This window comes from Megalobrama amblycephala, linkage group LG20, assembly GCF_018812025.1.
Source record: "Megalobrama amblycephala isolate DHTTF-2021 linkage group LG20, ASM1881202v1, whole genome shotgun sequence".
In the NCBI taxonomy this organism is placed as follows: domain Eukaryota; kingdom Metazoa; phylum Chordata; class Actinopteri; order Cypriniformes; family Xenocyprididae; genus Megalobrama; species Megalobrama amblycephala.
The window spans coordinates 1,529,822-1,659,747 of NC_063063.1; the positions used below are offsets into that span (position 1 = coordinate 1,529,822).

The 129,926-nt window shown below is 36.5% G+C and overlaps 6 protein-coding genes and 1 long non-coding RNA gene across 7 annotated transcripts; 2 read left to right on the forward strand and 5 right to left on the reverse strand.

Moving 5' to 3' along the window:
* The first annotated feature begins 296 nt into the window (after window positions 1-296).
* On the forward strand, window positions 297-16,583 carry ubtd1b (ubiquitin domain containing 1b). The gene is made up of 3 exons (XM_048170353.1): window positions 297-857; window positions 13,012-13,239; window positions 15,431-16,583. The coding sequence occupies exons 1-3, from the start codon at window positions 785-787 to the stop codon at window positions 15,811-15,813; spliced, it is 684 nt and encodes a 227-aa protein (XP_048026310.1). The 5' UTR covers window positions 297-784; the 3' UTR covers window positions 15,814-16,583.
* Window positions 16,584-46,485: 29,902 nt separating this feature from the next.
* On the reverse strand, window positions 46,486-82,137 carry antxr1c (ANTXR cell adhesion molecule 1c). The gene is made up of 18 exons (XM_048170179.1): window positions 81,501-82,137; window positions 69,476-69,547; window positions 69,270-69,341; window positions 69,111-69,192; window positions 68,985-69,015; window positions 68,821-68,894; window positions 68,673-68,741; window positions 67,874-67,954; window positions 67,002-67,062; window positions 65,170-65,268; window positions 64,978-65,047; window positions 61,634-61,712; window positions 58,809-58,904; window positions 58,501-58,539; window positions 56,158-56,256; window positions 53,446-53,613; window positions 53,256-53,336; window positions 46,486-47,613 (listed from the first exon to the last, which is right to left on the reverse strand). Exons 1-18 carry the CDS (start codon window positions 81,644-81,646, stop codon window positions 47,347-47,349), a joined length of 1,686 nt encoding a protein of 561 aa, XP_048026136.1. The 5' UTR covers window positions 81,647-82,137; the 3' UTR covers window positions 46,486-47,346.
* A 4,308-nt stretch (window positions 82,138-86,445) lies between these two features.
* Window positions 86,446-90,755, reverse strand: rbp3 (retinol binding protein 3). The gene is made up of 4 exons (XM_048171024.1): window positions 89,222-90,755; window positions 88,933-89,123; window positions 87,362-87,504; window positions 86,446-87,253 (listed from the first exon to the last, which is right to left on the reverse strand). The coding sequence occupies exons 1-4, from the start codon at window positions 90,392-90,394 to the stop codon at window positions 86,928-86,930; spliced, it is 1,833 nt and encodes a 610-aa protein (XP_048026981.1). The 5' UTR covers window positions 90,395-90,755; the 3' UTR covers window positions 86,446-86,927.
* Window positions 90,756-92,305: 1,550 nt separating this feature from the next.
* LOC125255637 lies at window positions 92,306-116,981 on the forward strand. The gene is made up of 3 exons (XR_007181954.1): window positions 92,306-92,561; window positions 107,459-107,695; window positions 116,532-116,981. It is a non-coding gene; the product is annotated as an uncharacterized LOC125255637 (long non-coding RNA).
* Window positions 94,361-100,108, reverse strand: LOC125255632 (retinol-binding protein 3-like). The gene has a single exon (XM_048171023.1). The coding sequence runs from the start codon at window positions 97,254-97,256 to the stop codon at window positions 94,512-94,514; it is 2,745 nt and encodes a 914-aa protein (XP_048026980.1). The 5' UTR covers window positions 97,257-100,108; the 3' UTR covers window positions 94,361-94,511.
* gdf2 (growth differentiation factor 2) lies at window positions 101,685-104,192 on the reverse strand. The gene is made up of 2 exons (XM_048171026.1): window positions 102,718-104,192; window positions 101,685-102,623 (listed from the first exon to the last, which is right to left on the reverse strand). Exons 1-2 carry the CDS (start codon window positions 103,061-103,063, stop codon window positions 101,776-101,778), a joined length of 1,194 nt encoding a protein of 397 aa, XP_048026983.1. The 5' UTR covers window positions 103,064-104,192; the 3' UTR covers window positions 101,685-101,775.
* On the reverse strand, window positions 107,142-113,605 carry gdf10b (growth differentiation factor 10b). The gene is made up of 3 exons (XM_048171025.1): window positions 112,860-113,605; window positions 110,871-111,733; window positions 107,142-107,640 (listed from the first exon to the last, which is right to left on the reverse strand). Exons 1-3 carry the CDS (start codon window positions 113,092-113,094, stop codon window positions 107,449-107,451), a joined length of 1,290 nt encoding a protein of 429 aa, XP_048026982.1. The 5' UTR covers window positions 113,095-113,605; the 3' UTR covers window positions 107,142-107,448.
* Window positions 116,982-129,926: the final 12,945 nt, after the last annotated feature.

A 129,926-nucleotide genomic window follows, 5' to 3' on the forward strand; every position in this document is an offset into this window, starting at 1 on the left:
TGAATTTTACGAATTTCATTGTGTCTGCTGTGCTCTTGGCGAGAGAGCCCGCCCACACTCTCTTCTGATTGGCTGTGGTTTTTGATTGATTTTATCGCCTCTCATTTTCTTGTCGCGTCTAGTGCGCTGGAATCTTATCACATCGCGTCTGGTTAGGACACGGTGTTACGGGTTTGTAACAACATGAGAGTGAGTAAATGACAAAAGTTTCATTTTTGGTGAACTGTCACTTTAAACGCTTGAGTGGAGTTTGGAGGCTCCATCTAGAGGAGGAGCTCTGGCGGAGTCACATGGTCAGAGCGCTTGCGCGCTAGTAATGTGAACTAGTAGGAAACATCAGTGGGGGAAAGGTGCGAGACTAGCGACAGATAAAGCACTCTGAGGCAGGTTTGCGACGCATAAATGTTTTGATATCATAACGCGAGCACGGAACATTCATTAAAGCTCAAATACTAGTCTCGCGGATGGTGTTTTAGACTGCATTTATGAGTTCAGGCAAAAGCTCTTGCTAGCTGCTGTAAGTTAGCTCGTGGGATCAAGCCAGAAATAACTAAACGCAAGTCTCGTGCCAGATAACCGATAGATCATCGCGAGCTCTCCGCGGGACCCTCAGTCTGGAGTTTGTTGAGTTTGGACTCGCTTTTCAGTGGAGACTTCCCTTTAAAGCTCTTACTGTTGACGCATCACCCATAGTACTGTAGTTTGAGTTTACGTTTTGGTGATGATAAAGCAGGAGTGTATATATCTGCTGTCTTGAGATGTGGCCTGCGTTTGTTTGACAATCATGGGAGGATGCGTGGGGAGAGAGCGCGCGGAGTCACGCGGACACGGCTCGAGGACGCAGAGGAAACGTGGAGGTGAGACTGTTGATTTAGACCTCTGTGATGCTGATTTGCATGTTTGTTTCCGTGTGTGGCATTCTTAAAAACATGCAAATATCTGGTGTATTGATTTAAACTCGTGTGCAAAAAGTACCTTGTTATTATGTAAATAAATGCCACACATGTGAACTATAAATGGTAAGCATGTATCAAACTAGTATCGGCTTGCCATCGTAATTGTTAAATATATGCATATGTTAACACAATCCACCAGCAACAAAAATGTAATGGTATTGCACATGCATGATGTTTGTATTGATTGTAGGGATGCAAGATACCAGCCGATATATGTTAATTTTTAATGTTTGGCCCGATAAGAAAATTTTGCCGATATTTTAGAGCCGATAAATAATCAATTATTTACTTAAGCTGAAACACTTTAGATGCGCATTGATCGCTATGATGTTTTTGAATTGCTTGAAATATGACTGAAATCACTTCAAAAAGGAAAATACAGTTAGGTTTGACATGTTCAGCGCAAATCTGTCATATAGACTACATTAAATTGTAATGAGAACATTATAATTGTGTGTTTGGGACATGGCTTTTAATGGTGAGATGGTTTGTTTTTGTAATCAGGCTCTTAAAAATTATATACAAATTTGGATTTAGCTTTATCGGCCAATATATTGGTTATCGGCTTTCAGATATAAAGAATGATCGGTTATCGGTATCGGACAAAATTTTTAGATTTATCAGCCGATATATATCGGTTATTGACTTTCAAATATAAAGAATTATCGTATCAGCCAAAATTACATGCATTATCACCCAAACTTGCTCTCCTCTATGATTTATCGGCCGATATATCGGTTATCGGCTTTCAAATATAAAGAATTATCATTATTGGTATCAGACAAAATTTTTAGATTTATCGGCAGATATATCAGTTATCGGCTTTCAAATATAAAGAATTATCGTATCAGCCAAAATTACATACATTATCGGCCAAACTCGCTCTCCTCTATGATTTATCAGCCGATATATCGGTTATCGGCTTTCAAATATAAAGAATCAACCAAAATCTGTGCATCCCTAATTGATTACCATGTAAATACCATGTTATATGAATATGATAAGCACATATTACACAATGTTTTTTATAATACAATTGCATACTCAAAAAATTCTCACATTTTGGTGGGATTTACTAATTTTAGAGCAACAGACGAGGCCAACTGCAAAAAGTACTATGGTGTTACCATGATTTATCACATGACCCTATGGTATTGCTGTGTTTGTTGATAATATCTTGACGCAAAACGTAAATGCTTACCATATTAATCAAAGTCACATATTGCCGTTTTCCAATGTATTATTTTGTAAGAAGTGTTTATTTCTTTTCTTAAAATGTGCAAATTTCAATGTATCGCTTAATCTTATTTGAGAGCAACATGTTGATTTTCTTTGTTGTTGAAGTTACACGTCTCCGCATTACATTCATTGGTCTCCAACAATCATTTTAATTGGTTTAAATCTTACAAAAATGCATTGCTTCGCTTCAGAAGGCTTTATTAACCCCCTGTAGTTGTATGGATTACTTTTATGATTGATGGATGCACTTTTTTGGGCTTCAAAAATCTCACCCCCCATTCACAACCATTAAAAGCTTGGAAGAGCCAGGATATTTTTTAATATAACTCCGATTGTGTTTGACTAAAAGAAAAAAGTCATATACACCTAAGATTGCTTGAGGGTGAATAAATTATTGGCTAATATTTTTTTTAAATTTTTGGGTGAACTAAATTAGATCCAGCAGATGACTGGTGTTTACTAGCACTACTGCTTTACTTCATGTCACAGTATGATTTGTGCTGATTCTGAAACTCCTTTTTATGGAATTATATGACCATGTGGGCCCTTGGAAACATTCAGAGTTCTGATCATTATCTGTCTCCTATGTTATGTATCTTTTTTCCACCTGTATGCGTGTTGGAGCCGGCAGTCGTTCTCGTCTCAGGGCATGTCCCTGCATGTTTGCTCCACCTGATCGGGTCTGTTGTTTTGCGCTTGCCGTAAGCTGCAGTGAAATGTAATTGGGATAGAAAGATTTTCTTTCCGTTGCAGGAAACCTTTACGTCATGTATGTGGTCCAGTGATGACATCAGTGACCGTGACATGTGTTTGACTTCTATCAGTGAAAGTCTTGCAGTATCAGTGTATTGTTGTAGGGTTATCTGTACTGTATCTTGCTTTAAACAGGAGATAAAATTTTATATTATATTAGGCTACGTGACCATCGCCTGCCGAAAAAGGAAGAACGTCAGTTCGGAGAACGTCTTTGCACCAGAGTAAAGTTTGGGAAGTTTATTAAATCAGCAATTCATTCTCAATCATAATATGTGTCACTCAACAATTAGACATCAGCCCTTTTTACCTGCATGACTACAAGAAAGAATAAATAGCACTTTTTTATTTAGGGGGAAAATTACACTTTTATTTTAGCACACTAAATAACTAAAACATCAATATTAACAGAATCAGTTCATAAGAGTTATCTGTGAATCTGACTACGCAACTATTGTTGTTGTTGTTGTTATTAACAGAGCAAAGTTTGGGTAGTTCAAAACTTTTGAAAGTAATTATTATTACACTGATTCTTGAGACAAGAGATTTAATACTTTTTTTTTCTTTTTTAAACTGATATATTTGTAGACAAAGCATGATATTTTAATTTGATTCATCCAAAAACTGTGTAAAGTTTTTAATGATCTAATAATGGTGTATAGTAAAGGAGCTAAGTGGAAAAAAATTGATTCTCTTTTTTTTTTCTTGGGTTGGGGTTATGAACAATCCAGTTCCTAAATTCCTTAATTCTCTAACCTCCTTTTTAATATTAAACATATATAACCAATGTTCTTAGGTAAATCAGACATGATGTCATGTAGTTTAGTTGATGTTTTAATATTTTAACACAATAAATTGGAAAAAAGAATAAGATATATCTTTCAAAATTAACTAAAACTTTCACCTGACAATGTAAAAACTGACGGAGTTGACATACACACTGACGGAGTTGACATACACACTACTGACATACACACTGCGGACATACATACTGGCGGAGTTGACAAATACTGACGGAGTTGACAAATACTGACGAAGTTGACATACATACTAGGGCTGGGCGATATATCGCATGCGATTCTCACGCGCATTTCGTCAGTAAAGCCGGTTCCCTGATTACCGCTAAATCGCCATCACCTGCTTTCAAATGGAGCGCCTTTTAATAGACAGAGCCATAGTTCACGGACAAGCCACGCAAAATCGCGTTCTGAATACTGACGGAGTTGACATACATACTGACGGAGTGGACATACATACTGACGGAGTGGACAAACATACTGACGGAGTGGACATACATACTGACGGAGTTGACATACATACTGACGGAGTTGACATACATACTGACGGAGTTGACATACATACTGACGGAGTTGACATACATACTGACGAAGTTGACAAATACTGACGGAGTTGACAAATACTGACGGAGTTGACATACATACTGACGGAGTTGACATACATACTGACGGAGTTGACATACATACTGACGGAGTTGACATACATACTGGCGGTGTTGACAAATAATGACGGAGTGGACATACATACTGACGGAGTGGACATACATACTGACGGAGTGGACATACATACTGACGGAGTTGACATACATACTGACGGAGTTGACATACATACTGGCGGTGTTGACAAATAATGACGGAGTGGACATACATACTGACGGAGTTGACATACATACTGACGGAGTTGACATACATACTGACGGAGTTGACATACATACTGGCGGTGTTGACAAATAATGACGGAGTGGACATACATACTGACGGAGTGGACATACATACTGACGGAGTTGACATACATACTGACGGAGTGGACATACATACTGACGGTGTTGACAAATAATGACGGAGTGGACATACATACTGACGGAGTGGACAAACATACTGACGGAGTGGACATACATACTGACGGAGTGGACATACTGACGGAGTGGACATACTGACGGAGTGGACATACATACTGACGGAGTGGACATACATACTGACGGAGTTGACATACATACTGACGGAGTGGACATACATACTGACGGTGTTGACAAATAATGACGGAGTGGACATACATACTGACGGAGTTGACATACATACTGACGGAGTGGACATACATACTGACGGAGTTGACATACATACTGACGGAGTGGACATACATACTGACGGAGTGGACATACATACTGACGGAGTGGACATACATACTGACGGAGTGGACAAACATACTGACGGAGTGGACAAACATACTGACGGAGTGGACATACATACTGACGGAGTTGACATACATACTGACGGAGTTGACATACATACTGACGGAGTTGACATACATACTGACGGAGTTGACATACATACTGACGGAGTTGACAAATACTGACGGAGTTGACAAATACTGACGGAGTTGACATACATACTGACGGAGTTGACATACATACTGACGGAGTTGACATACATACTGGCGGTGTTGACAAATAATGACGGAGTGGACATGCATACTGACGGAGTGGACATACATACTGACGGAGTGGACATACATACTGACGGAGTTGACATACATACTGACGGAGTTGACATACATACTGGCGGTGTTGACAAATAATGACGGAGTGGACATACATACTGACGGAGTTGACATACATACTGACGGAGTTGACATACATACTGACGGAGTTGACATACATACTGACGGAGTTGACATACATACTGGCGGTGTTGACAAATAATGACGGAGTGGACATACATACTGACGGAGTGGACATACATACTGACGGAGTTGACATACATACTGACGGAGTGGACATACATACTGACGGTGTTGACAAATAATGACGGAGTGGACATACATACTGACGGAGTGGACAAACATACTGACGGAGTGGACATACATACTGACGGAGTGGACATACTGACGGAGTGGACATACATACTGACGGAGTGGACATACATACTGACGGAGTTGACATACATACTGACGGAGTGGACATACATACTGACGGTGTTGACAAATAATGACGGAGTGGACATACATACTGACGGAGTTGACATACATACTGACGGAGTGGACATACATACTGACGGAGTTGACATACATACTGACGGAGTGGACATACATACTGACGGAGTGGACATACATACTGACGGAGTGGACATACATACTGACGGAGTGGACATACATACTGACGGAGTTGACATACATACTGACGGAGTGGACATACATACTGACGGTGTTGACAAATAATGACGGAGTGGACATACATACTGACGGAGTGGACAAACATACTGACGGAGTTGACATACATACTGACGGAGTGGACATACATACTGACGGAGTGGACAAACATACTGACGGAGTTGACATACATACTGACGGAGTGGACATACATACTGACGGAGTTGACATACATACTGACGGAGTGGACATACATACTGACGGTGTTGACAAATAATGACGGAGTGGACATACATACTGACGGAGTGGACATACATACTGACGGAGTGGACATACATACTGACGGAGTTGACATACATACTGACGGAGTGGACATACATACTGACGGTGTTGACATACATACTGACGGAGTGGACATACATACTGACGGTGTTGACATACATACTGACGGAGTGGACATACATACTGACGGAGTTGACATACATACTGACGGAGTTGACATACATACTGACGGAGTGGACATACATACTGACGGAGTTGACATACATACTGACGGTGTTGACAAATAATGACGGAGTGAACATACATACTGACGGAGTGGACAAACATACTGACGGAGTGGACAAACATACTGACGGAGTGGACATACATACTGACGGTGTTGACAAATAATGACGGAGTGGACATACATACTGACGGAGTGGACAAACATACTGACGGAGTTGACATACATACTGACGGAGTGGACATACATACTGACGGAGTGGACAAACATACTGACGGAGTTGACATACATACTGACGGAGTGGACATACATACTGACGGAGTTGACATACATACTGACGGAGTGGACATACATACTGACGGAGTGGACATACATACTGACGGAGTTGACATACATACTGACGGTGTTGACAAATAATGACGGAGTGGACATACATACTGACGGAGTGGACAAACATACTGACGGAGTTGACATACATACTGACGGAGAGGACATACTGACGGAGTGGACAAACATACTGACGGAGTGGACATACATACTGACGGTGTTGACAAATACATACTGACGGAGTTGACAAAAGTCCAGCTGGGGTCGAATACACAGTTTATGTAAATAGAATCATGAAACAACATTAGAAGAATTCCCCAAAACATTAAATCACATTATATAGACTTTTTGAGAGCACTTGTCAACCATCAGACATAAAACCTGATGGTGTTGACGTCTGACGTTGACAAAATTGAATATTTTTCCACCTTAACCACATGTTGTACAGTGGAGCAATTTTGTTTTCTTTCTCAGTTGTAGCTGCCTTAATAAACATGTGAGATGAATTCTGGCATTTTTCATAACTATTTACAGAAATGATTACACTGGGATGACGGAGTTGATATGTTAAAGCTGTGACTGCAGAGTCTTCAACATTGTTTGTATAAAATATAAAAAAAATATAAAACTTCCAGGACTATGTGTCCTACTGTGAGATCCACAATGAGCAGGAAATAGTAAGTGTTCCTCAGAGTTTAAGATGACCATGACACCGCCTGATTTATTCAGAATTATAATAAAATCCTGACGGAGTTGACGGATTTGTACTTCTCAAAGTACAAATATAAAATATTTGCAATGCGCATTTAAGTGTTTGTGAGTGTTTCTGACTCAAAAGAATCAGTTCATAAGAGTCATTTGTTTATGAATCAGAGTATACGGGTTGTGCTGTTGTTGTGTTCCACAGCAATAACAAAGATGCATTGTTTTGATGTGTGTTTTATTGTCTGTCTTGTATTATGTGACATTCAGTGTTTCTATCTTATCACACTCAGTGCAGACTACAGTTACAGAACCAAACATCATAAAAATCGTTTTTACGGCTCTTACACAACAATGCAATCAGTTCTGAGGAAGAGCCACATAATTTTATAATGCAACCGAGAGGAAAAGGGAACATCTCGTGTTCCTGCTGTGACGGCGGAAAGGGAAGAGAATCTGTTGCTGCTTGCGTCGGGTGTTTGGATGTAACGAGAGAATTACAGGAGAAGAATGCAACTTTATGCAGCTCCTCAGAGCTCGTGGCCTCAAGACTTGAGAGCATTTACATCTCATTTGACTAGTTTATATTAGGTGCTGAACTTTGACAGTCACATTGTCTCCTGTTGTTGTGGCATAGGTCATAATCATAAAGTGGAATGAGCTCTTTATAAACAGCGCCCTGCTGACTGTGTTTCTCGTGTGATTCATGACCCTCAACCTCATCAGCTTTGATGTTCGAGTCGTTGACTAGATCACAAGTGTGTGTGAACCTATGAGACGAGCTCCTTCGGTCTAATCGCACATATAGGACAAATTATAATGAAGTTGCACACTGATCTTCAAGTGTGCGCACTGTCCAACAGCCAATGAAATTGAGACTAATCCTCAGTCTAGTAGTGTGCGCTTGGCTTCTGGGAACATTTAGAGTCCCTTGTGGAGTTCTTCACATTGTCTGTGGTTGCTTTTATTTGACCAAACATTGGGTTGTAAACAGCCATTTGTCTCTGTCTGTCACTTTGAAAGGCCTTTCCTGGTTTAACCCTGTAAAGCCAGCTGTATCATATTTGATGGATTAATTTGTAAGGTCTTTAAATGATCAACATGATCAAAACATTAATAAAGAATGACTCAAATGAATCAGTTCATAAGAGTCGTTTGTTTGTGAATCAGAATATACGTGTTGTAATACGTCTACTCCCTCTACCATTGTACCATCAGGTGGAGTGAAGCATTCTGGGTGGAACAATGCTGTAAATCGCACAATGTGTCCTGATTATTTCTAATTACACCCAAGCTGGCCATGCTATAAATAATGTGTTTGGGTGAAAGGTGTCCTTTGGATACTTGGCCCCGGTGAGCAGCATCTACAGGATGGGAAAACGCTGAATCGCACATGGTCCACCCACCTACTATCTCACCATCAGCCTGAACTTCCCTATTTCTATAGCAGGTTTATTACTAGATGTGTTTGCAAAGGCAAGCATCGCTATTGCTTAAACTTGGGGTTGCGAGATTGTTTAATCGTATGGAGTAACAGGAAGATTCTCCAAACTGTAAAGTGATTTCCTGTAAAAGAGCAGTACGGCTGCCTGTTCCTTCTGCCAAATTGCTGCTAAATCTTCTAAACATTACTTATTTGACTTTGCATTATCATTTTAATGGCGTCTGTAGCTTTACAAATATAGTTTTCCTGGATGTTTTCTGGAGACCTTGTGTATAAATAAGTAGAGATGCACCAATGTATCAGTCGCCGATATTTATCAGCATATTGGCTATAGCAGGAGAAAGGCTGATATAACAAACCGATGGTTTATTAATTAACTGCGTGAAGGCACTGAGCTGTATAATGTCTGTTTTTCTTTGGGTAAAATAATATAAGTTACCAAAACAAAATGAAATCTGTACAAAATACAGCAGTGCTCGTCAATAAGGTGCACCCGGGTCAGCGTGAATAACGTTTGGGACAATTGAACTGTGCAACTCTGCCACTGTCCTGATCGAGCCAGTGCTGCTTCTTCACAAAAGTTTATCCTTTGCATGTGGTTTTAAGCCTTGCGAATTTAAATATTAAAGCACAAAAAAGCACTGTTTATTTATATGTATCTTTGTTCTGTTATTTATGTATTTATGTTGGCCTGCTGAATGTTAAATGGATTCAGTTCATGTTCGTTAGAAATTATTTATGCAGTAATAAACTAGCTAGAATAACTTAATGCATGTGTTTTTGAAGTTTGCTTATTTAAATAGTGATCAAAACTATTTATTTTAATGACAGCATCAAATGAAGAGAGCAAGTGACAAATATCTGTATTTGAATTAGCCAATAATTTTTTGTAAAAATCAGTATCGGTATATCTGTATCAATCAATAATAGTGAAAATCGATATCGGCCAATAATTGTTTAATATCAGTATTGGTATCAGCCAATAAATGTTTAAAAGCTTAGTTCACCCTAAAATGAAAATTCTGTCATTTATTACTCACCCTCACACCCATAAAACCTTCGTTAATCTTCGGAACACAAATTAAGATATTTTAGTTGAAATCCGATGGCTCAGTGAGGCCTGCATAGCCAGCAATGACATTTCCTCTCTCAAGATCCATTAATGTACAAAAACATATTTAAATCAGTTCATGTACAGTACAGTGGTTCAATATTAATATTATAAAGCGACGAGAATATTTTTGGTGCGCTAAAAAACCAAAATAACGACTTATATAGTGATGGCCGATTTCATAACGCTGCTTCAGGAAGCTTCGGAGCATAATGAATCAGCGTGTCGAATCATGATTCGGATGCATGTCAAACCCCCAAACTGCTGAAATCATGTGACTTTGGCGCTCCGAACAGCTGATTCAACGCACTGATTCATAACGCTCCGAAGCTTCTTGAAGCAGTGTTTTGAAATCGGCCATCACTATATAAGTCGTTATTTATTTTTATTTTTTTTTGGCAAACAAAAATATTCTTGTGGCTTCATAATATTAATATTGAACCACTGTACTCACATGAACTGATTTAAATATGTTTTTAGTACATTAATGGATCTTGAGAGAGGAAATGTCATTGCTGGCTATGCAGGCCTCACTGAGCCATCGGATTTCATCAAAAATATCTTAATTTGTGTTCCAAAGATTAACGAAGGTCTTACGGGTGTGAAACGGCATGAGGGTGAGTAATAAATGACAGAATTTTCATTTTTGGGTGAACTAACCCTTTAATATTGGTATCGGCCAATAATTGTTCGTTAATATCCATATCGGCCAATAATTGTTTGTTAAAATCGGTATCGGCCAATAATAGTTTGTTAATATTGGTATCGGTTTCAGCCAATAATTGTTTGTGAATATCAGTATCGGTTTCAGCCAATAATTGTTTGTTAAAATCTGTATCAGCCAATAATTGTTTGTTAAAATCGGTATTGGCCAATAATAGTTTGTAAATATCGGTATCGGCCAATAAATGTTTGTTAATATCGGTATCAGCCAATAATTTTGTTAAAATCGGTATCGTACAATAATAGTTTGTTAATATCGGTATCGGTTTCAGCCAATAATTGTTTGTTAAAATCGGTATCGGCCAATAATTGTTTGTTAATATCGGTATCGGCCAATAATAGTTTGTAAATATCGGTATCGGCCAATAAATGTTTGTTAATATCAGTATCAGCCAATAATTTTGTTAAAATCGGTATCGGACAATAATAGTTTGTTAATATCGGTATCGGTTTCAGCCAATAAATGTTTGTTAAAATCGGTATCGGCCAATAATTGTTTGTTAAAATCGGTATTGGCCAATAATAGTTTGTTAATATCGGTATCGGCCAATAATAGTTTGTTAATATCGGGTATCGGCCAATAATTGTTTGTTAAAATCGGTATCGGCCAATAATAGTTTGTAAATATCGGTATCGGCCAATAAATGTTTGTTAATATCAGTATCAGCCAATAATTTTGTTAAAATCGTTATCGGCCAATAATTGTTTGTGAATATCAGTATCGGTTTCAGCCAATAATTGTTTGTTAAAATCGGTATCGGCCAATAATAGTTTGTTAATATCGGTATCGGCCAATAATTGTTTGTTAAAATCGGTATCGGCCAATAATAGTTTGTTAATATCGGTATCGGCCAATAAATGTTTGTTAAAATCGGTATCGGCCAATAATAGTTTGTTAATATCAGTATCGGTATCACCCAATAAATGTTTGTTAAAATCTGTATCAGCAAATAATTGTTTGTTAATATCAGTATCTGCTAATAATTGTTTAATATCGTTGTTTAATATTTGTTGTTGTTGTAGTGTATTATTGTTTTTCAGAACGCTACTCATTAATTCCCATCCCATAAAATATTGAAAGTAAAGCTAAATTTGTCGTTGCGCTGCCATCCTCTTCATTTTTGTCTTTTTAGCGTGTGACTGGACTGGACTGCGTGACGCACCATCTTCCTTTTCAGGATGCTCCTCTGGTTAAAATGCTCCAGGTTTGCATTAAAAATAATCTCCTGTTACATCCCCTGAGATCAAATTACTAATAATATCTCTAGACAATGTTGATAATGTGGACTAGCCTATTTGTTTCCGCCCTAATGCGAACAGAATCATCAGGCCTTATCCAGTAATATCAATATCAGTGTGTTGGGCTCAACATATCATTGTTGATTCAAAACAAGAGCTCTATTTGACAAGATAACTTCAGGGTCATGGAGGGGGTGTTTAGCGTTTGGCTGTTGCCCTCAGGGTTGTTGTGAGATGTGAACTGCATAGATGAAGGCTGTTCGTTTTTGCATGAAGTGATCGGTCATTGTGGAAGGGAGTATTTGCACACAAACAATCATAAATACACAACCTTTGCTCAGTCATGTGTATATAGTTCACTTCTGCTTTTATTTGAGACTGAAGTCATGTGTAACATAATCGTGTTATATTAGCGGTTGATTTATTTTTTATTTATTAAATTTTTTGTAGTCATAGCTGATGAAATATCTGCTTTGATTAATGAAGTCGTTCTTGATTTTGTGTTGTGTAAAATTTTCCATTACACTATAATTATTCGAATGCACTAAATGTCAATTCTTGTTTATTACACTATTACTTTTACATTCCACTCAGTTCTGTTTGTTGCCCAGTTAAAGTACTGATGGAAAATACAAATGGAAAGTCTTTGTGGGCCTTCATAGGTGATGTCATACATGAAACTAACCTCACCATAATTTACTGGAATAGTAAAATTCTGGCCTGATGTTCAAAAAATAATGTGGTCTTCTCTTTGATCATCAAAGATGCTCAGCAACTTTCTGCTAACCCATTATTCCAGGAAATGCTGTATAGCCTATAGTGGTAATTCACACATCATCTGTGTCTGCAGGTCGTAACGAGCCACTGAAGAAAGACAAGCTGAAGTGGAAGAGCGATTACCCAATGACGGAGGGGCAGCTCCGCAGTAAGAGGGATGAGTTCTGGGACACGGCTCCAGCATTTGAGGGCCGCAAGGAGATCTGGGACGCCCTGAAAGCCGCCGCTGTGGCTCTGGAGTGTAACGATCATGAGCTGGCTCAAGCTATAGTGGACGGAGCCAACATCACGTTGCCACACGGTGAGAGTCGATTGGCTGTGATGAAACCAGCTGACGTCTTTAGAACAGAAATAGGAGAAATTTGGAAGAATGTTCATGCTGCTCTTTTCCATGAATCAAAAAAGCAGCGATGTGGTGATGCCAAGCTTGAAGTACAAAGAAAGCATCATAAATGTAGTACAAAATTTAAGTTACCAAAGACGTAGCACCTGAAAATAAGTTACACCAGATCAAAATTTTATTATTATTATTATTATTCAGAAATAATGAAAAAATACTGGTGAAAAACCCCCCAAATGTTTACAAATCATGTATTTTAGTTCCCCTCACACCACAAAAAGTCCTTCAGACTTAAAGGTGTATATAGAACAAGAATGAAAATGTAATTATTTAAAAAAAAATTAGTTGCATTCATTATAAATATCTATTTAGAAATTTAAAGTGGAAATTAATTACTTGTGTGGTAAATGTGATAGATATATATACCCGCCAAATGCGGGTTAAAATTCATTTTGGCGGGTGTTTATAAAAACTTACTAGCCAGTTTGGCCGGTGATGCCCCCGTTTTATAGCTCGTTCAAAATAACCCGCAAATACATTGCAAAAAAACCCCGACCAACATACAGCAGCCTGTTGGTTATATCGGAGCAATCGTGTAGTGATTATATTCACCAACAGAGGGGGCTGTGCAGCTACACTGACACTGCTACACTTGGTCGCGCGTGCGCCGCTACTTCATGAAGAACGTAACCTGGACCAGAGCAGAGTGCCATTATCATCAGTTATCAAAAGAAACATCGCTATTGGTTTCAACTTTTAAGGTAGTAACATACTAACTATTCATGTTAAATTAAAGTAATACGGTTATGTGTTTTATAACAGGGCTTAAACAAGGTGCGGGATTGTTTTGACTATTTAAACGTCCTCAGTCACAAAGCAGCAATTTCCACACACGTCTTAACTGTATCACGAGGTGAAGGTACACTCAGATATGAATAAATAAAACAATTATAATAAAATAATAATACACTTGCAACTTACTTAGTGCTTAAAATGAGTTTGTCATTTCTGTACAGTAGCCTATAAACAGCTCATGAAAATGAAAATATTAAATTCAATAATAAATGTTAAATATATTTAATATTATATAAATATTTGTTAAATGCCATTTTATTTATCTTATATTTATGTTGTTTTAATGTTGTAATGTGATTTTTCAAAATAGTGTAATACTTTTTTAGTTAGGCTTGGTTAACAGTGTTATAGTTTTTTGGTGAATTGTATTAAAACCAGACCAAAAGTCCTAATAATAAAATTAAAGTAGTCTCAACTTATTAGGGTTTACAGTGAACAATTAAAAAACAAAAACATTCAAAAATGTATTGTCCTCGTTTTTTATTAATAGTTAATAACAAATGAGATTTCTGTGATATTTTGACCACTCAAATAGGAAATGTCCATTTCAGAAATCTGGTCACCTTAGCATGTACGCGAAAGAAGAAACAAAACGAGCAATTTCGTGGTGGGAACTAATAATTTTAAAGTTGAGGCAGTAAAGGACCATGATGTGATTCAAATGATAGATAGATATATGTGTTTATATGTGTTTTTCATGTCAACAATGTTGATAAAATGATCAAATGCATTCAGTGTCATTATTTCTCTTATTTTCAATGGGAAAAAAAAAAAATTTGGCTAGTGGAAATTCTGATTGGCTGGTAACTTTAGAAAGTTACCAGCCACAGTGGCTGGTGATCAAAAAAGTAAATTTAGAACCCTATATATATATATATATATATATATATATATATATATATTTTTTTATTTTTTTTAAAAGTATATTAAAATAGAAAACCATTATTTTGACCATTATTTAACCATTAGTGTAATAATATTTCACAATTTTACATTTTTTTTCTGTATTTTTAATCAAATAAATGCAGCCTTGATGAGCATAATAGTCTCATAATAGTCAAAAACATTAAAAATTGTAATATTTGCAAACTGGCACTGTATATTTTATTTTTAAAATACTTTTTTATAAATAATTTGATTAATTCTATCAAATAACTATATATATATATATAAATACCTTATTGTCCTCACAACCTGACCCTTATTTTCTTTACTGGCCCAGAGGGGAAGGTTTCACCATAATGAAGAAGTACGAAGTGCAAATGATAACACACTGATGGTTGTTTATGCTTTTTAGGCTCCCTAACTGAGTGTTATGATGAGCTTGGAAACCGTTACCAGCTACCGGTGTATTGCCTGGCCCCGCCTGTCAACCTGATCACAGAAAGAAGCGAGGAAGACCTGTCGGACAACCCTGAGCCCCAGACGGCCCAGAAGAAAGAGTTCCAGCTGAAGGTACGGCTCTCCACCGGCAAAGACCTGCGCCTGAACGCCAGCATGACCGACACCATCGGCCTGCTGAAAAAACAGCTTCAAGCTCAGGAGGACATTGACCTGGCCCACCAGCGCTGGTTCTTCTCTGGAAAGCTCCTCACGGACAAGACCCGCCTGCAGGACACCAAGATCCAGAAGGACTTTGTGATCCAGGTCATCGTGAACCAACCGACACCAAACCACTAGAACCGCAGCAGCTAAAAGATTAAAACATTTTGCACAACAACAACAACAAAAAAAAATGAATCGAGCAACTTGATCCTGCCGGAGATTTAGATTGAGAAACAAATAAACGGATTGAGCAGAAGTGCCGACGTGAATTTGATAGCGAAGCACACACTGACTATGCATATCCTGTAAAGTACCTGCGTGGTGATCTCCCTTTGTAAGATAATCGAACTTGAGCTTCATTTTGCACACTTGAGTATCTTAGAATAGCTGTGCCTTGAAAAGAAGAGTTATTTTGCTTACGAGGCATGTTCGTTCACTCTCAGTGCGGCCACATGCTTCGTGACGTCTCTGAGCACAACCCTGAACTTTCTATGCAATCTTAGGCATATCATTATTCAATGTAGCTAATCCACGTTTCAGAGGCCAGTGATGCTTAAAAGGTAAATCGAGTGCACAAAGACACATTAAACTCGCAGTGATGCATCTTCATCTCCTGGCACTGCCCGCTCTCTGTGCCCATCATCTTGTAGATGAAACCGTATCGCTGCCTCTAAAAGGAAGACTGGACACACTATCACTTTAATGGCTGTCTGACTTCCTCTGTTCCTCTTTTATAGTGCTGTTATGCTGTAAGCGCTCAGGCTGTGATCAGAGAATATTGCTGATATTTTGAGAGATTATATTCTGTACTATTTCTGCTTTTTTAAACTGTTTAGAGTAAGACTTTTTAATGATTCTTAACCCTTTATCAGTGGCATTACAACAAGCGTCGGCATCCGTAACAACAATATCACCATGTGACTCTGCGCACCGGTTAGAAACGGCTCATTACCTCAATGGCGACTGTTCCTCATTAGTCTCCAGAGCACTGGCGTGTTCGTTGTTCGTCTTTCTTCTCTCACGCTTTTTCCCTCCTGCACATTGGTGTAGATTAGCCTTCATGGACGAGTTAAATCACATTCATTTATCATTGCAAGTTTCTTTCCTGCTCCAAATTGCGCCAATTGGAGGAATATTCCAGGTTAACTACAAGCTTTTCTAATTCATCTGTATTGTATATTATACTACAGGGCTGTTGAATGCTTGAATCTGATTGGTTGACGAACGTTCTAAGGTTGGGGAAAGTAGTTCCAGGCAGGTTTTGACCGCATTGCAGCTCCATATCACTTCGCCAAATTATTTTTAAAGGTCCTACAACAGCAAAAGAACCACAAAACCCACAACGACACTGACCAATCAAATAAATATGGTGAATAATAGGATAAAAACAATTATTTGCCACCAAATTACGTTTTATTTTGAGGCTGCTCTCTTTCTCCCGCTCACACACACACACACACACACACACTCACACAATAAAATAGTTTAACAACTTAAAAGCTACATGACATTTCTCACTAGCGAGGTTATAACGGCGCTGTTCTTGAAGCAGATAAACTCACAATTTTGCTATTAGTTGCCGAACACTGTTGAGAGACTCAGGTAATCACATAAGCCTAATCTCTCTCCATAACTGCATTAATAACTGCATTATTCTGCTATTTATGGCTGAAGCCTCCGTTACTCGCTCTAAAATGATGTTTTGGAACGAGAAACGGAGGTGTGGGATTAGATGCATAAGAAATTAGTCTCCACACAAGCATTTTAAGGACAAAAACCTGACAAATGTTTTGAAATACAACATCTGAACAATATTTTGAGGTGTGGTGAATGTAGCATAAGCGGAATAATTGACTCTGGGCTGTTGAATTATTGAGAAATAATGAATTATTAATAGTGCATTATTTTTCTAATAATTTAACGGCCCGTTGTTAATTATTCCTTAAGTAAACTACCACTTGCAGTGTAAGTCTGTGTGGTGTTTGCTTTGGTAATCGACAATATGCAGTAGCTTAAAGGGATAATTCGCAACACAATGTATATTCTTACATTCGCTCACTCATGTTCTACACCTGTACGACTTCTGTGACACACAAGATATTTTGAAAATGTTGGTCCAGTGTTTCACAAAAGTCTTAATTGTGAGATTAAAAAGTGAAATTAAGTCAAAAATTGAGATTTCAGACAAAAGTTTGACTTATGACATCTCAATTTTGACTTGGTATGTCATAATTTTTACTATATCACAATTAACAAAATTGAGTCACAAGTTGGCATTTTTGTCAAAATTCTCAATTTTCACTATTTTTTTCTCAATTATGACGTGTGAAACATAAGATTTCAATTTTGACTTATGTCATAATCTTTACTCACAATTGTCAAAATTGAGTCATAAATTGGCATTTTTTTGTCAATTCTCAATTTTCACTAATTAGTTTTTTTCTCAATTATGATGGGTGAAACATAACATCAATTTTGACTGTCATAATTTTTACTATCTCACACTTTTTCAAAATTGAGAGTCATAAGACATTTTTCTCAAAATTCTCAATTTTCACTAATTAGTTTTTTTCTCAATTATGATGGGTGAAACATCTCAATTTTGACATAGTATGTCATAATTTTCATAATTAGTAATCACAATTATTCAAAATTGAGTCATAAGTTGACAATTTTGTCAGAATTGTTTTTTACTGGTAATTTAGCTGTTTATCTAAATTATGATTTCAATTTTGACAATATTTCATAATTTTTTGCTATCTCAAACGTGTCAAAATCGAGTTGACATTTTTGTCAGAATTCTCAATTTTGACTGATAATTTAGCTTTTTATCTCAACATGTGAAACATAACATTTTAATTTTGACTATTTCATAATCTTTACTATCATAATTGTCAAAGTTGAGTCATAAGTTGACAATTTTTATCAGAATTGTTAATTTTGACCAATAATTTAGCTTTATCTCATTTATGATGTGTGAAACATAACATCAATTTTTACTTAGTATGTCATAAATTTTACTATCTCACAATTCTCAAAATTGAGTCATAAGTTGACATTTTTGTCAGAATTCTCAATTTTCACAAATTAGTTTTTTTCTCAATTATGATGGGTGAAACGTCTCAATTTTGAATTAGTGTGTCATAATTTTCATAATTAGTAATCACAATTGAGTCAAAGTTGACATTTTTGTCAGAATTCTTTTTTACTGGTAATTTAGCTATTTATCTAAATTATGACATGAAACATTTCAATTTTGACAATATTTCATAATTTTTACTATCTTAAACTTGTCAAAAATAAGTCAGAAGTTGACATTTTTTATCAGAATTATCAATTTTGACTAATTTAGCTTTTTATCTCAACGTATGAAACATTTCAATTTTGACAGGATTTCATAATCTTTACTATCATAATTATCAAAAATGAGTCATAAGTTGACATCTTTTGTCAGAATTGTTAATTTTGACTAATAATTTAGTTTTTGATCTCAATTATGATGTGTGATACACAACATATCAGTATGTCATAATTTTTACTATCACAATTTTTCAAAATTAAGTCATAAGTTGACTTTTTTTTTTTTAATCAGAATTCTCAATTTCGACTTTTTCCATAACTTTTTATCTCAAAATAAATTCTATTTTTTGATTTTTTTTTTCATCCATAAAATGAAAGTCAGTGGGGTCTAATGTTGCTTTGGACCCCATCGACTGTCATTATATGGACATAAAACATTATATATAGCATCTTTTGTGTTTTGCAGAACAAAGAAAGTCACAGGTTTTGAACACGAGGGTGAGTAAACGATGACACTTTTCATTTTTGCATAAACTAACCTGGAATATTCCTACGCAGCGTAAAGCATGTACCCCTGTGGGAACAACACGTCATCGAGTGCGGTGATTTACATGCTCTGATAAGAGAGAAACGGTACACAATAGCGCTGTGTACTCCTTAAATCCCGCATACTTTGCTAGTTTTTTCCCAGGTTGAGCTGTGTGACCTCCGGCTGTCTGGATAAACCTCCTGGCCTTCGTCAGCACAATCTGAAACCCTTATGCTGTGACAACACACGCTGTTGCTGCTAATGATAGACACCTCGATGTTTATTCTCTCATTGGCATTCGCTTCAGTAAAAAACATTGCTAGACTTTTGTTAGTATAATATTCAAAATTAAATGGAAATAGACAAAGTTATAAGATAATTAAAACGGTTATAGTGACAGTACTGTGTTCATCAACATGTTTTACATTCGTGTGCTGATTATTATGATCATAATGGTTTTTAGAGGGACTTTGCTGTTATTTTTTCTAGGCCACACAATTCTCCTGCATTCACACAGTTGAAATGTTTCACTAGATGTTTCTTTATGTATTGTTTGTTATCTTTGAATGTATGTGTTGTATGTATAATGTGTCTCATGACAAGAAGTTTCCAGATTTGACTGAGGAAGCTGTTAGGAAGCCATACATCTTTTTCAGGAGACTCCCTTTGGATGTTTGTCTTTCAAATCACAGATTGCAAGAAGCCATTACGCTGTACTCAAGCCTGCTGTGGGCCTGTGGGTATGGAAGCCCATTTCTGCCACATAAGAAGAAAAAAAAATCACGCTTTGGTAAATAATAATTATATAAAAACATGTCAAATTTATGTGGAAGCTTGTTTCCACTACTGCATAAACGATAAAAAAGGTAATTGCAACTTTTTATATCACAATTCTGACTTTTTTTCTCAAAATTTAGTGATTATAACTTGCAATTGTGAGTTTATAAAAGTCAGAATTGTGATATAAAGTCACAATTTATAAAGTTATCACAATTGTGACTTTATATCATGCAATTCTGAGAAAAAAGATTTTCAAGAATTTTCTGTATCAACTCAGAATTGAGTTTATATCTCGCAATTCTGACTATAACATGCTATTGCGACTTTATATCACAATTCTAAGGGGGGAAAAAGTCAATTTCGAGATGTAAACACAATTGTGAGGAAAAAAGTTGCAATTGTCATTATTCACCATTATTCTATGGTGGAAACAATTTTGCATAAATTTGAGATACAAAGTCATAAAATTGAGATTAGAACATCACAATTCTGAAATAAGTCATTGAGAAGCTCATAATTTCAACTATTCATACTGTCAATTTTGAATTTGTCAGTTTTGACCTTTTCGTTGACTTTTTAAATCATATAATCTTGACTTTTTATGTCAATTTCAACTTTTTACCTCATTATTATGACTTGGTGTCTCATAATTGGGAGATTTTAATATTTTTATCTCATAATTATGATTTTTTTCCCCCTCATGTGTCAGAAACGGATCTCCATATGTGCGTGTCCCACCTACAAAATACATGAACTTTCATAAACCTTTAATAGGAATTCATGTGAATTTCTTCATAGATTAATATCTGTATATTAAGAGATAAAATGTGTGAAATTCTTACTTAAATGTGCTTACGGCCTGTTTCACAAAAGTTATGTATGATTTACAAGGTAATTTGTTTTTCAGATGTTTTAGTTGTCAATTAAAATGACAGCTGGAAAAGCTCAGATCTGTTTTCTGTGCTACAAGTGTTTTTATGACTTATTAGTCTGACCTTAACTGTAAATAAAGTTATTATTTTTAAGTCAGCAGAAAGGGTTAATTGCCCGTCGTCTGCGGGCGGGAATGTTGATGTGGTTAAAGAAGCCATGTTTTGTACCTCTCACTGTAAAAAGAGGTTTAAATTTAAAGAATGTATAGGTTATGAATTTTAATACTAACTGATGTACTGATGCATATTCAGCATTTGTCTTAAAGTGGATTCTGATTGGCTGTCAATGTATTTAATATTCTGAATGTGATTCCACTGATATTCTTTCTCTGTGCCATTATCGTTATTGCTGTTGTGTGATCTTTGCTATTCTCATAGAATTATAACGATTATTAAAACTTTTATCAATATAGTTACTCATCTCTGGACCTGCTAGAATTTATTAATAAGTATAATAAGAAAAAATAAGTTTTGGCAAAAACTTACACTTTTTCTAAAACACTTTATATTTTACACCAGATATTCAATACAATCTTAAGTTAAATATAAAATTATTATTAAATTAAATATTACATTTCGTATATATATAATAGCTGCAATGTGGGCTTAGCTATTCTCATAGAATTAGGAGGTTTATTATAACTCGATCGTTATATTTAGTTATCTCTGGACCTCTTAGCGCGCATATATATATATATATATATGTATATATAAATATATATAACATAAATATACTGTATATAGTTCTTAGAAATGTTCTTTTTTTTTACTTTGTTTCATATAATTCTGAAAAACTTACTATTTTCAAAAGAATTTTTTTTTTTTTACAAATATCAAGATATTCAATATAATTTTGTTAAATATGAAATTATTATTAAATTAAATGATATATATATAATAGCTATGATATGGGCTTCGGTATTTTAGTAGAATTAGAACAATTACTAAAACTTTATCATTTAGTCATCTCTGGACCTAGAATTTATTAATATATGTATTATACAATACATAAATTGTATCTATCTATCTATATATATTATATATATATATATATATATATATATATATATATATATTAGTTAGAAATGTCCTTTTTAATTCATGTTTCATAGTTCTGAAAAACTTACTATTTTCAAAATAATTTACAATGTTTTTTTACAAATATCAAGATATTCAGTAAAATAAGTTAAATAAAAAATGTTATAAATATTAAAGGGGACCTATAATGCCTCTTTAAAAGATGAAATCCCCCACAGATCATTTATTATAGCTTGTCAAATTTGCCTCTATTTGGGTGTGAGCGAAAACACGCCGTTTTTGTGTGTGTCCCTTTAAATGCAAACGAGCTGCTGCTCCCGCCCCCTTTCCAGAAGAGGGCGGAGCTTTAACAGCTCAACAACAACAAAGCCGGAGAATCTCACGCAGCCAAAATGAGGAAAGTGTTCAGCCTTACATTGTTCAAACCGGAGTCGACACTGATGGAGAGACTCAGGAAGAAGTTACAACTTTTAGACGTTTCTGAATGGTTAGTGGATAAATTGATGTAGTTGCTGTGGAGTTGATTCAACTCATCCACTAGCATGTGCCGTCATGTTCATCTTTTGTGCAAAACCCATAGAGTCAGAGTCATACACACCAGGCTAACGTTTATGATTGCTATCAAATGCTGTGAATGGTCTAATATTTTTTCACTCGGACAGAAACACTCCTTCTTTAGCAATCAAGGGTCAACTTCGGGCTATCCAAGCTAATGAGACTCTAAATAGTGTTCAGTGCTCGTCTGTGCAGCCGAAGACAGAACAATTAGCATGCTTTGCTCGAATTTTTGCCATGGCATTAGAACTGGTACACACGGCGCCGTGGGTGGGAGTGAAATCTGAGCGGCTCGTTTTTTCACATGCTTGCAGAGAAAGGTTTGCCAAAAGTTACTGGATTGTCCTTTTTCACGTTTTCTGGGTTGGTAGATGCACTGGGGACGCCATTATAGCACTTAAACTCAGAAGAAGTCAGATTTTCATAACATGTCCCTTTGAAATTATATATAATAGCTGCGATGTATTCTCATAGAATTAGAACAATTATTAAAACTTGGTCATTATATTTAGTTATCTCTAGCATTTAACTTAAATATAATTTAGTAAATTATATTATTATATATATAAACAAGTCGTGGGTGCAGCTCGGTGAGTTTTGTTGTGCACAGAATGTTCTGGTGTAAATGACTGTAATGTGCTCGAGGCTGCTGGGAGTCTGGAACAAATGAGGTGTTGCTGGATCCCTGCAGAGAGCTGCCTCTCCTGCCTTCAAAACCGCTGAGTCGCCTTTTAGTCTTCCTTGTTTTGTTTCTGCATCTTGCGGACAATTTGACGAGGCTTGAGAAACGGTCGTGCCCTTTGACCTTGGCAGCCACTCTGAAGAAAACCTGCTGCACTTTGGCTTTGAACCGAGAATGTGCCAGTTTCAGCCACACGGTGGCAGTATTTGCAAATAAATACTCATAGAAGGTGTTTTGATTTAGAAGTAATGTTATTATGTTATTGATGTATTTTGGCATCACACACCCTGTTCTACACAGAGAAAACACGCAGGCCTGTTCTTCTGTCCCGACGGACATCGAAAACACTTCCTCTCTCCTGTTGATCTCACCAGAACTTGTGCAATATGTTTATAACAGGTAGATTATTGATATTTCCAGATGGTTTTTATTATGATGATGTTTGAGGATGTGACCTCAGCTGACTGAATGAGGCCTTCAAACTCAGGCATAGAAATCTATAGTTATTGTGACAGATGTGGAGGTTTTCCTGTTCTTAGATGTATAGTTCATTACATAAAGGGATCTTTCAGCATATGGTCAGTTTGAGACTGTAAGCGGTCTGAGACAAATATGAGTGTCCATGATTTAAAAATAATGTAGTTTAAAACACACCAAGTATTCATGTTGGTTTTAGATGGTTTAGAAAAACCTTTATATTATTTTTTTTTTAAAAAGTTTACATTTATTGACTCTAAAAATGTTGTGTATTGTAACTATTAGGTAAAAAATATATTTTCCTTGCACCTTGAATTCATGTGAGCTAAAATGTTTTAATTACAGTTCACACTTCACAATAAGGATCCTACGGAAGCCATGAAGCACATGGTTGAAAAAAAAAAAAAAAACGTATCTTCTTATTTCGACATAACTCGTTATTTTGAGATATTAAGTCGTTATTTTGACATATCTCGTTATTTCAACATAACTTATTTCGAGTTATGAAGTCATTTTAACACAATATCTTGTTATTTCGACATAACTCGTTATTTTAACATATCTCGTTATTTTGACAATATCTCGTTTATTTCGACATAACTCGTTATTTTAACGTATCTCCTTATTTCGACATAACTCGTTATTTTGACTATCTCATTTATTTCAACATAACTTATTTCGAGATATGAAGTCATTTTAACACAATATCTCGTTTATTTCGACATAACTCATTATTTTAACATCTCGTTATTTTGACAATATCTCGTTTATTTCGACATAACTCGTTATTTTAACGTATCTCCTTATTTCGACATAACTCGTTATTTTAACATCTCGTTATTTTGACAATATCTCGTTTATTTCGACATAACTCATTATTTTAACATCTCGTTATTTTGACAATATCTCGTTTATTTCGACATAACTCATTATTTTAACGTATCTCCTTATTTCGACATAACTCGTTATTTTGACTATCTCATTTATTTCAACATAACTTATTTCGAGATATGAAGTCATTTTAACACAATATCTTGTTATTTCGACATAACTCATTATTTTAACATCTCGTTATTTTGACAATATCTCGTTTATTTCGACATTACTCGTTATTTTAACGTATCTCCTTATTTCGACATAACTCGTTATTTTGACTATCTCATTTATTTCAACATAACTTATTTCGAGATATGAAGTCATTTTAACACAATATCTTGTTATTTCGACATAACTCATTATTTTAACATCTCGTTATTTTGACAATATCTCGTTTATTTCGACATAACTCGTTATTTTAACGTATCTCCTTATTTCGACATAACTCGTTATTTTAACATCTTGTTATTTTGACAATATCTCGTTTATTTCGACATAACTCGTTATTTTAACATCTTGTTATTTTGACAATATCTCGTTTATTTCGACATTACTCATTATTTTAACGTATCTCCTTATTTCGACATAACTCGTTATTTTGACTATCTAATTTATTTCAACATAACTTATTTCGAGATATGAAGTCATTTTAACACAATATCTTGTTATTTTGACATAACTCATTATTTTAACATATCTCGTTATTTTGACAATATCTCGTTTATTTCGACATAACTCGTTATTTTAACGTATCTCCTTATTTCGACATAACTCGTTATTTTGACTATCTCATTTATTTCAACATAACTTATTTCGAGATATGAAGTCATTTTAACACAATATCTTGTTATTTCAACATAACTCGTTATTTTAACATCTCGTTATTTTGACAATATCTCGTTTATTTCGACATTACTCATTATTTTAACGTATCTCCTTATTTCGACATAACTCGTTATTTTGACTATCTCATTTATTTCAACATAACTTATTTTAACATCTCGTTATTTCAACATATTATCTCGTTATTTCGAGATATTAAGTCATCATTTCAACATATTAACTCATTATTTCGAGATATTAAGTCATTATTTCAACATATCTCGTTATTTCGACAACTTATTTCAACATAACTTATTTCGAGATATTAAGTCATTTTAACATATCTCATTATTTTGACATAACTCGTTATTTTAACGTCTCGTTTATCTCGTTATTTTGACAATTTCTCGTTTATTTCGACATAACTTGTTACTTTAACATATCTCGTTATTTTAACATATTACCTCGTTATTTTCCACATAAGTCGTTATTTCGAGATATTAAGTCATTATTTCAACATCTCGTTATTTCGACATAACTCGTTAGTTTAACATGATATCTCGTTATTTTGACATATTAAGTTGTTATTTCAACATATGTTAATATGTTGACATATATGTCGAAATAACAAGATATGTTGAAATAATGACTTAATATCTCGAAATAACAAGTTATTGTGTTGAAATAACGAGTTATTGTGTTAAAATAATGAGGTATTATGTTGAAATAATGACTTAATATCTCGAAATAACGAATTATGTTGAAATAACAAGATATTTTGAAATAATGAGTTATTATGCTGAAATAATGACATATGTCGAAATAACGAGATATTATTTAGAAGTAACGAGATATGTTATGTCAAAATAATGACTTAATATCTCAAAATAACGAGTTATTATTATGTTGAAATAACGAGATAAGTTTTCTTCCCCCCCACAATGCGGTTCGGGGCTTCCGTAGGGATCCATTAGTCAACATTAGTAATAACTAACAATGCACATTTGTAAAAGTATTGTTAGTTAATGTTAGTTAATAATATTAACAGATACAACTTTTGATTTTATTTTTCTTTGTTAGTTCATAATGTTAACAAATGGAACCTTATTGTAAAGTACTACCAATTATTTATTTATTTATTTACAAATATCAGGAATTATTAATTCACACATATTATTAGGAAGTCACACCTAAGAAATTAGTCCCAATACACAAAAGCATTTTAAGTGCAAAAACCTGACAAATGTCTGAACAATTTTCTGAGGTGTGGTAACTGTGGTATAAGCAAAACACTAAAAGTCTCTGGATCAAGTTTACTTAAAATAAGCCCTTCACCATGGTGTGGCTCCTTACATAACATCAGCCCTTGCTCCCTCTGAGGTGGTAATAATTCAGGTCAGGTGAGGATTAGAATCTGCCTGCTAGGCAGTAAAACACAACAGGACCAGCTGCGGCCCAAAAAAAGTCCCTAAGATGGTGGGAATGATGACTAATGAGATAAACGCCTCAGCCAGAAGCAAAAAGCTTCTCCCGAGTTGAGATGAGGAAGTGTAGTGTGTGTAACAGTGTGCTGCATCTCAATGACACATTCATAGACTGGCCACGCTCTCCTACACATGAGCAAATACGCATTCATTGCAGTGGAAGCCTGGGAAAAAGCCTCCATTGATGTGAACTCACAAGGAGCTGTGTGTTCTTCTGGTTCCCGCTCATAGGCGCTCGTTAGAGAGGGACGTTTTCCAGTTTATATCCTCTATAGAAGGTCTAAATCGCCAGATTTGTGTTTTATATGAAGTCGTATATATGTTCTCAGCGTCAGTTCTGTCAGCTGAAGGTGTGGAAATCCAGATTTTTGACTTTTTGCCGACTCGGTTTGGTTTCCACTTTGGAAATACTGATTTTTCCCCTTTGCCTCACCTTAGTACACCTATGATGAAATCATGGCAGATGGAAGTTGCATATGTGCTGCATTAAACCCAACGTATACATCGTTTTTTAAGTGTGTGTTAGGGTGATGTGCACGTGACAAATTTCATCATCAGCATAGTCTGATTTTTCTAACATTTTCTAGCATTTTTGTTTGCCAGTAATCATATTACTTTTTCAATTAACTAGTAAAGTAATGCATTACTTTTTAGTTTACAGCAAAATATCAGAGTTACTTTTTCTCTTTTATTGACTGACAGCTCTTCTGTCGCCATGTTGAGAGAGTAAGTGCCGAGGCGTTGTGTATAAACATGATGGTTAGTTCTAGACTAAATGTGAGCATTTGTGAATTCAGTATTCCTCAATATGAATAAAAACAGTGAAATGCAAACTCAGAATATTACACAAACCTGCAATGATTAAATATGTTAAAAAACACAAATGTACTTTATGTATTTAATCTCACTTTATTAACCAATGGCTTCGGTGATCCAGTTCAACCATACTAATCAGCAAAATTGACTTAATAAACATCTCATTTGTGTTGAACTTTCTTCTGTGATCCAGAATGGCGGATCCAGCTGCGCCCTCTACTGTACAGGTGTGAATTTGCATTTTCTTCAGCCTAAAGCCCAAAGTAAAGTTCACTTTTTACACGTACGTGAGGATACAGTGCGCGTGATGCAAATTTCGACATCTGAAGAGTACTGTATGTGCACCACCGAATTTTTGTAACCATGCGTACTTGTATTTACTTTCATTTTTTTGCAGTAATAGGTTTATCCACAAGGTGGCAACTGTGCCCTGTGGGCGTCGATTCACAAGGTAGTCAAAGAAAAACTACATAAACAGAACAGACTGGATTTGCCAAAAGTAGAAATAGCACACTCTAAAAAATGCTGGGTTAAAAACAACCCAAGTTGGGTTAAATATGGACAAACCCAGCAAGTTGGGTTAAAGGGCACCTATTATGCCTTCTTTCACAAGATGTAATATAAGTCTCTGGTGTGGTCAAGTTTCAGCTTAAAATACCCCACAAATTTGCCCCTATTTGGGGGTGAGCAAAAACATGCCTTTTACTATATTACTATATTGCTGACTAAAAAAATTAATCCAAAATTGGTTGAAAAAATGGCTGGGTAAAAAAACAACCCAATCCCTGGGTTTGTCTATATTTAACCCAACATTTTTTAGAGTGCAAGTAAGCCCAGCCCAGCTGAGAAAAAAGTATCGCAAAAGTAACGTAATGAATTACTTTCCATAAAAAGTAACTAAGTAATGCAATTAGTTACTATTTTAGGGAGTAATGCAATATTGTAACGCATTACTTTTACAAGTAATTAGGGATGCACCCATATGAACATTTTGGCCGATACCGATAACCAATAATTCTTTATATTTGGAAGCCGATAACCGATAAATTGGCCGATTTTTTTTAAGAGCCTGATTACAAAAACAAAAGTCTCACCAATAAAGGCCATGTCCCAAGCACACGATTATAATGATGTTATATTAAATCATTATAATTTTATGTTGCCTATATGACAGACTTGCTCTGCACATGGATTTTCCTTTTCGAAGTGACTCCAATCATATTTCAAGCAATTCAAAACCATAAGGGTGGACATTGAACATCTGAAGTGTCTCAGCTGAAGGAAATAATCCACCATTTATCGGCTTTAATATATCGGCCAAATTTTCTTATTGGGCAGATAACGATACCATTAAAAATGAACATATATCGGCCGATACCGGTATGGTGGCTGATATATCGTGCGTTCCCAAAAGTAATTTTTCCCCAACACTTTTTGTACTAATTATTTCACTTCCAGCAAAGATGACCAGCAAGTGAACTGATTTTGCTTTAAAGGGACTTTGTGTCCAATCAAACTATACTGTATTTTGCCTAAACTAAAATTACAACATCCATTTTCCCATATTATAATTCATTGCATATGGTCCTACGCAGTTGAGATCTACTAACATAAAGCATATCTTCAACTGTTAAAATGCAGCCAGAAGCAAGCTGAGATTAAGTTGCCATGAAATGAAAATGTTTCTCAGTTGTCAGTACTTCTGTTTCATCACATAAATACAGTAAGTACAGGAATGTGTCTTTGGCAAGTACAGAAAATGTTTATGGTGTGAAGAGGCTCCATCAAATCAGGAATGGACGACAGCCGGACTAAAACTCCCTCAGTTTGCTGTAACTGAGCTATTCTGTTTCCTCTTTGGAAATTATGACCGTCTTCCCACCCACATGCTCTAAACGCTCTACATGTGCCTGAAACGCAAGCCAACGGGCCGAATACAGCTGGAATGGGCACATCTGTGTGGCTGGCAGCAAAAGTTTGCAGCCTCGATTTCCCGATTTTCATGCCATTTCCAGAAAGCTACCAAAAACACTCTTTCTTTCAGAATCTGGTAGAAGAATGGCAAATGCATGGAACATTTCTTTAGAGCTTGGAATCAAAAATCACCAGTTTCATGCACTTCCCCTGAAATTGATCATATTTTTGTTCAATTCCAGTATCAGTGTCAGTTTTTTGTTCTGTTTTCCCAGCTGGACAGTAATGAGGTCATCGCACAACAGATCTTGTGTTGTTCTCTTCTGTATCTGGGAGACTTGTAAATGCCTTCTGAATTTAGCACAGAAAAAAGGATTTGAAGGTCAGAACTGTTGAGCAGAACACAGTGAGAGATTGAAATGAAACCACCGGCACATGAACTTAATGCTCCTTTCTAGAAAGATCCAACCAGACTCAGAAAAGCTGCTCAGAGAGCCACTGAAAGCAGTTGCGTGTGGGTGTGGGTCAATGGAGGAGAGGAACTAGAGTAATCACTTGTTTTCTTGGTTTGCATGATACTAAGAATGACCCCTGACTCACCTGCTGCTCATTCAGGTCAGAAAACTCTGACTGACAGTTTATGTGGGAACTTTTATGTCTCAAATTACAGATTTCAGCTTTTGTTTTTGTTATATGATCACACTAAAACTTTTCCTTTTCACATCCATTTTCCTTTTCACGTAGATTTTGTTTGACGTTCAATCTCAAACTATGCAAATCCATAAAAAAATAACAAATTCATGATAATCAAAACAAAAAACAAAGAGAGAAATATGAAATATGTATGAGAACAAGATGAAATATAGCTGCGAGCAGCAATTATCGGGGTTCAAGCTCTTTAAGGTCTTTAAGCAAATGCGTAAAAAGGTATAATGTTTTAATTAGCAAGCCCGTAACCTTTGAGAATATCGTGGGCGTGTGCAAAAAATCACGTCATGTACAATCTTTTACGCGCATGAAAAATGCGACTGCGCCCCCTGGTGGCCGATTTCTTTTGAATTTCTCACAGGCCTCTAGGGCCATGAGTCAAACAGGCCTGGCGAGTTTTGTTCTGATCGGCCTCCGTTAACCTTGTCTGATAGCTGCTCAAAATTCATTGGTCGCCACCGCCTGTGTTTTTCGAGATATGCAAATGTCCTCAAAGGCAGTCTTGGCACCTTGGACAAAGACACCGCATGCCAATTTTCAAGTCAATCAGACTTCGGATTGCGTAGTTATAGCCATTTTTATGTTATTTTCCATGTTATAGCGCCACCAAGTGGCCAGTCGCTGCATCCTTTTTCACGCGACCACAGAATGAGCTCTTACATAGATGTACCAATTTTGGTGAAAATATCTCATTTCGTTCACGAGTTATAGCCATTTTAGTAAAAGTGGCTCCGCCCACTTCAAAGTTTTTTGCGGCCCTTAGAGACCATGAATTGAAATTTCAACTTTTTTTTTGATAATTATTGACAATCAGACTCCAGAAAAGTCTGACTGGTTTGGTTCAGATCACGCCAAAAACTTAGGACTCGTTCGCAAAAGTAGGTGTTTCAAAAATTTGTCCGTCCTGAGCCAAATCTACAATGATAGACACTTGAGTCTACGTCTAGCGTCACGATTCGTGCTTTTCACCTCTGTAGCGCCCCCGTCAGGCCGATCATGGCGAGCCTTGGTAACGTTTTAGACGGTGTACTACCAGCCCTCAAAGTTTCAAGTCTCTACGACTTACGGTTTGGTCAGCCCGATTACTTTTAGGGGAGAATGCTGATCCTTGGAAATTTTAACAATTACAATTAAATGAAGATAAATATAATTTGTGAACCACATTTTTATTGTGCATCGTTTCCAGTCAAGCTCTAATTGAGTGTAATACATAAAATGTTATCTATAAAAAAAAAAAAAACGAATGCTTTCAAACAGGTTTCCTCAACACACTCCCAGTCCGCCATTGGTCAGACAAACAGACTCACACTATTGTTTCAGCTAATGTTGTTGCATCTGGCTGGTGTGGATGCTTAAACAATCAGAGTAATGTTTGGATTACGCTTTTCATGGGAAATGAACCAACAAATGATTTACGTATGTATTTGTCTGTGCATTTTAAGCAAGGAGAAAGAGTTTTAGCAAATGACACACTTCAACTTTCAATTTGAAAAAGCTGATAAATGTGGCTTATGTGACTGTGACACACATTTTGTCCCAGATCAGGCTTAGGAGGGACACGTGCCAGTGTGTGGGGTACAGTACATTGGATGCATTTAATCTGGATTAGTGAGGTTTGTAAACCAGACTCGGTCAGGCCACAGAACATTTGAACCCCTGCAAGCTGGCGGAGCGTTCCAGCCAAATATCAGCTACCCAATAATATCTCTCTGTCCTTCAGCTTTTAATATGAACTTACTTAAGAAAGCAAACAAAGCAACAGTACAGACATTATGCGGCAGAGAAACAAGCAGGCAGCCATCTTTAGTGTTTGTGTTTCCGTTTTCGCGGTGTATATTTCTATGGCATTGCTGTCGAAGAGTAATTAGCTGGTGAATTTACTCACTGTAGAGTTAAGAAAGTTATTGTGATGTTTGAAGCAGATGTCATAACTAATGTCAGTAGACCGGGAACATTTTTAAACGAGTTGTAGAGACAATGAGAATGTTTACCTTAATGTTTCCTGGCTTTAATTATTTTAAGTGAGCACCCCATGCTGCTTCAAGAGGCCAGATCTGCCAGTGATTGTATGTTGTGAAGCCCTGTTATCCCAGAATCCTCTCTGTCCTGTCATGTCACTCCACTGGAATAATATGATTAGATATATACTCATAACTGACAGCCACCCAATGTTTCCATATGCAATTTTTTTTTTTTTCAGAAATGAAGCAACACTCTTTTGAATGTGATTGACTCTTCCTGCAGAGTTTTATTACTAGAAAGATCATCTGTTCTGCATTAAGGGCTATTTTCATTCTCTCAAATAAATCTGCTGACATATTGAAATGCACATGGTTGCAAAACATGAACAATATATCTTAAACATACTCTTTAGTAGCAATGTTTTACTTCTCGCTAAATTAATATTTTGTCCTCATGTTGTTTGTTCTAAACGCATATGATTTGTGTGGAACGTAAAAGGAGATGTTTAGCAGAATGTCCAGGCTGCCCTATTTCATGATGAAAGTGAATGGGTTTATATATACATAACAACTGAAGGGTGTGTAAATTTTCATTTTGTGGTGAACTATCCCTTTAAGCACACAGACGGAAGCAAGTTTATTAGGCTGCTGTCACTTTAAGACCCAATATTGTTAAATGCACACTTTTTTTCTCAACTGTTAAGTCCACTTAAGACATAACTGACTGTGTTTACGTGAATACTCACCAGGACAGGCGTTTTGACATAATTTTGTGTATTTGGCCATATAAGCTGGGTAAGCGAAATGAAGTCGGAATTACGCACTTCCTGTGCACGTGAGTTGGCCCTACTTCCCTTATTGTGCCTAATAACATTTAAGCATGTCACACGTATATTGTGTCCATTCAGTTATCATAAGCCATTGCATATGCATATCGCAATATTTCGATAATTTTGATATATTGTGCAGCCCTAAAATAAATAAATAAATGAATGCTGTCAAACTTAATGCGTTAACGCATGCGATTAATTTTTTCGGTTTAACGCATTAAAAATATTTAGCGCAATTAATGCCGAATCCGTTATATTTTGGCTAGTGTTACATTATATGATCACGCTCTTAGTCACGCAAATGCTTTTAAAACGTTCAAGCGCCACAAGACAAACAAGAACGCGCTGTCTGTGAATGTTGTGTCATGTGACGTACACACTACTCGTGTGCACAGAAAAATGTGCGCCAGTATCGAGTTCTCTTTTGCGCTTGAACAAACAATAACACACAGAATTATGACAAAATACCCGTTTTGTGGAGTATCCTCATAAGAGCACTCTTAAATGAGTTAAATAACGACTTAAATAAACTTAAAGAGAAATGAGATGCGCGTCATGTTCGGCAGCGGCAGCTCTTAAAGTGACAGCAGCCTAATAAACCAGTTACTGTGATGATGTCATTAATGTTTATCAAATAAAAAAGATAACACAGAAAACTATAGCTTTAATAAGAATTAATCTATATTTCATTTATCATTTATGCAGTGAAGACTGTAAAGTGTTTGATTTGAGTGTTCAATTTCTGCGTATTTCCTTCCCGTTAGACAGAAATATGACATTTATTATAATGGGTTTGTGTGAAGATTAAAACTTAAAATTAAAAGTTATTTTTTTAAAATCCTAATAAATGCTGAAATTGATAGATTTCAGTTATACTGTAATGTTAAATGTCTATAAGTAATGTTTTTTTTTTTAATCAGTTTCATAGAGACATCAATATAGTATAAGTATCGGCGATACTGACCTTCATTCATAAAAAATGTAATTAAACAAACATTTAAAATATACTGTCTTTAAGTTGTTTCTACATTAATTTTTAGAGTAACTGTGAAATTATTACAACATAAGAATATTAAAAACTCTAAAGTTTTAATTACAGAAAAAAAACGTGATTAATTAGTTAACTAAAATAAAAAAAATATTCATTATAAAAATCAAGATAAAAACCTTCTAATTTAGTTTTAATAAAGAAAGAGACGTCGAGTTCTGATGACAGGAGTCATTCATTTATTGTCCAGTTCTTTTGCTTCTTTCACACTTTCCTGCTGGTTTTTACATCTTCTTCAGTGCATCCAGTCTTCATACTCAGTTTGCACATGTACAGTCACACAGCAGATCTGGGATCAGATTTCTCTGCTCTTTCGAACATTCTTTCTCGTCAAACCCCAAAACCTTGGGAGTGACCTCAGACTGGTGTTGAGGTTGACATCTGGAGCGGGCCAGCGCCTCGCCTCCTCTGACCAGCAGGAGTCAGCGTAATCTCTCCAAGCCCAGTGACATGAGAGCGGGGCCCCGCCACAGATCTCGCCCCCGGGGCCCCGGCGGTCTGGCGCTGCCAGTAAAGAGGAGGAGTGGGAGGAGAGGAGGGGGCAGAGGAGGGTGCCACGTTTGCATGACGGCCCGGCACATGCAGCTCACGCCGGCCCATGAAAACGCTTTACTCAGCATAGCTTAGCTTCAGAATTATACTCATTCATGACATATTCATTAACAAAGACTTTTGGTCTTCACAAAGACTCAAAGGGTCTGTTTACAAGAATCTGAGCGAGTTTATTTGTGTCTTAGTATCATAATGACTTGAATATGATGAGTATGATTTTCATTTCTGAATTAAAATGCATTAGATGAAAAAATGTCAGGGAGATATAACTGCTCTGTTATCACAATGAAGAAAAATGCCACACTAAAATAATAAAATTCTTGAAAAGCAAAAATTATTAATAATTGGTATAGCATAATATTTTATTATTATTTCTTAGAAAAAAAAGTTAGAATGATTATTATTCCTTAGCTTTGTTAAACTATTAAATTACTATATAAATTTTATATTAATATTACAAAAGTATATATATATATATATATATATATATATATATATATATATATATAGTCATGTGGTCCAACCAACATGGAGAAACATGCGAAACAAACAAACCATAAATCAATAAATTACAACGATCAAAAATAAAATCGATCAATAAAAACGATCAAAAAGTATATATAATTTAATATAATATAATATAAATGTAAGTATATATGGAATTCATGACAAGCCAAGTTTAGTTACGAAAATGTGATAAAAGAAATAATGCAATTAAAATAATAATTTATGATGTTTGTCAGTTGATATTTTTTTACATTTGAAAAATATGTTTAAAAACTTGTGAAAATATTAAGATGTTTACATATTTGATGGTTACACCACAAGACATTTTATTTTTACAGTTTCATTTGAAAACTTTCATTAAAAAATGCTTTAAAAGTTTGCCAAAAAATATATGAAACCAACATGGAGAAAAAAATCTATTAAACAGGAAATGACATCATAGAGATGACCCCTGATGTCCAGGATTTATCAGATAATTTGACCCTTCATGTCATGTGGTGCAACTTTGCAAAAAAATATATTTAGGAATTAATATTATGATTTAATATTAGGAATTAATATAATACTATGATATATATATATATATACTGAAAGCAAACTGAAAAAAAAAAGCAAACTGAGTATGAACCTTTTATGATGAATATATATATATTTGGAATTTATGACAAGCCAAGTTTAGTTAAGAAAATGTCATGTGGTGAGACATAATTAAAGTAAAAATTTATATTTAAAAAAAAAACTTTGAAAAATGTTTAAAATTTGAAAAATATGTTTACAAACTTATGAAAATATTAAGATGTTTACATATTTGATGGTTACACCACATGACATCTTTACAGTTTCATTTTTAAACTTGAATTAAAAATGCTTTAAAAGTTTGCCAAAAAATATATGAAACCAAAAACAGGAAATGACCTCATAGAGATGATCCCTGTTGTCCAAGTTTTATCAGATAATTTGACCTTTATATAACAAGGCAAGATTGGTTGAAAATGTCATGTGGTGCAACTTTGAATTTTTTTTTTATGAATTAATATTTTATGATATTAAAAAGCTTTTAAAAATATAACATAACTATAAAAAATATATTTATAAGATTTTATGAAAATATTAAGATGTATACATATTTGATGGTTACACCACATGACATTTTTACAGTTTAATTTTTAAACTTTCATTAAAAAATGCTTTAAAAGTTTGCCAAAAAAATATATGAAACCAAAAACATTAAACAGGAAATGACCTCAAGGAGATGATCCCTGTTGTCCAAGTTTTATCAGACAATTTGACCTTTTTATAACAAGGCAAGATTAGTTGAAAATGTCATGTGGTGCAACTTTGAAAAAAAATAAATAAAATTATGAATGAATATTTTATGACATTAAAAAAAACTTTTAAAAATATAACTATAAAAAATATATTTATAAACTTTTAAGAAAATATTAAGATGTTTACATATTTGATGGTTACACCACATGACATCTTTACAGTTTCATTTTTAAACTTGAATTAAAAATGCTTTAAAAGTTTGCCAAAAAATATATGAAACCAAAAACAGGAAATGACCTCATAGAGATGATCCCTGTTGTCCAAGTTTTATCAGATAATTTGACCTTTATATAACAAGGCAAGATTGGTTGAAAATGTCATGTGGTGCAACTTTGAAATTTTTTTTTTATGAATTAATATTTTATGATATTAAAAAGCTTTTAAAAATATAACATAACTATAAAAAATATATTTATAAGATTTTATGAAAATATTAAGATGTATACATATTTGATGGTTACACCACATGACATTTTTACAGTTTAATTTTTAAACTTTCATTAAAAAATGCTTTAAAAGTTTGCCAAAAAAATATATGAAACCAAAAACATTAAACAGGAAATGACCTCAAGGAGATGATCCCTGTTGTCCAAGTTTTATCAGACAATTTGACCTTTTTATAACAAGGCAAGATTAGTTGAAAATGTCATGTGGTGCAACTTTGAAAAAAAAAAAAAAATATGAATGAATATTTTATGACATTAAAAAAAACTTTTAAAAATATAACTATAAAAAATATATTTATAAACTTTTAAGAAAATATTAAGATGTTTACATATTTGATGGTTACACCACATGACATTTTTACAGTTTCATTTTTAAACTTTCATTAAAAAATGCTTTAAAAGTTTTAAAAGCCTCTGTTGTCCAGGTTTTATCAGACAATTTGACCCTTTTATAACAAGGCAAGATTAGTTGAAAAGATGTCATGTGGTGCAACTTTGCAAAAAAAAAAAAAAAATGAATGAATAATTTATGATATTTTAATTTTTTTTTTTAAATATATAAACTTATAAATATAAAAAAAAAAATTACTACATGACATCTTTACAGACATTACATTTCAAAAACATTATAAAACCAATATACATTTCTAAGTTTTTGGCATATTTATTTTACACCAGTTTGTCCTGTTCTTTATCTCAGACACTCTTTGTTTTATAAAAATGATTGCATCACAAACATTTCGAGTGGTCAAAAGTGTTTTAAAACACTCCATCTCGCTTTTATTACGCAATAATTTACAGGAAAAAGCAGAGACTTGTACCTAAATATTTTACTATATAGATCACAAGACATTATGCAAATGTCTTCATGTAAAGGCTTTCTGCAGGGTTCATGTCACGTCTTGATTACAGTGTTTTCAGTCCAGAAAGTCTCGTCAGACGGCTCTCATGTCGAAGGCCTATACTTGTCTTCTGCGCTCCGTCTGTCCTCACAAATTGCTTTGGCTAACCGAGAAACATCTGTGTCTTTGTGTGTTACCTTGGAGACAAGGGCATCCAAATAGTAGGACTAAGGAGCGCGGGGAAGCTTCGGTGAGGGAAGTTCAGATGGGGTTGCAATGTGAGAATGGCTCCAAAAAGCCTGACAATCAGCACATTCCACTGGCCCGGGGTTTTTGAGCAGAAAAATATCACTGACTGTCGGTGGACGCGGTCAGGCTGTGCATAAACAAAGACCAGGGGGGGATTTAAGGCTCGGGCTGTTGCGTGTGACCACAGATGTAGGAGGAGAGCGAGAGACGGTCGTCTTCAGTGTGTCACCTTATATTTGGCGTCTGCAAAAAACAGGCCTCAGATTTGGCAACCGGAAAAAATAACGTGTGTGTCTGAGCTAAATTACCAGGAAGCGTTCTTCTTCGTTTGTCGTCTGTTTGCAATGGCTGTGTGTTTTCCTTTTCAAATAATGAGTATTTAATTGTTTCCAGTTTTGAATCAAGGGCAAAGCTTCAGTATAACATGCAGAGCTCATAAATCTCTGGGCTATTAGGACTTTATTTTGTGTGACGCACCATTAGGATTTCAAAAAATGTGTGTGAATGACTTGATATTTGTTGCAATTTCAAAACCCTTTATCAGACAGTCTCGACATGCAGAAAGAACTTTGTTTATTTATTTAGTCGAATGAAAGTCATGTGGTTCAACCATTGTAATGTACATATGAGCAATGTAGCAGTGCAATACGGCTGTAGGTAATCACAGCGTGCTGATATACAGCCGTATTGCACAGGTAAGAGTGTGATATTGCATTTATACAACAGTGTCTTTAAAACCCTCTTCTGTGAGGAACTACTTCCTTCCGCCATGGATTCAAATTGAGCCCAAGAGCCGTTACTAATTATAAAACGTCACTTCAGAACTTGTAACGAAGGAACGGAGTCGCTTCATTGAAACTTATTGTATTATGATTATTATGGTATTTTGAGAGAGAGATCGACTAAACGAGTGTATTACCTGCATCTGATATAGCATTCATTCTTCAGGTCGATGTCCATAATATTATATCCATTATAAAAAACCTGTTTGAATGTCTGCTGAGGAAAGCCATATCTTTGTCTTTTTAATTGTTAAGGGGATTTCCCACAGTGCTAAAACAACTTCCTTGTGCTAATAAAGAGAGTCTTTGCCGCCATCTAATGGTGTAATAATGTAACTTTCACTGATACTATCGACGGACCCTTTCTCAATACTAAATATGTCATATTATTTATATAAAATAATATTTATTGAACAACAATATTTAACCCTTAAATGCATGACTGTTTCGCCAATCATTCTTACATATTCGGGTCTTTATCGACCCGGATCTAATCTAACACGGAAGGATCTCTACCTGTTGCGATAATATAAAACTCCTCTGATATTAGAGTAACAATTACAGAAGAATAAAATAAAGCATATTTTATTACCTTTTGGAGCTTGAAAGGGCTCCGTTTGAGATGTTTTATGCCATAATCACTGTCCTCGTCAGAGCTCATTTCCCAGTAAATTCAGCAAATAATAGGCTAGTTTTATGTTCGAGGTCACGAATATGAGCCCATTCGCGATCTCAAACGTATTCTCAAAACTATATAATTTTCAACATCTTCAAAATCAATATTTCGATCGCTAACAGCTTCACCAGATCCATTCAGTAACAGTTACAGTCATATCTGATTGCGTTCAGTACTTGCTCTGCAGTAAATCGCTGAGCCATTTCATGTTTTTCTTATTATTTCATTTTCTGTCTGAATGAGTCGTCACTTCAGCATTGTGTATCAGACATTGCCACCTTGTGGAATAAAGGTGAATTGCATTTATTCCATCATCTAAGATTCAATTATTGTTGTGAAGAAAAAATATACGTACACTCATACACACCTCGGGTCGTTAGCGACCCTATACAATTTTTACAAAAAATGAATACAAAAATAGGCATTCTTTTATAATTTTATGATTTGTTTCTTGTTATATTCTTTATAATGAATTGATTGAGGAATACTAAGCATGTTGGAGGAGGATAGTGAATGATGTCACGGGTCACTAAAGACCCGAGGTATGCATTTAAGGGTTAAATTAACAACAATAGCCATTATAAAAGACAATAAGAAATATACACAAGCAAACAATTCAGTCATACATACAAAAGCAGTGCTCTAGTACAGGATTTAAGTTGAATAATAAGCTTAATATAAAGTTATGAAACTTAATTTTCCTTAACCCCAAATCATTTTGCTCTGGAACAAGTAGTAGATTAATAAATAGATTAATAGATTATAGAAAATAGATTAATAAAACCAAAGATTGCCCATTTGATATGCCTCAAATTAATTAAATCTCATGTTTAACCACTATCTACACAAGAGCTAGCGGCAAATTCCCGAAGCACTGGCTGAGATGAAGCTGTTCTCTGCGGGTACTCGAGCTCTGAACGGCGGAGCTCGCATCTGCGAAAGCATCAAAACAAATTGTAAAATAGGTGCTATGTTTGTATATTTGAGGTCTAAATAACTACATTCTCACCTAAACTCTTAAAACTACATTCCGTGACACAACAGTAGAACTGAATAGAATAGAAAAAATAGAATGGGAGAATATTGCACGGCTCTCAGCCAATCAGACTCGAGAACCAGAAAGAACTGTTGTGTATATATATATGTATGTATATATATAACACACACATATGTATACACATACATACAGTATATGTAAAGACCTATAACGGTATAACGGTCCTCAGTACAGAATGTTCTCCTCTTTCACACCAGTAAGTGTTTTCTGTGACCTTCCACTACTGATTCCTTGTACTCTTGACTCTTCACCCTTAAATCAGGCTGTTCTCCCACCTGTGCAGTCTGAGATCTCTGTCTGCCCACACAGCACATGTGTTTTGCCCCACCTCATTCCTAGTGTTCCCATAATTCCACAGCGGAAAATGCCTCCCATTGTTCACCCTCTTCCTACAGTGGCTTGACTCCCCCAATCCTTCTCGTGTGGCAGATTGATGCTTCCTCCAGCTGCCCTTATGCTATATATACTGTGTGTGTATATATATATATATATATATATATATATATATATATATATATATTTCATTTAGTTTAAGTTGTAGTACTAAACTCAAATTAAATCAACTAAAACTAAAACTTAATTAAAAACTATGTACAGTAGAGGCCAAAAGTGATGTCCGGCCTAGGAAAACCCTTTATTCAAATATTATTAAAAATGTGTTTAAGATTTTGTAAGTTGTGCTTGGTCAGTTGTTTTATTTGTGATAATAAGAAATGATGAACATATGCAAAAACAAGAGAGAACCAACCATTTTAATAAGTGATTATGTTGTAGTCAATGTTTGCTTTTGTTTTTTTTTTATGCGATTTTGTTTTTGTTTGCATAGTAAAATAAAACCTCTCGCTGTAGTTTACCTTTTTTGCCAAATTATTTTGTCAGATAAATACTTTAACCAAGTTTAGTGATTTGTTATTCCCCCATTTTTAAAATATATCAAATAAAGTCAATAACACACAACATTACTTTAAAATTTAAAATGAAAACAGAAAATAATAATAATAAAAAAATAAATAATAATATTAAATAATAATAAAAAATAAAATCTAATGCAAAATTTTAACAAAAACTATAATAGTATACTAAAATAAGACGTCATATTTAATATTTTATGAATGTGAAAATCAAAATCAAACCAAACGGCATTTTTAACCCTTACTTTACCACACTTCTTCTGCTTAAAAGTTTTTAAAACATTTCGGTACTGTTTATTATATATACATTTTATGAAAAAAAAAAAAAAAAAAAAAATTAAGTACAGTTTTAAAAAACATTTTGGAAAATATAAGTATTTGTTGTTTTGACCCGATTTTTTTTTTTTTTTTGAATAAATTGAATAATTGAAAAGTGTTTAGCCTAAATTATAAATTGAAATCCAGTCATGACCATAAAACAGATATTTTTAACATGATAAAAGACAGATCCCTTCAGTATAGAGGTATTCAGTCCAGGTTACTTCATATTACCAACTCCTCATCCTTCCATTATGTTCTGTGTTTTCATTTAGGAAAAACTTTATTTGATCAACATTCACCCTTAGCTCTCTTTTCATTTCCTATGGATTATAAAAGTCATGAGTACAAGATTTGTACAGTCATCGCTGGAAGACTCAAAGTAGATTCGGTGGACTATGTATCTGAGGGTCAGTGAGAGGTTTTATACATATATATATATTTATATTTATATATATATTGCAAGACAGTGCATGTGAACACACTTGTAGCTGCTCTTTGTACAACTCGCATCCATCAAAGCCTCAGCACTGAGCGATCTGCGTTACAAAAGCAATCCTAAACGAAACAAACTATTTCCAAAGGCCACAAAAGCAGCTTTAGGTGCTTAATTCAATCATAAGGAGGGTCTTGTGAGCAGTTACACTTCACTTTTTACACGTACACCAACCAATGACCAGACAAATGCAGTAAAAGCTTGAAAGTCGACCTTTATTAATACTGTGAAAAAAGTAAACTTTATGAGCCTTTCAATAGATGCATCAGTATTGTTAATACACTTATTACATCGTAACACAATATAATTGTGATTTATAATTCTGGTATCAACCTTTCTGTGTGGAGTAGTACAGAACACAATGTTTCAAATGATTGCCACAAGCAAATAAAACAAAACAAATCCAAACAAAAGCACAAACCTATAGCATCATACTGCAGTTGTCGGCATCAATAGCTTTGGTTTGGACCGCATTATATCAAACTCGTGAGGGTGAGGTTTCACTTTTTAATGACAAAAAGGGGAGAAAGGGAAAACAAAATTCATGCACCAATCTTTTTATTAAAACAAAAGTATAAACAGTGCTACTGTATCATACTTAAATGACGTATAAAAGAAAGGAAATAAAAAAAAAAAACAAACAAACACACAGAAGGCACTGGCTGTTATCTGAGGCAAAGTGATTTTTAATATTTTTTTTGGTTTCATGCACAGTGTCCTGCTTGTAACAGAGGACACCTTGTCATATTCAAGTACCTTCCTTCAGGTGTGGGGATAATAAATTAAATGCTGTGAACTGCCCTGCAGTTGCAATATGTTTGACGATGAAATGCAAAGGAAACATGATGAATATCAACATACGTACAGTACAGCTGCGGAATACAGAAAACGCGACAAGAACTGACCTGACTTTGCATTCGCTTAGAGCTTCAACTTTACAATGAACAAACCTGATCGCATAAAACCTGCCAAAAAAACTCGCCTGGATCGTAAGAAAAAACACAGGAGAAAAGAAAATGCATTTGTTTGCTTGGAGAAAAAGAAGCCTATCTTTAGGATCATTTAGGATGTCGTTACGGTAATGAGAAAAAAATGCTCATTACTGCACTGTATGTTATAATGATAAATTCTATTTAGTATGATATTTGGTGATATTTTATATATATAAAATCACCAAATTTATATTATATATTTGGTGATATTTTATGGTGATATTTGTTGTGCTTCCTTTAATTTATGCTGATATAAATAAAAAGCAAATATTACACATTTCTTAAATATAGTGCCTCACACTCCCGTGTGTGTCTAATAGAAACTTGAAAAATTGTATAAATCCCGCACACTACTCAAACTTTCATCATTGCTAATAAAAATGTCCTAATGATGCAAGTTTGAGTTGTTTTAGGGAATTTATTATGTAAAATTACATAACATTATTGTGTAATCTAATATAATAGAATAATGGCAATTTTTTCTTCATTATTATTTTACAAAAAAATAATCTTGATACATTATGGTAATGAGAAATGTGGGGTGATATGTGCTTAATTGTCATGAAAATAATGTCATCATGCAAAAAAAATAAAAATAAAAAATAAATGTCCTTAAAATAGGTTTAATTTTCTTTACGCAAAATATTTTTTTCTTTTTCTTTTAAAGTAGAGAGATGTATGGAAGCTTGCTCCCGCCACTAAATAAAAAAATAAAAAAGGTAATTGTGACTTTTTTTCTCAGTATTGCGAGTTTATATCTCACAATTCTGACTTTATTGCGCAATTCCGTCTTTATATCTCACAATTCTGACTTTATTGCGCAATTCCGTCTTTATATCGCGCAATTCCGAATTTCTATCGCACAATTCCGAATTTATATCGCGCAATTCCGAATTTATATCTCACAATTCTGACTTTATCGCGCAATTCCAAATTTCTATCGCACAATTCCATCTTTATATCACGCAATTCCAACTTTATATCTCACAATTCTGACTTTATATCATGCAATTCTGACTTTATTGCGCAATTCCGTCTTTATATCGCGCAATTCTGACTTTATAACTCGCAATTCTGACTTTATATCAAGCAATTCTGACTTTATTGCGCAATTCCATCTTTATATTGCAATTCCATCTTTATATCGCGCAATTCCGTCTTTATATCGCGCAATTCTGACTTTATTGCGCAATTCCGACTTTATATCGCGCAATTCTGACTTTATTGCGCAATTCCGTCTTTATATCGCGCAATTCTGACTTTATAACTCGCAATTCTGACTTTATTGCGCAATTCCATCTTTATATTGCAATTCCATCTTTATATCGCGCAATTCCGTCTTTATATCGCGCAATTCTGACTTTATTGCGCAATTCCGACTTTATATCGTGCAATTCTGACTTTATAACTCGCAATTCTGACTTTATTGCACAATTCCGACTTTATATCGCGCAATTCTGACTTTATTGCGCAATTCCATCTTTATATCGCAATTCCATCTTTATATCGTGCAATTCTGACTTTATATCACGCAATTCTGACTTTATTGCGCAATTCCGACTTTATATCGCGCAATTCTGACTTTATTGCGCAATTCCATCTTTATATCGCAATTCCATCTTTATATTGCAATTCCATCTTTATATCGTGCAATTCTGACTTTATAACTCGCAATTCTGACTTTATTGCGCAATTCCATCTTTATATTGCAATTCCATCTTTATATCGCGCAATTCCGTCTTTATATCGCGCAATTCTGACTTTATTGCGCAATTCCGACTTTATATCGTGCAATTCTGACTTTATAACTCGCAATTCTGACTTTATTGCACAATTCCGACTTTATATCGCGCAATTCTGACTTTATTGCGCAATTCCATCTTTATATCGCAATTCCATCTTTATATCGCAATTCCATCTTTATATCGTGCAATTCTGACTTTATATCACGCAATTCTGACTTTATTGCGCAATTCCGACTTTATATCACGAATTCTGACTTTATAACTCGCAATTGTGAGTTTATCATAATTGTGAGAAAAAAAGTCAGAATTATGAGATAAAAAGCCACAATGACCTTTTTAATTTCATTGCGGAAACAAGCTTCCATAGAAATGTGACCTGTGGCCAGTTGCATAAACTTCTATCAGAACTAGTCTGACCAAAGAGTCTCGGATTCAAATTAGACCAAAAATTTGTCTTAAAGAAAAAAAATTACATGACTAACATGTAAGAAGATGTCTAACATGTATAATTTCATGCAACCGGCCACAGGACATATTTCTGTGAGATTCATCCAGATAAAATCTGAAATAGAGTCGAAAACATTCTTGTATCCCACTTTTGCACCTTCGAGAATCAGTCAAAATTCCAGCAACTGAGTGATTTGAGACAAATCCTGCACACCAGTTTTACCTAAACGAAAGAACTTGAGACATACTAATGCCGGGTTCAGACTACACAATATTTTTGTCTGTTATGATAGTTACTATGACAGATAATGTGATTTTGACTCCTAGTTGTGGACAAGAAACATGTCACGATACAAAACAAATCATCGCTTGCCGTCTTTAATGACATGCGTGATGTCATCGGAACTAGCGACTGACTTCACAAGTGTAAACAAACATTGGTTTTACTAGCCTAAAGCTAATCGTACTGGGATAAAAGTTTATATTTCAGATATAAACACTGATGTCTATAGTACCGATCAAAATAGAGTAAATTACCTTTTGCACGCAACTTGACGCTTCAAATAAAGACTGCATCAATTACATCATAACACCAGAAGGTGGCAACAAGTGACTGTTAAAAAAATTATTAGTCATTGAATCATTCATTCAAGAGATTTGTTCAAAAGCGCTGATTCATGCAGTAATGAAACAAGTGAAGTCTTTATAAGTGAGTCATTGAATCATTCATTCAGGAGATTTGTTCAAAAGCGCTGATTCATGCAGTAATTAAACATGTGAAGACTTTATGAGTGAGTCATTGAATCATTCATTCAAGAGATTTGTTCAAAAACGCTGATTCATCCAGTAATGAAACAAGTGAAGTCTTAATGAGTGAGTCATTGAATCATTCATTCCCGACTCCCATTATGGATCACCACAACATATTTATATTGTGTAATCTGAACCCGGCATAAGACATTAGCTAATTGCAATACTACAGTAAAAGAAACGCCTTTACACATCCATCACTTGCAATCATCTTACACTTTGACAAGCTTTGATATTCCCCTTTGTACAGGGTCAGAGACTCACCTGAGAGAACCTGCAACTCAACGACTGTAAAATCTGTGACTCAACATAATTGTTCTGAAAAAAACAAACAAACAAACAAACAAAACAACCACAACAAAATAAAATAAAATGGAGAGGCACAGGATGCTGTAGAATATAACATAGCATCTAATACTGGTTATTTTGGACATTTTGGCATGATATCGAAAGCTCATAGGATTCAACTTTGTACATGTTCAAACGAACGCATTGGGAATAATTATGAAGATTCGTCCAGCCACTTCAGTCATTCTAAAGCTAAAAACGGTCTCTCTTAATCTGCGTATGGAAAACTCAGTAGTTGAATTTTTTGTCACGACTTTTTGCTTTTTTTTTTTTTTTTTTGCTGTCCAGCAACAAACTACACGCCACATCCTAATCGAGCCTGACCGATAAATACCACGTGCGTTTTTTGGCGAGAGGAGCATTTTGTTTGGCTGTATGGATGAATTGCACTGGAGGCTGGATCTTTCTCTCATGGTCTGCCGTCGAGGCTGGGCGGGGCCCGTGACGGCGGGGGACAGGGCGGTCCGGGGGGGACTCGGGCGGGCGGCGGACCCGGTGGAGGCTGGGGCAGGGGTGGTCCTCGTGGAGGTGGGCTGTTCGGAGGGGAGTTGATGGGACTGGGAACAGGCTGATAGTCTGGTGGAGGTGGAGGTGGGCTTTGAGCTCGTGGAGGAGCTTTGGCCGCCGCCGCTGCCGCCGCCTCCTCTTTCACTCGTGTAAAGTTGATACATCGGCCCTGAGGAGAGAACAAGAAGAGAAACAGCGTGAGGTCATCTGCTCTGTTGAAGGTGGCCACTTTCCAATACGCAAGCATTGCTTCGTCCCGTTTTCCAGAACGTGCGGCAGTGACACCCAGATCCGCGCCGGTCTTGCTTTAGCTCTCTACTGCAAGATCTCGCAAGCTGGCTGAAGCGCTGTGAAAACCACAGATGAAATCACCCACAATTGTAAATTATGCATCATGGAAAGACTGTAAAAGTCCTCCATAACCCCAAACCCTGCTCTGAGAAAAAAACTAAAACGTCTGGACAGAAAAGCCGTCTAAATATGTATGTAATACGCCTTACATAGTTTATATAATTAAATTCAACATGTAATCAGGGTTATCATTAACTAATAAGTAAACTATTAAAAACATTTCTGCTTTAGTAAATAAAAATTAGAAATGTTGCCTTGGCAATAAACTGAAATAAGTTCAATTTGAAGCACTAAAAATTATTAACTGGAAATACATAAAATGAACTAAAACAGAAAAAAAAAAAAAAAAAAAAAAAAAAAAAATATATATATATATATAAATAAAATGACAAAAGCACATAACAAAATTACTAAAACTTAAACCAAATATAAAATATTAAAATATTAATAAAACTATTTACTTTCTTAATAAATATTCCAAGTCTTATTTTGCACAAATCAATCTGCTTTTTAAGCAGACAGTCCACTTTATTTACATTTTAAAATTCTTTGCATGTTTAAAATAATTAAAAAAATTAACATGAAATCAGAATAGAGTATTTTAATTGATCTCTTTACTGTCTTAATAAATATTGTGCATGAATCACAACATTTCTTTCATAATGTGATGTTAGTATTATATTTATTATATTACGCATGAAAAGAATATTAAACATTTTCTGCTCAAAAAGCACAAAATCTACCTATATTTAATATTATTTTCATATATAATATAATAAATATGATAACTGAAAAAAAAAAAAATATATATATATATAAATATATAAAAGTTACTTGTCATGTATACTATAATAAATTAGATTAAAATCAAACAGGGAATTAAAACCATTTTGATTTACTTTCTTCATATTTCTGTTCTTTCAATGCATGATTCAAATCTGCTTTAAAGTAAAAAATCCACTTAAATATACACATGACACCTTTAAATAAATTTTTTAATTTATAATATTTTGATTTACTTATTTACTTTATTAATTAATAATTGATTTACTTTATTAATTAATAATTTCTGGTCTTATTGTGTATGAATCATATGTGCATGTCATTCCGAATGAAAAAAAGAAGAAAAATTCCCCTTTTCTTTCATGTTTGTTTGACGTCATCAAGCTCTGTTATTTATAACCCATCACCCGTCATATAGAGATCGCATTTCACCATCCAGTCAATTCCTGATGCATAAACTCAAGTCCTGTCCTACACTTCACTGTTCTGTTCCATTATACATCACATTATGAAAGTAAAACCAGTTGACCTTAACGTCAAATCTTATTTAAGGTTGCACAATGACAGGTGAAGAAGGTGTTTTGAAGGATGTTTGTTGTTACAGTCCTTCCCTCATGGCAAATCAACAAATATCCCAGAGGAAAATGACCCCCTGACACAACTGCAATTACAGCCGGGGTCATAAAGCAGTCTGAAGTCAGTCTCAAGACCACGTCGGAGCCGTTTGATGTGGCCGTTCTCTATATGACCTCATCCTCAAACCTCCAGAGCGAGGGTGTAAAGTGGGTGCTGCGCAAACCGAAAGGCAAACTTCAAGGTTTCACGTCAGAGCTTCTGGGACAGCCAGTGGAAAGCTGAACCCTGCGCATTATGGGATTGAACACAGAGGCATGATGAAGAGAGCTTAACCAGGGCACAAATGAGAAAAACAGACCGAGGAGAGATAATGATACACTATAGAAGTCAGACAAACATATGCACACACATACTCTGAACCGAACCAGAGGAATTCAATCGAAACTACATTAAACCTTGTTTCCACTTCAAATGCATTAGCCAAAACCTGTGAGGAAAGTGACAGGAATTTGCTTGTTTAAGAAAGATTGCATTAGGTAACTCGTAAAAGCATTGCCATGACCGTGTTTTAAACTTATGGCGATGGTGCGAGCTCTTCGTCCACTGCTGGATACATTTTATGTCCTCTTAATGCAATTTTAGACAGGAAATGATGCCCGTTTCATTTGTTTTCCATACTCCGAAAGAACGAGAGAGAGAGAGAAAAGAGTCGGTCTGGGCATTTTTCAGGCCTCTCGTCACAAACCACAGAGCAGCGGAGAGGCCCATGCCATTACAGGATGAGGAGGTGAAAACCAAGAAACTTTGCGTCATGCAACCTTTCCGCTTGAGGCTATTAAAACCAGTTGGGTCAAAAACTTGACAAGAACCATCGGACGCACAGAATATTAATGAGGGTCAGCATTTCCTCGGTTACTAAACAGCTTGTAAACAACGTCGTGTAACGTTACATTTATCTCAGAAAAGATGGAAACATTTACCGACTACTTCCCTCGACGCTCAACGGAGGCTGTGATTGGATAACTGGACTAGCCAGTGGACCATTGCATGTTGCTTTGGTGGTTCTGAAACACCTGAACCAAAGTCTGTCATCAAAACGATTGGGTATAATTCCCTCAGAAGCGTCTCACACGATTGTGTGCTTCTAAACACCAGCATCCGAACACAAGAGAACATGACAGCGTTAATCTGACGCTCTGAACTCATTTTTGATGGAGGGAAAAAGAGCCCTTACATTTTTATTATAGATATTTTGCGCCAATTTGCGTCACAAGAAATTGATGATTTTGTTCTCTTGAACACATGGAATGGAAATGGTGCTTTATTTGCAAATAATCCGTGTATCATTCGTTCAGTCGTTTTTTGATTTAATATTAAATATTAGGGCTGGGTATTGACAATTTTCACGATTAGATTCGATTATTATTCACATGCTTTCGATTTGATTCAATATCGATTATTTTGGATGCAGTATTTCAGTTACAGTAAATTTTCTAGATGAAAAAAATCTCTCAACTGATGCTGTAAACTAAACATGAGAGTCAGCTGGTAATACTATAATAATATTGAAGGTTAAATTAACTTATTTATACACAAACACTTAAATTACACTTTATGATGTTTTTATTATAAATAAAGTTTAGAATTACATAATCATATTTCTACTCCAATTCGTTTTTTTGAAATATAAACATTTAAATCGTGACTGATTTATTCAAACATGCATTAAATATTGAAGAACATTATAATGAATATGTGACGGTGCATAGCTATATTTATCAGAATGTTGCTTTCTAGAGTTCACTTTTCTATCTGACTAATGAGTTTATGGTCACTGAATATGTTTTTCTGAGGTAAATGTGACGTCACGTGACACTGAAGCTGTTTTATTGACGTCTTTCCGAGGTTGAAGCAGTGATTGAGCGATTACACGAGACATGATACGGATTTCAGTAAGTTGTACTGTATATTTTAACATACCTTCAGATGTTCATGCATGTTTATTTCGCTGTAACTGGTATTAAAGCGGAGGAGAGGATGATCACATGCTTCTCTTTAACTGAGGCGCTAAAGTGATCTGTCACGCCACATATTTAGTTTTTGAATGTCATAATAAGATGGACGTCATTTGAAATCTGAGACTTTGCTTCATATCAAAAGTAACAAAGATTATTGTGATTTATTGGATGGGAGGCGCTACATATTCTGCTCATTCATCAACTGAAAACAGACTAGACTAATCGATTCTTGGGATTTAAGAATCGATATCGGTTCGTAAAAATGAGAATCAATTAAAAACCGAGAAATCAATATTTTTTTACCCAGCCCTATTAAAAATAAATAAAAAAAAAGAATATGGCTCCTTTTTCGTTTTTTTATTCAGGGATGGAAAAATTAAAAAAAACAGCTTGAATATTTAATCTCTACATGTGGGCAGGGATGAAGCGCCCCTTTCCTCTGATTGGTCAGCAGAAGATCAAGTCATGCCGTCATCAGTTCTTCCTCAGTTCCAGGCAGCATAATAATAGAATAACATTTAATAATATTAAATGTAGTTGCAATAAACGTGTTAAGAAACCGCACAACTGCAGTAGCGGAGGACTATTATTCTGAAGCGTGAAAATCAGGAAGAACTGATGACGGCACGACTTGATCTTCGGCTGACCAATCAGAGGAAAAGGGCGCTTCATCCCCGCCCACATATAGAGATCGAATATTCAAGCTGTTTTTTCATTTTACCATCCCTGAACGAAAAACAAAAAAAGCCCAGAAAGCTACTAAAGACATATTTAAAACAGTCATGTGACTACAGTGGTTCAACCTTAATGTTATGAAGCGACGAGAATACTTTTTGTGCGCAAAAACAAAACAAAATAAAGACTTTATTCAACAATATCTAGTGATGGGCGATTTCACTGCTTCAAGAAGCTTCGAAGCTTTACAAATCTTGTTTCTAATCAGTGGTTCAGAGCGTGTATCAAACTATCAAAGTCACGCCCCCCAGTGGTGAACCATTGAAATTTCGAAACACTTATGATGTAACGAAGCCTCGGTTACTGAAATAACATGACTTAGGCAGTTTGATTCACGCTCTGAACCACTGATTCAAAACAAAAGATTCGTAAAGCTTCATGAAGCAGTGTTTAGAAATCGCCCATCACTAGAAATTGTTGAATGAAGTCTTTATTTTGCTTTTTTGGTGCACAGAAAGTATTCCCGTGGCTTCATAACATTAAGGTTGAACCATTGTAGTCACATGAACTGTTTTAAATGTCTTTAGTAGCTTTCTGGGCATCTGAAAGTGTTGATTATCTTGCTGGCAATGTAGGCCTCACTGAACCATCAGATTTCATCAAAAATATCTTAATTTGTGTTCTGAAGATGAACGAAGGTCTTGGTGTGGAACGACATGAGGGAGAGGAATTAATGACAGAAATTTCATTTTTGGGTGAACTAACGCTTTAAGGGATATTTTTCCTTTTTTGCTATATATACACATCCAAATGAATCAATGTCAAAGTGAACTGAATCGAGATCGGAACTGAATCAGATCAATCAAAATCAAATAGAATCGTGAAATGTCCATCAATACCCAGCCCTAGTTTGTTCCACATGGTTTAACCAGCACCTGAATGAAAACGTCTGTGTGAAAGATGCATCGAGGTTAAATCACGGCCGGTAACCTGCGATTTCACATCGAGAAGTCAAACCATGTGGCTGCTCTGCATATGTGAGCGTCGGGTCTTTTAAAAACGCAGAGTATCTGTCTGGAAAGTGTCTACATTTGTGTTTCATTTCTTTTTTATGGCTACTGATTTGATGCAGGTGGCAAGCTGTGCCTATGATGTGTCTTGGCACCCGTCAGGCCTCTCTGATGGGGCGTTGCTGGTCTGGGCTGACAAATGAAAGGTAAAGAAACGTCTGGCCAAGGCGAAGGGGAATGAGTCAAAAAATCCACAGGGCATGGATTTATGAGGTCCAAACGCTTTGGTCGAGACTGTTTGTTGTTAAAGGAGAGTGTTTGACATCATGCTTTTGGAAGAAAGATAATGCTAAGCCTGGTATTTAAGACTCTTTGATCATCTAGACCTGGATACTCACATGATCTCCTGGTTGCGGCCTCATAAGTGAAACTTGATCATATCCACGGCGGAAAAGAGCCAAGATGGCATCAAGTTTACCCTGAATAGGAGAAATGTGCTGTTAAACACTGGAGGCAATAGAGTTTACAGCATGCTTTGAACAGCCCCAACATCAATAAACAATAATGACAGTGACAAAGCATCTTTACCCTGATGGGAGAATACCACTTCCTGTCTTGAGCTTGCTTCCTGTTGTCTGATTTTCTGGGCTTGGGTTCAAAGGGTTCAAACTCCTGCTCAGGCATCTTTATGACGGCGTTTTTGGGTTTTTCCAGCTTTGCTCCCTCCTCCGTAGAGCCCTTCCCTCCCCAGCGAACCTGGACCGGGGCAAAAACATTAGATCAGCTCTTCTGAAACTTGTTACAGATCTTCTGCACAGGCAAAAAGCATGTCTTTCAGTTTCCAGTTTCGTTCAACTTTCTTTTGAGATGCTTTGATGTTTCACTTCTAGGTCAATTTATATTTTTATAAGGGCTGTCGATTTAATGCAGGGGTGCCCAACCCTGTTCCTGGAGATCTAACTACCTGCAAAGTTTAGCTCCAACCCTGATAAACCACACCTGAATCAGCTAATTAAGATCTCCAGGAGCACTTGATAATTACAGACAGGACTGGAGCTGAACTCTGCAGGAAGGTAGACCTCCAGGTTGGGCACCCCTGATTTAATGTGTTAATTAGATTAATGAATTGCGTTTAAAAAATAATTATTAATGCATTTAACACACTTGCCCCACCCCAGACCTATGTAGGTCATCTGACATTTCATATAGTTGAATATGATGCAGGTCAACAACTCGCTGCGTGACGAAGCCTATAGAGTCCAGTTAGAATGTCCCTAAAAATCAAGATATGGAGCAAAAATTACCCTGTTTGAGTTTTTGTCTCGTATTTTCATCATGTGATATAGATAACATAAGTGCAATATCACACGAGCACTAGTACAAATGTGATCTGATTTATTGAACTGTTGCATAAAATCAGTTAATATTGTGTTATTTTAGACACAATATTGTCTGTTTTGCTCAATTTTGACAACTTTTGTATAAAGACAAAGCAGAACTGTTCATCTCCAAGCATAACACAACAATGTTTCATTTCTGAATCCACGTTTGGAACGAATCAGGTGATGATTCAATGGAACATGAATTCATTTACTTCATTCCTGAATGAATCAGCCGTTTGAACGAATCAAATAAATGAATCAATGATTTAATCATTTACCACCACCTAATGGTAGTTATTTAGAGTATAAGTTCTTTAAAAAATATTTTCATATTTCCATATTATTAAAAAAAAAACATTAAAGATTATACATCATTTACTCAACCTCATGGTCCAAAAATGTATGTGTAATAAATTCTCTGTTGAATCAAATAAAATATTTCTTTCTTAAGCTACTTTTTGTAATGTCTATTTGATGTTTTACACAATAATGCCTTTAAATTATCTTTTGGGTGTAATTTCTCAGACAAATTTGATGTGCGATTAATTCGATTAATTAATGGCCACATCATAAAATTAATTACATTTAAATTATTAATCGCTTGACAGCCCTAATTTTTACATAATTATATATTGTTTTATTTTTACAATGTAATAAAACTATTCTCAAGGCTAGATTACTGTACTGCCCTACTGGGTGGTTGCCCCGCACACTTAATAAACAAACTCCAGCATGTCCAAAATGCATGAAATATGACCAGATTTGCTCCGTTCTGTCAACACTGCATTGGCTCCCTAATAAACATCGTATACATTTTAAAATCTTGCTAATGACTTACACAGCACTAAATGGTTTAGCTCCCCAGTACCTGAGCGAACTCTTAACGCATTCACATCTATTGCGATCTCAGGCCAGTTGATAATACCTAGAATATCAAAATCAAAAAAGTAGATCCCTTTCCTATTTAGCACCTAAACTTTGGAACAGACTTCCTAGCATTATTTGGGAAGCATACACATAACACATTATCACATTTCTATAATTTACATCTGTTAAAGGATTGCAAAAATTAGGTCAACTTGAACCAGGAATAACAGATGTACTTGTTACATCGTAAAAAGAATGGCATCTACGCTAATATTAGTCTCTTTGTTTATCCCGAGGTTACCGTAGTCAGCCGTATCCAGATCAAACGGTGGACCTACATCTAGACACGACCATATCACAGCCCTGAATGTCAGCAGACACGTGTCTACTAGCCAATCCCCTGTGAAGACCTCGATCCTCAGCAAAGATCACAAGAACCAGACAAGTCCTCTGCACTTATGAGCTTTTCTCCAAACTGGCGTGACGAATCCGATCTTCAAGCTAAAGGAACTGGATGAAATATTTAAATGCTACCGAACTTTACAACGGAACTGAATCAAGACTGAACCGACTTCAGCTGAACAATAACAGTATTTTCTTCTAGAGCTGCTGTACAGCCAAAATAAACTGTTTATAAAGCTGCTTTGAATCAAACTGTATTGTATAAAGCGCTATATAAATAAAGATGACTTGACTTTGTATATTGTAATATATGTTAAAATATAATTTATTCCTGTGATCAAAGCTGAATTTTCAGCATCATTACTCCAGTCTTCAGTGTCACATGATCCTTCAGAAATCATTCTAATACAATTATTTGATGCTCAAGAAAAAATACATACTGTTTTAAATAAATTCTGTTTTTTTAAACTTTCTATTCATCAAAGAATAATAATAATAATATTAAAAATAATATTTATCTGCCTTATTTAAGACAATTATTCTTTTAAAAACTGACACTTTTTTAGTAAAGTTTACAGATTCCTATGAATGTGTTAATAATCACCACACATTTTTCTCAGATTGCATTTCTTCTTTTCAGGAAGCTCACCTCCATTCGTTTAATTCCTCCAACTCCTCGACCGCCGTAATATGACGCGTCTACCGTGGGCCATTTCTTCTTTGGCATGCCGTCCTCATCATCTGACTCCTGAAGAGGAAAAACATGTTATGTAGTTTGAAGGAGCACAAGAGGTACGAAACATCTGCTCATAGGAGTAAACTGTCAGTTTTTTTTTTTTTTTGGACATGTTGATGTTGTTAACTCAAAGTCATCTGATGTTTTTCATTAAAGCCTCTTCATGAATCTCACACTAAGAAACCCTGCTGTGGCTTTGTCATGGGATTTGCTACTGAATACAGATTATGAGACAAGGCCAATTTACATCCAGGCGACAAGCTACTCATTATTTATAGTAGTTAAACTACAGTGATACTTTGAAAATAAAGTTATACTATGTTACTCGCTATACTAAGATATTTGGCTGACCTATTGCTGGCAACAGAATAAAATAATTTTGATTAATCTCAAGATTTCAGAGCAGAATAAAACTAGACTTGTTTTGTTATTATTATTATTTAAAAAATAATTATTGTGAAATATAGCTGCAAGCAGCAATACCGGGGTCCAGCCGAAAAAGGGCAGAAAAGGAAATATAGTAGTCAACATTTGAAGTGGATCAAAACCTTTCATCAAAGTTGTCCTAAAACCTTCGTATTAAGACAACTTAGTTATTAGGACAACTTTGATGAACTTTTTTGATCCACTTCAAATGTTGACTACTGTATTTGTGGTCATCTGTGATCATGAGGTTAGGATCAAGCTATTTAAATTACACCAGTTAAAGCACTTATGTCATGGTTTATAACTTCTGAGCAGTAGGTGGCGCTATGATGAAACTCTGCATGCACCCTCAAGTCATGCCTGTCATGACATGTACCAAGTTTCATGTCAATGCACAAAACGTTTGCAAAGATACAGCTGCATATCCATTTTGGTGTGCTCGCAGTCAAATTTGTTGACGCAGTATAAAACAACAAGAAATCTTTTAATAACTTTTTGTCATGAGTGTCTGTAGATGCTAAATACCAAATTTTGTACAACTCAGACAAATTTTATAGGAAGAGTTCAAAAAAGTAGGTTTTGAATTTAATTCAATATGGCGGAAAGTAAGTATGGTAGAATATGGCAAATTTGGTATCGTAGGATTTGGCATAAGCCAACGAATCTGATGATATAAGTTAAATTACAATATATTGAAATTTTCATGTTATAAGCATTTTCATAAATTTCATTATATCTCTTGATCACTAGGAGGCGCTGACCTAAAACTTTACAGGTCCTCTCAGAACATGGCCTCAATGAATCATACCGAGTTTCGTAATAATACGTTCATGCTTTCGTAAAATACAGCATTTTATGACAAAATTCAAAATGGCCTACGCCCAAAATGGCCGACCAAATAAAATTGGATATCGTTCAACTCGGTATGCCTCAAGGAATGCCTCATGATTTTAGGACAAGGCATTCAAAAGTTATAAGCAAAAATAGCAATTTTTCCTATCTCGGCACCTGTAGGTGGCGCTGTGACGATACTGTGCATGTACCTCCAAGTCATGCCTGTAATGACATATACCAAGTTTAGTGGATGCTGTATCTTCGTAATGATTTGGTGTATTGACACCAAATCATTGCGAAGATACAGCATCCATTTTTGCGTGTTAGCCATCAAATTCATTGACGCGTTACACAAGAACGGGTTGGCCGATCAAAAATCGTTTAAATTTTTGCCTGGAGTAGTGTGAGTAGATGCTACATACCAAATTTCATGCAAATTGGACAAACGCTCTAGGAGGATTTCGAAAAGGTAGGTTTTTCGGAAAATTAAAAATGGCAGAACATTTTTCATGACGGAAACGACATCATAGGATGCATTCGATTCGGCATTAGCCATGGAGTCAGAGGAATTTTGCTTCTAGGACTAAAGTTATGAGCATAAACATGAGTAAATCTTTGAACTGTTGGTGGCGCTAGAGAGTTTGAGGTAGAGACTCCAAATTTGCTATGGAAACTTTTCAGACTGTCCTCTATCTGTGTGCCAAATTTCATAACTTTTTACCATACGGTGCTATGGGCTGCCATAGACTGCCTTTGAGAATAATAAGAAAACTAGCAATTTCAAAATGTGTCGACTAACGATATGTCAAAATGTCAAATTAATAATAATAATAATAATAATGAAATTAATAATAATTGTTGTTATTTGATACCATGCATATTTTCTATATAGTATATATTTATTTTTATAATATTTATTTTAAAAATGTATATGATTTTAATTGTAATATTTATAAGATTTTTAAGATAAAGCTTAGAGGTGAAACTATAACTCACTGGCTCTGGCGGTGGAGGAGGTGGAGGTTCTTTGATCACCTGTGGAAAGACAAATCATAGATGTCCAACATAACCAAAAACACAAGTCATGCATAATATAATAGCATGTTAAATCATGACCTCCGGTTATACAGTGTGTGCTCATTTGAGATGAATTGACCAATTTTCCACCTTAAATCACTCAACTTCAGTCTTTACCGCAAATCCATAGGCCTTGGCTTCCAGATTAAACTATACTGGAAGATGTGTCGTGAGAACGTACTGTATGAAGGCTGATATTTAAAATGGTAAATGAGGCGATGACTTACTACAGTGCAGCAAAGCGGCCAGAACCACCACATGAACAACAGAGCCAATAATAGAAACAACACCAGCAGGGTGATCAGGAGGATCGTTCCATCAAACTGCAAAAGCAAAAGACAGAGAAAGTGGGAGAGGTTGAGAAAGACAGGGATAAGCAACCATTTTTATACTTCACTAACAAAAAAGTAATGCCATGTTGTCATTTGGGAGTGTTACTTTGTTACTTCAAGAACCAATGTTTTAATTTTGTTAGTGAATTTCCCTAACGATACGTTTGGTTTAAATTGACATAAATAAATGTTTATACATTTTTTAAAAAGGTTTAAATATTCTAAAAAAATGACGCCATTTTTGTCAGTAAAATGCGAAATGATTTAAAAATGAATGAATATGATATTAAGAAATAATGTTTAAATTACAAGTAAAATGTTATATTTGTTAATTTTACAATAAAAAATGAACATAATTTTTGATAATAAAAAATAAATAAAAATAATGGATATAACACAAAGAAATGTTTAAATATTATTTAAAAATTGCAAGCCATTTTTGTCAGTAAAATGTAAAATGGTGTAAAATCAGTGAATATTACATGACAAAATAATGTTTAAATATTATTTAAAAATTACATGTCATTTTGTCAGTAAAATGTAAAATGGTTTAAAAATGAATGAATATGACATTAAGAAATAATGTTTCAATACTGTTCAAAAATTACAACTATTTTTTTTTGTCAGTAGAATTTTATTTTCATTCATTTTAAATCATTTGACGTGATGAAATAATGGCTTAACATTGTTAAAAAATTACATGTCATTTTTGACAGTCAAATTGTGTAAAAATAATGTATATAACATGAAGAAATGTTTAAATATTATTTAAAAATTATGTGTCATTTTTGACAGTAAAATTGTGTGGCTGTTTTAAATGTGCTATATAAATTAAGTAAACATGAAACTTGAAACTTGAAAATGGTGCAAAATTAATGAATGTGACATGATGAAATGTTTAAATATTATAAAAAAAATTGCAAGCCATTTTGTCAGAAAATGGTATAAAATTAATGAATATTACATGACAAAATATTATTTAAAAAAATTATATATTTTTTGTCAGTAAAATGTAAAATGGTGTAAAATCAGTGAATATTACATGACAAAATAATGTTTAAATATTATTTAACAATTACATGTCATTTTGTCAGTAAAATGTAAAATGGTTTAAAAATGAATGAATATGACATTAAGAAATAATGTTTCAATACTGCTCAAAAATTACAAGTATTTTTTCGTCAGTAAAATTTTATTTTCATTAATTTTAAACCATTTGATGTGATGAAATAATAGCTTAACATTGTTAAAAAATTACAGGTCATTTTTGACAGTAAAATTGTGTAAAAATAATGTATATAACATGAAGAAATGTTTAAATATTATTTAAAAATTATGAGTCATTTTTGACAGTAAAATGGTGCAAAATTAATGAATGTGAGATGACAAAATGTTTAAATATTATTTAAACAAATTGCAAGACATTTTTGTCAGGAAAATGGTATAACATTTGTGAATATTACATGACAAAATAATGTTAAAATATTATTTAAAAAATTGCAAGCCATTTTTGTCAGACAAATGGTATAAAATTAATGAATATTACATGACAAAATATTATATTATAATATTATAATATCATACACAATGGTAATTTAAAGTGCTTTACATAAAGAAGAACTAAATACATAAGAATAAAAATGGCATGCATAAGAAATAAAAATAACAGTAAAAATGGAGAATACCACAAACAAATATTACATGACATAATAATGTTTAAATATTATTTAAAAATTACATGTCATATTTGTCAGTATGGAATCAAATACATGAATATGATAAAATATTGACTAAATCTACGGGACATTTTCATCAGAAGACAAGCCATGAATCAAAAACTATATAACCTCACTGTTAAAAAGTATGTCATGGGAAAAGAATGGGAAGAGCATTTCTATTCTCTAAGTATTTAGAAAAGAAATGCTTCATAAAAACTTATTCTTGTGGTTTTGGGCAAGAAGCCTGCTCAGTGAGAATCAGAGACAGGATCTTTTTGGGGCTCTGGTCTGGGGACGCGCTAAACCCCTGCGGTTTGGCCCTTGATGTGTGTATTGTTGGGGGGATGGTGTGTTGTGAAGAGAAAATGATGATGGGGGACGACCTGAACGTGAGGAGGGGAGAATACAAAAAAAATAAGGGGTTACGAAGTAAAAGACCACCCATTAACTTTCAAATGATTTATAATGCAACATAATTACAATCATATATAACAGCTATATTTAGTTTTAATCAAAGGGGACCAATTATGCGGTTTTACAAAGTCTTGATGTTGTTTTTGGGCTCTACTAGATTGAATGTTGATTATTTTCCTCATATTCTCCATTGTTGCAGCTCCTCTCTTCCCAGTCTGTCAGTAACGCTCTGTTTCTATGAAGCCCCTCCTTCTGAAAAGCACAATGTGCTCTGATTGGTCAGCTGGAGCAGTGTGTTGTGATTGGTGTTTGGGAAATGTCCCGCCCCTTACCATAACCACCAGTTTCAACACACTACTAACTAACTCAACCAGGCCCCGCCCCTTTATTCTGCGCATTAATTATTAAAATGAGGAATATTGTGAAGAAAACTCAATGGAGGCGTTTCAGGGAGTTCATCATTCAAATGTTGTATATATAGGCTAATGGTTGATATATATTAAGCAAATCTCAAAATTAATTTCCATTTTGAAGATTTAAGTTTGGCTGGATGTGATGTTGCGTAAGTGTGTTTGTAGTCAGACTTACACACTCTGTTGTGGTTATGTGTACGGAGCTGGTGATGAATGACAGACCCTCGTTCATGCTGACTTGCAGGTACACCACCCTGAAGCACAAAGACCAAACATAAATTTTCATATCCATTTTTGTCACGTTGAAAGCCAGCAAATCCTTTAGCACTGCACAGAAGTATCCATAAAAGTAGGGGGAAAAAAACATAAGACCAACAGGATTTAGAGAGACATGAGACATATGTGCCAAAGACAACATTTTTGTGACATTTTTTAGAAAAAGATGTATTTGCAGATCTTTAGTTGGCTTCCAGACCATAATTGGCACCCTTACAGAGCTTTGTAGGGTGCTGGTTAACTTTTGTTGTAGTCAGCTGTCTAGTGTCTCAAACATTTGATAAAAACAGCATTCCACATGTTCAGCATTCCCGCCGAGGTTTGTCTCTGAACAGACAGAGGCCAAGTCTGCTGTTCTGACAGATAAGTCATTTCTCCCTGATGAAGAGCATCTAATTTAGCTTCGGTTCACATTCCTCAAAAAACATACCGTTGAACAGCCAGACAATCATTTCTGAAGACCCCGATATACTCAAGTTCTTTTCGTACTTCGCTTAGGGGTAAAAAGTTCAAAATACTTTTGCAGTGATGCGCTGTTAGCAAACATCCCAATGCCGCCCACACCCAACGTTTAGATGAATATGGAAATGTGTGCTGTGTGTTTTCCTCTCGATAACAAAATAAACACACAACAAAACTGACAGCATCTGATGATAGGGATGTGGATATGTTTGCACCAGCTCTGCAATTTGGCTCGCCAATCACGTCACGTTTATTTATATACCACTTTATTCAATATATTGCTTTAAAGCAAGCAGCTTTACAGTATTAAACAAGAAAAAATAGTGTCAGTGTCGCTTTCAAGCACGCTTTAAGCACATTCGTAAAAACCTGTAATCGATCATAGATGGAAAAGACCATTTACAGCCAATTTACCATAGGAAATATATGGTTTATAAAGCTTTTTAACATTTATCGAGATTGAGCCAAAAACCTAGGATTAGTTCGCCAAAGTTGTTTTTTGAAATAATCTCCAATATTTAACGAACGATTCGATGGACAATGGCTGTCTCATTTTTTGAGAAACACTAATGTCCTCAAAAGCAGTCTTGGCACCTTGGACAAAGACACAGCATGCCAATTTTCAAGTCAATCAGACTTTGGGTTGCGTAGTTATAGCCATTTTTAAGTTTTTTTTCCATGTTATAGCGCCACCAAGTGGCCAGTTGCTGCATCCTTTCTCATACAACCAGAGAATGAGCTCTTACATAGGTGTGCCAAATTTGGTGAAAATATCTCATTCCGTTCATGAGTTACAGCCATTTTAGTGAAAGAGGCTCCGCCCACTTTGAACGCTTTGGCGCTCTTAGAGACCGTGAATCGAAATTTAAATTTATTTATTTTTTTGATAATTTTTGACAATCATACTCCAGAGAATCTTGCTGCACTGGTTTTAGTTCTGATCGGGCCAAAAACCTAGGACTAGTTCGCAACAAAATCCAAAAACCCCCAAAAAACTTTGATTGCATGCATTTCGTCCGTCTTGAGCCAAGGATTCCAACAAATAAGACACTTGAGCCTAACGGTTTTGAGCAATTTCATACTTTTCACTGCTGTAGCGCCCCTGTCAGGCCGATCGGGGTGACCGTTGGTGACGTTGTGGACGGTGTGATTACTACCAGCCCTCAAAGTTTCAAATCTCTATGACTTACGGTTTGGTCCGATCACTTTTAGAGGAGAATGCTGATCCATGGAAATGTTAACAATTACAACAGTGTTTCAGCGCTACGCACTTGAACCCGTAATTACAACTTCAATTTCTACTATTAAGTGGCTCTCTAGTGTGTTCATGTTTTACTCGTGTCTGAACAGACACCTATTACATCATCACCATGGACCAATGGTAGTTCGAAGCTGTTTACCAGCTAGAGTGAACTTTTCTGGAAAGTTTGTTTTGGCAAACTGTTTCGAACTCCAGAAACAAACTCCAAACAAACTTCATTTTGGCCTGATTTTGTTCAAAATTACATCATATCAGTTATTTCTTCGATTTAACTTGAGGTATATCGGGCCCTTGAGAGGCAAAGTAAAGTTTAGGTGCTTTTTCACACTGTTGAATTACTTGGTGTGAACTTGAGTTCAGAAAATTACTTTCACACCAACCGAACTCTGATGTCGAATGGACTCAGTTAAATCAGTGCAAAACAAAAGAAATGAGGGAGAGTTTGGCATGTATGTGAGGAAGGTGGGCTGATGGTTTGATGTAGGATGGGACAGAAGACAAGATGAGAGAGAGAAGAGAAAAGAAATGGACTGGTGATTGGGGTTTGGGAGAGTTCACTACATTTAAAGTATTTAGTATGTGAAGAGCTAAAGGAATCATGGCAGGTTTCAATGAGAACAAAAAGTTTCTAAATTCTGACTGGATGAGAGGGATGGAAGAATTGTTTATTCCAATTATTATTAATAATCCATTTTAATAAACTACTAAATAAACTAGGGATGCACAATATATTGATAGCATATCTATGATGGAAGAAAAATATGAGATGGTAGGAAAAATATGTCAATGCTTTTGCATTCTCTCGCAAATATTTGACGTTCCTACTTTTGAATTCTTTGCAAGCGAGAGCAAAGTTTCTCGGGGGAATGCAAAACTTTTGTGAGAGACTGCAAAAGCATTGACATATTTTTCCTACCATCTCATATTGTCTGTAACTACTTCACCATTAGTCTGATTGACTTGAAAATTGGCATGCAGTGTCTTTGTCCAAGCTGCTATGATCATCTATGAGGACATTGGCATATCTCAAAAAACATGTCCGCCATCGACCAATGAAATTTGAGCAGCTATAGAAGAGAAATACGTAACATTAAGAAGCTAAAAATGCAAGAACACTGTATAGTTACTGATAACAAGGGGGTTCTGTATTAGTGCATGGAAAGCAGAAGAGGGGGAAGAAATATGGAAGCTTTAGGGTCTGTAAGGAATTAATAGAGATGAGGAACAAAGAAAAGCAGAGAGTGGGTGTGATGAACGCAACGATTCCTGAGGAACTATCTGATTTAATGGCTCCTCAGAGCCTCTGACATCATCTTAAGCTCAGGCTTTGATTCTGTGGATCCGAAAGGAAAATGAAGGCTATGAACTCAAGAAATCAGGCAGTGCTGGAAAACAGTGGATCAACAGGATGACCTCACAACTAAAACAGCGAGTTGCGCAGGAAGTGGAATGTGACCTCTGACTGGGCTCATAAACACGGCCTAATGCATGGCAGACCTGTCCGTCAGCTTCTCACTTACTTTCCAACTTCATCTATAACAGGCGCAGGGCACAGCAAGAACGTGTCTTCAACACTCGCAGGCTTCTCATCTGTTATGGAAGAATAAAAGGTTCAAAGCTTAGTAAAGTACAGTTATAAATGCAGCAATATATATTTTCATTATGAGAAAGTACTCAGACTCTGTGGGAATATTTGTAGGAAAAACACTCACTGAGCGTGACTGTGTCGTTTATTTTGAAGCTGCACAGGACCTGGTCTATGTTTCTGGCATGTCGAAAACCATTACCTCTCACCACCACTTGAAATGACTCTGAAACACATATTCCCACAGTTGCTGCTCAAAAAATGGTGATAAATCCTCACTAAAGACATTTCATTACACCATTTCCCCACAAAAATATAAACTTCTCTGCATTTTTAGCACGGGTCAATGTCTTCCTGTTGAAATCATCAGAGCTCAAGTAATGTTGGGTAATTTAAAACCACAATGATATAAATGTCCTCTTGGGGAAATGCATCTGTCATGTTCGACACTGGAATTTCCCTATGATTATTTATTGATAATGTGCTTATATTAATTTTTTAACTATTCTAAATGGATATCTAGTCCAAAAAAAGTGACATGCTGTATGCAGGAATGGAAATTAAATGATTAATCCAGTCTTAAAGACTAAAGGCCCGTTTATACCAAGAAATAGAGCTATTAAGATAATGATAACTATATTATCCTTGACTACAGCGGACAATATTTTTCGGATTTTTTGAAATACCTACTTTTGCAAACTAGTCCTAGGTTTTTGGCCTGTTCAAAAACAATCCAGTGCAAGAAAATTCTCCGGAGTCCGATTGTCAAAAAAGTTGAAATTTTGATTCAGGGTCTCTAAGGGCCGCCAAAATGTTTGATGTGGGTGGAGCCACTTTTACTAAAATGGCTATAACTCGTGAACGGAATGAGATATTTTCACCAAACTTGGTACATCTATATAGGAGCTCATTCTGTGGTTGTGTGAAAAAGGACGAGGTGACTGGCCACTTGATGGCGCTATAACAGGAAAAAAACTTGAAAATGTCTATAACTACTTCACCGTTTGTCCGATTGACTTGAATATTTGCATACAGTGTCTTTGTCCAAGATGCCATGATTGTCTATGAGGACATTGGCGTATCTCAAAAAACATGTCCGCCATCGGCCACTGAATTCTAAGCAGCTATCAGACAAGGTTAACGGAGGCCGATCGGAATATAACTCGCTGGGTCTGTTTGACTAATGGCCCCATGAGAAATGCCAAAGAAATCGGCCACCAGGCGTGCCTTTGCATTTTTCACGTGCGTTAAGGATTGTGTATCGAGTGATTTCATACCACATGGTAGAACTCCTCATTCTGAGTAACTTTGCCTCTAGGTCCGCTGCTGTCAATCAAATCGTTTCGTAAATATAGGAGATTATTTCAAAAACCAACTTTGGCGAATCAGTCCAAGGTTTTTGGCTCGACCTAACTGTTAAAAAGCTATAAAACCACATATTTCCAATGGTAAATTGCCTGTATCGGCTGTAAATGGTCTTTTCCATCTATGATCGAGATGTTACAGGCTTGCTAATTAAAACATTATTCCTTTTTACGCATGTGCTTAAAGACCTTGAAACGTTTGAACCCAGATAATTGCTGCTCGCAGCTATATTTAGAACTATATCTTTATCATTATCGTTATCGTTACAGTTATTGTTCTTGGTGTGAACAGGCCTTTACTGAGTTAAATTCTCCTTGACTTACAATATACCATAAAGATTAATGTCACATACATAATCCACTGCGAGACATGTACAGTATGTTAACAAGAATCCACATTTCCTGCAGTTAAAATCAGTGATGAAGTCTTATTTCCCAAATAATTGAATGTGGAAGGAACATAGCTATTAACAAATGAAATCAAAGGCATTATTATTACTTTATATAAATATATTATATATATATATATATATATATATATATATATATATATATATATATATATATATATAGACTATACATATATTTTTCTTACCTCCTGCACATACGCTGGATGGCTCCGCTGCCAAGATCTCAATACAAGATTTTTTGATGATCTAAAAAAGAAAATATTCATTCATATCTATTTTTTATTTAAATAAAAATTGATAAAACAATTTAATAATTTGTACAAAATGCACTTATTTACTTATAAATTTATTTAGAATTTATTATTAAAGCTAAAGTGTGTAATTTCTGCATTAGTGCCAATGATTTCTACGATAAGCATGGGCTCATGATGGTCTTGGGAAACACACACTTGATTAATGTTTTAAAAATACCACAGTGTTACAATGTAAAACTTTTCAGGTGAATCAGTTTACAAATGTGAAAAATAAGGTGGATATTAAGTGTGGATATAAAAAAAAAATATATATTTTACCACACTTCAGCTTTAGTTTTTTTAGTTTAGTTCACACTTTTTTAGTTCACCCCTAAATTAAAATTCCATCATCATTTACTCAAACTCATGTCTTTCCAAATCCATAAGACTTTCATTCATCTTCAGAACACAGATTAAGATTCCTGTCACTCCATTGAAATTCTGTTCAACCAAAACTCTGCCACTTCAAAACGTTCACAAAGAAATCCATAAGATTCCAAGTCTTTTGAAGAGGCACATCATCTATGATTAACATATTTAATTTAGTCATATAAATATTGAACAGCAAACAAAACTAAACTAAAGCAGTGGAGGGACAGAAATCTCTCAGATTTCATTAAAATATCTTCATTTGTGTTTCAAAAGTCTTGAGGGTGAGTAATTGACGACAATTTTCATTTTTGGGTGAACTTATCCTTTAAGTAAAGAAACATGCATCTTAGAAGAAAGCATTTTTAATTCATCTTCCACAAGTTTCGGTTTACCGAGTCAATCATTCCTCTCAGTGCCTGGAATCCTCCCAAAACCGGAAACACATGCTTACTGGTGTCCGCTATGGTAGCCAGCTAAAACAGGACAAACAGATGTTTATTTAGAGCTGATCAAAGTCTCGATTGGTTGATTTCAATTGGTTTCCTCCATATAAAGTGCATGGTTTACATTGAATTTCATTCTCTGGTAAGTACATACTTGAGGGTTTAGGAAGAGTTTACAACATTGTTTGCAAGATGGAAGAACTTATTGATGCTTTGATACTAGTCTGTTAACTGTCACTTTGAGCATAGATCTGAACTTAAATGGTTGTAATTCATGAATGCTTTGGTAAGATTGAACTCTTTTTATAGAAAACCGTAAGATTATTGCAGCCACTTCAAAAAATGAAAGTGTACAAAAAATTTTTTTTATACAAAAATATATATTTTAGAAAATAATTTGGACTCTAAAATCAACAGCATATGTCTAACCAAGCTGTGTTCCAAATTTGAAGTTAATATCACAAAAATTTAGCCCGCTATGAGGTTTTAAAGTACCGTTTCAATGGTAGTGCAATGTTCAATTTCGAAACTGATGAATTTTGAGTGTTTACGCTTTCAAACGATACTCTCGAAAATTGATGCTATCGAATGATTTAGTAATTTATGATGATTAGGGGTGATAGGGAAAAGAGGCAATAAATAAGCGAGCCAATTGTCCCAATATGGGGACGCTGACTGCTAACAAGCTATATGTACAAGTTCAAGCCAAATGGTGCTTTCAAACCATCAACAAAAGTTTTATCATCACCTGAGTTTCATTGAAGTCCTTCACTCCAACACAATACACGATTGCACCCAATCCCCGAGCTCGTGCTGCCTGGTTAAATATCAAGCAATCGCAATTAAAAACCATGTCCTTTAGGTTTATAAATGTCTGCAGCCTGAATGCTCGTTACCTCCTGTTGAGCTGCTATCAGCTGATGTTCTTGAAGCTCACCGTCTGTCAATGCAATTATAACACTTGCAGTTCCTACAAAGTGGAGAGAAGATGTCAATGTTGGTAAGGAAAAACTGTAATGACAGCAATACGTGACAATGAGCGTCTTTAATGGAAGCCTACCAAAGTTTTCCTGGTGTATTTGCTCGTTTGCCTGTGAATGCAGATTAGATAATATTGTTTAAAAGAAGCAAAGCACATTAAAATAGCTTATTTGAACGACAAACAGCTTTAATTTGAACATTTTACCTTTTCTAGACCAAGATGCATAAATGTATCTCCACCTGGGATCTCTCGTCTTAGAACATTAAGGCCTTTTCTTATGGTCTCCCTTTGAAATAATGAGAAGAATAAAATAAGTAACTGTTTCTAAATATGTGAAGCATTAGAGAATGTGTCTTTCTGCACCTGTTTTCTGTGAGTCTCATGATTGTGTTTCCTCTGGTTGAGAAGACGATGAAGGACATTCGTAGCATAGGGCTGTAAGATGATAAAAAAACGTTACAAATTTGTGAAATCATCTATAGAAATCGTACATGTTATAACTATAACATGCCATTCAGTTGGGTCTTATAGTTTGATTCAATGCATTTGTTTGTTTTACAGTTTAGTACCTGGTGAATTTCTCAGCCAAATGTTCAACAAAAGCGTAGATTTCATGCCAGTGGTGTTTGACACTTCCTGACCTGAGGGAAAAAAGAGGTGAAAAATATCAATAAATGGGATGTTCCTGCTTTTACCCTCTGAATGCATTGGATCAATACAATCGAGAGTCCTTCAAATTAAATATTGGTGCTTTTAACTAATTCCGGAAAGCAGTTTCTTAGCAAAGCCATCAAATTTTGACCCCTTCGGTTTTCCCTTGAGGCGCAGCTGTAAACGCTCTATGACAGCTGGTCATTTCCTGTCTCAGTCCGAGTGCTAATTCATTAATGCTGGATGACAAATGGGAAATGAGCTAATTGAGTCTACTGATCTGTGCTTGAGTCAGTTGACTTAATTAATGAAACATGCAGCACAAACTGGCTCTGTGTGGTGTAAATCTCTTTCCCTGGCTGATGTAACACATTTAGTCTGAGAGCCAGACATAACAGTAACTGGGTCACTTTATGAAACCGGTGCCTGTGTCAGTTTGACAAAATGATTTCAACCCAGCTAACACAAACATTCTAAGAACGTTTTGCTAACATTCTTATTAAGTTATGGAAACGTTATTTCTGATTGTTTTCTGAACATTCAAAATGACAATTTTTTTCCAATGCTTTAAAAATTTTCTTTTGGTTATGTGAACGTTAAGGGAACATTCCATTTTCCATGATTTTGCAAACATGGGATCATTCTCTAATCATTCTGAAACAAGCAGTAACATTTAAAAAATGTTACACGAACATCCAACTAAATCATTTCAGAAAAAAAAACATTCCACGAATGATGTATAAATAATGTATAAATAATGTTCTAACTTTTAACGTTATTAAAGACAGATAACTTCGAACAAACATTCTATTAATGTGACTGGAAGAGTGGTTCATAACTTTGAGAGAACCTTGCCAGAATGTTCTAGCCCAAAAAATACATTATTGTAGATTTAAAGGGTTAGTTCACCCAAAAATGAAAGTTCTGTCATTTACTCGCCTTCATGTTGTTCCAAACCCGTAAGAATTTTGTTCATCTTCGGAACACAAATGAAGATATTTTTAATGAAATCTGAGCAATTTCTGTCCCTCCATTGACAGTGTACGCAACTACCCCATGACGCTTCAAAAAGCTCATAAAGAGATCGTGAAACTAATCCATATGAATTTAGCGGTTTAGTCTGAATTTTCTGAAGAGACACGATCACTTTATATCATGAACAGAATTTAGGCTTTTATTTATTTAAACATTGATCAGCGAACATAAACAGAAGCTCAACCGTACATGCTTGATGTGTGAGAACAATGTGCTGCGTAACACGTGAATGAACCTCATTGGTTGTTACGGAAGCTCAAACGTGCTGCGTAACACGAGAATGAACCTCATTGGTTGTTACGGAAGCTCAAACGTGCTGCGTAACACGAGAATGAACCTCATTGGTTGTTACGGAAGCTCAAACGTGCTGCGTAACACGAGAATGAACCTCATTGGTTGTTACGGAAGCTCAAACGTGCTGCGTAACACGTGAATGAACCTCATTGGTTGTTACGGAAGCTCAAACGTGCTGCGTAACACGTGAATGAACCTCATTGGTTGTTACGGAAGCTCAAACGTGATGCGCAACACGAGAATGAACCTCATTGGTTCTTGAAGAAGCTCAAACGTGCTGCGTAACACGTGAATGAACCTCATTGGTTGTTACGGAAGCTCAAACGTGCTGCGTAACACGTGAATGAACCTCATTGGTTGTTACGGAAGCTCAAACGTGATGCGCAACACGAGAATGAACCTCATTGGTTCTTGAAGAAGCTCAAACGTGCTGCATAACACGAGAATGAACCTCATTGGTTCTTGAGGAAGCTCAAACGTGATGCGTAACACGAGAATGAACCTCATTGGTTCTTGTGAAGCTCAAACGTGCTGCATAACACGAGAATGAACCTCATTGGTTCTTGAGGAAGCTCAAATGTGATGCGTAACACGAGAATGAACCTCATTGGTTCTTGAGGAAGCTCAAACGTGATGCGTAACACACAAGAATTAACCTCCTTAGTTCTTGCAGAAACTCAAGCGTGATGCGTAACACGAGAATGAACCTCATTGGTTCTTGCTGAAGCTCAAACGTGCTGTGTTACACGAGAATGAACCTCATTGGTTCTTGCTGAAGCTCAAACGTGCTGCGTAACATGAGAATGAACCTCATTGGTTCTTGAGGAAGCCTCAAACGTGCTGCGTAACGTGAGAATGAACCTCATTGGTTCTTGAGGAAGCTCAAACGTGCTGCGTAACGTGAGAATGAACCTCATTGGTTCTTGCTGAAGCGCAAACGTGCTGCGTAACACGAGAATGAACCTCATTGGTTCTTGAGGAAGCTCAAACTTGCTGCGTAACACGAGAATGAACCTCATTGGTTCTTGCAGAAGCTCAAACGTGCTGCGTAACACGAAAATGAACCTCATTGGTTCTTGCTGAAGCTCAAACGAGCTGCGTAACACGAGAATGAACCTCATTGATTCTTGTGAAGCTCAAACGTGCTGCGTAACACGAGAATGAACCTCATTGGTTCTTGTGAAGCTCAAACGTGCTGTGTAACACGAGAATGAACCTCATTGGTTCTTGTGAAGCTCAAACGTGCTGTGTAACACGAGAATGAACCTCATTGGTTCTTGAGGAAGCTCAAATGTGATGCGTAACACGAGAATGAACCTCATTGGTTCTTGAGGAAGCTCAAACGTGCTGCGTAACACGAGAATGAACCTCATTGGTTCTTGTGAAGCTCAAACGTGCTGCATAACACGAGAATGAACCTCATTGGTTCTTGAGGAAGCTCAAATGTGATGCGTAACATGAGAATGAACCTCATTGGTTCTTGTGAAGCTCAAACGTGCTGCATAATACAAGAATGAACCTCATTGGTTGTTACGGAAGCTCAAACGTGCTGCGTAACGTGAGAATGAACCTCATTGGTTCTTGAGGAAGCTCAAACGTGATGCGAAACACGAGAATGAACCTCATTGGTTCTTGTGAAGCTCAAACGTGCTGCATAACACGAGAATGAACCTCATTGGTTCTTGAGGAAGCTCAAATGTGATGCGTAACATGAGAATGAACCTCATTGGTTCTTGTGAAGCTCAAACGTGCTGCATAACACGAGAATGAACCTCATTGGTTCTTGAGGAAGCTCAAATGTGATGCGTAACATGAGAATGAACCTCATTGGTTCTTGTGAAGCTCAAACGTGCTGCATAATACAAGAATGAACCTCATTGGTTGTTACGGAAGCTCAAACGTGCTGCGTAACGTGAGAATGAACCTCATTGGTTCTTGAGGAAGCTCAAACGTGATGCGAAACACGAGAATGAACCTCATTGGTTCTTGTGAAGCTCAAACGTGCTGCATAACACGAGAATGAACCTCATTGGTTCTTGAGGAAGCTCAAATGTGATGCGTAACATGAGAATGAACCTCATTGGTTCTTGTGAAGCTCAAACGTGCTGCATAACACAAGAATGAACCTCATTGGTTCTTGCTGAAGCTCAAACGTGCTGCGTAACACGAGAATGAACCTCATTGGTTCTTGTGAAGCTCAAACGTGCTGTGTAACACGAGAATGAACCTCATTGGTTCTTGAGGAAGCTCAAATGTGATGCGTAACACGAGAATGAACCTCATTGGTTCTTGTGAAGCTCAAACGTGCTGCGTAACACGAGAATGAACCTCATTGGTTCTTGCTGAAGCTCAAACGTGCTGCGTAACACGAGAATGAACCTCATTGGTTCTTGTGAAGCTCAAACGTGCTGTGTAACACGAGAATGAACCTCATTGGTTCTTGAGGAAGCTCAAATGTGATGCGTAACACGAGAATGAACCTCATTGGTTCTTGTGAAGCTCAAACGTGCTGCATAACACGAGAATGAACCTCATTGGTTCTTGAGGAAGCTCAAATGTGATGCGTAACATGAGAATGAACCTCATTGGTTCTTGTGAAGCTCAAACGTGCTGCGTAACACCAGAATGAACCTCATTGGTTGTTACGGAAGCTCAAACGTGCTGCGTAACGTGAGAATGAACCTCATTGGTTCTTGCGGAAGCTCAAACGTGCTGCGAAACATGAGAATGAACCTCATTGGTTCTTGCTGAAGCTCAAACGTGATGCGTAACACAAGAATGAACCTCATTGGTTCTTGAGGAAGCTCAAACGTGCTGCGAAACATGAGAATGAACCTCATTGTTTCTTGCGGAAGCTCAAACGTGATGCGTAACACACAAGAATGATCCTCATTGGTTCTCGCACGTCAAGCAAACGTGCTTGAGCTTCTGTTTACCACAACTGATGTACGAGTTGATGAATGATATGTGAATAAAAGCCTAAATTAAATCTGTTCATCATATAAAGAGATCGAGTCTCTTCAGAAAATTTGGACTAAACCACCTTAATTCATATGGATTAGTTTTACGATCTCTTTATGAAGTGTTAAATTGGTAGCTGCGTAGACTGTCAGTGGAGGGACAGAAATCATTTGCGTTCTGAAGATGAACAAAAGTCTTATGGGTTTGGAACGACATGAGGGTGAGTAAATGATGACAGAATTTCGGGACCCATTTTTTAGTATGACTCAACTCAACTGGATTGATTTTATTGTTGTTGGTAAAACAAAATGCTGTTTGTGTTCCTCTAGAGAAATGCTAATCTAAGGACTTTGTTTTATCCTGAAGAGTAATGAATGCTCCTAAAATCCTCTTTCTGGACCGGCGTGGGAGGAAGATGTTTTTATAACACAGTCAACAAAAGACGGGCCAGCGCAAAGCCAGCATGCTCTGAAACGGCAAAACAGACCATAAGTAACAGAGAGGTGAATGTTGGCAAGAATATGCAGGTCATGCTAAGGCCTTGCCACAGTTTTCAACTTCACATTTTCGAACATCACAATGGACTCTGTTTGTGTTGGAAGCAAGACTTTCTTGAGGTAACAGCAATCATGGGATTGGTGCCTAGCTTGCAGTTTTCTCACCTGTGCAAACAGCGTTAGGAAAGGAAGCGGTCTATTCTCAAGTGAGATCCTTGATGAAATATGTTGCGGTGCCACTCTTTGATCTAATTTTAATGGGTTATACTAAACCATATAAAACCTACAGCAAGATTTCAACTGAATAAATCAACTCTGAAGATGATCCTAATCTCCAGAGAAAGGAATTACGAGCGATCCGCAAACAGCGACGTCATCTTTTAAGTGACCCTCAAAACTCATGTTTTCTACGGTTACACATACATGGATATAGGCACATATGTTAAGACATGTGAAAGTCATTGCGGTTTGATGCAACAAGAGCCAAGACAGGAAGACTCACTGGAGCAATATTTGGAAGAGGGATAATTAGAAAAGTGTGTTGCTCTTACAGGTCTCATCTGCTCTGAGATCAGTCTTCCAATCTCTTCCCTCAAGATCGAATCCTAAAACTGACTTTTCAGATCCGCGTTTCTGCCAGAACCAGAAACCAAAACATAGCTCATCTCCATGCTGTCGAGTGTAGTTACCTGTCAGCACGTCAGATTAAAGGAGCTAAATGCTAATAATTGTGTTTAAAGCACCAGAAAACGTGACTGTCGGTTTAAGTTTATGTGAAGTCAGCATTGCCTCCCTTTCCTCCTGCTTTGTAATGCCTGAGACATGGTAAAAATATTATGGTGACATTTCCCTGACACTGCTGTTTTAACTGCTCCTCTGGGACCTCAAACATCTTTTAGGCCTAGAGCAGTTTAACAGAACAAGTCTGGATGATCTCCGTCGTGTTTATAAACAGCCTTAAAGGGGCCGTAAGCATTTTTTGGAATAGTACATATAAAATATTAAAATAAATAGGTGTTGTGACACTCGACACTCCACAAATATACTTATACATCAGGCATCCTCAAATAGAGGACCCCGGCTTGGTTCCAACTGGACCGCGAGATATAATGATAACGGTAGCACACCGTTTACAGTTTCTAGTTACGTGTCAAAACAACAGAGCGGTTCACACAACAAGCGCTCAGGGTCATTTATGGTAATGATCTTTTGGCGCTTTATCCTCTAATATTTTTATCTAGAGTCAAACATGCTTCATTCAAGCTCTTATGTATCTGCGTGCTTTAGAAACAGCCATACTCTGTTTTCTTCCAGTTCCTTACACACACCACTTGAACCTTCTATAAAATAATCATTCATATAATTCAAAAAGGTTGAAGCGAATTACAAGGGTGTTTGCAGTGGGCTGTTTACATTAATCTTGCGTCATAAAAGTACAAGTACATTTTCAGACTCGGCCGAATGCACGAGCGCTCTTCTTTGTGAGCATTTGAGCATGCGGTTAAAAAAGAACCTACAGCACCATCTGCTGTTAAAAATTGCGATGCATTTGAAAAATATCAGAATCGATCCACGAATGGCGATGCATTGATATATTGATATATTGAAAACCCTGAACCCCCATAGAGTATCTTTTCTGACATTCTGCTCTACATATGTAGGCTATCTAAATGTAAAAAATAATAATAACTTGCATATCTAATTGGGCTCAAATGATGAGATGTTTAAATTTTTTATAGAAAAATTCTCAGATGCCACTGCTTTGGCTTTGAGGGCCCAATATCCTCATCTTTGACTCTTTAGGTTTTTCTTTTACAAAGCACTACTGGTGCCCAACTATTCCAAATATATTGTCCGGACCTCTGCTGGGAAGAAAATATAGAGATCGGACCTCTTGGAAGATTAATTGAATACCCTGCCCTGCTATACATGCAATTCACTGCAGTTTCCAGCTGAAATGAACACTAGTGGCAGTAAATCACCAACAACTTTCATTCCTTTTCATGTAAATTAGGATTACAGGGGCAGATTATTGATTTATAAAGACTTATTTTTGCACTATACTATTTTATGACCTCAATAAACTGTTTACCATAGTGCATCACTTGTAAACTAATACATTTTGACATTTGCATCACATATGATTGGCTTTTCTTATGTAGTAAACTTGCTCATTCGGTCACCTGATGCAGCATTGCACTCATAACATGATTGGGTGAGAGTCCCGTGAAACACGAGTCACGATAAAAGAGCTCCAAGACTAAAGGAGACCTATTATGCCCCTTTTACAAGATGTAATATAAGTCTCTGGTGTCTCTAGAATGTGTTTGTGAAGTTTCAGCTCAAAATACCCCACAGATCATTTATTATAGCTTGTCAAATTTGCCTCTATTTGGGTGTGAGCAAAAACACAGCGTTTTTGTGAGTGTCCCTTTAAATGCAAATGAGCTGCTGCTCCCGCCCCCTTTCCAGAAGAGGGCGGAGCTTTAACAGCTCAACAACAACAACAAAGCTGGAGAATCTCACGCAGCCAAAATGAGGATTGTCAGTAACGGTGTTCAGCCTTACATTGTTCAAACCGGAGTCGACACTGATGGAGAGACTCAGGAAGAAGTTACAACTTTTAGACGTTTCTGAATGGTTAGTGGATAAATTGATGTAGTTGCTGTGGAGTTGATTCAACTCATCCACTAGCATGTGCCGTCATGTTCATCTTTTGTGTTGAATTGACCCTCGTTTGTGAAGCAGTCCGGCGTAAAATAACGGCATGTCAACAACACTCTACTACAACAACTCTTCCTCTTCTCTAAAGCAGCCCAAGAGGAGTTTATGTTAAGTTTCAAGAGGAAAAACCCATCAAAACGATTAAAAATTGTCATATTTGAGTAGTGCATCCCATCCTAGAATAAATGACTGCACTCCAGTTCAACTTACTGGGCTTTGAAAACCACTAACCTACATTTAGCTTCAGATCTGAGCTGTGCATGTGAGCCCACGCTTCTTCGATTTTAGTCTTTCAGTTTTCTGCACTGAAAACACAAGCTCTCTGCATATCCGAATACTTTTTACGCCCTGTGTAAACTTCACAGCAGTTTCTGGTCTGCATCCAGAAAGCATATTTGTGGTGTGTGATAACATTTAACTAGGAATGCATGTCTCTTAAAACTGTTCCAGGACCTTTACCGGTAGGTAAAACTGAATTCGGGTGTATTGGGAAACTCAACATGGCTCTCAGAGAAGGGACTGATGCTAATGAATCCTTGGCACCCTACAGCTGTTATCCTGGCTGTTTTAAAACAGATGACTCAATGCCTGGGTTATCTTGAGCTAAACAACACTTACTGAGACCAAAACTATGATTGCTTCAAAACACTCATGAAGATGATGAAATAAATCAGACCACAATATGTGTCCAGACATTGCTGACAGACAACAAAATAACAGATTCCCAATCTCAAGAGTCAGGTGGTCTGAGGGACGTAAAGCGATGGCTTAAAATTCTGTCATTATTTCCTCATTTCCTTCCATTGCAATGCATTATATGGACAAAAAGATCTTCAAAATATCTTTTGTTTTTCACAGAAGAACGAAAGTCAGGTTTGGATAGATAAGACGGTGAATATGATGATACAATTCTCATTTTCTATCTTTTTAAAGGGATAGTTCACCCAAAAATGAAAATTATCCCATGTTTTACTCACCCTTAAGCCATAGGTGTATATAACTTTCTTCTTTCAGACGAACGCAATCGGAGATATATTTAAAAATATCCGGACTCTTCCAAGCTTTATAATGGGATTGAATGGGGGGCGAGATTTTGAAGCCCAAAGAAAGTGCATCCGTCCATCGTAAAAGTAATCCATATGGTTAATGAAGGCCTTCTGAAGCGAAGCGATGGGTTTTTGTATCCATATTTAGGCCTTTATTAAGCTCCAGAGCCACGTGGATTACTTTTATGATGGATGGATGCACTTTTTTGGGCTTCAAAATCTCGCCCCCCATTCACCACCATTATAAAACTTAGAAGAGCCAGGATATTTTTAAATATATTTCCGATTGTGTTCGTCTGAAAGAACAAAGTCATATACACCTTGAACGGCTTAAGGATGAGTAAATCATTGGGTAATTTTCATTTTTGTGTGAACTATCTCTTTAAGAACCAGCAAAAATCACAAGAGTTCAGTTCCTCTGAGGACGTCTGGTTTGAAGGCTTAGCATTCCCACGGACAACTTCTTTGTTTTATTCCACTTGTTAAATGGCAGGCCATGGGCTGGTAGACTGATTCTAAATCACTACCCAAGGCTGCCACTTCCCAGAAAGCCTTTGGGCCACATGAAAGCAGAAGTGGAAGCAGTGATGCCAGGCTTGAAGGACAATTCTGGGGCATATTTGCGTAATATCTTTATATCTGGCCCTTTTTTTAGCCCCACATTTGCTATTTTGTGCAACCAATATTCCACTGAAATGTTGAGACTTTCCACAATGATTCACATCACTTAAGAAAGAGGAAGGGAGCATATCTTTGTTCAATTTTAATCTTATGCCATCAGTCATTAAGTGTTGGCCAATAGTAAAAATGTTTTCGATTCCAAAATATTTAAATGTTAAAGATGTTTTTTTACTTGCCTAGTGAGTTTCAAGGACCATACTGATAGATATTTTTTTAAATCTCATAATTTAAGATCCTTGAGGTGAGATGTCAAAACAATACTTTTTGATCAGATAAACATTCAGATTCCTCGAAAACAGATCCAGGAAAGCTCCTTCTCAGAAGCCCAGTAATGGTGCACCTGAAGCCAAAAACTCTTGCACAATACAGCTGTTGTTTGTGATGCTTTGATATTTAAACTTCCTCTCATTTGGTGATGAAACATATACAGAACAAATGATTTTGCCCTCTATGCACGCAAAGGCACGGTGATTAAAAATACTGACTAATGCATGCAAATGAAATTGCTTGAATTTGTCGAATGTTCTTAGAGGGCTGCAGATGTTCATGTGCATGTGATTTTACTAAATGTCAGTTTTTCCAAAGTCTGTAAAGAGAAAAAGGAGGGTGTTGGGGTTGGCTATGTCTTCTGCCATCACATCATGAGAAACACTGGGTGGAAAAGGACCTTGTATTTGCTTGCTCTCAGCTAAACAATTCCAGAGCATGTTGCAAGACACATGAAAATCATATAACGTGAACACAGGATTTATCATGCATTTACTGGTTTCAAAAGTGTAAAAGGGTCAATCATGTGATGGGTTATTTTTTTTGTCCAAAGGCCTTAATAATAATAATAAAAAACAAAAATATGACATCCAAAGTATGTAAGTTAGTACAACTAGATCTCTTTTATTGAATCCAAAAGCTTTTAATTATATTTTGCTACATATAAAGGTATTCTAAAGGTCATTCGGTTTAACCGTCCAAAGGCCAATACAGCCATTTAATTTGTGATTAAAATATCTTAAAATGTAATAAATGTATATATTTTTTATTCTGGCATGATTTTATAACATCATATATCAACATAGTGCAAAATGGTATTAAAATTTTATGTAGAAGTCATTGCTTTGTTATGAGAAAGAATTTCTGGAAAAATTAATTTCATTAATGTCATTTGGAGTAACCAATATAAAGGGACCATTTTGGATCAAGTCATGTGGTCAATATCATGTGACAGGATGTGACATCATTCAGACACCTGCATGGTCATGAAGCAAAGTAACTAACTCTCTTTTAACTATTTGAAAAATTCATGTTTTTACTTGCTCATATGCATGTCCCGAAACATCAGGTCATTTGGTGCAACCGCTATAAAACATGGAAAATGTTGTAATATTTTAAAAACTTGCACTAAATATAAAACGTTTGATTGTCCTTTTGCTAGCTAGCTAGATATCAGCCTGTTTGCATTGTTTGAAAATATCGTCATTCGGTGAAACTGAAATTTTGGTTAAACCGAATGACTGTTTTGGTGACAAATTTTGTAAAAAATGACAAAATCAGTGTTAACTGATTATAAAAACCACATAATCTCATTGTTAACACTTAATAAAACTTCAAAATTAATTATATCTCCATTATGTTTTTTTTTACACTTTTAAAAACCTTATTCGTCAATGACCCGTTAAGAAATAAAGGAATATTAAACCCAACTAAACAAATAAAAGATCAATGCTGTGAGCCTCATAAGACTTACAACATCTATGACAGTAAAGACAATCCTAAACTTACATTTTGCATTTTAAGTCTCACATACAAAAAAAAAGGTGTTTTATGTAAATAACTGTGCGATTAGATTAAACATCCTGTAAAGAATCTTCCCAGACCGACACGTCCAAATCGTGGGAAAGGATGTTGTCTTTCTGGGTCTGTTAAACAATGGTCAAACAGGACAAGAGACAGGAAAAGAGAACCACAGAGGAATGGAGTTGTGACCGTCTGAAGTGCTTATTCAGCAGACTTCACATGTACCACCCCTTTGCTCATCATTACACACACACAAGGCACAAAACAACAAGTTGGCACAATACAAAAATAAACCCAATGACTTCTGCAAACTGTCACTGCTAGTGCATTGTAATGTCTGTCTACAAATAAATATTCCAAGTGGAGGTTTTCGCAACAATGCCATCGAAGATCCATTTATCTAATCATTTTTTTGTGGAATGGAAAGGTTCCACGGATTTTAAATGGTTCTTCATGGAACCAATGATACCAATGAAAAAAACTTTAGTGCACAGTTTTGTCTCCCTGAACTCTAATTGAACCTAGCCAAGTGATACCAAACAATGGACATCTGGTGAATATCTATTTTGGTGAAGGGGAATTTGAGAAATTTGGGGAAAATACAGAGGATGTGAGTGGAAATGTACTGGCCTACTTTATCCAGGCAGTATCTCTCAATGTGGAAAACATCAGGCCAACAGACCGCAAAAGCATCCCTAACATTTGCACTTCATATAGATCATGTTACCTTTATATGTGATTGACGGGTTTAGCCGACAGCTGTAAAACCAAAGAGATTAAAGATATAACTTACAGATTTCTTTCCTTTAAGTTTGAGAGAGAGAGAGAGAGAGAGAAGGGAGAAAGAGAGACAAGGTTTGGTTCTTTGTTTCAAAACAATGAGCAAAAACGATTGCATTATAACTCTTACTTACTTGTCAAGAACAAAATACAAGTCGAAGGCGCCCTGACATGATCTCTCCTCCTCCACATCTTCTTCAGCTCCCGCAGATGGAAGCGTGAACAACAAAAGTCCAAAGAAAAGTACGCAGAAACACATTTTTACGACTGAACGTGCCATCGTTTCTTAATGCAAAAACATCAATCCGCAGTAAAGCAAATGGTCATTCACATTATCTCTAATATCGAGCCTGAAAAAGAGCCTCTGCTGAGATCCTGAGGGAAGGATGCACACAAAGAAGAGGAGTTTTAGCGGATGTTGACGCAGTCCTTACTCACATCAGTCTGAAAACTCTCAAAACTGGAGATAAGATGATGAAAACACGCTATTCCCCAATGTGAACTGCACAGGAAGACGATGTCCAGGAAAAACACCACACACACACAAAAAAAAATCCAAATGTGTGTTTAGTGTTCTTTATATAAAGCTCGGGGTGGTTTGTTGTTTTGGGGGAATTTTGAAGAACTTTTGAAATCCACTTGTAAAAAGGCCAGATGTATTTCCCCCCAAGCGCTTGATTTGGCTATTTAATGTAAATGTGCAAAGCAAAGACGGAGTCGTTTGAGAAAAGAGTACAGTCTCGGAGTTGGAAGAAGAGGTGCTGGTGTCAAATTTCTTGTAGAAAAAAAAAATGGGTCAGTTTCTTCTCCTGCTCCTTGAAGGTTTCCTCCCTTCCTTTGGATATGCAAAATATGTGTTTTTGCGCTGTTATTGCCTTATTTTTTGCTACTTTTATTCTTATCTGCTACTGATAATAATAAAAACTAGAATAGAATATTTGTACTTTCATGCATTCTACAGAATGTTTACCAGTATACTTTATTTTTTAACAAATCCTCCCTCGAAATCGGGTCTCCCCAAACTCAGTTAATGATTATCATAAGTATATACGAATGATATTAATTTAAAATACGCATAGCTTACTATATAAACACATTATCGCATAATAAAACCAATTGAACGTCTTTTCTTACACTTGATTGTTAATTAATAACTAGCCTAATAAGTGAATAATTGAACATCATTCGTTTTATTTATAATATAAATATCTGGACATTTAACACTTAATTTAACACAAAATTACATGCTGATTGAGAATATACAGTTGCAAGAAAAAGTATGTGAACCAGTTGCAGAATCTGTGAAAATGTTAATTTTAACAAAACAAGAGAGATCATACAAAATGCATGTTATTTTTTATTTAGTACTGTCCTAAGATATTTTACATAAAAGATGTTTACATATAATCCATAGGACAAAAAAAAAAAAAAAAAAAAGCTGAATTTATTCAAATAACCCAATTCATAAGTATGTGAACCATTGATTCTTAATACTGTAGCTGGATGATCCATGACTGTTTTTGTGTTTTGTGATGGTTGTTCATGAGTCTCTTGTTTGTCCTGAGCAGTTAAACTGACCAACGTTCTTCAGAAAAATCCTGCAGATTCTTCAGTTTTCCATCATCTTTTGCATATTTGAACCCTTTCCAGCAATGACTGAATGATTTTGAGATCCGTCTTTTCACACTGAGGACAACTGAGGGACTCAAACACAACTATTAAAAAAGGTTCAAACATTCACTGATGCTCCAGAAAAAAACATGATGCATTAATAGACGGGGGGTGAAAACTTTTGGAATTTGAAGATAAAGGTAAATTGTATTTAATTTGACTTCTGGGAAACATGCAAGTATCTTCTGTTGCTTCTGAAGGGCAGTACTAAATGAAAAAAAAATAATAATAAATTCAACAAAATAGGAAAAATTTGGACTTCTTCATCCTGTTCAAAAGTTTTCACCCCCTTGATCTTAATGCATCGTGTTTCCTTCTGGAGCATCAGTGAATGTTTGAACCTATTTTAATAGTTGTGTTTGAGTCCCTCAGTTATCCTCAGTGTGAAAAGATGGATCTCAAAATCATACAGTCACTGCTGGAAAGGGTTCAAATATGCAAAAAATGATGGAAAACTGAAGAATCTGCAGGAGCTGGAGGATTTTTCTGAAGAACAGAGCTCAGTTTAACTGCTCAGGACAAACAAGAGACTCATGAACAACCATCACAAAACACACAGTATTAAGAATCAAGGGTTCACAAACTTTTGAACTGGGTCATTTTAATAAATTCAGCAATTTTTTTTTTTGTCTTATGGATTATATGTAAACATCTTTTATGTAAAATATCTTACTCAGGAAGTACTAAATAAAAAATAACATGCATTTTGTATGATCTCTCTTATTTTGTTAAAATTTTGCACATTTTCACAGATTCTGCAAATGGTTCACATACTTATTCTTGCAACTGTACAGGGTAAGTGCAAATGTGTGTATAAACGAAGCTTCAGGCTAATGCTAGTATATAGCTAACTAATACAGACATAAACGTCATTATAACGTAATTTAAACAGCATTTATCATAACATGATTTTGTAGGATTTGTAATCAGGTGCTAAAGAGAGGTCTATTAAAAGCAATTTGAACCAATGGGATCGCTTGGGGTCCTAAAAGGGAGGGGGGACCCAATTTGTCAGTACGTCGGTGGGACTCCACTTTATTTTCCAGTGGGTGCGGCCATTAGTAAATTAGATGGCTTCCGGTGTCATTCGCTTCCAGTTATTTTTAGCTGTACAAAGCAGCTGCTTGATATTGTAAACTGGTATTTCTTACCATATTATTTTAATGTAGCCTACTGTCTTATTCATAAACATCTTGGTTTGTAGCGTAAACAGTTTTACACTTAACAGCGCTTATTTGATATTCTTCTTGTTATTTAACAGCTAATAAATCGTAATGATCTAGCAAGGCCTACTATTTCCAGGTGTTGGGTCAAGATTAATGAATTAACAAATTGTTTCTATTTTATTTATTTTCCCCTTTCCTTATGTTTACAATTTCAGTGAGGCCCTTTCAGCAGTTTACATCGTTACACCAGTAGGTGGTGTTAAGAGTGAGTGCCATTTTGTGCGAAATGGTGCTCACTGCAGAGCCAATGGGTGGAGCTAGACAGCCCAACCACACCATAACCCTATATATCCCTAAACATAACTCCACCCATTGGGTCCACATTGAGCACCACATGGAGCCAAATGTCGCCCAGCTCCTCCTCTCTGGATGTAATCTACCTCTGTAGATCCAATATAGGTGGAGCTTAACCTAATTAGGTTTAGGAATAGGTAAGGTTAGAGTGTGTCTGGACCTCCAAGCTCCACCCATTACGTTCAAAGAGGGGGAACTGGATGTCAAGCTCCACCCATTGGCTCTGCAGTGAGCAGCTTCTTGAGCAGTGTTTCCTGCAGAATTGGACTTCTTTTAAATTGTTGCTGCGGGTTAAAGTTGATTTCCACCCATGTACGTATGATTTTGGTTCACCAACACCCCCGAAACACCCCCCAGACATGTATTCAGTGGAGAATTCAGCCTCCCAATGGAGAAAATCGCATTAGGCTATTTGTGGGCTACTTTTGACTGGCCATTTTTCTACTTTTCTACAGACCTGGCAAGTGAGTCATTGAATCAACCAATTTTTTCAAAACGCTCATGACTTTAAAAATGCTCTTGGTAAATCCCCAAATCCACTTTTGTCAATTTAGAAAAACAACAGTAACAAATTAAGAGTTTCAACAACCTGTATTTTACCTTATCCCCGTCTCTCTTTATGGTGAACGATATTGGCTCACATGATGAACTAAACAATTTCTAACATAGTGTTTGTCATATCCTCTACATGAGGGTCGTGCATTTCTTATTGTGGTGCATTATAGAATCGAATTTCTATAGTGCAGTTTTCAGGCACCATTACAAAATGTCTGACACCCAAAATACAGCAGTAAATAAGAGGACAGAGCAATTTCGGTGTACTGAGTCTTTAGTTGTGTTCGACCTATTGGTGAATGACATTAAAGTACCGGAAGCATTCGGAGCCAAATCACTTTTGTGGTATTTTCATGTTGTACACCGATCAGTCTGCTTCAAGTCAAACACACCTCAGTGAAAGGGGCATATTTCCTCATAAGATCAATCAATGAAAGCCCGTTCTCAAATACAATTTGCTTGTGTTGCAGTCAGTCTAAAACCAGCCAAAACCAGCATGACTGTTGCCAAAACATACCTTATAATAAGCAATACATTAACAAAACTTTATACAGCAATCAATTTTTATTGTTGGGCCATTAGACCTCTAACTTTAACACGTGTCCTTACACTATAGTGTATTGAAGGTGATTTATTCCTGTTGAAGTCCTGTTGACAACAGTGCTAAACAATTGTAATTTAGTATGGCAGTGGATGTATTTGACAACATGCTTTGGTCCACTGCTGGATGAAGAAGATATGCTGCCATCTTCTGGTTCTTGTTGCTAATTTCTAAAAGAAAAGGCACAGTAAATGCATGTATATATATATATATATATATATATATATATATATATATATATATAAAAAACATTATATAGTTTTGTAATGACAGTCAATACAGCAAAAAGTGTATTATGGTGGACTTACCAAATATGAACGTTTTTGCTTATATGCTGTGTGGTTAAGTGGTTTGTGTTATATATGTGATTTTAAAAATTACACTCTAAAACAGTCTGGGTTAAAAACAACCCTAGTTGGGTTGAAAATGGACAAACCCAGCGGTTGGGTTAAATGTTTGCCCAACCTGCTGGGTAGTTTTATTTAACTCAAATATTGTGTAAAAATTACTATACTGCTTGCATAAAATGATTTTAAACAATAGTTGGGTTAAATAAAACTGCCCAGCAATTTGGGCAAACATGTAACCCAACTGCTGGGTCAAAACAACCCAATCGTTGCATTTTTTAAGGTGTAGTTGAGATTGCATGTAGTTATTTTAAGTATAGGTAAATAATCTGGAATCGATTTATGTATGTTGTATTATATGTATTTAAAACACATTACAATTATAACAGTTTCCATGTGGTATTTATTAAGTTTTATCATTTAGTTTCAATCGCGATTTTCCCCAAATATATAGTAAGAGATTTAAGTTGCATTTGAAACAAGCCAAATTTCAGTTTAATATGCATGAGTAGATGTTTACAATACAAGCATATACAAGCTTAAACACATTTTAAATAATGTGTACAAAGTAAACTAGTTCCATTCAAGTTCAGAACAGGCCTAATCTGAATATCACTTTGAGAATATTGAGAACATTCTCCTCCAACAAGTTTGCGTTAGAGATTGCAAGCTTCAGATTGGATGTGTTCGAAATAATACAGAGAAAAAGAAAAAGAATAGAAAAAGATTTGAACGAGCAACAGAAGTCTTAACTGTGTACTTTCTAAACATTAATGATTTATACAGATCTACAAAGAAATATGCCATCCTTCTAAATAACTGATTTGCTATATCATTTGGCTTCCATACCAGGCCCAGATGAACAACTTATTTTTGGCCGGAAAAATGCTTATTGAGGATGCCCTTTGCCGTGTCGAGGGCGGCATCAGCAGGCACTGGAATGTGTGGGGCAATCCCAGCACCCTCCCAGGAAGGACCCTGAGCATCGTCTGAATGGCTGATTGGAATAGACAGGAAGACATCGCTTTCGCCCACACGGAAAGTCTCTGGAGGGTGACAACCTCCACGGGTCGCCTCACCGATAATCATTGCACGTCCCAGCCTTTTCATGATAAAAACAAACTCTTCAGCAGCACCAGCCGTCACACCACTTGTGAGGATTATCAAACTCTTCTTGCTGCCGTATCTCTTGCCTAGATAGATTAGAATTGCACACTTAATTATATACAACAAATTATCTAAACAAATTCAGGACACTGCATTTTTTTTTAATGTTAAGATCAATACTTATACTTTAGTACCTGAAAGTTGCGCAAGGGTCAGAAGATCTCTTGTGGTATTGGAGGGTCTGTCATAAATGTGGTCCAGCGCAATCTGCTTCTCACCATCAAAGAAGTATGAGCAGAAGCCAGCAATAGAAGAGGTAGGCCCACCAACATTGTTCCTTGAAAGAATCGTAATATCAAAATATGTTTAATTGTGGATTAAAAATGTTGGAATTTGTACATTATTGAATTTCATTCAGAACTGGTTAAATATTTAGCTGGATTTATAGGGCCAGATTTACTGTGCGCAAACCCTCTTTTTGCGTTAAAAACTACTGTCAGGATTTACTAAAGATACGCAGTGAAAAATTAGCGCTGAAAAGGCATGGACAGGGTTATTTTCGCATCTGTCCTTATTGCATATGCATTTGTAGGAGTTTACTTTTTCAGATGCAAAATAAATGGGAGGAGAGTATTAAAATGAATCATGCAAGGTTATTTACTAAGGTTTGAGCTAGTCAATTTACTGGTATTTGCAGCATAATTTACTGCCCAAAAAGGCATGTCTTAAATCAGATGCTACACTCTAAAAATGCTGGGTTAAAAACAACCCAAGTTGGGTTAAAAATGGACAGTTGTTGGGTTAAATGTTTGCCCAACCTGCTGGGCAGTTTTATTTAACTCAACTATTGTTTAAAAATTATTGTATTCTTGCTTAAAATGAACTCAAAGTATGTTGGAAATTATCATTTATTAATATACATTAATTAAAAAGTTTAATGAATAGTAATTAAACAATAAACATTTATTAAACTGCTTATTAATAAATGTTCACCTTTATTATTGTTGCCTCTAGTAATTATGTGTCTTTTATTTTCCAACCTATTGTGGGTTTATTTTAAGCAGTATTTTTTAAACAATCGGTGAGTTAAATAAAACTACCCAACTGCTGGGTTAAAACAACCCATTCGCTGAGTTTGTCCATTTTCAACCCAACTTGGGTTGTTTTTAACCCAGCATTATTAAAGGGGCTCTATGTAAGATTTTTACTTTAATAAAGCATAAAAATACCCCGATGTTTGCAGATATTTAGGAAACATGCTAAGTTCACCTACTTGTTCCTCAGAAAAACATTGCTACAGCCAGATATTCTACTTTGAAATGTGTGTTCCGTGTCGGAATGTCTGTCTTTGTTTTGGTCTGTGTGAAACCGTGTGCTGCCAGTTTATCCAATAGTATGTCGACATCACAGGTTGCCAGTTGGCGGAAAACACCGCGTATTGCAACCATGGAAACCAACAAACAAACTGGGTCAGAGAACTGCAGATTCTACTTGACCTAAAAAGCCTCTGAATCCATCAACCCGCGTCTTTGAATGAGGGGGCGGGCCAAACAATATTTTGAATTTGGACTGCAGTACCTATTTTGAACACTGGGTGTCATTCCTACATAGAGCCCCTTTAAAGTGTAATTTGCGCTGTGCTTGGTAGATTGCGCGCCGTCAGTAAAATCGGCACTTTTTTTGGAATTGCGCTTTCACGCTAATTTGCCCTGTTTAGTAAATCTGGCCCTAAGAGTGAGAAACAAATATACAATACAATAATCACCTCAGATCAATGATCAGCGCGTCAGTGTCAACCACTTTGTTCCAGACATGCTCCACAATGATCTGAGCAATGGCAGCAACATGTTCAAAATCCCCAAACATGTCGAAGCGAAGGTAACCAATGTTGTTTTCAAATACGTCAGTGTGGAATGAAACCTTGATGAGCTCAATGAACATCTCGGGTGTGGGATTCTGGAAATTAAAGGAAAATTGTCATTCATAATCTCAGAATTGTTATGTGTAAAACTTTTTCTAAGAATGCAAAAAGTAGTGCATATACAAAGACTCACCATTGGAGGAAGTGCAGGAATATTGCTGGTGGTCTTCAAGCATTTGTCCCCTGACAGTTTTAGGAGGTCAGCAGAGAGCTTTACTTCCAGTTCTTCTTTTGTGGAGATCATGCTATATTCCCCACTAGATGCAAGCTTCTCAGCGACAGCCTCCCCAAGACTTGGAAATGCATAGTTGTCTGCAACCAGTGTGGCTGCCGCCTGAACCAACCCTGGGATTTCAACACGAAATTTAATGATTGCAATCGCAGCTTCAAGGGCATCTTCCGCAGCAACTTCGACATCTGGTGCCACTCCGTTGATTTCCCAGCTCTTGCCAGTGATGGGGTTAATAGACTTGGCAACAGGTACAGACACATAGAAGTCGGTGTCACCCACCTTGATTTTGTTAATTTTTACAGTTCCCCCAGCTGTGTTTTCCCCAACAATGGTGGCCCTTTTAAGGTGTTTAAGGCAATAAGCAACATCTTCTGCAACCCCAAGAGTATCCTTGCTTGTCAGAATGATCAAGGGTTTGGAGGTTCCGTATCTCTCTCCCAACAGGGTCGGCATGGACCACAGCTCTATGGTGAGGTCGGAGGTGCGATCGTACACCGAATCAATGTGGATTAATGGCTCAGGATCGGTGTAATAAGACACAATATATGGAATTCCGGATAGCTCACCACTGACAGCGTTGCGGAAGTCAAGAATCATGGCGGATGTTGGGAGGATTTTGTCCCAGACGTGCGCCAGCAAAAGAGGCCCAACTTTCTGAGCTATCTCCTCACCAATGATTTGCTGAATCTTCAGGTAGCCAATGTTGCCATCCAGGATCTCAACTTTGACGGTGGATTTGATCATTGCGGCCAGCTGCTCCAGAGGCATGTCAGGCATGGCCGGCGGCGCTACAGGAACGAAACCTGGCTCGTATGTGACTTTCAATCTGGAATCACTAACTGTTTTTTTAACCCCATCAGTCAGAACACTGGCAAGGATGGCAGGATCTGAAATGCCGAGGATCTCCGTGTTACTACTCGCCGCATCAATTGCCTCTTCCATGCCGGCGAGCTTTTCTGGTGAGCAGTAGTTGTCCATGAGTATTTTTGCCATATCCACAATAAGTGTGGGAGAGAAAGCACAGTGAGCCACATTACTGAAAATCAGCGCTAGTAGAACTACAGCTTGAGCCATTTTGGCCAGTTTCGGATTCCTGCTAATACGGCGCAACTGAACTCTCCTTCTGCAGAGAGGTTTGTCAACTGAGTCTGCTTTGGCCGTCAGGTTTCTGGTAACACATGCATAAGAAGCTTTTCTTCACAATAAAACCTTAATCTCATTAGCCAAAGTTCTTCAGTTAGAAAATAACAAGCTAAAATGTATGTTACATACACTCTTAAGGGTTAGGTTTAGTTCTAAAATGGTTCTACACAGTACCAAATTAGGGTTCTTCAGCTCGTAACAATAGCAGAACCCTTTTTATAAGGTTCCATAAAGAACCAATGTTGAAAGTGCTATATAGGACCTTAATGGTGTTATAATTAACCTTTTTAATAATAGTTTATTTTCTCTAATATTAGTATATTAGTATCTTTGTATTATTATTATTATTAGTAGTAGTAGTAGTAGTGGTATTAATATTATTTTTATGTATTATTTATTTATTGTTTTTTATTGTCACTTCCAATTGTTTATGTACAAACAATTAGGTCATTGAGGAATAAGGTTTTTAAAAATGTAAAAAAAAAAAACATAATGGAGATATAATACATTTTAAAGTTTTATTAAGTGTTAACAATGATATTATGTGTTTTTTTTATAATCCATTAACCATTTTTTTTTACAAAATGGACAAAATTTGTCAGCAAAAAAGTCATTCGGTTTTAACCAAATTTTCGGTTTTACCAAATGACACTTTTGGTTATAACGAATGACGATATTTTCAAACAATGCTAACAGGCTGATATCTAGCTAGCTTTGCAGGTGTCTGAATGATGTCACATCCTGTCACGTGCTATTGGCCATTGGTTACTCCGAATGACATCAATGAAATTAATTTTTCCGGACATTCTTTCTCATAACAAAGCAACGACTTCTACACATAATTTTAAAACCATTTGTTGATATGTTATAAAATCATGCCAGAATAAAAAAAATATATACATTTATTACATTTTAAGATATTTTAATCACAAATTAAATGGCTGTATTGGCCATTTAATGACCTTTTGACAATTTTTAAAATACCTTTATATGTAGCAAAATATAATTAAAACCTTTTGGATTCAATAAAAGAGATCTAGTATGTACTACCTATCTATGTTTTTATTATTATTAAGGCCTTTGGACAAAAAAAAAAAAAGACCTGTCACGTGATTGACCCAATTATGTTTATGAAGGCCAAAATTAGCAAAAAATGGATTGTGTGTGAGCCCTTTACAATTTTAAAAGGAAAAAGTGATAGAAAAGTCATGGGATAGCTTTAATGTTTTTTTGTGACTGGGTATGTCATAATAACTAATAATTAAAAGAAAATCTAACAATATGAATCATAAATTCAATATCTCTATTACTTAATTTGTGGGAAAGAGAAGATGAGTAGGCTATCCTTAGCTGGCCCCACTTAGTTCACCCAAAAATGAAAATTCTGTCATTTATTACTTACCCTCATGCCGTTCCACACCCGTAAGACCTTCGTTAATCTTCGGAACACAAACTGAGATATTTTTGTTGAAATCCGATAACTCAGTGAGGCCTGCATAGCCAGCAATGACATTTCCTCTCTCAAGATCCATTAATGTACAAAAACATATTTAAATCAGTTCATGTGAGTACAGTGGTTCAATATTAATATTATAAAGTGACGAGAATATTTTTGGTGCGCCAAAAAAAACCCCAAAATAACGACTTATAGTGATGGCCGATTTCAAAACACTGCTTCAGGAAGCTTCGGAGCGTTATGAATCTTTTGTGTCGAATCAGCGGTTCGGAGCGCCAAAGTCACGTGATTTCAGCAGTTTGGCACACGATCCGAATCATGATTAATTTTGCTCTGAAGCTTCCTGAAGCAGTGTTTTAAAAATCGGGTGTAAAACGGCACGAGGGTGAGTAATAAATGACAGAATTTTCATTTTTGGGTGAACTAAGTTAAAATGTATAGACATTTTAAAAAAGAAATCATTTAGCTCCAGAAAATCAGTTATGAGGTGGCTTTGTTTGACAGTTACAGATTTGAAAAACAAAAAGGCGGGAATAATGAACCGTAAACTCTAACACAAACAACCATTTCAGCATATAACTGTAACGGCGTGACACCATGTCCTAGCCAGACGCAACGCAACGCCACGACACGCGATAAAAGGTAGGCCTTTTCCATGTCAAAGTTTTTTGTCTTCATTACTAGCCTTGACGGAGACACGCTATGATTCTATTTTAGAAACGGTTGCTATTTTTCTGCGACATCACGGCTGGAAAAACAAAATATACTAATGGTAATCTCAGGTACTGTTTATGTGCTTTATTTAATGTTAAAAGCGTCTAATGTGAGTGAATATCATTTTGTGTGTCTTTTATAGCCGTACTGAAAACAACAATGGACAATTCACCTTAGTTCTTCAAAATAAATAAAAGGAAACAAGAACGTTCAAACTCATTGTGAACAGACAAGTGTTCTATGACAAAGATTGTTTCAGTAACTCAGTATGTGTTTTTAATAACGTTAAAATGGTGTAATATTCATGAATTTGATTATGTACTTATCCATTTCGTTGCGAGTGCCTGGAGCTTGCCGAGAGAGCCCGCCCACGCGCTCTTCTGATTGGCTGTGGTGTTTGATTGACTTAATCGCTGGATTCATATTCGAATCGCTTAATCATATTCGCTGGAATCATAACGCATCGCGTCTGGTTAGGATACGATGTAAAGAACCTTTAAAGAACCATATTTTTATAGTGTAGATGTTACAAATGAAGCATTAATAGTTAAAGGTGCCCTAGAATTGAAAAGTAAAATTACCTCGGCATAGTTAAATAACAAGAGTTCAGTACATGGAAATGATAGTGAGTCTCAAACACTATTGTTCCTCCTTCTTATGTAAATTTGTGCAAAAGACCTCTGAAGAACAGGCGAATCTCAACATAACACAGACTGTGATGCAACAGTCGGGATCATTAATATGTACGCCCCCTACTTTTGTATATGCCAGCCCATGTTCAGGCATTAGACAAGCGGTATTAATGTCTGGAGCAGCACAGACCGAATCAACAGACTTTATGCAGGTAAGCTAGCAAGGACAATAGCGATTAATTGCAGATGGGGCAATAATAACTGACATGGTATCATGATTTTTTGTGATATTTTTAAATTGTCTTTCTAAATGTTTCATTAGCATGTTGCTAATGTACTGTTAAATGTGGTTAAAGTTACCATTGTTTCTTACTGTATTCACGGAGACTAAAGCCATGTCGTTATTTTCATTATTAAACACTTGCAGTCTGTATAATTCATAAACACAACTTCATTCTTTATAAATCTCTCCAACAGTGTGTAACGTTAGCTTTAGCCCGTTAGCCACGGAGCACTATCAAACTCATTCAGAATCAAATGTAAACATCCAAATAAATACTATACTTACATAATCGGGTATGCTGCATGACGAACACTTTGTAAAGATCCATTTTGAGGGTTATATTAGCTGTGTGAACTTTGTTTATGCAATGTATCATAGAGTTGTGAGCTTGAGGGGCAGGGAGCACGAGCATTTAAACGGGACGCGTGCTGAATCGGCGCATTGCCCCAAAATAGGCAGTTAAAAAACTGAATAAAAAAAATCTATGGGGTATTTTGAGCTGAAACGGGGGACACCTTTTATTACGGGGACTTTTATTACATCTTGTGAAAAAGCATTCTAGGGCACCTTTAAATTACTGGTAGCCTACTATTTATATTTGCCTTTGTATTAGTGTTTCTTAACATAGTGAGGAAATTAAATTCATGTGTATCTAATAACCTTTTGTTGTAACTTAAGCGGCTACAGCAGAAAAAGTTATACAGAGGAAACGTACTGATGTCTTCTGTTTTATTTTATTCTATCAGCATGTTTATATTCACATTAGTATGAGTACAAAAGCACATCATTTTGGTGACTCATTGGTGAAAATTATTGCTAAACAATTTCAGAAATATGTTAGACATAGCTTTGAAAAAGGTACATGAATTTCTACACCATACACAACTAAAATATACTTAAAACACCCTTTGACTATGGTGTTTGACTGTAAAAAAAAAAAAAAGAATAATGAAGCCCCTAGTTCTATTTCCCTGAATTTTTCTTTTGGTGCTTTGTGCCAATTATTTTCTGGGCAACATTAAGTGCATCATTTGCTTGAACTGCTATATGTGGTTCAACCCCTGACACGCTCCATGCTTTTCCAGTAACTGCACTCAAAACCGCCTGGTTGGGAATGGAAGCATAAAGGATGCTATTCCCAATTTGGTATGTTCCAGTTGAGAGGGCGCCTCCGATAGTTTGCTCTCCAATTACAGTGGCCCTTTTCAGGTCTTTCATTGTTCTAGCGAATGCCTCAGCGGCTGATCCAGTTATGTGACTCGTCAGGATATAAATGTCTTTCTGAGAGCCGTACCTCTGTCCTAGCACTTCCGGAAGGGTCATAACCTTTGTCGCAGTTGTTGTGGAGCGATCAAAAACTGTGTAAAGGTGTTTCAAGGGTTGTGCATCAAAAAAATAGCTGCAAATGAGTGGAATAGCTGTGGAATAGCCACCCGTGTTGTATCTCAGATCAATTATGAGCACGTCTGTGTTCATTAACTTGCTCCATACAGCTTTGATGAGCTGAGGACCAATTGCTCGCAGAACCTTTATATCTTCCATCATGTCGAATCTCAAATAGCCAATATTTCCAGACATTACCTCGACTTTGAATAGGGCATCAATGATGAACCCTACCTCTTCAGGGGAAGGGATTTTGGGAATGTCGTGAAGGGATTCTGGTTCAGTTTCACAGTAGAAAATGTGCAGCCTGTGGTCGCCCGAGGTCTCTTGGAGATCCACAGTGAGTTGAGATGCAAGAGATTCATAGTCAACAACTGACCGGTAGAGTCCCTCGGTTAGTTTGGACTGTACCAGTCTACTCACTTTATCTGCAACCTCAGGTATACTATAATGTTTTTCCAAGAGATCTCCAACTTCTTGCACCAAAGCCTGAATGTCCTTGTGAAATGCAATGATTTCATGAGCTCGCTCAACTGCATCTTCAGCAAGCACGATGGCATCAGGAACTACACCACCTCCAAGCCAACATTCCCCATGTATATCAATGAAATTCATGACGGGGACATTAATGGCAAGGCTTGTTTCTTCAACTTGAAAAGTCTTGGAGTGAAGGAGAGTTCCAGAGGTGATTTCCCCTATGACAGTGCCTCGTTGCAGGGACTGCATCAGGTAGGCAAACTCTTCTCCAGCTTCTGCGGTGTAATAGCTTGTCAAAACATAAATACCCTTTCTGGAACCATAGGAAGGCCCACTGATGTTACGGAGGGTGTGAAAATCAGCAGTCACGTTCCGGACGCTGTCATAGATTGAAAAGAGGTGAGTGTTTGAGGAGGTGTCGAACATGTAGGAAAGCAGAATCGGCAAGGCCTCGGTGGATCCACCGGTGTTATAGCGCAGATCGATGATCAGGTTCTCTGTGTCTTTGACTGGTTGCCAGACCTTCTCCTTGATTCGTTCCTCTAGTCCCATCAAAGCGGTGGGTGTGGGGAATCTGTCAAAACGCAGATATCCATTGTTTCCTGAGAGAATTTCCAACTTGAATAATAGATCATTAAGATCATCAAAAGATGGTGTTGTATCCAGACCATTGTCAGACAATCCTAGCATCGTCTTGATATATAAACGAGGGTCTTCAAAGACCGACTGCAGCTCGTAATTAAGTTTTGCTGCCAAGTCCTCCTCGGAAACCACTGTGAAAAAGTCTGTTTTAGCGAGCTGATTCAGCAATGCTGGGATTTTATCTTTAAATGAATAAAATCGTTTAATAATGTCCGACACTCTCTTAACTACTTTCGGTATTGCTTTTCTGATGCCAATGAGGGACTTGGCTTTGCCGATTGCTTCCTTTGGGTTGACCGTGACGGATGGCGACACTCCGCTCACTTCCCAGCTCTGTCCTGTTACAGGGTTCACAGATCTGGCAACAGGGACAGTGATATAAAACCCAGAGTCCCCGACGCTTAACTTTTCAACCTTAACCGACCCTCCGGCCGACCTTTCTCCAACAATAATGGCTCTTTTTAGATGTTTTAAGATGTAGGCGAGCGCTTCAGCCGCGCCCATGGTGCGCTTGCTGATTAAAACGATCAACTCTTTTCTTTTCCCATATCGTTCCCCCAGAAGTGTCGGCATTGTCCATAGCTCCTTCGTAGTGTTGGTTGGTCGTTCATAGATTGTGTCAATGTGCAAAAGTGGTTCAGAGTCGGAAAAATAGGAAACAATGTATGGCAGGCCGGAGAGCTCTCCCGCTGTGCTGAAGCGGAGATCAAAGATCATCGCTGACGTATGCGCAACCTTCTTCCAGATGTTGTCGTGAAGGAGGCGTCCCAGTTTTGACACAGTCTCCTGACCTATAATGCGGTCAATCCTCAGGTAACCAACATTGTTATCCATCACCTCCAGTTTAACCGTATTCCTGATTAGCCGTATCAGCTGTTCAGTAGGCAGTGACTGAAGTGCAGGTGGCGTGATCGGAATATAATTAGGCTCGTAAGACACAGTCAGTCTGGGGTCATTGAGTGCGCCTTGAACTCCGGCAGTCAGCACAGCTGCCAGTGTTTTCCGATCGGAGATGTGTAGGATCTCTCCACTGCTTATAGCTTGTTGGATTGCCTCCTGCATACCAACTAGATTCTCTGGGAAGCAGTAGTTGTCAAGCATAATTTTAGCCATTTCCAAGACAAGCGCAGGCTGAAATGACGCATCGACGAGCGGAACCCGACAAGCGACTACGATAAGGGCAAAAACTCTTACAATCCCTGCCATCTTTTGCAGTTGGTTTGCTGAATTTTGTCAAAGCCAGAGGTTTTGTCCATTCATTTGGTGAAGAGGTCCTTTAGTAGATAGAACAGGTTTTTGATAACAACAACCACATAAGAGGCTTTTGCTCTGAATAAACCTTTAATCGCATTATCTGCAGTGCATCAGCAAGACATTGACAGATAAAAATCAATAATTGAAAAATGTTGGAGAGGGTATAAAATCTCTCTAAATACACAGCTTCGTCGTGACTTAAAGGGACAGTTCACCAAAAAATATCATTTACTACATCTGTGGAAAGCACATTTGACATTTTGAAAATGTTTATTGTATTTGTTTATATTTTTTGAAACAGAAAGTTCTTCAAAATATCTGTTGTTTCACAAGAAAGACAGTCGTTTGATAGGTTCGGAATGACGTGAGGGTGAATAAATGATGACAGAAGTTTCATTTTTGGTACATACAAGATGTTAAGTAAATCAACGTTTTAAACATTAGGATATTAAAAATAGTTGACTGAAAATACTGAGTAAATGAGTGGATTATAGTCCTCTCAGCCCTGTCGTCATGAGTTAAATAAGGTCAAGCTTTCAAAGGTGACGTCTGGGTCAGGCTAATGACATAATTACTCTGGTAAACAGGTGACCGTTAAATGAAATGCATTGGTATATGCTGGAGACTTTTTAGGTTATCCTCAGCACCGCAAACCATAACATATATTTCTTACTATAGGGCAGTATAGGGCTTTGATTGTATAGTCATCAGTGCATTACTCTTTTTCTGAAAGAGGATCATTTATTAACTCTTTGGCAAAAACTGTGCGTTATTCACATGCTGTATTGTTTTTTTTTTTAAATCTTCTTATAGATTTCCCCCCATCATTTGTGTAAATATCAGAGCATTAGTGTGAATTTAGAGGCCTTTGCCACTTTTACAGGATGAAATTATGTAACCCCACATTCACTCAACACTAATTGGTGCTGCACTGTTAATCTTGCTTTATCTTTTAATGCTCAGAGTCTTATGCAATTCTATCTGATGATTCCATGTGGCCAATCAGAGATTGGGAATCTCGTTTTAAGATGACTGGAGTTTTGTCCAAATGTTTCTGAGCTGGAGATAGAAACTGTCCCTGAATAGTACTGCTAAGCCAAGATTGTTTTTGTTTTGAGTAAATTAAATAATTCCACTAAAACGTCTTCCTCACTATGTCTGAAATTTACCAGAACCATGCAAATACTATGAAGTTTGTGCCATAATAAATCCATTAATAGATATTGTTTATTATTTTGAGGATCATGCAACTGATCTATTGAATGTTACAGGCATTTTAAGCTATTACAAAACATTGTACAAGTTCTAACCAATAGCATCTGAAACCTTTGAAATGCTTACCTGACTGAAAAGCTCCACCAACAGAGAGCCCAAACTGAAATTACGTTGATGCATGATTTCTTGCAATCAAATCATTTTTGGACTTTATTGATAAAATATAAATCAAATTACAATTAATAAAATAATCATTGTAAAATATATATATGCTGGACATAAACAATGGATTATATACAAATCTTTCTGTGGGGGGGAGAAACACAATAAAATTTATAAAAGAAAAAAATAATAATTAGAGAGCCAGTGACAAATTGGGTCCCCCTTTAGGACCCCACATGATCCCATTGGTTCAAATTGCTTTTAATAGGTACTCTCTTTAGCGCCTGTTTATAAATGCTGTTTCAACTACATTATAATGATATTTATGTCTGTATTAGTTAATTTACAAGCATAGCATACAGATACCCGATTATCCTGATAGCTTAGTTTATACATGTATTTGCACATGTGTTATATTAAGTGTTAAATGTCCAAATATTTAGGTTATAAATAAATCAAATTAATGATGTTCAATTATTCACTTAATAGGCTATTATAATTATTATTTATTAATTAACAGTTCAGTTGGTTTTATTATGCACTAATTTGTTTTCTTACACATTGTATTGTAAGCTATATGGGTATTTTAAATTAATATCATTCGCATATACTTAATTCATATTATACTCATTAGCTGACAGTTTGGGGAGACCTGATTTCGAGGGAGGACCCGATTTGTCATGACACATGTAAGCACAAAGAGTACAGGAAGAAAAATACAATTTTAAGTTATATCCATGAGTGTCAATAGGGGCTCAAGCCCTGAATGTTTTGGTCTGGAACACTAGTGGGAGGTATTGCGTAAATTTCAGTTGTTGTTCTCTACAAATTATGTGAGCATTTTTATCTGGAATCTTGTGGAACCACAGGGGCATTGGCCCGATAGCTGAATTCTCATTACACCCCATGCATTTATTTATTTATTTATTTATATAACTAGATAAAATGCTTTGAAACTTCATTGTAGATGTAGACCTCTATGCAAGTACATGTCACACTGTCAGTGCCTTCTATTACTTAAGTGGAGTAGGTTTATAGCTTTCTGTCTTTCTTTCTGGCAGACATTTGGGGGTGTTACTCTGTCGCCCCCTTGAGGTTTCTTCCTAGTATGTTCAACAGTGCACTGGGCAAAGCACTGACATCTGTTTTTGCATACTTGTGTAGAGTGTGTTGCTGCATTAAAATGTAAAACAAAAATCTCTAAGGGGTATTATCGCCCCTGATGTTTTGGTCTATGCTGTCAAATCACAGAAACGCCCCTGGGTACATCCTCAGCTAGTCGACATGAGTGAAATGAAATCAAAATACCATTTAATCAAGTTTTGGAAGCTGACTTTAAAGGATTAGTTCACTTCAGAATTAAAATTTCCTGATAATTTACTCACCCCCATGTCATCCAAGTTGTTCATGTCTTTCTTCAGTCAAAAGGAAATGAAGGTTTTTGAGGAAAAACATTCTAGGATTTTTCTCCATATAGTGGACTTCACTGGGGTTCAACGGGTTGAAGGTCCAAATGTCAGTTTCAGTGCAGCTTCAAAGAGCTCTACATGATCCCAGACGAGGAATAAGAGTCTTATCTAGAGAAACCATCGCTCATTTTCTAAAAATAAATAAAAATTATATACTTTTTAACCACAAATGCTCGTCTTGCACTGCTCTGTGATGCTTCACGCATGACGTAATCACGTTGGAAAGGTCACGCGTGACATAGGTGGAAGTACTGCGGTAGGTCAAAAAAATTTTTTTGTAAAGGGTGTTTGACTTAGTCTTTGCTCTTTCCAACATGATTACGTAATGCATGGTGCATCGTAGAGCAGTGCAAGATGAGCATTTGTGGTTAAAAAGCATATACATTTTTATTTTTTTTAGAAAATGGCCAATGGTTTCTCTAGATAAGACTCTTATTCCTCGTCTGGGATCATGTAGAGCTCTTTGAAGCTGCTGAAACTGACATTTGGACCTTCAACCCGTTGAACCCCAGTGAAGTCCACTATATGGAGAAAAATCCTGCAATATTTTCCTCAAAAACCTTCATTTCTTTTCGACTGAAGAAAGAAAGACATGAACATCTTTGATGACATGGGGTTGAGTAAATTATCAGGAAATCTTAATTCTGAAGTGAACTAATCTTTAAACCTCAACAAGCTCTTTTATATTAAAATAAATTTACTTTTGATTTTGCCACTCTCTTAAAAAAAGGTTATTTATTGGCATTTATGGTTCCATGAAGAACCTTTAACAGGTTCTTTATCATAGAAAAGGGTTTTTCTGATTATTAAAATGTTCTTCACATTAAAGTGGACCTATTATGCAAAATTCACTTTTATACGGTGTTTGAACACAGATGTGTCCACAGTGTGTGTAAACAACCAGCCTATAATGGTAAAAATCCACCCACAACTACGCACTAAATCATAAAAAGTCTCTCCAAACAAGCAGTTCCAGAAGCTCCGCCCATGACTGCTGACAGACTCTGCAATAAGATGCGAAAGAGAACTTAGTTTAATACTCACAGGACGCACCGTCTGACATCCAGCTTTCTGTGTGCATGCTTCAGATGTGTGCACTCAGAAAGCCTTATATCCGAAGTTTAAACTGTTACGGCTTTAAAACGCATTAAAAATAATAACTTTCATGATGACGAAGAACTGCAATGTCACGCGAGCATGACCACAATAGAGATGATAATCAAAACCAAACAGATGATTTGTTAGTTTTTAGCAGAATATCCAAGGCACAAGCTGTAAAGGCTCTGCCCTCTTCTGGAAAGCGGGGGCAGGGAGCAGCAGCTCATTTGCATTTAAAGGCACATGCACAAAAACAGCATGTTTTTCCTTCCACATGTTTTTCCATTTAGAAACATGGTATAATAAATGATCTCTGCATGGGGACACCTGAGACTTATATTACATCTCATAAAAAGTGGCATAATAGGTCCCCTTTAGGGAGAAAAATGGTTCTTTTAAGAGCTGTTCACTGAAAGGTTCTTTGGGGAACCCAAAATGGCAACGCTGTAAAACCTTTATTTTTAAGAGTGTATTTCACAAATGGGAATGATAAAACAAGAACAGATGCATGGGTAAGCAGCCAAACACTACCTACATCCACACTTTGCTACTTTCATCTCGTCATAGAGGTGTCGGACCGTGATGACACCCCTTTCTTGGTACATGACGGAAATTGGGTCCAGCTTGGTTGGGACACAACATGCCATGTTTGCCTTTTTCGGATTGCTCAGGTTAACCAGAGTTTGGATGATTGCATGTTTGGAGGGGTTTACGTCATCCGTCAGGGGGAAATAACACACCCCTTTGCACTCATAAGCATCATATTCAGGTGGAGCCACAATCCATTTATCCCATCCGATGTCTTTGAAGTTCACCTTCAGCGAAGTTCTCCGACAGTAATTGTTCTTTGCTTTCCTCTTTTTTCTGGGGTGCTTGTCCACAGGGATGTGATTTTCCAAAAATATCTGCTCCTTCTCATGAAGAAGCATCTCTTTTATCTCTTTCATCGACTCTCCCTTTCGGTTCCCGAGGTCGTCTGAAAAAACTATTAAGACCGCCGAGCTGTTGTCCTCTAAACCCAGACTTATGTCAAGGGATTCACAGTCTTGTTCGATTTCCACCTGTAGTTCACCTGCGCCGCGTCCAGAATCGTGCCAAATCCTGACAGCCCCGGTCACGTCAAAAGCCTCCCATGTGTTTCTGGACTCAGTTAAGTCTCGCCCATCCAGAAGGTGTAAAATGTTTGTATTCTGCTTGTATTCTATGCCATAAACATTAATGGATGCGAAGAGGTCGGTGCAGGTGGTTTCACTTCTTTCCCGGAGAGTGAACAGCCTTAGCTGGACTGATGTGATCTCTTCGTGATTTGGGATGGAAACATTGAATAGGAGCCTGTGTTGTGTTTTGTTCCCATGTCTGGTGGAATATATAACATCTGTAGAGAACATAAAATAGAGATTAACACTAATAGACAATAATTTTTGGTGTGTCCTGTCATCAGAGATATTGAAATGCATCTATGTACTTACCCTGTATGACGAAGCTTCGGATGACATCCGACAGAGGGATGGAAGTCTTATCAGATGCATATTTATTATAGAGTTCGATCATGAATTGAGGAGGTTGAACCTTTCTGTGTTCCTGCGGCACGCCAGATAAATTCAGCTTCCTCAAAAAATCCTCCTTCATGAAGCCCAAATAGCTCTCCAACTTGGAATTGAAGTCATCTTCCTCCTCAAGGTTTTGCTCTTGTGCCTGAATGAACATTGCGTCTTCCAAACTGGCGACTTCACCCAAAGATTTCCCCTCGCAAAGCCCAACGGAAGTAGCAAAATTGATGGACATCAGAAGGAGCAAATATCGTAAACCCTGCATCTTCGTTTGGTTTCTAAAGAGGATAGGTGACTGACTGCGGCAAGTTTTACATCTGACTTTCGTTTGTGGAAGATCCTTTGAAATCGGGGTTCCTCAAGTGAACCTCAGGTTCACTCCCATGTCCCACGCACAGTCTCTGGAAACAAAAATAGTAGCATAGCTATTCTTATCTTTGACACCGAAGTCGTGGTTTGAGCTTTGTTATCTGGAGGAAGCTTGTAGTTAATGAGGGTTCTGTAAACACTTTGGGAACAGACTTTGAAAACTAATGAGTGAGATTTTGACAAACCCTTATTTACAGGGTCAGACTTCTGGCTGTTTTTACTAAAGCAACTCCATCACTTTGAATATGTTTGTGTTTACATGTAAGATGCTTCAACTAATCAGCTTCCGCTATGATAAATATTAACATTATAGATTCCAGTGATTCCTTTTATTTTCATTTAGATTCCACTAAGCTGGAATCTGGCTGTGTAAGGGTTAATGGGTCTAAGTTGACCTTTGCCCTCTTGTTGCAAACAATCTATGTTCCTAATACAACTCATTAGGTCTTTATTCACAAAAAATCCTCCAGGATTCCAGTTAAAAAATCAAACATACCAGTTTATATAGCAGAACAACATAGAAGAATCTGGTTTAAGAAATTTTTGCAATACAATACAGTTTGAAAAAAATAAATAATTACAAATGACAAGTAATTGCTATTAAATACAAAACTCTCCTTTCACAAATCTTTGACAAAACCGCTGAGATGTTATTTATTTTAATTTAAAATCCATAATCTAATGTCTTTTCTATAGCTATGGCTAATCAATACATCTGTTCTAACTTAAGGGGTCTGATCTCATCGTAGGGGGAAATAATGTTATGCCAAATCACGAAGCACTAGATGGCAGCATTACGCTGATTTTTCTTCATTTCTCCTCAAAAATGACCAAAAATGATCTGCAGTTTACTTTTCATGCAATATTCCAGGTGTTTAAATCCTAGGTTACACTTCATCCAACAAGCCTACAAATCAAATCAAAGACCCCCTGTTTATAAGGATTTATGGTAACACTTTACAATAAGGTTTCATTTGTTAACTTTAGTTAACTAAGAATAAACAATACTTCTACAGCATCTCTTAATCAATGGTACACTCTAAAAATTCTGGGTTAAAAACAACCCAAGTTGGGTTGAAAATAGACAAACCCAGCAATTGCGTTGTTTTAACCCAGCGATTGGGTTGTTGTAACCCAGAGATTGCGTTGTTTTAACCCAGCGATTGGGTTGTTGTAACCCAGAGATTGCGTTGTTTTAACACAGAAATTGTTGTTTTAACTCAGCGATAGGATTGTTGTAACTCAGAGATTGCGTTGTTTTAACCCAGCGATTGGGTTGTTGTAGCCCAGAGATTGCGTTGTTTTAACCCAGAAATTATGTTGTTTTAATCCAGCAATTGGGTTGTTTTAACCCAGCGATTGGGTTGTTGTAACCCAGAGATTGCGTTGTTTTAACCCAGAAATTATGTTGTTTTAACCCAGCGATTGGGTTGTTGTTACCCAGAGATTGCGTTGTTTTAACCCAGCGATTGCGTTGTTTTAACCCAACGATTGCGTTGTTTTAACCCAGCGATTGGGTTGTTGTAACCCAGAGATTGCGTTGTTTTAACCCAACGATTGCGTTGTTTTAACCCAGAGATTGCGTTGTTTTAACCCAACGATTGCATTGTTTTAACCCAGAGATTGCGTTGTTTTAACACAGAAATTGTTGTTTTAACTCAGCGATAGGATTGTTGTAACTCAGAGATTGCGTTGTTTTAACCCAGCGATTGGGTTGTTGTAACCCAGAGATTGCTTGTTTTAACCCAACGATTGCATTGTTGTAACCCAGAGATTGCGTTGTTTTAACCCAGAAATTATGTTGTTTTAACCCAGCGATTGGGTTGTTGTTACCCAGAGATTGCGTTGTTTTAACCCAGCGATTGCGTTGTTTTAACCCAACGATTGCGTTGTTTTAACCCAGCGATTGGGTTGTTGTAACCCAGAGATTGCGTTGTTTTAACCCAACGATTGCGTTGTTTTAACCCAGAGATTGCGTTGTTTTAACCCAACGATTGCATTGTTTTAACCCAGAGATTGCGTTGTTTTAACACAGAAATTGTTGTTTTAACTCAGCGATAGGATTGTTGTAACTCAGAGATTGCGTTGTTTTAACCCAGCGATTGGGTTGTTGTAACCCAGAGATTGCTTGTTTTAACCCAACGATTGCATTGTTGTAACCCAGAGATTGCGTTGTTTTAACCCAGAAATTATGTTGTTTTAACCCAGCGATTGGGTTGTTGTTACCCAGAGATTGCGTTGTTTTAACCCAGCGATTGCGTTGTTTTAACCCAACGATTGCGTTGTTTTAACCCAGCGATTGGGTTGTTGTAACCCAGAGATTGCGTTGTTTTAACCCAACGATTGCGTTGTTGTAACCCAGAGATTGCGTTGTTTTAACCCAATGATTGCATTGTTTTAACCCAGAGATTGCGTTGTTTTAACACAGAAATTGTTGTTTTAACTCAGCGATAGGATTGTTGTAATTCAGAGATTGCGTTGTTTTAACCCAGCGATTGGGTTGTTGTAACCCAGAGATTGCGTTGTTTTAACCCAGAAATTATGTTGTTTTAATCCAGCAATTGGGTTGTTTTAACCCAGCGATTGGGTTGTTGTAACCCAGAGATTGCTTGTTTTAACCCAACGATTGCATTGTTGTAACCCAGAGATTGCGTTGTTTTAACCCAGAAATTATGTTGTTTTAACCCAGCGATTGGGTTGTTGTTACCCAGAGATTGCGTTGTTTTAACCCAGCGATTGCGTTGTTTTAACCCAACGATTGCGTTGTTTTAACCCAGCGATTGGGTTGTTGTAACCCAGAGATTGCGTTGTTTTAACACAACGATTGCATTGTTGTAACCCAGAGATTGTGTTGTTTTAACCCAACGATTGCATTGTTGTAACCCAGAGATTGCGTTGTTTTAACCCAGCGATTGGGTTGTTGTAACCCAGAGATTGCGTTGATTTAACCCAGAGATTGCATTGTTTTAACCCAGCGATTGGGTTGTTGTAACCCAGAGATTGCGTTGTTTTAACCCAGAAATTATGTTGTTTTAACCCAGAGATTGCGTTGTTTTAACCCAACGATTGCGTTGTTTTAACCTAACGATTGCGTTGTTTTAACCCAGCATTGGGTTGGTGTGACCCAGAGATTGCGTTGTTTTAACCCAGAAATTATGTTGTTTTAACCCAGAGATTGTGTTGTTTTAACCCAACGATTGCGTTGTTTTAACCCAGCATGGGGTTGTTATAACCCAGAGATTGCGTTGTTTTAACCCAGCGATTGCGTTGATTTAATCCAACGATTGCGTTGTTTTAACCCAGAGATTGGGTTGTTGTAACCCAGAAATTATGTTGTTTTAACCCAGCGAATGGGTTGTTTTAACCTAGGGATTAGGTTGTTTTAACCCAGCAGTTGGGTATTTTTATTTAACTCAACTATTGTTTAGAATTAGAAATTACTGTATTTCTTGCTTAAAATGAACCCAAAATGTATAATTATTTTTAATCATTTAACATTTATTAAGAAGTTTAATGAATAATGATTAAACAAACATTTATTAAATTGCTTATTAATAAATGTTCACCTTTTGATTATTATTGTTTCCTCTAGTAATTATGTGTCTGTTTTTTAATTTTCAACCTATTTTGGGTTCAGTTTAAGCCAGCCATATAGTCATTTTTAAACAATAGTTGAGTTAGATAAAACTGCCCAGCACATTTGGCAAACATTTAACCCAACAACTGGGTTTGTCCATTTTCAACCTAACTTTGGTTGTTTTTAACTCAGCATTTTTTAGAATGTAATTATTAAATCTATTAACACATTTTTCTAAAAAATAAAAAAAACATTATTTCATGCACTGTGAACTACATGAACAATTGTATTTTTATTAACTAACATTGATAAATGCTGTAAAAATATATTGCTCATAGTTAGTTCGTGTGAACTAATGCATTAAAACTAATAGCCTATTAAAAAATGAGACCGTGTATAAAGTGTTACCGGATTTATTTACAGAAATCCATTTAAATCGCTATGTTCTTTTAAATTTGCCATGTACTTGTTTCAAAACAAAAACAGTTTGGCTTACTATATGATACAATAAGGATTATATACAATTCATTCAAAAAGAAAGAGTGGAAAGAGGATACAATGTTTGTGTGCAAAGATCCAATATTATTTGAGGTGTCGAGGTCTTATTTGCGGAGATAAAATGTTCATTTTTTGTCATCTGACGTGCTTCGGCAGTCCCTTGAGCTGAGTTCATTGTGTTTTGCACATTAGCGGCCTTGCTATCCTTATCGACAGGCACAGGTCTCCACAGACATGCTGGGATAGACCTTCACTACCATGTTCCTGCTGGAGTCCAGGAAGAGCACAGCCAGAGAGCTCATCTTGTCAGGCACGCAGCACGGCTCTGGAACTCCAGGCACGATCCCCACGGCTCTCACTATACTCTGGATGGTCGCATGATTGGATGGATGAACAACCTGCATTAAGAGAAGTAAAAGTTAGAGAAAAGCTTCTGTCATTTTCCAAGGAAAGGTAACAATTCCCAAATGCATTTCATAGTCCTATCCACCTTATTTTTAAAGTCACCATGAAATCCAAATCTGTGCATTATTATCATTATTATCATCATTATTATGGGTTTAAGTGTGTAGCGCTGAAACCCTTTTGTAATTGGTAAAATTTCCAAGGATCAGCATTAGGGTTGTTCCGATTCCGATACTAGTATCGGAAATACCACCGATACCACAAAAATTTCTGGCATCGGTATCGGCGAGTATTTAAACTCACGTACCGATCCGATACCATTTTCTTAAACAATACCTAGTTGTGTCCGCTATCTTTGCATAACGCAGCAAATCGGAAATCAATTCTTCTTCGCGGCTCACAATGCAAACACAGGAAGTTGTGCTGCGTTGCCACAAGCAACCACTGTTTAGAGCAGCGGAGAAGTGAAAACGCGCTAGCAGTATGTCTGCTGTTTGGCAGTATTTCAGACCAGTAAAACGGCGACATGTCTCATATGCAATGCTGCAATTTCGAGTGGCACAAGTATTGGCAACTTTAACACAAATAACTTAATAAAGCATTTGAAGACGCGTCACCCCGCGCAACACGATGGTTACATAAAGGCTAATGCTGCGTTCACACCAGACGCGAATGAAGCGATAAGCGCGAGTGATTTACATGTTAAGTCAATGCAAAGACGCGAATTGACTCCCTGCGGCGCGATTCGCGTGAATGACGCGGTGCGAATTGAGCGATTCGGGCGTTTGACGCGCTTAAGATGGAGAAGGATGAGGCGTGCCAGCTTCATTCAAACAAAGAGAAAAGTTTTCAAAAGACAAATAAAGATAACCGACAAAATTGTCGGGTTTATTGTTCTGGATGACCAGCTGCTGTCAGTCGTCGAAAACGTGAGATTTTTATTTAACAAAATTGTTTCTGGACTTCAAGTTTTAAAGAGATTATTTTCTTAAATAATTATATTCCTAGATTTATTTGTTGCACTGTTTTTATAGTTATATTGTAAAACTAATATACCTTTTTCAGTTTACAGTGTTAGATTTGTGGCTGCATTTGAAGTTCTTTTTCACTTAAAATAAATAAATAATATAACTGACAAATGTATGTCAGATAATAAACATACTCTAGTTCACTGTATGTTTTTGTTCTTGTTTTATTAAGGGATAAGTCTGAAGCACACCATAAATAATTCTATCAATTCATACAGGGCTAGTAGTGTATATATATATATATATATACAGATACACACCCAGGTATCGGATCGGTACTCGGTATCGGCCGATACCCTGAGCTCAGGTATCGGAATCGGTATCGGGAATGGAAAAGGGGTATCGGAACATCTCTAATCAGCATTCTCCCCTAAAAGTGATCAGACAGACCAAACCGTAAGTCGTAGAGACTTGAAACTTTGAGGGCTGGTAGTACTCACACCGTCTACAACGTGACCAAGGTTCGCCACGATCAGCCTGACGGGGGCGCTACAGCAGTGAAACTTCATAACTTCTAAACCGTTAGGCTCAAGTGTCTTATATCGTTGGAATCCTTGGCTCAAGATGGACAAAATGCATACAATTGAAATTTTTAGGGTTTTTTTGGATTTTTTTGTTAACTAGTCCTAGGTTTTTGGCCTGATCGAAACTAAAACCAGTGCAGAAAGATTCTCTGGAGTCTGATCGTCAATAATTATCAAAATTTCAATTCTAAGGGCTACCAAAACATTCAAAGTGGACGGAGCCCTTTTACTAAAATGGCTGTAACTCGTGAACGGAATGAGATATTTTCACCAAACTTGGCACACATATGTAAGAGCTCATTCTGTGGTCGCATGAAAAAGAATGCAGCGATTGGCCACTTGGTGGCGCTACAACATGGAAAAAACATAAAAATGGCTATAACTATGCAACACAAAGTCTGATTGACTTGAAAATTGGCATGCGGTGTCTTTGTCCAAGGTGCCAAGACTGCCTTTGAGGACATTCACATATCTTGAAAAATAGCCAGCGGCCGCCAATGAAGTTTGAGCAGCTATCAAACAAGGTTAATGGAGGCCGATCGGAATGAAACTCGCTGGGCCTGTCTGACTCACGGCCCTAGAGGCCTGTGAGAAATTCGAAAGAAATCAGCCATCATGCTTTCATGTATTTCATGTGCGTAAAGGATTGTATATCATGATTTTTTTCTCACACGCACATACCACATGGTAGATCTCCTCATTCTGGGCAACTTTCCCTCAAGAACCACTACTGTCAATCAAATCGTTCGTTAAATATTTGGTTTAAAAAAAACTACTTTTGTGAACTAGTCCTAGGTATTTTGCTCAGCCTCAATAAAACCACTGCAGTACAATTCTCTGGACTCTTTCGGGCAATAATTATCAAAATGTGCTCAAAAGCCTATAAATCCTAAATGAAAACACAAAATGCGACGTGACATATGATTCTAAACAAGCATACAGGCATTTATGGAGATCAGACCATAGGTGGTGCTATAAGCTTTAAAAAAAACATGTATTTCCTATGCCTGTATTGGCTATAAATGGTCTTTTCCATCTTTTATTTAAGTGGTTACAGGCTTGCTAAAGAAACATAATACCTTTTTATGTACCTATGTGCTTAAAGACCTTAAAGCACTTGAACCCCAATAATTGCTGCTCGCAGCTATATTTTCTTAAAAAATTCACATGCCTCATAATCTTTAATCAAAATAACTTCCCCTCTCTCTTGTAGCGACATATCTGATGACGAGGGCGGGGCAACCTGTCACTCACATGAGATCCACCAATAGCAAACCACACCATCCAATCAATTCCCATTTGACAAAACCAAGTCCCGCCCGACATTTGTTCTTGTTCGACAAGCCATTTCACTTGGATATACATCACAACAGGGAAGAAAAGTCTATTGCAACTTCGCAATTTTATGCCGACTTTTAAGTATTAACTTTTTTTTTTTTTTATTCAGTGTTGAATTGATTTCAGCTCAAATCAGTATTTCATGTCCACATATTTTATTTTGTTGAGCTGCCATGCAATAATGTATATTCAGGCGGTCATTATACACTGGGTTGTTTCAACCCAAATTTGGGTGTTTGTCCATATTTGACCCAAATTTGGGTTGAAACAACCCAGCATTTTTTAGAGTGTGAACAAAACTAAAGTGTGCAAAATAATCTTTAATTCCCTTACCTTTGGAATGGGGAATCCACAGGTTCCCGCACAATAGTAGGCATCAAATGCTTTCGGAGCTAATATCCATTCGCTCCAACCGATGTCGGCGAAGTCCACCCTCAGGTAACGGCGCGCACACGCTCGCGGTTCGCTCCACTGCTTGCGTCTCGCTTTTTTCATGGTCTTCTCATCAAAGGTGAGTTCCTGCGACCCTCTCAATCCCTTGTGATTTTCCTCGCCTTTTGACAACGGCTTGGGCTTTTTTGCAAAAAAGGCACTGTCCCATATCTCCCTGCTCTTCAGATCGTTGTATTGGACGTCAGGAAGGAAGTTATTCTGCAAGTGATCCACTTCCCTTCTGATTCTGGAGCTTAAGGAAGCTGTGTGCACTTTGGTCCTGGTCTCCTCAACCACAGGAGATGGACTGTATCTCTGTAAACTCATAGCAATGCTGTTTGGTTCTGTTATGGCGACGTCATCAGCGTATACAAGAATGAACGGCAGGCTGTGAGGAGACAAACGATCTTGACGACTGTGGTCAAACTCCGCGGTAATCAAGAGTTCGCCGTTCACATGGGCTTGTTTGATGGCTGATGATACGTCCGCAATCTGCCAAAGCCCCTTTCTGTTAGGGGACAATGTGATGTTGCACAGCTGAGAGGGGACGGCAGCATTTGGTGATGTTCCCTTAATAACAAGTTGTGCCGTGGTAAGCGACTGAAGGTACTGGAGGCGGCACGTGGCTCCGCGGGAACGCCGGCAGGCCCAAGGCCGTTGACGAGCTTGCTGGTCAAGAAAGTGTAGCGTTGATGTCAGTATCATCTCCGAGTCGGGGATAGAGGTCAGGTTGAAGTGGAAAACAACTTTGTGATGGGAGAGCTCTGAAATGAGGCATTTAAGTCATTACAAGTAAGTAACTGCAGCTTGTCAATATAGCGTGGGTTTCACGCTCACGCATGCATGTGATTGACCAGTAAAGTTTCCAGACAACATCCTCATAAACAACACATTTTTCACATTCTAGATTTAATATCCGACCACATTCTATGGTTTACGAGGTAGTTTAATAAAAAGATAAACACGGCTCCTGAATCCGTCTCTGGCCATATGGTAGTGTTTAGTGAGCTGCTCTCAAGGTTTCCTTTATTTCTTTTTCTCTGTTTCCACTAATACCCTCTCAGTGTTTTAATAGTGCACCTCCAGTGGAAAATTAGCAGCTCTGAAAACTGAAATAATGCTTTCTGTGCATGTTCAACTATGCTTAACATATATAGCCTACAATCTAAAAAAACAACCCAAGCTGGGTTGAAAATGGACAGATCCAGCGATTGGGTTAAATGTTTGCCCAACATCCTGAGTAGTTTTATGAACTCAACTATTGTTTAAAAATTACATTATGTCTGTCTTAAAATGAACCCAAAATTAAAAATCAGACACATAATTACTAGAGGCAACAATAATAATCAAAAGGTGAACATTTATTAATAGGCAATTTAATAAACTTGTTACAAATTGTTCATTTATAAAACATTTTAATAAATGTTAATTTAATTCCAACCTATTTTGGGTTCATTTTAAGTGAGCAATATAGTAACTTTTAAACAATAGTTGAGTTAAATAAAACTTCCCAACAGGTTGGACAAACATTTAACCCAACTGCTGGGTTTGTCCATAATTAACCCAACTTGGGTTATTTTTAACCCAGCATTTTGTGGGTGTAATTAATTTTTTTTTTAAATGTAATGTAGGTCTTTTTTTTTTTTTTTTTTTTTCCTCAAGGGTTTTTCCAACAATATAATTAACACAAAATGAAAGCATAATTATATTGGATTTTATGAATTATTCATATGTAATGCATTGCATTTTCTACTGTATAATGTAGTTTAATAAATATAGATAAATATTCATGAAAGTTAAAATATAGATAACGTTCTGGAAGCGCAAAAACAGCTGTATCAACATGCATTGCTGTGTTTTATACTATAGTTTTTAGTTAGTTTCACTCACCTGGGACTCCTCTGAAGCTGCGGATTGTGTTGACATTCTGTTGTTGATGATGATGATGATGATGTTTCTTGCTGTATTTATCATAAACTCTGTACATATTAACCGTCATCATGTCTCGAGCTGGACTGTGGAATGACGGTTCTGTTGCAGGAACATCTTCGTTCAGCTCTGACGAGTAAACTTTGACGACGTTAAGACAGAGAAAAATGTGTGCCACAGCACAGATTGATGCCATGTTCACAATCGATCCTGCGCAATCCCTTTAATATTGAACAAACTAGATGCAAGTGGAAGACTGCTGGGAAACTCCGCGTGAGAAGGACTGTTAGAGTGGAGGATGATGTCTCGCGCTCATACACTTGTTTCTTTCTGCAGCTGAAGCGATGATGACAGATGATGATGATGACGTGCCCGGCGCGCAGCCAACGAGAAGCATCGTTCTGAAACCATGAACACACATCTCTACAGCTCGCGCTGCACGCGTGGAGGTGTTTCTCACCGCGTTCGGCTCTCATATTGCACTGTTTGCACTTTGTAGGATTTAAAAACACTGTAATGCGTGCTGGAGATAAGTAGGCAACAAAGAATTAGACAGAGGTATTATTGTTTTTGTCTTTCCTTTGTCATTATAATTCCCATACTCATACAATATTTCAAAGTTTTGATTGATTTTATTCAGAAATGCTGAGAATAGTCATAACATAACTTTTGACTGAAATGCATTATATTTCAAGTGCTTACAGCATAAGAAACATGACAAACACAAATAATCTCTCTCTCTCTTTTTTTTTTTTTTTACTGTAAAGTACAAAAATCGCACTCTGCAAAAGGTGATTCTCTACAGAAACATTTTTTTTTTTTTTTTTACCATAGTGGTTGAAAGTCATATATCCTGATAGCAATCACTATGTGCACCAGTGGAGTTTTGCTGGCGTCTAATGGGGAAAATGTAGTAGTGCGTCCAAACAAAATATTTACTGAAAGCTCATTTTTTGAGATATCAACCTCAAATTAGGAACACAACTTGTTTAGATGTACGGCTTTGATTTTCTTGCAGTTTTAGAGCTCAACATGTTTCATAAAAAAATATTTTATATAAAATAATGTTCATAAATCATTTTCATAAACTTAAACCTCAGGAAATGTTGGGACGTTTTTTAAATTTGAATACAATGAAAACTAAAAGACTTTCAAATCACATGAGCCAATATTTTATTCACAATAGAACATAGATAACATAACAAATGTTTAAATAGAGAAAGTTTACACTTTTATCCACTAAATGAGCTCATTTCAAATTTGAAGCCTGCTACAGGTCTCAAAAAAGTTGGCACGGGGGCAACAAATGGCTGAAAAAGCAAGACATTTTGAAAAGATTCAGCTAGGAGAACATCTACCAACTAATTAAGTTAACTGATATCAAGTCAGTAACATGATTAGCTATAAAAGAGAGGCAGAGTCTCTCAGAAGAAAAGATGGGCAGAGCTGTGAAAGAGTGCGTAAAAAGATTGTGGAAAACAATGTTCCTCAACATCAAATTGCAAAGGCTTTGCAAATCTCCTCATCTACACTGCATAACATCATCAAGATTCAGAGAAACTGGAGAAATCTCTGTGCGTATGGGTCAAGGCCGAAGACCTTTATTGGATGCCCGTGGTCTTCGGGCCCTCAGACGCTGCATCACTCATCGGCATGACTGGGTCAATGTCATTACTAAATGGGCCCAGGAATACTTCCAGAAACCAATGTCAGTAAACACAATCCGCCGTGCCATCTGCAGATGCCAACTAAAGCTCTATCATGCTAAATCATGGTCCTGTGGGCCAAGGCTCATTTAAAATGTTCAAAGTGGAAAAGTGTTCTATGGTCAGACGAGTCCAAATTTGACATTCTTGTTGGAAATCACGGAAGCCGTGTTCTCCGGGCTAAAGAGGAGGGAGACCTTCCAGCGTGTTATCAGCGTTCAGTTCCAAAGCCAGCATCTCTGATGGTATGGGGGTGGATAAGTGCATACGGTATGGGCAGCTTGCATGTTGTGGAAGGGACTATGAATGCTGAAAGGTATATAAAGGTTTCCAGATGACGTCTATTTCAGGGAAGGCCTTGTGTATTTCAGCAGGACAATGCAAAACCACATACTGCAGCTATTACAACAGCATGGCTTCATCGTAGAAGAGTCCCGGTGCTGAATTGACCTGCCTGCAGTCCAGATCTTTCACCTATAGAGAACATTTGGCACATCATTAAACGAAAGACGACCACAAACTCTTCAGCAGCTGGACACCTATATCAGGCAAGAATGGGACCAAATTCCAACACCAAAACTCCAGAAACTCATAACCTCGATGCCCAGACGTCTTCACACTGTTTTGAAAAGAAGAGGAGATGCCACACCATGGTAAACATGCCCCCATCCCAACTATTTTGAGACCTGTAGCAGGTATGAAATTTGAAATGTGCATAAAATTGCAAAATTTCTCAATTTAAACATTTGATATGTTATCTATGTTCTGCTGTGAATAAAATGTTGGCTCATGTGATTTGAAAGTCTTTTAGTTTTCATTGCATTCAAATTTAAAAAATCGTCCCAAAATTTCTGGAATTCGGGTTGTTGTTTTTTTTGTTTTTGTTTTGTTTTTTACTGCTTTTTACTGCTCCAAAACGTCAAATTTTTTGACACTGACATTTTTTTTCCACTATGGACCTATGTGTAACTTTTTTTTAATTGACACACAAGGGTTAAGCAGTCATAGAGTTAGAAAAGTACATGATAAATGCTTGTAAAATGCACTGCATTTCTTTGATTTTGTGTGGAGGACAGATAACGTGGGATTCTGGAATGTATCCTCTTGGGAAGAGCTTTTCAGTCTGCTCCTTTAGATTTGAACAGTTTGGTTGCTCACAGTGCTAGTATAGCCCAGTGAAAGAGGTGGTGACAAGCCATTAAAATACTTCCAGCTGCACTGTTCAGCACAGTTAGAGATTTCTTTTCACACTGGGCTTTACATGCCCTCAGTTTGTTCTCAACTTTTGCCCCATAATGAATGATGAAGCTAAAAGGTTTGTGATTATATGCAACATCTTACAACCCCACATCCATTTCTGTCTGCACGCCTTCACTCAAGATAAACCAGGCTGACTTTAGATGCAGAGTTTGGTAGACGTTGACCCTTAATTCACCTGAACAGAGCAAATAATCAAAAATGTCTTTATAATGATAAGATTCTAAACATTGTACAGCCATAATAATCCATCTTAAAGGGGCAAAAATTGTTTGTAAACTCAACTGAAAGGTTGAATAATATTGTGGAATATTTAATAATATGCCATTAGTTAACTTTTCATGGTTGTTTAAATTATGTACAGTGGAAAAAAACAAAATCTCCCAGAAGCAAGAATGTCCAGGTCTGGTATCAGGCATTTACAGTAGAGTTTCAGAGTTATAAATGGCTGCTAAAAGAAGGTAAACCAATCAATCTTTCCAATGTTTTGGTCTGAAAATGACAAATATGTCTGGTGCCCTTTAACAAACCTTGACAAACCCTTTGCAGCCTCTCCAGAGCGAAAGCTCACTCTTATTCTCAAGCTTTTTGCATTGAGTGCTCTTCTAAACTAAAAGACAGTGTAAGCAATGTTGTTTTTGGACCCTCACCAACCTCCTACTTTTTTCAGATTGCTGGCTCCAGCTAAATAACCATTTTGACTGATTCGGTCATGGATGTCCATGGGCCATGAAAACCTCTGTCAGTCGCCTCATCTGTGCCAAGATTCATCAGTGACTTGCTTTTTGACAGCTCCAGTTTCTCAGAAATATCTGGCATATAGAGACCGCTCGTGCATAACAGAGCTAAATCAGCTATATTTGCATTTCCTGAAGGAAATACCAGCGTGTGCAATGCAATAAAAGTGATCCAGAATTCAGAGCTTGCTGAAACTCTACCGTTGCCAAAACACTTGTTTTCTGCATGGCAGAATTGACACAAATTATATGCAAATAGATGTAAATGCATATATGCAAATATCACAGTGACATAACTCAGTCATTTTTGGAACCAAACATTAAACCAATGGGAGATTTCAAAATGTAGAACATGTCTTTGAAGTTTCAGCTCAAAATACCCCACAGATCATTTATTATAGCTTGTCAAATTTGCCACAAACACGCCGTTTTTGTGTGTGTCCCTTTAAATGCAAATGAGCTGCTGCTCCCGGCCTCTTTCCAGAAGAGGGCGGAGCTTTAACAGCTCAACAACAACAAAGCTGGAGAATCTCACGCAGCCAAAATGACGAAAGTGTTCAGCCTTACATTGTTTAAACCGGAGTCGACACTGATGGAGAGACTCAGGAAGAAGTTACAACTTTTAGAATGAAACTGGACGTTTCTGAATGGTTAGTGGATAAATTTATTTAGTTGCTGTGGAGTTGATTCAACTCATCCACTAGCATGTGCCGTCATGTTAAACTTTTGTGCAAATCCAGTTTGTGAAGCAGTCCGGTGTAAAATGACGGCATGTCAACAACACTCTACTACAACAACTCTTCCTCTTCTCTAAAGCAGCCCAACATGGCCCCGCCCCCTTTGTTGTGTGTTCTCGGGGGCGGGGTTTATGTAAATTTGGGGGTTTGTGATGTCAATAACCAAGGAAGAAGCTCGTTGTAGTCCCTACCAGCCGTTTGTTGTAGTCCTTAAACAGTGAATTCTGTAAAAGAAAATATCTCCCTTTGCATTAAAGTTTGAGCGTCGTAATTTAGACTTCCGGAGAAATGAAACAGATCATCAATCATTAGGAATATCCAAACAAGTGCAGTGCTACACCAGACCACTGGAACGTCGACCACAAGGAGGGACAACCAGGAAGTTTTCTGAGTGACAGCCCTTCAACCAGAGGCACGTTCTGTCTACAAAAATCCACCACAATTATCCAGCATTTATCTTCAGAAATCATCTTCAAACCCATACACTTCTCAAATCACATTTCCAAGCATTGCTTTCCACCAAAGCAGCAAAGGTCATAATTTATTGCAATTTTCCTGTCAGAATCAAAGTTTATTCACCATCAGTATACGATGAAAAGCAGGTTTACGGTGTCAAAGGACATGTTGGATCATGGTTTGAAGTTATGAAGTTTGACATGATCTATATGCTACAGATGGCAGTTTAACTTGGTTCGCTTTGCAAAAGGTGATACGAACACTAATCCCTTTAGATAAAACTTGAAGTGCTAGGCACAAAAAATATGAATGGACAAATAAATCAAACCTTATGCAAATTAAATTCATGCATGTGTATTTTTTTTTTTTTTTAATGTAGAGAATGTAAAATGTGCTAGACCATTTTTTAGGAAGGTTCCTCTGTGTTTTAATAAAAAAGGTAAGAGTCTTACAAATGCACAACTTTTGTTTCAGTCGGAATTAATTCATTCTGATTGATGAATCCGAATGTAGTGTTTTCATGAACGCTAAATAAAGTGATGTGCGCGTTTATATTTCACAAGTTTCAAATTGGAATTGAGCTTTTGACATGTGAACACTGCACGAATATATACAGAGTCTCCTACATTGCTTCTTTTCCTTGTTTTAAGGAGCAGACTTAAGATTTATCTATTTCAGGTCCTGATTAGGAGACGAGGAGTACATGAACCGTTATGCCGTGCTTCTTAGCCTATATTTATCAATCAGTAAAAACACCCCTTTCCACACCCAAAATAAAGTGTCTGTGGATGAGAGTATGAAGTGAGGACTGATATTGGACGTAGTTCTGCCCACTTCACAGACGATGAGAGTTAAGAGAATTTTGAATAAAACGACAGTCATTTATGACATTTTGTTTAAAAACAGCCCTCAGGAAAGTCTGTTCACTCGGCAGCCATATTTGCATTTTGGGCATCCAAGACCATGTCCTATCTACTTGAATGGAGGAATGCTGAAATCTCAAAAACTAATTGTTGAACTCACAATTAAATGGCATATTTCAAATCAGAAACAAAATCTGACATGAACTGTCCCATAAATGTTGTTTCTTATGCTCAAATAGCATTAAAAAAGCTTATTTTTCAGGCTTGTATATGACTCGTCCATAGACAGCAATGTAATCAACACTTTCAAGCTCCAGAAAGGTACACTGTTAGCCTGGATAAGTTGAATTTACTTAAAAAAATTGAGGAAACTGGTTGCCCTAAAAAAATTAAGTAATGATTAAGTAATGTGAACTTAATAATTCGAGTTCATTTAACTTAAAATGTTTTGTAATATTAATTACTTTGTAGTTATTACAACTAGTATATTTAAGTTCAATGTACTAAGCAAGTTAACTTGCCACCAATCAAAATTCATCCATGCCTCCCATCATGCATTGCTGCATGAATAAATTATGAGCTGAATTGTCTTAGTAATTTTCTTTATTCTCACTATTTAAATTTTGCTGTTTTTCTGTGACTTTTTAGTAGCTTGTTTTCTAATGTTCAGAGTTGATCTGTTTATCAGAACATGCTGCTTGTCACCGTCGTTGAGATTCACAGGCTGATTCTTGATGTCTGTGTGTGCCTAAAATATATATATATATATATTTTTTTTTTGTGATAAGGACAACTTTAAAAAAAAAAATTGTATTGTAGAAGTTAATCCTCCGCTGTAGAATCACAGTGCTGCTGTAATCAATAATGTAAATCTAACTCAGAGATTGGGCTCTAAATGAGTTTAGTGATTCAGATGAAATAATGATTATGTGAAAACATAACAAACATCACCTGATCATCTTTTAACTTTGCTTGTCTGGTTGGTTTTAATACAGTTAAAACTGCCCAAACAAAATCTAATATTAAAAAGTCAAGGGTCAAGAGCTCAACTAAAACAAACACTGACCCTCGATGATGGTAACTTAAAAATTGTGATTTTCTCCTTTGGTGAAAAACTATAAGGTAAATGTTAGGAAAAAATGTCTGTAGAACAGCCAAAACAAATGTTCCAACTGCTCATCAACAGCTCCTTGAATTCATACACACCACGACAAAATGGCGTCATTACCTGCCGCAAACCAGTGTGAAGGAGGCGTGGCCAGGAGAAAAACTTAATAATTTAAGTGCATTTAACTTACATTTATTAACACATTCAAATACACCCACAAATTAGTAGAATATACTTATATTTTATAAGTAATGCAACCAAACTTAAATATTTTAAGTATATTGTAATTATATTTTTTAAGTAAATATAAAATCCGGGCTAAGAGTGTACTAAAGACATCATTAAAACAGTCATGTGACTGCAGTGGTTCAACCTTAATGTTATGAAGAGACGAGAATACTTTTTGTGCACAAAAACAAAACAAAAATAACCACTTTATTCAACAATCTCTTCTCTTCTGTCATTATCTTACGCGGTAACACAGTGAAGCTTCCGTGTTTACGTCCGAATGCTGGCTCAGTATTGGCCAAAGCTGATCACATGATCAGCACGACGCATGCGTGTGATGCTGACGCAGGAGCCGGCCAATAACGAGTCAGCGTTCTGACGATGAACCTGGAAGCGCTGGACGTAAACAACGTATGAGAATGACACAGAAGAGATTGTTGAATAAAGTCGTTATTTTTGTTTTGTTTTTGCGCACAAAAAGTATTCTTGTCTCTTCATAACATTAAGATTGAACCACTGCAGTCACATGACTGTTTTAACGATGTCTTTAGTACCTTTCTGGACCTTGAAAGTGTTGATTATATTGCTGTCTATGGATGAGTCCTGGATTTCATCAAAAATATCTTAATTTGTGTTCTGAAGATGAACGAAGGTCTTACGGATGTGGAACGACATGAGGGTGAGTAATTAATGACAGAAATTTCATTTTTGGTGAACTAACCCTTTAAAATAAAGGTTCATCAAGGTTTTTTTTTCCTTTTCTCACAGCAATTAACCCTTTTTGGTTCCCCAAAGAACATTTCAGTGAACAGTTCCTAAAAGAAACATTTTTTTTTTAAAATCAGTATAAAGAATATTTTAAAAATCTAAACAACCTTTTGCCACTATAAAGAACCTTTTTGAGGAATGGAAAAGAATCAGAATGTATAATAAAATGTATAGCCTACATTAGCTTTTATGAGGGGAAAAAGAGAAATGTACTTGAGTACAAACCCTTTTTGGCTAATGGATCAGCCAGTCTGTTAAATAACAGTTCTGATATGTTTTCTGCTGAAAGTCAACATAAAGTTCTGTGAATGATCATTATCACTTATCACCATTAGAAAGTTGTAGTCTGTGGATGTGGTCATATAACAGCTGTTCCTGCATCTTGTGGGACAGCTAGTCAAAAGAGAGGCCAAGACGTTACTCCCTCCTCGTTTGTTTATGCATACGTTGACTAAGGAGAGTGCGGCTGGTCATAGGCCGTTGTTTTCTCTCCTCACCGTTATCAATCACTTCAAGGGCTCCTGAACAGGAAGGCCATTTTCCCATCATCACTCCCTCAGCAAGACCATTACACTCCACATTAATGCAGCCAATGGCCTGACCATTGGCACTGTTCTCTGCACCTCACTAGATCTGCTTGTTTCATTCTCCATAAATCACCTTCATTCACTGCCTGGGCTGGATTTCGCAAAACTGTGAAATGATTTTCCATTTTTTTTGTTCCCAGCATGTTTTTGTTAGTGTAGTTTGGTGCGTGAGCAGTATAACTTCACAGACCAGACCAAACTGTTTTGGTAATGTAAAAAAGATGCAGCTTTTTGGTATATATTTGATTTTTTTCATGAAATAATTATTACAGGTGAGGATAGGAAATGCAAAAAAAAAAAAAAAAAATTTATATTGTATATACTATTCACCTATTTTATACACCATTTTAGAAGTGTAAAAAACACTTTTTTGGTATACCGATATATTTCTTCTGCTTTTTTTTGTTCTATAATTTTATGCATTTTAGCAAAACTTTTTTGATCGTTTTTCATCTGCATGAAACAATTCTTACAGGTGGTATATATATATATATATATATATGCAGTGCTTCCCACAGGTTTAAAATATACATGCGGTGGTAGCCGGGTGAAAAATCCTCCTATTTCCCACGGCACAAAAATGGTCTACTACATGTGACAAACAAATAATGTGTGATTTTTAACAGTATTTTTATTTATTGAAATTAATTTTAATTACATATTACATTTAATTACATACTAATATTATGCCTTATTATGCATTGTAAATTATGCAAAATTACAGCATTTAAATGGTTTACATTTTCCTATGTTTTCCTTGCTGTCATATAGTGTCTCTCAGTGAATGGGACACAGATTTTACTAGTAAAATTTATAAAATGAATAATATATGTGTCAAATAATGTTCTTAGTTTTTTCTTCCTGTGGGCGAGACTACAATAATTGACTATGAATTAAATGGAAATCAAATTAAATACAATTTATTGTGTAACCAAAATACCAATAATGCCCAAAAGAAAAAACTTAGCGTGTGACTTTTAATTATAAACAAGCCCGAAATACACCGGGACTCTTATTTTGAAATGTCTGTACTATTGCAGGCTGATCCTTCAGATTCTTACAATCGTCTAAAACATTTTATATAAAGGCCATAAAGTAGACTTTGTAATAATTCATCAACTTGAGCATTAGCAATCGCTTGGCATAAATGTGTTTTTCATTGATTGAGAATCACTTTGAAGCAGACTGAAGCGCTGTCACGTGAGCTTGTAGAACGCAGAACAGCGCCCCCTTGTGACTTTGCAACATTCAGCGCCCGTTTGAATGTTAGTGGGAGTAAACAGCTCTGACGCACACATAACGAGCAGGTACGAAACGACTAACGTTAGTTAATCGATCGCGGATGGTTTCATAATCTTGCGCGGATATAAAAGTATAAGAGGATAAAAATAATAAAAGCGAAAATGTGTCTCCGAATATACTTGGGCGGCCGTTATTATGTGGGCGGCCCGCCCAAGTAAAGTCTATGTGTGGGAAGCACTGAGATATATATATATATATATATATATATATATATATATATATATATATATATATATATATATATATATTTGTCTTAGGCTAGCCTGATTTACTTTGGTAAGCCTATTATATATTTTAAAACAGTCGGGATGGTTTTCGCGGGAAATTGCGTACATAGCCTATGTCGCTTGCCGGTGCGTGTCTCGTCATATCCGTAATTACAAAAAAGACTCGTGTGTGGGAGTGGCGTAGGTTCGTTGTCGCAACGAGTGAAAAAGATTGACATGGAGCACGCAAAGTCTCAAACCTTTGAGGAATCACATGTTTAAAAAACGCCGATCAGAGGAGATTTTGCTGGCTAAAAGAGAGCGCGACTTACGGGTTGTATAAGAGCTCTTATAAAACCAGAATCAACACTGGCTCGGCTTTTCGGAGAACTGATTTGAAATATTGAAAAAGCGATGCAGAGATCGCGTTTTTATCACTCAACAGGTGAGTAAACCGTTTTATTTTAAAGCATTTTTTATTGTGAAGGGTCATTTCATTATAGTTGTTGTAGTGCTGTGCTGGAATTTATTTTTTAAGGAAGTACCGTGTCTATTAATGTGTATAGTTACAGTAAGTCAGCTTGAGATCAGTTCCATCTAATCTGGTTATATCTCTTAAAGGTGCCATAGAATGCTTTTTCTCAAGATGTAATATAAGTCTAAGGTGTCCCCTGAATGTGTCTGTGAAGTTTCAGCTCAAAATACCCTATAGATTTTTTTTAATTAATTTTTTTAACTGCCTATTTTGGGGCATCATTAAATATGCGCCGATTCAGCGCGCGTCCCCTTTAAATCCTTGCGCTCCCCGCCCCCAAGCTCGCAACTCTCTATAATACATTGCATAAACAAAGTTCACACAGCTAATATAACCTTCGAAATGGATCTTTACACAGTGTTCGTCATGCAGCATACCCGATTATGTAAGTACAGTATTTATTTGGATGTTTACATTTGATTCTGAATGAATTTATAGTGCTCCGTGGCTAAAGCTAACATTACGTGCTGTTGGAGAGATTTATAAAGAATGAAGTTGTGTTTATGAATTATACAGACTGCAAGTGTTTAATAATGAAAATAGCGACGGCTCTCGTCTCCGTGAATACAGTAAGAAACGATGGTAACTTTAACCACATTTAACAGTACATTAGCAACATGCTAACGAAACATTTAGAAAGACAATTTACAAATATCACTAAAAATATCATGTAATCATGGATCATGTCAGTTATTATCACTCCATCTGCCATTTTTTGCTGTTGTTCTTGCTTGCTTACCTAGTCTGATGATTCAGCTGTGCACAGATCCAGATGTTAATACTGGCTGCCCTTGTCTAATGCCTTGAACATGAGCTGGCATATGCAAATATTGGGGGCGTACATATTAATGATCCCGACTGTTGCGTAACAGTCAGTGTTATGTTGAGATTCGCCTGTTCTTCAGAGGTCTTTTAAACAAATGAGATTTACATAAGAAGGAGGAAACAATGGAGTTTGAGACTCAATGTATGTCATTTCCATGTACTGAACTCTTGTTATTTAACTATGCCAAGATAAATTCAATTTTCAATTCTATGGCACCTTTAAGCCTAGTAGTGAATGTTTTATGAGTATGATAACCATATTCATCCACACAGTCATGCAGAGCCAAAGCACAACCTAAACAATGTTTTTCCGCAAAATGCAGTCAGATTTTTTTTTTTTTTTTTAACCGGCCAAAAGTTACATAGTGTACCTTTTAAGATACAAATTAACTACTAAGACAAGAGGTGGTCATGTAAAACTAGAACCAAAAGCAGAAAGTACTATAAATGTATTAGGTTAGGCTTTTTAGAAGATACACTGCCCTCCAAAAGTTTGGAAACACCCTAGAAAAGTGGGGTTTTGGACAATATTGGCATGAATCCTTTTTAATTTGTGATAATTTTGCACTGATAAGGGACAACACAAACTACAAAAACATATTTTATTACATAAACAGTTTATACATAGAAAAAACTTACAGTTCGATTCATCAAAATATCCAGCATTAGCAGCTATCTGACCTAAACTGGGCTCTGATTGGTTCATTGTATTCTAAACTTAATTGGCAATCAATTATTGAAGCTATTAAGGTGTGCTGACCCAAAAATCTTTTACAAACCCGGGCCAAGTTTAAACCAGTAACCAGCATCACAGCTGGCAAAGGGGCATGTCTGACTTTGACATGTATATAATGCCATTATTATGTAATCAAAATGAAAATTATTATTGCTGGTCTTCAATGATAATGTCAAGTTACTGTAATGTATTTGCACCAAAAAAATAAGGATTTATGCTGATATCGTCCAAAACCACACTTTGCCAGGGTTGTTTTTGGAGGGCAGTGTACATTTAAATTAAAACGTCTCAGAATTTACTGCAAAGTGTATTTTATGAGAAAAAAAGTCATTGTAATTTAATGAATTTGTTCTCGTAATTTAACGACTGTTTTCTCATAATTTAATGACTTTATTCTCAACATTTTATCTCAACTTTTTTCTTGAAATTTAACGACATTTTTCTCATAATTTAATGAATTTATTCTCGTAATTTAATGACTTTTTTCTCATAATTTAATGACTTTATTCTCAACATTTTATCTCGACTTTTTTCTTGAAATTTAACGACATTTTTCTCATAATTTAACGAATTTGTTCTCGTAATTTAATGACTTTTTTCTCATAATTTAATGACTTTATTTTCAACATTTTATCTCAACTTTTTTCTTGAAATTTAACGAGATTTTTCTCGAAATTTAACAACTTTAATCTCGAGATGGTTTTATTTTTTTATTATTGCTTGGCCCTAATCCTCTTCCGTACATTTTACATTTTTATATAACACTAAAAGTTTAATCTTTGACCTCAGATTTTAATATAAAGTTGCTGTGCACTGAATTTTCAAAGTCTAGTGAGTAATTTAATTTAAAATAAGATATAATTATGGGATTGTTTTGCTGAAGTTTTCTTTGGTGACTCATCGTAAAACATTAATAAAGAAAACCATCTTAGCACTCCAGGTATCAGATACAGAACTTTTTTTTTTTCTTTTTTTTTTTCTCAGGGCTCAACAATTACCACAATATCTTGTTTTACCTGAATCATTTCACTATTATCCTATGGGTATGTGATATTGCTGCAGGCCTTTGCTGATTTCCAGGAATTATTGTGAGACCCTTGGATGAACTCTCTGCATCGAATCATTGAAAAATATGAGTGCGCAGTGGCGACTGCTGCGTTTGTCATTAAGCTGAAAGGTGCCTCAGATTCAGTGCGGTTATACTGCATGTTCCTGTTCCCTTGTGTCAAGAATCCATTCAAGGTTTAAACTCCAGATAAAATCACTTTTCTCGGTAGCTGATCTCTTAATTAAAGAGAAACCATAGAAAATCAGAAAGGGATTTTCACAATTGACTTATCAATTAATCTGATCGTCAGTACATTCATCCACAATCTATGGACAACTCGGCTTCACCTCCACATCGACATTTAAAGGGTTTTTTCTATTAAATTTTTTTTATATCTAAATAATGGTACTTTTAAAAAATGTTTAATGTTGTGCATAAAAACTAAGATAGATAGATAGATAGATAGATAGATAGAAAGAAAAACATAGATAGATAGAAAAAACTAGATAGATGGATGGATGGATAGATGGACGATAGATGGATAAATAGACGGAAGGATGGATGGACAGACAGATGGATAGATGGATAGACAGACGGATGGATGAACGGACGGACAGACAGACAGATGGACGGAAGGATAGATAGATGGATGAACAGAAGGATAGATAGACGGATGAACGGATGGATAGATGGACGGATGAACGGAAGGATGGACGGATAGATGGACAGACAAATAGATGGATAGATAGATGATAGATGGATGGATGGATGATAGATAGATGATAGATGGATGGACGGATAGATGGATGGATGGATGGATGATAGATGGATGGATGGATGGATGGATGGATGGATAGATAGATGATAGATGGATGGACGGATAGATGATAGATGGATAGATGGATGGACGGATAGATGGATGGATAGATAGTTGATAGATGGATGGATGGATGGATGGATGGATGGATAGATGGATGGACGGATAGATGGATAGATGGATGGATGGATGGATGGATGATAGATGGATGGATGGATGGATGGATGGATGGATAGATGGATGGACGGATAGATGGATAGATGGATGGATGGATGGATGGATGATAGATGGATGGATGGATGGATAGATAGATGATAGATGGATAGATGGATGGACGGATAGATGGATGGATAGATAGATGATAGATGGATGGATGGATGGATGGATGGATAGATAGATGATAGATGGATGGATAGATGGATGGACGGATAGATGGATAGATAGATGATAGATGGATAGATGGATGGATGGATAGATGGATAGATGGATGGATGGATGGATAGATAGATAGATGATAGATGGATAGATGGATAGATGGATGGATGGATGGATGGATAGATGATAGATGGATGGACGGATAGATGGATAGATGGATGGATGGATGGATGGATGGATAGATAGATGATAGATGGATAGATGGATGGATGGATAGATGGATGGATGGATGGATAGATGGACAATAGATAGATAGATAGATAGATAGACGGATGATGGACGATGGATAGATAGATAGATAGATAGATAGATGGATGGATGGATGGATAGATGGACAATAGATAGATAGATAGATAGATAGATAGATAGATAGACGGATAGACGGATGGATGGACGATGATAGATAGATAGATAGATAGATGAATAGATAGATAGATAGATAGATAGATAGATAGATAGATAGATAGATAGATAGATAGATAGATGGATGGATGGATAGATGGACGATAGATGGATAGATGGATAGATAGATAGATAGATAGATAGACAAAAAGGTAGACATTTATTTTTACATCTATCATCTAGACGTTCAGCACTGCTCTTCTCCCTCATCCTCTTTTTCTCCACCTGCTCTTTCTCACTTTCCTCAATGAAGTATTTGAATCGCAGGCCATCACAAGCAAAGCTCCAGCCAGCAGATGTGAAGCTGATCAGACGTTTGGGCAGAGCTGATGTAGCCTGTTGCTATTCCCATTCAGCGGCTCTGTGAAATACAGCCACAGCAGATGAATAGAAAGGCAGCAGTTGATATATTTGATCATCGTTACTTTTCGAGATTCCCCAGACATTGGGGTCGGCTTCCCAAAGACTGAGTCAGTAATTTATTTGTCTGGGGATGGATAACATTCCAGTTCTTCATTTCCATATGTGGATGTTTTTTACTTTTCCTTCTCGATAAACATCTAACGTTCATGCATGGAGGACGTTTCCTTTTCTTTCACGTCTCGTGTTCTCCTTGAATGCCTATATGGCTGCGTTGGGTTGTGTGTGCGAAACTATGAAGTGTACTTCTTCAGTAAGATCAGTGATTGTTTAAACTTCATCAGAGCGATGACAATGTTTGTGCAACGGCCATCAGTCAAGTGCACAGGTCCAGTAAGTCGTCCATCTTCCCACCCTAAGCACAGACTGCTTTATTTCATCATGAAATTTTTATGTGCAGAAAAATAACAAGATGGAAACCTGAGCACTGTGATTTTTTTTTGTTTCAAGGGAGGTATTTAAACAAAAGGCTTCTGTTGTTACTAAATCAATGTTAATTTGCGACTTGGCAAATGTTGGGTCGGAGGAAGCTTGTGGTTGAAGGAGATTTCTTTCACATAGCTATCTTGTGGCCCAAAATTCTATACTTACACTCAATACGACCTTGTAGATATGAGAGGAAACCAAAAAGACGTACGTCATGGCATCTCGAGAGGTAGGTATTATTAGATCGTGTTTCAAAGCTAACATTGAAGCACAGCTACACCTTTGTCCAGACATCATAACATCCGATGGTCCCTTCTGAACCTGGAGGAACTGCTAAAGATTACACGAGTCCCGCTGCCAAAGAAGTGTAGACAATACTGTGAAACTCTAGAACACCGTTACAAAAATAATAACAATAAAATGAAATAATGAACTACAAAATCCTGACCACAGGCAGTCATAAATACAGTGTTGTTCCAAGACTTACACCACATGGACAGCTTTTGGTGCAGTGGAGACTTGCCCAGTTTATCAAAGGGAGATATCTGAACCAGATGAGGAATCTGAGCCTCAAGTTAACAGCTGAGACTGGGGTTAGCATGCTTTCATCAGCTGGTACGGTTGAGGATATATTTGGGTAGCTGAAAAGAGCCTCTAAATAACGGCTGATTAAAGAATTATCACAATTGAACTGAAGATGAGTTAGTGGGTGGGATATATTAGGCAGCAAGTGAACATTTTGTCCTCAAAGTTGATGTGTGAAGGAAAAATGGGCAAGTGTAAGGATTTGAGCGAGTTTAACAAGAACCAAATTGTGATGGCTAGAGACTGGGTCAGAGCATCTCCAAAACTGCAGCTCTTGTGGGGTGTTCCCGGTCTGCGGTGGTCAGTATCTATCAAAAGTGCTCCAAGGAAGGAACAGTGGTTAACCCGGAGACAGGGTCAAGGGTGGACAAGTGAAGGCTGGTCCATGTGGTCAGATCCAACAGACGAGCTACTATAGCTCAGATTGCTCAAGAAGATAATGTTGGTTCTGATAGAAAGGTGTCAGAATACACAGTGCATCACAGTTTGTTGCATATGGAGCTGCATAGCTGCAGACTAGTCAGGGTGCCCATGCTGACCCCTGTCCACCGCCGAAAGAGCCAACAGTGGACACGTGAGCATCAGAACTGGACCACGGAGCAATGGAAGAAGGTGGCCTGGTCTGATGAATCACGTTTTCTTCTACATCACGTGGATGGCCGGGTGCGTGTGCTTCTCTTACCTGGGGAACACATGGCACCAGGATGCACTGTGAGAGGAAGGCAAGCCGGCGGAGGCAGTGTGATGCTTGTTGGGAAACCTTGAGTCCTGCCATCCATGTGGATGTTACCTTGACACGTACCACCTACCTTAGCATTGTTGCAGACCATGTACACCTTTTATT

Excerpts from the sequence above, each read along its gene's own strand:
- ubtd1b (XM_048170353.1), top strand. The coding sequence starts at position 785 with ATGGGAGGATGCGTGGGGAGAGAGCGCGCGGAGTCACGCGGACACGGC. Across the intron at positions 858-13,011 it reads GACGCAGAGGAAACGTGGAG|GTCGTAACGAGCCACTGAAG; the intron begins GTGAGACTGTTG and ends CTGTGTCTGCAG. Across the intron at positions 13,240-15,430 it reads CAACATCACGTTGCCACACG|GCTCCCTAACTGAGTGTTAT; the intron begins GTGAGAGTCGAT and ends TATGCTTTTTAG.
- antxr1c (XM_048170179.1), bottom strand. The coding sequence starts at position 81,646 with ATGGCACGTTCAGTCGTAAAAATGTGTTTCTGCGTACTTTTCTTTGGA. Across the intron at positions 67,063-67,873 it reads TGAGAGGAATGATTGACTCG|ATCATCAAAAAATCTTGTAT; the intron begins GTAAACCGAAAC and ends TTTCTTTTTTAG. Across the intron at positions 53,614-56,157 it reads GAGGAATTAAACGAATGGAG|GTTCGCTGGGGAGGGAAGGG; the intron begins GTGAGCTTCCTG and ends GCCCCGGTCCAG.
- rbp3 (XM_048171024.1), bottom strand. The coding sequence starts at position 90,394 with ATGGCTCAAGCTGTAGTTCTACTAGCGCTGATTTTCAGTAATGTGGCT. Across the intron at positions 89,124-89,221 it reads TTCCTGCACTTCCTCCAATG|AATCCCACACCCGAGATGTT; the intron begins GTGAGTCTTTGT and ends TTTAATTTCCAG. Across the intron at positions 87,254-87,361 it reads GACCCTTGCGCAACTTTCAG|GCAAGAGATACGGCAGCAAG; the intron begins GTACTAAAGTAT and ends TAATCTATCTAG.
- LOC125255632 (XM_048171023.1), bottom strand. The coding sequence starts at position 97,256 with ATGGCAGGGATTGTAAGAGTTTTTGCCCTTATCGTAGTCGCTTGTCGG.
- gdf2 (XM_048171026.1), bottom strand. The coding sequence starts at position 103,063 with ATGCAGGGTTTACGATATTTGCTCCTTCTGATGTCCATCAATTTTGCT. Across the intron at positions 102,624-102,717 it reads CCGAAGCTTCGTCATACAGG|ATGTTATATATTCCACCAGA; the intron begins GTAAGTACATAG and ends TGTTCTCTACAG.
- gdf10b (XM_048171025.1), bottom strand. The coding sequence starts at position 113,094 with ATGGCATCAATCTGTGCTGTGGCACACATTTTTCTCTGTCTTAACGTC. Across the intron at positions 111,734-112,859 it reads CAGCTTCAGAGGAGTCCCAG|AGCTCTCCCATCACAAAGTT; the intron begins GTGAGTGAAACT and ends GCCTCATTTCAG. Across the intron at positions 107,641-110,870 it reads GTGGATTCCCCATTCCAAAG|GTTGTTCATCCATCCAATCA; the intron begins GTAAGGGAATTA and ends CTCTTAATGCAG.